This window comes from Phyllobates terribilis, unplaced genomic scaffold, assembly GCF_046119375.1.
Source record: "Phyllobates terribilis strain yellow unplaced genomic scaffold, ASM4611937v1 Scaffold_5__5_contigs__length_657084704, whole genome shotgun sequence".
NCBI classification, from domain to species: domain Eukaryota; kingdom Metazoa; phylum Chordata; class Amphibia; order Anura; family Dendrobatidae; genus Phyllobates; species Phyllobates terribilis.
This window is the reverse complement of record NW_027362765.1, coordinates 8,831,578-8,953,774: the sequence shown is the minus strand read 5'-3', so window position 1 is coordinate 8,953,774 and position 122,197 is coordinate 8,831,578. Positions and strand designations below refer to the sequence as shown.

At 45.1% G+C, this 122,197-nt stretch overlaps 2 protein-coding genes across 5 annotated transcripts; one reads left to right on the top strand and one right to left on the bottom strand.

Moving 5' to 3' along the window:
- Positions 1 to 33,875: 33,875 nt before the first annotated feature.
- LOC141271748 (gastrula zinc finger protein XlCGF66.1-like) lies at positions 33,876 to 79,439 on the bottom strand. Of its 3 annotated transcripts, none has more exons than XM_073681846.1 (6): positions 79,323 to 79,439; positions 39,585 to 39,777; positions 39,276 to 39,455; positions 39,069 to 39,192; positions 38,888 to 38,985; positions 33,876 to 34,147 (listed from the first exon to the last, which is right to left on the bottom strand). In XM_073681846.1, the coding sequence occupies exons 2-6, from the start codon at positions 39,768 to 39,770 to the stop codon at positions 34,115 to 34,117; spliced, it is 621 nt and encodes a 206-aa protein (XP_073537947.1). In that variant the 5' UTR covers positions 39,771 to 39,777; positions 79,323 to 79,439; the 3' UTR covers positions 33,876 to 34,114. The 3 variants fall into 3 exon arrangements, with proteins under 3 accessions (XP_073537947.1, XP_073537948.1, XP_073537950.1); XM_073681847.1 differs by having other exon boundaries at positions 39,585 to 39,796; positions 79,323 to 79,433; XM_073681849.1 differs by having other exon boundaries at positions 39,585 to 39,735; positions 79,323 to 79,433.
- On the top strand, positions 79,361 to 99,019 carry LOC141271741 (uncharacterized). Of its 2 annotated transcripts, none has more exons than XM_073681835.1 (9): positions 79,361 to 79,492; positions 89,282 to 89,437; positions 89,567 to 89,758; positions 91,907 to 92,030; positions 92,114 to 92,211; positions 92,992 to 93,115; positions 93,187 to 93,284; positions 93,481 to 93,571; positions 96,355 to 99,019. In XM_073681835.1, exons 1-9 carry the CDS (start codon positions 79,376 to 79,378, stop codon positions 97,209 to 97,211), a joined length of 1,857 nt encoding a protein of 618 aa, XP_073537936.1. In that variant the 5' UTR covers positions 79,361 to 79,375; the 3' UTR covers positions 97,212 to 99,019. The 2 variants fall into 2 exon arrangements, with proteins under 2 accessions (XP_073537936.1, XP_073537937.1); XM_073681836.1 differs by having other exon boundaries at positions 89,567 to 89,746; positions 96,355 to 99,017.
- Positions 99,020 to 122,197: the final 23,178 nt, after the last annotated feature.

The following is a 122,197-nucleotide window of genomic DNA, read 5'->3' as shown; positions in this document are numbered from 1 at the left end:
CCCACATCATGTCGAACTACCTTCCTGTCCCAATTTCTAGGGGGCCGCGTAATACCACTCTTGAAGCCAGAGCAGTTTGAAAAGGTTGTTGGTTGGTGTTAGAAAAACTAATACTTCCTTATTTTAGGTAAGGGTACGGTGAGAATAGAGACGAAAACAATCTTGAATTGTGTGGATAAAACAAAAGTTTATTTAATGTTCATTCAAAGGTGGTTACAAAAATGAAGAAATATATTTCATAGCACATAAAAAGAAGTATCAGGTTAGAAGAGAGAAAGGAAACAATTATAGGTTCTTACGTATCCAGTATAGAAGCATGATCCGTGCTGGAGATACCCGAGGAATGAGTGATCTCCCCCATGTCTGGCTCTGCTTATATACCATCTCGCCTCATAGACATACATTGGAGAATATTTTTACAGTTTCATAACCCAATATGGCGACTTGCTGATATATTAGTAGCTTCTACCATATTAGAACAAAACTAGTAACTTGTGACATATGCATTTTGGCTACGTGCACATCACCTCTTGTTGGTATATTTTAAACATATGTCTAGTGACCTTTAAGGATCATTAGTTATCCCCAAATAACCCATATAGACAAGAGTCCTATAGGTTTGACAAACTGAACAGGTTTCTACCAAGGTCCCAGAATAACTCCAGTCTTTCTCTATATTTGAATCTAAGCATGGTTAGAGCCTAAGCATGTTAAAGCTTATGTATATTTTTCTATCATAAGAAATTAATATTTTACAGTCCCCCCTGATAATGATTTAAAAAATATCATAATCAATCCTAAACTCATTCTCTCACCATTCGTATCACATTCATTCTTTATTCTGAAAACCTTGTATCGACACCTGTATTGAATGTCATCTGAGTTCCCAAAAGCTTCTAAATTAAAAATAAAAATTAAAATCAAAAAGTTTTATTTTTTTATTGTAACATTTCTCTTAAAATATCATCGTTTTAATTTCTGTCTTTATCTTTTTTGTTTATTTTTTTAATTTTACACAATAAAAATCTGATAAAAAATACACAGCAAGACCAAAATAAATATGATTACGATTGGATTTGTTAATACATATCCTGCTGCCATTTTTGCTGAAGACTGTGACCAACTAGTTACTGATCTTCCTAGATTTCTCCACCAAGATGAGGCTGACATACTTGTCCACTCATGTTCAACATAATTTAAGTTACCTTGTTCATGTCTGAATACAATGTCATCTTCTTTTAATTGTTTTGTTAATAAATTTAACAAACCTTTGTCTTTCTTTATCTCATTTGTCCACATATCCCAAGGGAAATTATATATTTGTGACAAACTGAACTGTATCGGAAGGATTTTCAGATTTCTTGTCCCTATTGACGTAATATTAATACTTCCTTCCTTCTTGGAGATAGTTTTCACACTTCCCTCCATACAATATAAAACTATGGTCAGATTTTCAGCATGTACACATGTGTCACCCTGACCTGAATGCCACAAGTGTAATTAAAGCTGTGTCTGAGAGCAAGGGGGAGGTTCTCTAGTCAGGGGAACATTAGCATGCAATGCCTCCTGTCTCAGGCCAGTAGGGGGAGCAGGCTGCCCCTATAAAAGCTGGTGCTGGGGGCAGGGTTAGAGAGAACCAGATGACCTGTCTCAGGACTGAGACGTGTCTCAGCAGAGCAGGGACAGACAGTTGCATTGTAACCTAAGAGGAAGTGTGGCAGCAGGAGAGCCACAAGCCAGAGACAAGAGGCGCAGTGAGCCTGTCTTGGCAGATAAAAGACTTTACTTTACCAGACTTTGGTGTCTGAGGCTAGAAGGATTCCACATCCCCCAGCAGAGAACCAGTCCGCAAGGGACTGTACATTCCTTGGCCTAAGAAGCCTGGAGGCTCTGCCACAACCGAAGGGACCAGTAAAGCCGTACAAGGCTGGGAGCAGAAAGGAACCCACGTCGCAGGCCATACAGGCGAGAATACACGGAGAGCTCAGAAACGTGGGCTGTTATCCTATCAGGAGGAGATAGCCAGAAGGAGCGCAGAAAGCACGGTAGGCCTACACCCTCACCCTGACCAGGGCCAATTTCCCCGTTGCTCTCAGACATCCAGGTCCCCTCCTAGCCGGGACTGTTTGTGGGTCAATTTACCTGTTTTAGTAAAGACCCTGGACTGCAACCTGTTGTCTGTGTGCTCCTTGCTCCTCCAGCACTACCAGCACTGGGACTCTCACTACCATCACTCCCAACATCCATTATACTGCCCTGGGGCCGCACTCTTCCCGTGGGGAGTCACACTACCCTAGCTGCACACCTCATCAGCCCCAGCGGTCTGCATGCAGCGGCGGTTCCTAATAACCGCAATCCACGGGTGGCGTAGTCGGACATTATCAATAGCACATAACGGACTACCACTGGCCTGACCACCCTGAGCCACGGAACCGGGTTGCCACTACTACTCCCACCGTTTCCCTAATTGCCCGGATCCGAGTGCCCCACGGCCCAGGGGGCGAGTCACACAAGATGAGAAGAATGCAGAAACAACTTCTTTTTCAGACATAACTAGTAAACAAATTTTGTTCGAGCTTATTGGAGTCACCAAGTCATGTATCGTGTGCACATTCTCAACTCTGGCATGACATGAGGTATGATTATGGAAACTTGAGTTATAAATGACTTTATCCTGTCCATGTAGACACATTACCTTAGAAACAAAATGTAAGCATGAAGAAATGTCTAATTGTTCAGTGTTTGTACCATCAAATGCTAAATCTGTGTACTGTAATAGATAATATAGTAATTGTGTATTACTAACAGGAATGCCCAGAACAGTAATAGGAGCCATGGTTTCTTCTTTTCCCGATATTGGGATTAGTGATGTTCCTATACAAATGTTCTGTTCACATCCTAACCACTTACTTACCTACAAATCTGTGTGATTTAACGCAAAATTATATTCTGTAGGCAAATTTCTCATTATTCCTAAAGGTGTAATTCCACTTGCTTGTGCATTCATTTTCAGATTGGTGGAGTATTCAATCTGAATTTCTAGACATGCTCTGGCCACTTGGGATTCCTGTTCACTTTGTATTAGAGCTAAAGTAGCATCTTGTAGATGTGACACTGAAGATCCAAGCAGAGCAGCAGTGTTCAAAACCATCTTCTCAAGGAGTTGATTCAAACTTTTCTGAATTTTTACCCCTTTACCTCCAACATACCCAATATTTTCCAAATCTGATTTAAGTGTATGAATGTTCATAGTGTCAATTAAACATCTCACTGTTCCTAATTCCCCCAAAATACCTTCTAATATGTCCCTCTTACTTCTAACCTGTGTTGAAGTTCTTCTCCCAAACTATTGTTCTATTCCCATTTCCATGTTAATGAGATGTGATTGACACTGGGGATATCTGGATGAGATTTTCCAACTAGATATGTTAAAAGTCCAGACCATAGTCATCAACACTCCATCCCTTAATAAAGGTTTAGATTGGAATTGATTGGTTTGGAAAGGAGTAGATGGTTGAAACCTTGTCTGTGTACATACATTATCTACTGCTGACAAAAAAATTTACATCTTTACATTGTTTGTAATTATTTTTAGTTAAAACACAACATTGATAAAGTCCAGAATCTTTAAGAGATGGATTATCTAGAGAAAAAAAAAATTCTTATCCAACCATCTCACATTCCCTTATTGACTTCTATGTATAACATTTGTTGGACCATTTGAAAAACTTCCCAAAAATAATTTGTTTCTGGTCCATGTTAACAAAGACTCGGGAGGTAACTCTAACCTTGTATTGCATTTCAATAAAAGAGGAGACATATTTTCTTGACTATGTACAACTTGTGGTGCAACCCTTACTTCTGGAGCGATAGTATTTGTTACTGTAAAAACTACATATACCTGTACTTGTACTGGTTCTCTGGAAATTCCATGTTTTTACCCAATCCTCATCTCCTTCTGTAATAGAAAGTAATGAAGGATCCAAAATTTTCCCAAAACGTTATGTCTTTAACACAATCTTGGTTTCATATGTTCTAACTGTCCCTTTTGCGAGCATATCATTAGTAATATCACCCGACCACACAGCTTTCTCTTCACCTCTTATCTCTATATTCCAGTATAACACATCTGTAGGATTGCATTCCCATGTGCCTGTCTTATTATTATGTATATAATCTCCTTGTAACTGTGTAAACTTAGACTTAGGTCCTGTGGCAGAATGTAATATTATGTCATTGTCATGTATGAAGTGTAGCTCAATGCAGCATTTTACACCATAACCCATGCAAATGTTTCCAGTAATATCTACTGAATCGTCCGGTATGTCTTCCTCTATTAGATTTTGTATACTTGATCCTCTTGGTTTCCGTGGATGTAAAGTTCCTTTGATATGTCCATTCACTTCACTAGTATTTGCTCCATGATATAAAATGTCTTCCGCGTAGATCACAATTGAAATAGTACAAAGTAGCAGAAATGTGGTTCCCATCAGATAATAGCTTTTCCTGGGAAACTTTTTCTTTTCTTGAAGGATTGGTGTTGAATCCCTTCCATCAAGGACATGGTATTCCGCATTCCAGCTCTTATTGGAATTCATTTCTTCCTGAAAGAAATGCAGTATCGTTATTTTTCAATATACAATTTGCATTGATCAACATGTACCCACAATTTTTGTTGTCTGTGGATATTTTTAGCCACGTTGGATGCTGGTTGCACTAGGATCATAACTCGTCCCATGGTGTCGATTATTTCAAAGGGACCTTCCCAGTTACTTTCCCAAGGTCCACTCTTCCTGAAAGATTTAATGACTAGAGCCCCTTTTTTGAATTTGGATTCATATGGTGACTCCATCCTCTGCATTTATGTGGAAGAATGGTTTTCAAGTTTTCCTGCAACAATTGCAACCATTTGGACCTTGCAGCAGCATCTTTTTGAGGTGTGGACAAAAATGGTTCATGTAGGAAAATCAATGGCATTTTCCTTCCTGTCATTAGTTCAAAAGGAGTAAACTGACTTGTGGAGGAAGTTGTTCCTCTAACACTCAACAGTACAAAAGGTACTGCATCCACCCAAGTATTACTTTTGTCCAATAACATTTTGGCAATTCTGGATTTTATTGTCCTATTCATCCTTTCCACAATACCAGCAGACTGTGGATGGTAAGGTACATGAAACTGTTGTTGTACCCCTAGAATAGTACAAATTGCTCGTATGATTTTTCCTGTGAAGTGACTTCCTCGATCAGAGGTAATCATTCTTGGGATCCCCCAAGTACAAAAGACACGATTAACTAATGCTCTAGCTGTAGACAAAGCATCATCTTTCCTAACAGGTAAAATTTTAAGCCATTTAGAAAAAACATCTACTACAACCAATGCATACCTGAGACCATTTTTACCTGATGGTAATGAACCAATATAGTCTATTTGTAACATAGACCATGGACCATCTGCAGGTGCGGTTCGCAGTAGTAGTGGTTTCTGTCCTTTTGGTCTTGGATTAATTTGGGCACAAATGAGACATGATTGAACAATACTTTGTACAGTCTCTTCCATCTTTTCTCAGTAAAATTTCTTTTTAAGAATGCCTAACAATTTCTGTTGGCCCAAATGACCCAAGCTTTCATGATTATATCTTGTGAACTCATCCTGTAGATGTTTTGGTACAGCAGGACGCAAGTCCTCGTTTAAGTAATGACACAAAATCCCATTTTCACAAACAAAGGGAGGCTTTGGATCAACCCGGGAAGCAACAAGAGTTGTATCTTTTTCTTTTTCTTCCACAAAAGAAGGGATATGCGTGTCTGTTCTTTGAACTGCTGAAACCTCGAGAGGTTCAGGCTCAAACACTTCTTCTCCTGTCATGGTTGCCTCTTTGGCTAACGTATCTGCGTTTGCATTTCCAACAAATAATTCATCATCAGACTTTTTATGGGCAGGAACTTTGACAATAGCAAAACCATTAGGGGTTTTTGAAGCTATCTCAAAAAATTGTTTTCAGTGTGTCACTATGTACAAGAGTCTTGTTAGAAGAATCTACATAGCCTCTTTTCTCCCAAACTGGCAGGTAATCTGTCAATGATCTCACAACATAGGAGCTATCACTGTAGATTACAATGGGACACTGATCGTCAGCCTCATTCAGCTGTAGCACCATTCTTACTGCTTCTAGCTCTGCTCTCTGAGCTGAATAAATGATTCGGTAACTTGTGTTTTACCACCTGTCCTCTTGTGGGATAAAAAATGGCATATCCTGTATAATAGTGCCCATCTGAATAGAATCTGGAACCATCTACAAAGAATGCTTCATCTGTTACCTCTGCCTACAGTCTGAAAAATGATGGAATCAGATCCTGAAAAGACTGGAGACAATCATGAGTTTGCCCTTCATATTGCATCAACTGAGGAAGAACTTTGGCTTTATAATCTACCTCAATTTGATTGGGAGACAATGACAGTAACCAATGGGCAAATCTCTGATGTGACACACCTGGGATATTTTTCTCAAAGAGAAGTTTTAGTGTAGAATGAGGAGTTTGCAGAATGATTTGGTTGAAACCAACAATGTATTCAGTTGCTTTGACTGCAAAGTAGACACCTATCAAGTGTCTGGCACAAATTTCAAAACCTCTTTCAACAGGTGAGAGAAGCTTAGAAAAATAGTCCCAAATTCTCCACTCTTCTCCCTGCAATTGTAACAGAACAGCAGACACCGCTGTCTCTGATGTGTGAACTTGCAAAGCAAATAGAGCTGAATAATCTACTGTGGACAAAGCAGGTGCATTATGTAAATTCATTTTCAATTGTTCAAATGAGGTTTGTTGTTCAACACCCCAAGGACCAAAATTATCATTATTTTCACCTTTCAAAAGATCGTACAAAGGCCTGGCCTTATCAGCAAAATTCTCAATGAAATCCCTAGAATAGTTTACAAGACCCAAAAAATGTCGCAATGCCTTGTGTGTGGTTGGGATTGGGAGAGAAGCGATCGCCTCTATTCTTTCCTGCAATGGCTGTCTATTTCCTGGACTCAACAACACTCCCAGAAACCTGACCTCCGTCTGCATCAATTTGACCTTTTTAGTGTTCAATTTCAACCCTGCGTCATACAACAGTTCAAACAATTCTGTCAAAAGAGAAACATGCGACTCCTTATCCTCAGTAGACAACAGAATATCACCACATATTGCAGCATGCAATCAGGCCTAGAAAATCTGGATAATACCTTCACCAACGCCTGATGAAAAACACTAGATGACAAATGTGCTCCTTGAGGTAACCTGAAAAACAGATATCGCTCATCCAAGAAAGTAAATGCAAACTTGTACTGACAGCTCTTTTCAAGAGGTATACTGAAAAAAACATTACTGATGTGTAGTACAGAGAAATATTTTGCCTTTGCATTTAGCCTTGCCATCATGTCATGAGTATCTGCAACAATGGGAGCAACGGTGGGAGTATGTTTATTAAACATCCCCAAATCCAATATCATTCGATATCTACCATCAGATTTCAATACACACCAGAAAGGATTGTTACTTACAGAGTTAGCCTTAGGTATGACACCTTGAGCTAGCAATTCCTGTATGATCTTAGACATAGAACCAATTGAATCTGGAGGCAATTTATACTGACGCTGTGGAGGAGGATCACGTCCTTCTACTTTCCCAACAAAATCCTTCATTGTACCCACCTCATTTCTGAATTGAGCCCAAAGAGAAGGAAAACATTGTACAATTTCAGTCAGTACCTCATCACTGCCAGTTTCAGGCCATAAATGATCTGATGACACAACATCATTCAAGCAAATACTTCCAACATGGCTATATTCACTAGGGTCAATGACTACAGGTTTATGTCCATTAGAATCTTTCCAGATCACTTGATTCCCTAGATCAATTACCCATCCGAATTTCTGCATAAAATCTGTGCCAAGTATATTCTCAGAATCACGACAATATCAAATGTCAATTTCTGTTTTGAAAGAACCTGGTATTTCCAACATAACATTGGGAACGAGCTTTGCTTTTGTTTTTCCTTTTCCGCTGAATCCGATAATATTACAACTTGGAGATTCTGGTTTTACCATCATTTCAAGATTAGCAAGACTTAATTGTGCCCCTGTATCAATAAGAAGCAAAGACCTTTTTTCTGCAAAAATCACATTGAGAAATGGACTTCAACATTCATCCAATGTAACTCGAGTCAAAAAATTCCAATGAAAGGGGTATGGGCATATTCTTTGCTAGTCAGAGAGATGGAGATGGGAGCAGACCAGTGTCCTTTTTAAACGCACTGTCCCTGGAATCTGAAGAATGGAGAATGGGAGAATGGAAAGGAGGGGCGGAAGGTTTGATGGATGATTTTGGTAAGAGCCTGTTTTCCCTTCCAAGCTTACCTGTTCCCGGTGTACCTACCTCTGATTCTGCTCTCAAAAATTTCCTGCACTGCCGCTTCAAGTGTCCAGGTCTACCACAAAAATAACAATTAATATTGCTCCTCTGTGTGATATTTTTACCTATATGTTCAGTGTAATCTCTGTTCCTAGATGTTAATGTGGGTTTAGGTTTTGGTTGAGTTTTCTCTGATGTCAGTTGTCTATCTTTTTCCTCATGAACTACAGCTATTTTGCCTTGACCTGGTTCCGCTTCATGGATCTCCTAATTTTGTCGATAAAAGTTGTTGCCTCCTGCAATGATGTCAGAGCACTAGCCAATTGCACTGAAACAGGATCTAGGTACTTGAATTTTGTTACATACAATTTGATCATGGATGTTGGTTCCTCATTAGGCCCAACAGGCATCACCATTCTATAGGCCTGTTCAAATTTGACCAAAAAAGCAAACAGGTCATCATGGATACTCGCACTCAATTGATGCAAAATGTCAAGAGAGGGCGAGTCTCCTGTGGTAAATAATAGCAATTGTCTAAGTCTGTCTTCTTTTGTACTATGTGTCAGTTCATTATCATCATTTAGGGGAAACACGGAGAGCACAAGAGTAGTTAGCAAAGAGGCAAAATCTTTATTAATGATACATGATCACAACAGTAAAAAGTAAATAAAGAAATGACATAGCAAGGGGATCGGGAAAACACAGTGCCGAACACTCCATGGAGTGTTCCTTATGCCTGTTGATTTACTTGCATTTTTGTAATTTGGATTGCTTAGCTAGTGTTTTGCCAGGGGCGGTCTAGCTTTCGGCACTGTGTTTTCCCGATCCCCTTGCTATGTCATTTCTTTATTTACTTTTTACTGTTGTGATCATGTATCATTAATAAAGATTTTGCCTCTTTGCTAACTACTCTTGTGCTCTCCGTGTTTCCCCCATTTGATATGAGTAGGCAATTTGAACCCGGTACTGGACTACTTGTCCTGATACCAGGTTTCATACTTTAGTTTTATATTGGCCAGCTTTTTGCATTATCATCATTTAGTCTGGGCGTGGTCTGTAATCTTTTTGCCATATGTGAGGGTAACCAAACTCTGAATGTCTTGTTTTTTTGTTCGTTATTAAGATTGAATTTATCTGTATTGGATTCAAAAATGTCTGCATTATCAAAAGCATCCATCTTCTCATTGTACTTTGGAATGTCTTTTACAATTTTCATCAATTGATCGTGTATTTTAAGATTGATTCGTGCTGCTCTGTCATGTAATTTTTTCCTTTGTAATTCATTTCCCTGTAACCTTTCTACTGAAATATCTGGATCTTGTGTGTCTGGTACAAATGATGTGGAGGTACTATCTTCACTTTTACTATTTAATCTTGTATTTACAGAAACCTTTTTAATGTCTTGGTGTAATTTGGACAATAACTCTGTCAGAGTATCAATTTGATCCTCCAATTGTTCAATATATTCTGCCAAAATCAAACAATTTAGACAATCAAAGTAATCCCCGTCAGTGTCTTGTGTCTCAGTATGACTGGTCTCTTGTGTGTCCACCTATTTGTCAGTATTAGTGTTGAGCGAACATGCTCGACACTGCTCGGTACTCGCCCGAGCATCACGCTACTCGGGATGTTCGGCGAGCACCGAGCATTTCCGGGTTACTCGGGCGGGAGCTCGGGTCTCCGCCCTGCATGTTTGGCGCTCTTTACAGAGCCAATGAACATGCAGGGATTGCCAGCCAGTCACTGTAATGCCGCAGCCATGTTGGTTGTGGGCATTACAGTGATTGGCTGGCCGCACAGCGTCACCTCGAGTATTTAAAACCGGGCGCCGCCATCTTGGACACAGTCGCTCCGGATCAGACAGTCTAGGGACAGCGCTGCTGATTTAGGGAGAGATATAAACTGCGAAATAGTTAGTGTAGGGTCTGTAAAGGCTGCCAGATCAAACAAACAGTCCTTCTCAGGACTAATATCCATCCCAGATATCAGGCAGGCAGGCTGTATAGGAGACGCAGTGGTTATACCAGCAAACGCTGCATTACAGTCCTGTGTGCTGCTCCTGTTGCTGAAATTGCTGGACTTAGCTCCAGGTCTCAGGGGACAGGAAAAATCCTTTTTTTTTCACCTAAATCCTCTTTTTTTTTTCCTCCTTCACACTGTACAAATACCCGTCTTATTAACCTTTTGGTGTCCCCCCCCCCCCCAAAAAAGAAAAGCGTGTCTCTGATTTTTCAGACACAAATATATCTGTTGAAAATAGTCAGGTGTAGGCTTGAGAAACAGAAGTGTTGTTTTGCACTTCCACGGTTCAAACCTCTGTGTTATCCACTTTTGGGCCATTTGTATCTAAAAAAAAACAGTTTGAGTGTGTCGCTCACTGTTCAGCCGCAATTATATCTATTTAAAAAAGTCTGGTATACCACAGTAAACAATAACTGTGGTTTTGCCATCCCACGGTAAAAAATCTCTATTATTCAGGTTTTGGTATATTTTCCGTAAAGAAAAACAGTAGTGTCTCCTGACTGTTGTGACACAAAAATATATCTGTTGAAAATAGTCTGGTGTAGGCCCGACATCCCAGTGTGGTTTTGTAGTTCCACGGGTCAAATCTCTGTACTATCCAGTTTTGGGCCTTTGGTATCTTAAAAAAAACACAGTTTGAGTGTGTCGCTCACTGTTCAGCCGCAATTATATCTATTTAAAAAAGTCTGGTATACCCCAGTAAACAATAACTGTGGTTTTGCCATCCCACGGTAAAAAATCTCTATTATTCAGGTTTTGGTATATTTTCTGTAAAGAAAAACAGTAGTGTCTCCTGACTGTTGTGACACAAAAATATATCTGTTGAAAATAGTCTGGTGTAGGCCCGACAAATCCCAGTGTGGTTTTGCAGTTCCATGGGTCAAATCTCTGTACTATCCAGTTTTGGGCCTTTGGTATCTAAAAAAACACAGTTTGAGTGTGTCGCTCACTGTTCAGCCGCAATTATATCTATTTAAAAAAGTCTGGTATACCACAGTAAACAATAACTGTGGTTTTGCCATCCCACGGTAAAAAATCTCTATTATTCAGGTTTTGGTATATTTTCCGTAAAGAAAAACAGTAGTGTCTCCTGACTGTTGTGACACAAAAATATATCTGTTGAAAATAGTCTGGTGTAGGCCCGACAAATCCCAGTGTGGTTTTGCAGTTCCACGGGTCAAATCTCTGTACTATCCAGTTTTGGGCCTTTGGTATCTAAAAAAACACAGTTTGAGTGTGTCGCTCACAGTTCAGCCGCAATTATATCTATTTAAAAAAGTCTGGTATACCACAGTAAACAATAACTGTGGTTTTGCCATCCCACGGTAAAAAATCTCTGTTATTCAGGTTTTGATATTTTTTCCTTAAAGATAAACAGTAATAGTTTCTCCCTGATTGTTCAGATTGTTTAAAAGAGTCGGGTGTAGGCCAGAGAAATAGAACTGTGGTTTTCCTCTTCCACGGTTCTAATCTACTTTTTATTACCCTTTTTCCATTGATAGTGCAAGTGTAAGCTATTTTATTTCCTTTACAATGGGCAAGGCGCGTGGCAAAGGACGTGGAAGTGGACGTTCTGGTGATGGTTCGTGCAGAGGACGGGGCCGTGGCCAAGGTGAAAATGTGCCACAACCAACAGCCACATCTTCTCGCTCCCACTTCTTGACCGAATTACTAGGGAAGCACAGAACAGGTTATTAATTGGATAGCAGATAATACTTCCAGTTACCTGGGCACCACCACCTCCGGTCTGTCTTCCACACAGTCAACTCTTAGTAGCCGTGAGTCTCGACCGCATACTCCTCCTCACCCTGATGCTCCTTCCTCCCACCATGCCGAGTGTCGTCAGATTGCAATTGATCCCACACTTGGACACTCTGAAGAGCTGTTCACTGGTCCATTTCCATATTTGTGCCCCTCGCCTGATACGCTTGAAGTGGTGGAAGAGGAGATCTCATGTAGCGATGCCCAAATATTTGAACAGCCACAGGAAGTCGACACTGGCAATTTGTCACAAGAGGTGGACGATGACGAGACACAATTGCCAGGAAGTGAGGAGGAGCATCGTGGTGCGCAAGTGGAAGAGGAGGAGGTGGTGGATGATCTAGTAACTGACCCAACGTCGCAGGAGGACATGCAGAGTGAGGCCAGCAGCACACAGGGGGAGGGAGGCAGAGTACCCCAACAGGCAGGAAGAAGCAGTGTGGTGGCCGCAGACAGAAGGCGGGCAACCGTTCCCCGTAACACCAACACGAGGGACGTTGCCAGTACAAGCGGTAGGTCTTCCAGAGTCTGGAATTTTTTTAAAGACTCTGTTGATAACCCCAAAAAGGCCATATGTTCCACCTGCCATGCCAGCATCAGCATGGGTGACAAAACTACCAGCCTGACCACCACCAGCATGATCAGGCACATGGCAGCAAAGCACCCGACTTTGTGGGGCGAAACCCAGGTTCCACGACCAGTGTCAGCGGGTGTCACCACTGCTTCTTCCACTGTTGTGCGTGCAATAGAACCCCCTGTTGTGTGTGCAAGGCAATCCCCTGTCCATACTGCATGTAAAGATGCCCCCTCCTCTCAGTCTTCACTTGTTATGGCAGTTTCTCAAGAAACAGCATAAACGTCCACGTCCCACCGCAGCGTTGAATTGTCCATATCCCAGACCTTTGAACGAAAGCGGAAATTCGCAGCTAACGCCCCACAGGCCACAGTCCTACATTCGCACATTTCACGACTGCTTGCGTTGGAAATGCTGCCTTTTAGGCTGGTGGAGACGGAATCCTTCCGCAATCTTATGGCGGTAGCCGTCCCTCAGTACTTGGTCCCCAGCCGACACTATTTTGCCCGGTGTGCCATCCCCGCACTACACAAGCACGTGTCCCAAAGCATCTGCCGTGCCCTCAACAATGCAGTTACTGGGAGAGTCCACCTGACAACGGACACGTGGACAAGTGCTTGTGGCCAGGGACGGTACATCTCTCTGACGGCACACTGGGTAAACATAGTGGAAGCCGGGACCCAGTCGGACCTTGGGACGGAACACGTCCTCCCCACACTGAGGATTGCAGGCCCTATGTCAGTCATAGTTGCCCCCACAGTGTATAGCTCCTGCGCATCATCCTCCTCCTCCTCCTCCTCATGTTCAGCCTTCATCTCAGATATCACCACATCAGTTACAAGCTAGAAGCACTGCAGTACTGCCTCCGCCAAGGGGCAACAGGCTGTGCTGAAACTCATAAGCTTAGGTGATAAACCTCACACTGCTTGTGAGTTGTGGACATCTGTGAAAGAGCAGGCAGATCTGTGGCTGAGACCGCTGAACCTACATCCCGGCATGGTCGTGTGTGACAATGGCTGTAACCTGGTGGTGGCTCTGAGGCGAGGTGAGATCACACACGTACCATGCCTGGCTCATGTGCTTAACCTCGTGGTTCAGCGGTTTCTTAAATCGTACCCCGAGTTGCCAGATCTGCTCGTGAAAGTACGCCACCTGTCAGCTCATTTTCGCAAGTCGGCAACAGCTTCCGCCGCCCTTGCTGTGTTGCAGTAGCGTTTGCAGCTTCCGGGACACCGATTGGTGTGTGATGTCCCCACACGTTGGAACTCAACCCTCCACATGTTGCAAAGGATTTGTGAGCAGAAGAGAGCAGTTGTGGAGTACCAGATGCAACAAGGCCGTCGATATTCAGGTCAGACTCCACACATAAGACCTCAGGAGTGGACCTGGATGTCTGACATATGTACCATCCTGACAAACTTTGAGGAGGCCACCAAGATGATGAGTGGCGATGACGCCATCATTAGTGTCAGCATCCCACTTGTCTGTCTTTTGCAACGCTCTCTGCAGAGAATTAAAGAGGAGGCATTGCAGCCAGAGTATTATGAGATGGATCAAGAAGCCGTAGTGGGCGATTACACACAGCCCAGCCTCATCTCATCCCAACGTGCATTGGGGGACAATGAGGGAGAGGAGGAGACGGAGGAAGAGGAGGAAGAACAGGAGCTGCTATCATGCGCTGTAGACGGTAGTACCTGTACAAGTGTCATACCGTCGGTTCAGTGTGGGTGGCCTGAGGACAGGGGGGAGGAGGAGGAGGAGGAGGAGAGCATGGTCAGTCGTCATCTTGGTGAGGACACGGAAATCTTGCCCGTTACCAGTCTGGCACGCATGGCTGACTTTATGTTACGCTGCCTTAACCGTGACCCTTGCGTTGTCAAAATGTTGGGTGACAGTCATTACTGGTTGGTGACACTTTTAGACCCCCGCTACAAGGAGAACTTTCACTCTCTTATTCCTGAGGTGGAGAGGTCTACAAAAATGGGGCAGTACCAGAAGGCCCTTGCTGCAGAACTCTTAAAAAAATTCCCATCTGAACACGCTAGCGGCAGAGGTCACAGTTCGTTGCCCAACCAAGGCGTACAGGCGAGAGAGATGCAACTCCAATCCAGCAGAGGCAGGGGAACACGGTCATCGTTCTGGGACAGATTTCTGACACCCGCCCAGCTTACAGGCCCTGAGGCGCGGGGTACACTCACAAGGAGTGGAAAGTTTCAAAAGATGGTGAGGGAGTACCTTGCCGACCGTACCAGCGTCCTCCGTGATTCCTCTGTGCCTTTTAGTTATTGGGTATCCAAGCTGGACACTTGGAATGAACTCGCTCTGTACGCCTTGGAGGTCCTGGCCTGCCCTGCCGCTAGCGTGTTATCGGAGCGTGTTTTTAGTGCCGCTGGGGGAATTATAACTGTTAAGCGCACTCGCCTGTCAACTGACAATGCTGACAAGCTGACCCTTATCAAAATGAACAAGGGCTGGATTGGGCCAGACTTCTCATCACCACCAAATGACAGCAGAGTAACATAAAGTCAAATCCACTGTGTTATTTCGGGAGGTGTATTCACATGCACCGCTTCACACCCACACATGGGTATACGCTTCCTCATTTCGGCTGTTTTATGTTCTTCTCCTTATCCTCAGCCTCCACCACCACTATACCACCAGGGTGCCAGCATTGCAAGTTCCTCCGTCCTTATTTTTGTCAGCTTTTGCTTGGAAGGCATAAGCAAATCTTATGGGAGACCCACTCCCCAATAATGGGACTTATGTTTGTAATATGCTGTACTGCATGGTTCTTGTAAGGGGCATTGCAAGTTGCTCCGTCCGAATTTTTGGAAGCTTTTGCTTGGAAGGCATAAGCAAATCCTATGGGAGACCCACTCCCCAATAATGGGACTTATGTTTGTAATATGCTGTACTGCATGGCTCTTGTAAGGGGCATTGCAAGTTGCTCCGTCCTAATTTTCGGAAGCTTTTGCTTGGAAGGCATAAGCAAATCCTATGGGAGACCCACTCCCCAATAATGGGACTTATGTTTGTAATATGCTGTAAGGCATGGCTCTTGTAAGGGGCATTGCAAGCTGCTCCGTCCTAATTTTCGGAAGCTTTTGCTTGGAAGGCATAAGCAAATACTATGGGAGACCCACTCCCCAATAATGGGACTTATGTTTGTAATATGCTGTACTGCATGGCTCTTGTAAGGGGCATTGCAAGTTGCTCCGTCCTAATTTTTGAAAGCTTTTGCTTGGAAGGCATAAGCAAATCCTATGGGAGACCCACTCCCCAATAATGGGACTTATGTTTGTAATATGCTGTACTGCATGGCTCTTGTAAGGGGCATTGCAAGTTGCTCCGTTCTAATTTTTGGAAGCTTTTGCTTGGAAGGCATAAGCAAATACTATGGGAGACCCACTCCCCAATAATGGGACTTATGTTTGTAATATGCTGTACTGCATGGCTCTTGTAAGGGGCATTGCAAGTTGCTCTGTCCTAATTTTCGGAAGCTTTTGCTTGGAAGGCATAAGCAAATCCTATGGGAGACCCACTCCCCAATAATGGGACTTATGTTTGTAATATGCTGTACTGCATGGCTCTTGTAAGGGGCATTGCAGTTCCTCATAATTTTTGGAAAGCTTTCCATTCACTGCTTAGGCCAACAGTGCACAGGAGACCCAGTTGCTATAAATGGAAAAAAAGGTTTAGTTAAGGCCCTCTGACATCCATGTCATTTCCAAGGGGCATTGGAGTGCCTCGAAATTTTTGGTAGGCATTGCACTCACTGTATGCCCTATAACTGTGTAGCCGAACCGCTCCTTTTGTTACAGAAACATATCCTACAAGACATATCTGGTTGACTGGCCTGATTCTTTCTCCTTTGCCACTACCTCATCCATCATTTATCACCTGAAGCTTTGTTTTAACGGGAGTCATAGAACTTGGATAGTAGCAGGAAAACATCCAGCAATCCTCGGAGGAGGTAGAATATGCGCCAAAACACTGACCACCTCAGGCCTAGCCGCTACTACATACATGCGCTTGTGTGAAACCCCAGGGGTCTGGTTACCACAGTAATAGCAATATTACGTCTGTGAGCAGGTGGGAGGTCTCCTGGTCAGGAATCCTAAGCATGCCACACCTCCTGCCCAGTCCTGGGAGGGGAAGAACTTCCCCTATATAAACTGGGGCTGAGGTGGGGTTAAGAGAGAACACAGACAGAGACAGAGACACAGTCTGGTCTGGTGTGGAGCTGATACAGGGAGAGTAAGAACAGGAGCTCTGTGGGAGCAGTGATAAAAGGAGTCCGGGACTGGAAGCTGTAGAGCTCGTCCGGACTGGAGAGATCTCACCGGACACGGAGTCCGAGGCTGTGGGGACTGTTCCATACCCAGCAGCAGAAACCGACCGGCAGGGGATTTCAGGTCCTCTGGCCAAGAAACCCGAAGGCACGGTCACACGCAAGGGACCAGCACCGCCGTCGTGGAGCGGAGGCTACCAGAAGGCCCCGAGTCACCGGCCATACGGGTGAGCACCACACGGTACACTCAGGGACGTGGGCTACTTTTACCCGCTTCTAGCAAGGTAGCCAAGAAGAGTACAGTTAGTTGGGGAGGCCTACAACTCCGCCTGGCCAGGGGAGATCCTGTCTGCTCACGGACTGACCAGACCCCGACCGCTAGCCAGTACTCCCGGGAGGGTCTATCTTTGTCACCAGTAAAGACCCTGAACTATACCGCACCGTCTCTGAGTGGTTCCTGGTGCCTGCGAGCAATTCCACTATCCCCATCATCCACACTAGCTGCCCTGAGGCCATACCCCTCCCGTTGGGGGTTATACTATCCACGCTGCACAACCGTACCACCGGCCTCAGCGGTCTGCCCTGCAGCGGCGGTTTCATAACCGCATTCAACGGGTGGCGTAGTCGAACAATATAACATCTGTCACTAAAGACATCGCCACTTAGCTTGACACCCTGGGCACGGACCGGGTCACCGCCACGAGGACTACCACCCCCAACAGATCCGGCTCCGGGTATTCCCCAAACATGGCCCAGGGGGCGCGTCACTTGCATTCCAACAAAACAAAGCAGATGCTAATGACTTGCCCCCTGGGCCGTGGGGCACGCGGATCCGGGCGATAGGGGAACGATGGGGGTAGTAGTGACGGCCCGGTCCCGCGGCTCAGGGTGGTCAGACCAATTGGTAGTCTGCTACGTGCTTCAGATAATGTCCGACTACGCCACCCGTGGATTGCGGTTATTAGGAACCGCCGCTGCAAGGCAGTCCGCTGGGGCTGATGATGAATGCAGCTGGGATGGTGTGACTCCCCACGGGAAGAGTGCGGCCCCAGGGCAGTGTAGTGGATGATGGGAGTGATGGTGGTGATGGTCCCAGTACCGGTAGTGCCGGAGGAGCGAAGGAGCACACGGACAACAAGTTACAGTCCAGGGTCTTTACTCACAGTTCGTTTGTCCCGGGTCACTTCCGTCGGCAGTGACCGCCCAAGCCGTGCTGCGTCCACCAGGTGTGGGGCTCGGTCAACTCCCAAGCAGTCAAGAGCATGGCACAGGACCCCCTTTAATCCTTTCTCTGGCCTGCCTCACCAGTGACCCACTTTTGTCCAGCTGCCGCGAACTTGTGCGGTTAAACGTGGGCCCCGTCCTCCGCTGTCCTATGTGGTGCCTTCCTAGCAGGTTTGATGAGGTGTCGCACCAATAGATGATCACGACGACCGGTCTTTGGCTGAGGGTTGTTTCTCCTCCACCAACTTGGGATCCGGTACCCTTAATCTGCCTGACCCTGCACCCTGGATTCTCGTGGGTTCTTAGGGTCCCTTCCACCTTCTTGTTCCTGAGCCCTTCTGTTTCTCTGTCTCTCCTTCTCTTTCTCTGTTCCTTTCTGTTCCGTTCTCTTGGAGCTGAGATGAGCCAAAATCCCAGCTCTCCTTCACCTTCTCCTCGGCCTCTCACTAGGCCCTCCTGGAGTAGAGCTCCTACAGAGCCTCTACTCCCTGTCTTCTCCTCTGGCTGAACTGACCCAGAACTAAGATGGTGCCCACCTTTTATACCTCCCTCTAGCCATGAGCCCAGGTGACCAGCAACCAATGAGCTCCTATCTACGCTCAGGAACCAACCCCTATCTGCCCCTACAGCACTGCGTGTTCCACCCCCCTCCCCACTCCAGGCAGGGACATAGTCGGTCGTGCCTGCACTTATGTCTAGTGGGAGCACAGTTGAGCTGTCCCTCGGAAATGGGGTGTGTGTGCTGTATGCAGCTAACTGAGCCCTGGTCCATACTCCATCCTTACCCGGGAGTGGAATACCACACCTCTGGCAGAGGTGCAATACCCCTGTAGCGGCCGAGCCCTCGGGGCGCTACACTAACTTCTATCATCCTCATCATGCTCCTCACCTTGGCACTCTCAACTCCCCTGATGGAGAAGCCAGGGCCCACCGGAGGAGTCTGGTTGTCTGGTGGGCTCGGCCAATGCTGTTCTAGAGCAGGACAGGCTAAGAAAAGTGTGGGAAAGGTTACCGGGACAAATAGGGGTGGCTGGGGACCGAGTATCGACACCCGGCCGCCCCCTGGAGGCTGGGGAGCAAGCGGGGACATCCGGCCACCGGGCGGCTGGGGACTGAGTATGGATACCAGGCCTCCGACGCAGCCATGGCGTGGTGGCCAGATTCCGCCTCCACATGCCTAAAAGGCCCAATTTAAAGTGCAAGCAAGCAGTATGGTATTGCAGCCTGGGGGTGGGTGGGTGTCACTCTGCATACTTGCGCTTGCATTGCAAGGAATGGGAGAGGTACAATTGAACACTGCCCTGGGACAAGGACTTGAACGGGGATAGTTGCAAGTCTGCAATGACAGGTGCAGGGTGGGAGGCATCTTCGCATGTACCATGAACAGGGGTTTGGATGCACACACTACAGCGGAATAGGCTCTCCTTCCCACTAAATGCACTGGGGAGGGCACAGGTAATGTTTTGGTATACGCGCTTAATCTTATGTATAAGGCACACCAGGACAAATAGGGGTGGCTGGGGACTGAGTATGGATACCTCGCTGCCGAAGCATCCATGAGGTAGTGGCCAGCTTCGGCCTCCTCCAAACTAAAAGGCCCCATTTCAAGTGCAAGCTAGCAGTATGGCATTGCAGTCTGGGGGTGGGTGGGTGGCAGGCTGCACACTTACACTTGCATTAAAAGAAAACAAAGCAGATGCTAACTTCTGTCATCATCATCATGCTCCTCACCTTGGCACTCTCAACTCCCCTGATGGAGAAGCCAGGGCCCACCGGAGGAGTCTGGTTCTCTGGTGGGCTCGTCCAATGCTGCCCTAAAGCAGGCCGGGCTAAGAAAAGTGTGTGGGGGGATGTTCCAAGGAGAAATAGGGGCGGCTGGGGACCGTTTATGGACACCCGGCTGCCCCCAGGCGGCTGGGAACTGTGTGTGGACACCCGGCCGCGGGGCGGCTGGGGACCGAGCATGGACACCCGGCCGCCGGGCGGCTGGGGACTGAGTATGGATTCCAGGCCGCCAACGCAGCCATGACGTGGTGGCCAGATTCCGCCTCCACATGCCTAAAAGGCCCAATTTCAAGTGCAAGCAAGCAGTATAGTATTGCAGCCTGGGGGTGGGTGGGTGGCAGGCTGCATACTTGCGCTTGTATTGAAAGGAATGGGGGAGGTACAATTGAACACTGCCCTGGGACTAGAACTTGCACGGGGATAGTTGCAAGTCTGCATCTTCTGATGCGGCAAGGATCACTTATGATGGGCTCACTTTTAGACAGTGACCTGGATGTCAGAGATGCTTCCAGGGGTCTTCCCCATGCTGTTCCCATGTCTTTTCAGCACTTTATGCATGTGTCACACAGCACATAGCCAGATAAGGTTGTAAAATGTTAAAATGACATTTCCCGGTGAATGCATTTGTCACGGTTGAAAGCAATACAAAAGTGCAAAAACGCATATAAAATGCTACTTGTGAACATAGCCCAAAGTGTGGAGGAGTATTTTTGTTTTTGGTTATTTATTTTACCTTATACACAAGTCTTTACCCTGGAAAAGAAATTCCTTAACATATTTCACAGGAAAAAAGTTTCAGTTTCGTTTTTGAACGTTTTATTGTGAGCCCGTAAAAGTGGCTTAATACCTCTGACCACGTTGTTGACAGCAGTGACCTGGGGGTCAGAAATGCTTCCTGGGGCGATCCCCATGCTGTCCCCATGTCATTTGAGCACTGTCACTATCGTTTTGGGCACTTGTTAGGCTTTTAAAAGACTGCCGGGGGTGCCACCGCAAAAATGCTCGAGTCTCCCATAGACTAACATTGGGCTCGTTGCTCGGGTCGAGCACCCGAGTATCACGGCGAGCTCGGCCCGAGCTTCGAGCACCCGAGCATTTTAGTGCTCGATCAACACTAGTCAGTATGACTGATGTCTTGTGTTATAATCCATGCTTTGTGTGTGTCAGTTTTTTCATAGACTAAATTAGGCTATGTGCCCGCGATGCAGAAATGCTCCGGATTTTTTCCTGAGCGTTTCTGCATCTCCCTGGCAGAAAAAACGCATGCAGATTGTACATGCGTTTTTCCTGCCAGGGGCATGCGGATGTGAAGCGTTCTTCACATGCATTTCCGCATGTGGGTTGCCAAGCACTTTCCAAGCGATTTTAGCATCACTTGGAAAGTGCTTGACAACTTGGTCACACTATATAAATCCATGCAAACGGCATGGATTCATATAGTGTGACCTTAAAGAATGGTTAAAAAAAAAATCTATACTTACCTTCCGATGGCCCCCGGAGTCTTGCTTCGCTCCGTCCTGGCTGCCGGCAGATCGCGGTACACTGCACTGAAGGACCTGCCGTCACATGACTATGACATCAGCGCAGGTCCTCCAGTCCACCGCGATCTGCCGGCATGGGAGGACAAGCGCAGCGGGGTCCATCGGAAGGTAAATATAACATTTATTTTTTATTTTATTCTTTTTTTCACAGGTTCTATGGTACCCGGGTCCGGAGGAGAGTTTCCTGTCCTCTAGACCCGGGTACCATCCGCACATTGAAACGCGTGGAATGCGCATGTACAGATCCAGTGATGTGTAATCCATGCATTTCAATGCAAGTCAATGGCGGCGAATACGCAGCACTTCCGCAAAATAATTGGTAGTGTAATGATAATCCACAGCGGAAATTTCTGCAGCATGTACACAGCACATGCGGATTATATCATTGGGGAACATGGCAGGCCTTCTACCATGCGTTTTTTAAGCGTTTCTGCAGCGTTTTTTCCGCTGCAGAAACGCTTAAAAAACGCATCGTGGGCACACAGCCTTATTGTACACACGGACCATATGCATCACATTTTTACAGAGAGAAACCTTTTATCAATACTAAGATTCTCTGCTTCACATTGGCTATACAAATAGACCATAATTGTGCATCTGTATGGCTATGAACAAACTTAAACTGTATGTTACTTTTCTTAGAATAGTCATGAATAAAATCCATTTCTCACCTATGGAATGGCTTTTCCTCTCCTGGATTGATTCAGCCGTCAATGGATGGTCCTTTGTGGCTTTTCTGTGTTCCCAAGACCTCCACGTGGTTGTATGCTTTGGAGATAAACTCCTCACCGTCCTGTAGATTCCGTCTGATCCTTGTGAATATGTGGAATTCCTGAGACTTGGACAACAGGTTTGTTTTTTTGCCTGACCCCGCTCTGTCCACTTCTATGGAAGCAGTGGTGTAATGTCTGACCCCGCTCTGTCCACTTCTATGGAAGCAGTGGTGTAATGCCTGACCCCGCTCTGTACACTTCTATGGAAGCAGTGGTGTAATGTGTGACCCCGCTCCGTCCACTTCTATGGGAGCAGTGGTGTAATGTCTGACCCCGCTCTGTCCACTTCTATGGAAGCAGTGGTGTAATGCCTGACCCCGCTCTGTACACTTCTATGGAAGCAGTGGTGTAATGTCTGACCCCGCTCTGTTCACTTCTATGGAAGCAGTGGTGTAATATCTGACCCCGCTCTGTTCACTTCTATGGAAGCAGTGGTGTAATATCTGACCCCGCTCCTTCAACTTCTATGGGAGCAGTGGTGTAATGTCTGACCCCGCTCCGTCAACTTCTATGGGAGCAGTGGTGTAATGTGTGACCCCATTCCGTCCACTTCTACGGTAGCAGTGATGTCATGTGTGACCCCTCTCCATCCACTTCTATGGGAGCAGTGGTGTAAGGTGTGACCCTGCTCCATACATTAGAAACTGTGTATGTAATCCCATCTTGTATGATACACTCTGCTGACCTTAATATCTAATCCCATAATGTCATACACTACACTTAGTCCTGTATCTAATTGCATCATGTGTTACTCTAAGCGTATCTAATCGCGCATGTGATACATTCCACATATCTAACCCCAGTTTATGATACAGCGAGCAGCACCATCTATTAGGATCAGCTCTGCCGGCCGTCCTCAGTGACACTGTACTTGTATCACCAAGAAAATGTGCGATATGCCCCAGACCAGTGTATCTAATCCAGTCATCGTGTGCGATACGCCCTGGACTGATGTATCTAATCCCGTCGTGTGTGATACACCCTGGACTGGTGTATCTAATCCCATCATGTGATACACTACACATATCTAGATACAGGGCTCAGTGTAGTGTATCATGTGCTGTGAATAATCCCAGTGTGTGTAACACTCCGCGTATTGTTATGGTAAATATTTATACTTTGCTTTGATTATTAGTTTAGACAATTAAATCTACCTATATATCTTTGATAATTTAATATCAGTCTTATAAGTGTTACTCATAAAAGTGATAACACGGCATTGTATGAAATATAGAGCTGTCTTCGTGTTAAGCTTTCCTTCTTTGTTTTTACAAGTATAGTAAATTAGACAGAGCTGCTTTCAAGGACGACTGTTATTTCCAATTAAAATACTTTCTTTCTTAGGTAATGTTAGCCACCCATTTCTTCTGGGGGTGTAATAAAGTACTTGTTGCTTGGGGTCTGAGGGCAGACTACAATTATACTCTCAGACACTGGCAGTGTGTTATTTTCTTTCTCCGATGCATCGTGTTTATTTATTTAATTTGAACCAAAAATGGCAGAAGATAATTATCTCAATCCAGATTCTTGGAAGGGCTACCAGGACAGTATGTAACCCCAGCTTATGATACAGAGAGCAGCACTAACAGAAGTGGCGCTGCCGGCCGTCCTCGGTGACACTGTACTTGTCAGCATCACTGGCAGTCACCAACAAAATGGCTCCACACTGTGATCCTAAACGTCATCCTCTCTTATCCTGTTACAAACACCCAGAAAGGGAGGAGAGGAGCGACATCACACACATGAGAGCAGATCCAGCCCACATTTACTGCAGTCGTAATGTGAGCCAGTTGTACACTAGGTTTTCATGGAAAATTTCAGCAGCTTCTCCCCCCAGTGTTTAAAAGTGGAAATACCAAACCTTGTTAAATTATTTTTCATATTTTACTTCATTAAAAACAAATGATATTTAAAAAAAAATCAAAACATTAATACTTTACATTTTTTTATGGCCCCTTCCCTTTAATCATCTAATTGCTGTAGTTACTATTGACAGCAGCATCTAAGGAGTTAAACGGCCATGGTCGGTTCCAACACTGATTGTGGCCAATGCAGCAAGTTGTCAGCTATAGTGTACAGCTGGATTGTCACCTGTTGGAGGACGCTAGTCTCTTATATCTCAGGTCAGTAAAGACATATTGGTGGTCATTAAGGGGTTAATTATGTTATATGTTTTTGTACAATTTGTCAATCACATATATAGTTTCTCCCCATCGGAGTTATTTTTGATGGTCAACAAAATTGATTTTCCAGTAATTAATTTTTCATTTTTCACACTCTTGGTATGAGAATGACTTCTCCCGCTGTGGGATTTTTGATGTTGAAAGGGATTGTCCAAGTAGTGGACAAACATTCCACATGTTTGACCCTAAAATAAAAACAATTATTGACAGAAATATTTCACTTTCTACCAAGTGAGATAGGAGATCATCCTGAAGTCCGCAGTAAAAATCTGTTTATTTTGTTTGTTAACAAGGAGACAAGTGAGATGCTCAGCAGGCTGTCTGACGCTAATTCATTCCGATCAAGCTTATACAGGCAATGCAAAATATACACAATCAGATATGACAGGCAGCGAAAACTAATACTTGCTGCCGACTATAGATAATATTCTAAGCATACTGTGTTTCAAAAGATATGGTTACTGCTTCTACACATACAGTGGTGTGAAAATGTTTGCCCCTTCCTGATTTCTTATTCTTTTGCATGTTTGTCACTTAAATGTTTCAGATCACCAAACAAATTTAAATGTTACACAAAGATAACACAAGTAACCACAAAATGCAGTTTTAAATGAAATTCTTTATTATTTAGGGAAAAAGAAATCCAAACCTACAGGACCCTGTGTGTAAAAGTGATTGCCCCCTAAATCTAATAACTGGTTGAGCCACCCTTCGCAGCAACAACTGGAATCAAGCGTTTGCAGTTTGGCAATGAGTCTTTTACAACGCTCTGGAGGAATTTTGGCCACTCATCTTTGCTAAATTTTTGTAATTCAGCCACATTGGAGGGTTTCCGAGCATGAACCGCCTATTTAAGGTCATGTCACAGCATCTAAATCAGATTAAAGTCAGGACTTTGACTAGGCCACTCCAAAATCTTAATTTTGTTTTTCTTAAGCCATTCAGAGGTAGGTGGATTTGCTGGTGTGTTTTGGATCATTGTCCTGTTGCATAACCCAAATGCGCTTCAGCTTGAGGTCACGAACAGATTGCCGGACATTCTCCTTCAGGATTTTTTGGTAGACAGCAGAATTCATGGTTCCATTTACCACAGCAAGTCTTCCAGGTCCTGAAGCAGCAAAACAGCCCCAGACCATCACACTACCACCACCATATTTTACTGTGGGTATGATGTTCCTTTTCTGAAATGCGGTGTTACTTCTACGCCAGTGTAATGGGACATTCACCTTTCAAAAAGTTAAACTTTTGTCTCGTCAGTCCACAGTGTATTCTCCTAAAAGTCTTGGGGGATCATCAAGATGTTTTCTGACAAAACTGAGAAGAGCATTTATGTTCTCATTGCTTAGCAATGGTTTTAGTCTTGGAACTCTGCCATGCAGGCCATTTTTGCCTAGTCTCTTTCTTATGGCGGAGTCTTGAACACTGACCTTAACTGAGACAAGTGAGGCCTGGAATTCTTTGAATGTTGTTGTGGGGTCTTTTTTGACCTCTTGGATGAGTGGCCGCTGCGCTCTTAGAGTAATTTTGGTGGGCTGGCCACTCTGGGAAGGTTGACCACTGTTCCATGCTTTTGCCATTTGTGGATAATGGCTCTCACTGTGGTTCGCTGGAGTCCTAAAGCTTTAGAAATGGCTTTATAACCTTTTCCACATTGATCGATCTCAATTACTTTTTTCTCATTTGTTCTTGAATTTATTTGGATCGCGGCATGATGTCTAGCTTTTGAGGATCTGTTGGTCTACCTCACTTCACAACTCTGCGATGCACGGATAGGGTGCCGGGCATCCCGCCTAGTCGAATAGTAGGGGCGTGTAATAGGATGCTGGCTAGGCACGGTGCCGCGAGTGTGTGAATTGCACCCTACTGCAAGTTTCATCTGTGTGCAGTCTTAGTGCTGGGTAGTCGCACCTCCAGTGAGAGTGGTTGAGGGCGATTGTTCATTAGCATTCTGCACCTGTGTTACCTCCTTCTAACAAAAGGGGGCCGGCCGTGTCCTGGTGTGCATTTTTTCTTGAAACCTTGGCTGGTGAGTACCATTGCCTTTTGCTATTTTCTAAAAATTCTGTCTATTGTTCTGGCTATGCTGTCTGTTTTTAATATTAGAGTAGGGACTCGCAAAACCATGAGGACCCTTGACGATGGGTTGCGAGCTTGCGTATTTTGGCCAAAATATCAACTAATACCTCATATGATATTTTTTGCACTTTTTTTATCTGCCAGGCCACGGCCAGGCCCAGTAATGGTGACCTTGTGAGTGGGGGCTTCACAACTCTGCGATGCACGGTTAGGGTGCCGGGCATCCCGCCTAGTCGAATAGTAGAGGCGTGTAATAGGATGCTGGCTAGGCACGGTGCCGCGAGTGTGTGAATTGCACCCTACTGCAAGTTTCATCTGTGTGCAGTTTTAGTGCTGGGTAGTCGCACCTCCAGTGAGAGTGGTTGAGGGCGATTGTTCATTAGCATTCTGCACCTGTGTTACCTCCTTCTAACAAAAGGGGGCCGGCCGTGTCCTGGTGTGCATTTTTTCTTGAAACCTTGGCTGGTGAGTACCATTGCCTTTTGCTATTTTCTAAAAATTCTGTCTATTGTTCTGGCTATGCTGTCTGTTTTTAATATTAGAGTAGGGACTCGCAAAACCGTGAGGACCCTTGACGATGGGTTGCGAGCTTACGTATTTTGGCCAAAATATCAACTAATACCTCATATGATATTTTTTGCACTTTTTTTATCTGCCAGGCCACGGCCAGGCCCAGTAATGGTGACCTTGTGAGTGGGGGCTTCACAACTCTGCGATGCACGGATAGGGTGCCGGGCATCCCGCCTAGTCGAATAGTAGGGGCGTGTAATAGGATGCTGGCTAGGCACGGTGCCGCGAGTGTGTGAATTGCACCCTACTGCAAGTTTCATCTATGTGCAGTTTTAGTGCTGGGTAGTCGCACCTCCAGTGAGAGTGGTTGAGGGCGATTGTTCATTAGCATTCTGCACCTGTGTTACCTCCTTCTAACAAAAGGGGGCCGGCCGTGTCCTGGTGTGCATTTTTTCTTGAAACCTTGGCTGGTGAGTACCATTGCCTTTTGCTATTTTCTAAAAATTCTGTCTATTGTTCTGGCTATGCTGTCTGTTTTTAATATTAGAGTAGGGACTCGCAAAACCGTGAGGACCCTTGACGATGGGTTGCGAGCTTACGTATTTTGGCCAAAATATCAACTAATACCTCATATGATATTTTTTGCACTTTTTTTATCTGCCAGGCCACGGCCAGGCCCAGTAATGGTGACCTTGTGAGTGGGGGCTTCACAACTCTGCGATGCACGGATAGGGTGCCGGGCATCCCGCCTAGTCGAATAGTAGGGGCGTGTAATAGGATGCTGGCTAGGCACGGTGCCGCGAGTGTGTGAATTGCACCCTACTGCAAGTTTCATCTGTGTGCAGTTTTAGTGCTGGGTAGTCGCACCTCCAGTGAGAGTGGTTGAGGGCGATTGTTCATTAGCATTCTGCACCTGTGTTACCTCCTTCTAACAAAAGGGGGCCGGCCGTGTCCTGGTGTGCATTTTTTCTTGAAACCTTGGCTGGTGAGTACCATTGCCTTTTGCTATTTTCTAAAAATTCTGTCTATTGTTCTGGCTATGCTGTCTGTTTTTAATATTAGAGTAGGGACTCGCAAAACCGCGAGGACCCTTGACGATGGGTTGCGAGCTTACGTATTTTGGCCAAAATATCAACTAATACCTCATATGATATTTTTTGCACTTTTTTTATCTGCCAGGCCACGGCCAGGCCCAGTAATGGTGACCTTGTGAGTGGGGGCTTCACAACTCTGCGATGCACGGATAGGGTGCCGGGCATCCCGCCTAGTCGAATAGTAGGGGCGTGTAATAGGATGCTGGCTAGGCACGGTGCCGCGAGTGTGTGAATTGCACCCTACTGCAAGTTTTATCTGTGTGCAGTGTTAGTGCTGGGTAGTCGCACCTCCAGTGAGAGTGGTTGAGGGCGATTGTTCATTAGCATTCTGCACCTGTGTTACCTCCTTCTAACAAAAGGGGGCCGGCCGTGTCCTGGTGTGCATTTTTTCTTGAAACCTTGGCTGGTGAGTACCATTGCCTTTTGCTATTTTCTAAAAATTCTGTCTATTGTTCTGGCTATGCTGTCTGTTTTTAATATTAGAGTAGGGACTCGCAAAACCGTGAGGACCCTTGACGATGGGTTGCGAGCTTACGTATTTTGGCCAAAATATCAACTAATACCTCATATGATATTTTTTGCACTTTTTTTATCTGCCAGGCCACGGCCAGGCCCAGTAATGGTGACCTTGTGAGTGGGGGCTTCACAACTCTGCGATGCACGGATAGGGTGCCGGGCATCCCGCCTTGTCGAATAGTAGGCGCGTGTAATAGGATGCTGGCTAGGCACGGTGCCGCGAGTGTGTGAATTGCACCCTACTGCAAGTTTTATCTGTGTGCAGTTTTAGTGCTGGGTAGTCGCACCTCCAGTGAGAGTGGTTGAGGGCGATTGTTCATTAGCATTCTGCACCTGTGTTACCTCCTTCTAACAAAAGGGGGCCGGCCGTGTCCTGGTGTGCATTTTTTCTTGAAACCTTGGCTGGTGAGTACCATTGAATTTTGCTATTTTCTACCTCACTTTGTCAAGCAAGTCCTATTAAAGTATTTTCTTGATTGAGAACAGGTATGGCAGGAATCAGGCCTGAGTGTGGCTAGGGAAATTTAACTCAGGTTCCCAAAGATGTTATAAACCACAGTTAATTTATGTTTTAAGTGGGGGTGTGTGTGTGTGTATGTGTGTGTGTGTGTGTGTATGTGTGTGTGTGTGTGTGTGTGTGTGTGTGTGTGTGTGTGTGTGTGTGTGTGTGTATGAGTGGGGCCTTTTTTACAGAGGGCCCTGGAGCTTTGGATTTCTTTTTCCCTTAATAATAAAATACCTTCATTTAAAAACTGCTTTTTGTGTTTACTTGTGTTATCTTTGTCTAATATTTAAATCTGATGATCTGAAACATTTAGGTGTGACAAATATGCAAAAGAATAAGAAATCAGGACGGGGCAAACACTTTGTTTTACACCACTGTATCTCAGAATGTTAGATGCTTCTGACCGCAAAGAGCATGACTGAAAAGTAGACCTGTTATGATCTTTTGATAAACCTATATTTCTATAACTAAGGATTCAAATCTCTATTAATGAACACACTGAATATATACATAATGGATAAACGATATACTGATTACAAAAATTATTATAAGAATTATACAAACCTCCCATACTGGTGCCGTTCCATCGGTGTCAGCACTTGTGTTCCCGGGGCTCAGGTCGGGTTGTTACGCCATGTGAGCCCTGAGCCCAATCAGCGCTGGTGTCACATTTAACGAGGCCAAACATGAGGAATGACAAAGCATTGTCCAAGTAGAGGACAACCCCTTTAAGAATCGAGAGCAGAAAAAAATCCAGCTTCAATGATCCTCTAAAAACATTGCTTTATTAAGTAAATATAAAAAACCTGAGATAACAGCATGGATGTTACAACCCCTAGAGGGGGAAATATTTTCTAGCAGACACGTTTCAGACAGTAAGGTCTTTAGTCATTGAAGCTGGATTTTTTTCTGCTCTTGATTCGTACTCCTGCTGCACTGCTGGTTTCCTGAGCTTTGGATTCCTCAATGGTTGAGCTGACTTATTTTGTTTTTTTTCTTAGAAACCCCTTTAAGAAGATACAATTTTCGATTAAAACATTTCCAAAATTCTGAACATGAAAAAGGCTTTTCCCCTGTGTGGTTTCTCTGATGTTTATTAAGAATTGATTTCCATGTAAAACATCTCCCACATTAAGAACATGAAAAAGGCTTCTCCTCTGTGTGAATTCTTTGGTGACTAAGAAGTGTTGATTTCTTCACAAAACATTTCCCACATTCTGAACAGGAAAAAGGTTTCTCCCCTGTGTGAGTTCTCTGATGTCTGATAAAACTAGTCATGTGTGTAAAACATTTTCCACATTCTGAGCATGAGAAAGGTTTCTCCCCTGTGTGGATTCTCTGATGATTAACCATAACCGATTTATAGTTAAAACATTTCCCACATTCTGAACAGGAAAAAGGTTTCTCCCCTGTGTGGGTTCTCTGATGATTATAAAGCCCCGATTTCCGGTTAAAACATTTTCCACATTCTGAACAGGAAAAAGGCTTCTCTCCCGTGTGGATTCTCTGGTGATTAACCATAATCGATTTATGGTTAAAACATTTCCCACATTCTGAACAAGAAAAAGGCTTCTCCCTGTGTGAGTTCTCCGATGTCTATGAAGCCCTGATTCCTGTTTAAAACATTTCCCACATTCTGAACAGGAAAAAGGTTTCTCCCCTGTGTGAGTTCTCTGGTGATTAACCAAAACCAATTTATGGTTAAAACATTTTCCACATTCTGAACAGGAAAAAGGCTTCTCCCCTGTGTGAGTTCTCTGGTGTATAACTAAATCTGATTTTAAGTTAAAACATTTCGCACATTCTGAACAGGAAAAAGGCTTTTCGCCTGTGTGAGTTCTCTGGTGATTAATCAAAACTGATTTATGGTTAAAACATTTCCCACATTCTGAACATGAATAAGACGTCTCCCCTGTGTGGATTCTCTGATGTATAACAAGCTCTGATTTGTAGTTAAAACCATTCCCACATTCTGAACAGGAAAAAGGCTTCTCCCCTGTGTGGGTTCTCTGGTGATTAATCAAAACTGATTTATGGTTAAAACATTTCCCACATTCTAAACAGGAAAAAGGCTTCTCCCCTGTGTGAGTTCTCTGGTGATTAATCAAAACTGATTTATGGTTAAAACATTTCCCACATTCCAAACATGAAAATGTCTTCTCCCCTGTGTGAGTTCTCTGCCTCGCAAGATCTGATCTGCAAATTTTTTCTTGTTTAAGAAGAGTATTTTTATATTCTGAACGTGAAAATGGCTTCTTTGCTTTAGGAGCAGTTTGTTTTTTAATGCTTATTTTGTAACTTTGATTTTCCTTAGTAGTCGCTAATGAATCAGAAGACAGGACCTGTTTCAAAGGATTAGATGATTGATCTCAAGTAAAACTAACAGGTCAAGCAAATTCTTATCCTCTCTTGCTGACAACTTTATCTTCCAAAAGGTAGGGGAGAAAACAAGGGGATCTGCTACTTTGGATCTAATCCTTATAAACAGGGAGGAAATGGTTGAGGAGGTAAAGGTGGCTGGGACCCTAGGAGGCAGCGATCATGCTATTATAGAATTTTGGATAACTAGAGGAGGAAGACATGTGAAGACTCAAACTTCAAGGTTAGATTTTAGAAAGGCAGATTTTAAGAGACTCAGAAAGAGAATAGGAGGGATCCAATGGCTGGATGTCCTTAAGGACAAAAATGTCCAGGAAGGATGGGAAATTTTTAAAAATGAGATTCTCAAAGCACAATCGTTAACAATCCCGAAAAGTAGGAAGAATGGGAAGCATTTAAGGAAACCAGGATGGATGAACACAGAACTTAAACACATGCTAAAAAGAAAGAAAGAAATGTTTATTAAATGGAAAGAGGGAGGCATATCTAAAGAAGATTATAATGCAGTCTGCAGCTCCTGCAGGGCACGTATCAGGTTAGCTAAAGCTGACAATGAATTAAGGCTTGCAAGAGATGTCAAAAGCAATAAAAAAGGATTTTGGGGGTATGTCAAAAGTAAAAGAAAAGTCAAAGATGCTATAGGATTTTTACAGGATGAAAATGGAGAAATGGTAAGAGAGGATGTTGAGAAGGCCGAACTTTTTAATTCCTATTTTGCATCTGTTTTCTCTCAGAAAGAAAATGTAACATCAACTGATCTTCACTGTCCTTTTAAAGGAATAGAGGAATCCAAGTTATCTGTAAACAGAAAGATTGTGAGGGAATATTTAGCTAACAAAAATGAGTTCAAGTCTCCAGGTCCAGATGAATTACACCCCAGAGTACTGAAGGAGATCGTAGAAGAAATTTTAGAACCACTCTCCATAATCTTTGAAAATTCTTGGAGAACAGGAGAAGTCCCAGAAGACTGGAGAAGAGCAAATGTTGTTCCTATCTTCAAAAAGGGGAAGAAGGTGGACCCAGGGAACTATAGGCCGGTGAGTCTGACTTCTATACCAGGAAAGATCTTTGAACAAATTATTAAACAACATGTATGTAAGTACATGGATAAGAATGAAGTGATTAACCAGAGTCAGCATGGGTTTGTAACTAACAAGTCATGTCAGACTAACTTAATTTCCTTCTATGACAGAATCACTGACTGGGTTGATCAGGGAAATGCTGTAGATATAGTATATCTTGACTTCAGCAAAGCATTTGACAAAGTATCTCACACCATCCTTATTGAAAAAATGACCAAGTATGCAATGGACCAGGCAACAGTTAGGTGGATTCATAACTGGCTTAGTGAACGGACTCAAAGGGTGGTTGTAAATGGCTTCACATCCAGCTGGATGAATGTCTCAAGTGGGGTACCACAGGGCTCTGTCCTGGGACCTGTATTGTTCAACATCTTTATCAATGATTTAGATGAAGGAATTGAGGGTAAACTGATTAAATTTGCTGATGACACAAAGCTAGGAGGGATAGCTAATACTAGAGAAGAGAGAGAGAGGATTCAAAAAGACCTAAATAAACTGGAGCAGTGGGCAGCAACCAACAGAATGGTTTTTAACAGGGAAAAATGCAAAGTACTACATCTGGGCAATAAAAATGAAAAAAGCATATACAGAATGGGAGGAATAGAGCTAAGCAACAGTACATGTGAAAAAGACTTAGGTATATTAATAGATCATAGACTGAACATGAGTCAACAGTGTGATGCACCAGCAAAAAAGGCAAATACAATTCTGGGATGTATTAACAGAAGCATACAGTCTAGATCACGTGAAGTCATTATCGGTCTTTACTCCTCTTTGGTCAGACCTCATCTGGAATACTGTGTACAGTTTTGGGCACCACATTTTAAAAAAGGCATAGACAAACTGGAGCAAGTTCAGAGAACAGCGACCAGAATGGTGACTGGTCTGCAAACCATGTCCTATGAGGAACTGTTGCAGGATTTGGGAATGTTTAGCTTGCAAAAAAGAAGACTGAGAGGAGACTTAATAGCTGTCTACAAATATGTCAAGGGCTGTCACATTGTAGAAGTATCATCTTTATTCTCATTTGCACAAGGAAAGACTAGAAGCAATGGGATGAAACTAAATGGGAGGAGACACAGATTAGATATTAGAAAAAACTTTTTGACAGTTAGGGTGATTAATGAGTGGAACAGGCTGCCACGAGAGGTGGTGAGTTCCCCTTCAATGGACGTCTTCAAACAGAGGCTGGACAGACATCTGTCTGAGATGATCTAGTGAATCCTGCTTTGAGCAGGGGGTTGGACCAGATGACCCAGGAGGTCCCTTCCAACTCTACCATTCTATGATTCTATGATTCTATGATCTTTGCTGTGAAGGGATGATGGTATATCTGGAGTAATGGCATTCATTTCAATTGCATCTTGTTGGATCTCAACCTCATGTGATTTAAAAATTGAAGATGTCAGTTGTCCTTCTGATCTCCTGGTACAGTCATCTGCCAAGAATAAAATTAAGTATTATTTTTGAATAAAATATTCTTACATTTTTTTAACATTTTTACTTAAAGTGTCTGTAAAAATGGCAAGCTACGTAAAAATAAAAAAAAAAAGAATTATTCACCAAGTCAATTACAGTTCACAGTCTAAAAGACTGTGCCCAAACCACAATTAGCATTCACGTATTTGGCATTATTATAGTGAGAAGAACCCACTTAATTTATCTGGGCACTGTGTGTTGGGTAATAAAATGGCATTTTTGCAATTTTCACTCTCCAACATCCCTGCGTGCTAATTTCCGGAAAGTGACTGTGGAGTCAAAATAGTCCCTACTCCTATAAATTAATTCCCTGAAGGTTATAATTTCCAAGATGGAGTCACTTTATGGGGATTTCTACTGCTCTGGTTTTCTTTCATTTTGTCATATCAAGGTCTCTGCAAATGGTGGGTCCCATCTCCTCTGGGATCTGCTCCTGCGACGTCGGCTTCTGTCACCAGGAGCCGCCTTATTCATTCTGCAGGCGGCGCTGGTGATGGAAGAGACGTCAGAACCAGAAGCTCTGGGCGGCGCAGACTCTGTCCAGCCATTAAGATTAGGGTTGCTGGGACCAGTAGTACCATCCAGTCTGGCAGTGTGGGTGTGTGTGATGTCCAGCGGGAGTAATCAGCTCCCTCCTTCAGAAAATTGGAAAGCACCGCACCCTACTAAAGCTGGAAGCATATTGCCGGAAGCTGCCAGATACAGCCTTGTTCTCCTCTGGGTCAGACCTCTGTGCTCAGCTCTCGGCTTGTGTATTTGTTTCTGTTGTGACCTCGGCCCGTTTACTGACTACTCGTTTCTTCTGATTTTGTATTTTCTCTGCCCTCCTGGTTCTGACCCGAATACCTGACTATTCTTCCCATCTGACACAACAGAACAGCAGGTAACACAGTGGCCCAAGCTAGGGGTCTCTGTCTAAGTCCAGATCCATGTAGAGGGGTTAAAGAGAATCTGCCACCCCCTGGGAGATTTGAGACTTATAGTATGGGCATACAGGTTATAGAAAAGTAGATCTATACATGCCTGTATGGCCCATAGTAGAGGTCTGCTTGCAGTGAAATGGAGTTTTATAAAATCAGTTATCACATGCTTGGCGTCCCCCGGACGCCAAGAAGTCCCCGCCTATCTGCTTATTTAGCATGTTCCCCACCTCCCCTGCACATCACAGGGACCTGTGACGTGCACTGGTCTAACTCATTTCCCGCACATGCGCAATGCGATGCTCACATCAGGAGCGCTTTGTTTCCTCCCGGTCCGTTTGTCTCTGCACTCCTCCGCAGTCGCAACGCTCATGAGCAGGGGGACATGCTACATAAGCAGATAGGTGGGGATTTCTGGGCTAACTAAAGAGATAGGCGGGGATTTCTTGGTGTCCAGGGGACGCTAAGCATGTGAAGACAGATTTTATAAAACTCAATTTCACTGCAAGCAGACCTCTACTATGGGCCATACAGGTATGTATAGATTTACTTTTCTATAACCTGTATGCCCATATTAGAGGTCTCACATCTCCCAGGGGATGAGAGATTTCCTTTAAAGAAGTTAAAGGGGTGATGGGAAAAACTGTGACTATAGACCATAACACATCTACTGAAGAACTGAAGAAATCAAGCTGAACAGGCTTCTTTAGTAAAAAAAAAATGAGTAAATAGTGGTGAAACCTCTGGGGGGTAATTAGAGTATGTGGTTCTTGGCAATCTAAATTATCGCTAAGGGCCAATATTTTCAGATCAGATGAGTTTCAAGAAGAAATATTAGACATTTTAAATGAACTTTTTATAATAGTGCAGAGCTGAGGTGTCTTATATTTAGATCTCGGGCATTGGGAAGACGTAATGGAGACCTTTTTTGAAAGACTACCAGGGAGTTACAGATTCACATAAGTGAGGCCGGCCGATCCCACCACAATCAAACTATCATAGAGAATGAACCTGGAAAAAAATACATAAAAAATATGTTACATCCTCAACAAGAACATATGTATGAGGGGAGAACTCCAACATTAAAGCGGACTTACACTTATTTATGGTGGACCATTGGAGCTACTATGAGTCCTGACCAGAAGAGTAGAGAAAGTATTAGTGCCCCCATTTCAGGAGAGATTGTGCAGTAATCTGAATTCCTTAGGATTGAAAACATAATGGAATTTATGATGTGGAGTGAATCCATGAAACCAGGGCTCGAGTCATACCAACACATTCATGCAGGTGTAAATATTACAGTATATTACAGCTATCAGCCTCGCACAGCTTAGAGATACAGGTGCTTCTCAATAAATTAGAATATCATCAAAAAGTTAATTTATTTCAGTTCTTCAAAAAAGTGAAGCTCATATATTATATAGAGTCATTATAAACAGAGTGATCTATTTCAAGTGTTTATTTCTGTTAATGTTGATGATTATGGCTTACAGCCAATGAAAACACAAAAGTCATTATTTCAGTAAATTAGAATAATTAACAAAAAACACCTGCAAAGGCTTCCTATGCGTTTAAAAAGGTCCCTTAGTCTGTTTCAGTAGGCCCTACAATCATGAGGAAGACTGCTGACTTGACAGATGTCCAGAAGGCAGTCATTGACTCACTCCACAAGGAGGGTAAGCCACAAAAGGTCATTGCTAAAGAAGCTGGCTGTTCACAGAGTGCTGTATCCGAGCATATTAATGGAAAGTTGAGTGGAAGGAAGAAGTGTGGTAGAAAAAGGTGCACAAGCAACCAGGATAACCGTAGCCTTGAAAGGATTGCTAAGAAAAGGCCATTCAAAAATTTGGGGGGAGATTCACAAGAAGTGGACTTCTGCTGGAGTCATTGCTTCAAGAGCGTCAAAACACACAGACGTATCCAGGACTTGTGTTACAAGTGTCGCATTCCTTGTGTCAAGCCAGTCATGACCAACAGACAACGCCAGAAGCGTCTTACCTGGGCCAAGGAGAAAAAGACCTGGTCTGTTGCTCAGTGGTCCAAGGTGTTATTTTCAGATGAAAGTAAATTTTGCATTTCATTTGGAAATCAAGGTCCCAGAGTCTTGAGGAAGAGTGGAGAGGCCACAATCCAAGCTGCTTGAGGTCTAGTGTGAAGTTTCTACAATCAGTGATGGTTTGGGGAGCCATGTCATCTGCTGGTGGAGGTCCACTGTGTTTTATCAACACCAAAGTCAGCGCAGCCGTCTACCAGGACATTTTACAGCACTTTATGCTTCCCTCTGCCGACAAGTTTTTTGGAGATGGAAATTTCATTCTCCAGCAGGACTTGGCACCTGTCCACACTGCCAAAAGTACCCATACCTGGTTTAAAAACAACAGTATCACTGTACTTGATTGGCCAGCAACTCGCCTGACCTTAACCCAATAAAGAATCTATGGGGTATTGTCAAGAGGAAGATGAGAGACACCAGACCCAACAATGCAGACAAGCTGAAGGCTGTTATCAAAGCTTCTATAACACCTCAGCAGTGCCACAGGCTGATCGCCTCCATGCCACGCAGCATTGATGCAGTAATTGAAGCAAAAGGAGCCCAGACCAAGTATTGAGTGCATTTACTAAACATACATTTCAGTAGGCCAACATTTCGGATTTTAAAAACATTTTTCAAGCTGGTCTTATTAAGTATTCTAATTTACTGAGATAATTACTTTTGTGTTTTCATTGGCTGTAAGCCATAATCATCAACATTAACATATGAGTTTCACTTTTTTGAAGAACTGAAATAAATTAACTTTTTGATGATATTCTAATTTATTGAGAAGCACCTGTATATCACACACAGGTGTAATGTTTTTTTGCATAGTTAATCGCGATCCTGTATGAAGTTAGTCGGTTTTAAAAGAAATTGAAAAGTCAGGATAAAGGGAAACTCTGTTGTTATTGTAGAGAAATTCACACTTGGCCCTCACTGCACATTTAATGTTGACGATCATAAAAGTGAAGTTTGGTCAGAAAGACTGGACCTGGTCTTGTAGGGACCATATGAGGACATTCAGCAGCACAGAAGGGAGAGAAGGTAGATTCATTTAATAAGATATCAGGGATCTAGGAAGCCAACAGCATCATTACCCTCCACTTTCTCTTACTGGCCCATCATAATATTTTCTTCAAGTGATTTTCTAAACTGTCTGTACATTCTACGTACGTTGTCATCTGGTTTTGTAGTTTATAGATCTGGGCAGGTAAGGGTCAGCGTCTTCTAATTCCAGGGGGTAGGTGGATCCTTCAGGTTATAAGTTCTATAGAAAAGGGCTTTCAATGCCCAAAATCATTTGAACAGTTTTGGGTGGAGGAGAATGTTGTGGTCTAGAGGCAAAATGATGATCACACGATTGTGATACGGCCGGACTACACCACCGATAAAGAAGCCACAGCCGGTGACTGAGGAGAATATGTGACTTCTCTGCATTTAGTGGTTACTACTCACCTGGGAGATTATCTGTAGGAATCATCTCTTTACACCGCTCATCACCCCTCACATATGTCTCTGTAGTATCAATATTGGTAAGATCTTCACCATGAAACAAATATTGTAAAAGTCACAGACAGGTGGAGAAGTCCCATCTATGATCAGTTCTAATCCTGCCATCTCCACCATTCTCATTACACAAGTATAAAGCATATAATACTGGTGGATAAAACAAGACTGAACACAAGACCTTCACATCCGTCTACACATCATAGGGGAGATCTCATGACACCTTCTCTCCATCTACCTGATGATCCTGAGGAACATTGTGATCTTCTTGTTTACAGTCCTGTGAAAGAAGAGGATGGGGACATCTCTCTGGTGTGGTCCTCTTACTGGGTAAAACTGGAGGAAACACATATAGGGACTGAATTCATTCTTTACATACAGATAATTATAGGCCGTGTGTATTTAGTCCTGTCTATTACCTGGTGATGTGAGGGGCTGGGGAACATTCATCATGACGTCCTTGTACAGATCTTTGTGTCCTTCTAAATACTCCCACTCCTCCATGGAGAAATAGACGGTGACGTCCTGACACCTTATAGGAACCTGACACATACAATGATACCGTCATCCCCCCGATCCCTTCATAGCGTTACTGTATAATCTCCCAGCATTCCCAGCAGTGTCACCTCCCCAGTCAGCAGCTCAATCATCTTGTATGTGAGTTCTGGGATCTTCTGGCGATTGATATTCTCATGCATCAGGGGGTGAGGTGGAGGTCCCGTGATTAGGCTCAGGGGTCTTCCCCATTCCTCAGACACAGGGGCCTGACAGCGCTCACTAGAGGTCTTCTTCACTACTGTGTAATCCTGATAATGGAGAGACACATTAATAAATCTCACTACAGACATTTCCTGAGTCCTTACCTCTCCAGTTCTGTCCATCCGTTATTCCCATAGATAAGAATGATGTAATGTGATGTCATCAGAATCTCTCACCTCTCCAGTAAGCCGGAAGAGGATCTCTAGGGTGAGGTGTAATATCCTCTCCATCATCTTGTCTCTGTCCATTTCCATCTTTGATGGATAAATCAGGAAAATTCTCTTGTATAGAAGATCTTCACTGAGAGGAAACCGATATTGGAGAGACCTGAACGAGTAGATGATGAGCCGATGTAACATCATAAAAATCCTGTGTAATAATACAATTACTGGAGATAATAAGGGAAACATATGAGATTTATTATTTTACAGTATTTAGTTTTCTTCTTTACATCTAGTAAAAAAAACCTATATACACTGCTTAAAAAAATAAAGGGAACACTCAAATAACACATCCTGGATCTGAATGAATGAAATATTCTCATTGAATACTTTGTTCTGTACAAAGTTGAATGTGCTGACAACAAAATCACACAAAAATCATCAATGGAAATCAAATTTATTAACCAATGGAGGCCTGGATTTGGAGTCACCGCCAAAATTAAAGTGGAAAAACACACTACAGGCTGATCCAACTTTGATGTAATGTCCTTAAAACAAGTCAAAATGAGGCTCCGTATTGTGTGTGGCCTTCACGTGCCTGTATGACCTCCCTACAATGCCTGGGCATGCTACTGATGAGGTTGCGGATGGTCTCCTGTGGGATCTCCTCCCAGACCTGGACTAAAGCATCCGCCAACTCCTGGACAGTTTGTGGTGCAACGTGACGTTGGTGGATGTCCCAGTTGTGCTCAATCAGATTCAGGTCTAAGGAATGGGCGGGCCAGTCCATAGCTTCAATGCCTTCATCTTGCAGGAACTGCTGACACACTCCAGCCACATGAGGTCTGGCATTGTCCTGCATTAGGAGGAACCCAGGGCCAAACGCACCAGCATATGGTCTCACAAGGGGTCTGAGGATCTCATCTCGGTACCTAATGGCAATCAGGCTACCTCTGGCGAGCACATGAGGGGCTGTGCGGCCCTCCAAAGAAATGCCACCCCACACCATTACTGACCCACTGCAAAACCGATCATGCTGAAGGATGTTGCAGGCAGCAGATCGCTCTCCACGGCGTCTACAGACTCTGTCACGTCTGTCACATGTGCTCAGTGTGAACCTGCTTTCAACTGTGAAGAGTACAGGGCGCTAGTGGCGACTTTGCCAATGCTGGTGTTCTGTGGCAAATGCAAAGCGTCCTGCACGGTGTTGGGCTGTGAGCACAACCCCCATCTGTGGATGTCGGGCCCTCATACCACCCTCATGGAGTCGGTTTCTAACTGTTTGTGCAGACACATGCACATTTGTGGCCTGCTGGAGGTCATTTTTCAGGGCTCTGGCAGTGCTCCTCCTGTTCCTCCTTGCACAAGGCGGAGGTAGCGGTCCTGCTGCTGGGTTGTTGCTCTGCTATAGCCCCCTTTATATCTCCTGGTGTACTGGCCTGTCTCCTGGTAGCGCCTCCAGACTCTGGACACTACGCTGACAGATACAGCAAACCTTCTTGCCACAGCCCGCATAGATGGGCCATCCTGGATGAGCTGCACTACCTGAGCAAATTCTGTGGGTTGTAGAGTCCGTCTCATGCTACCACGAATGTGAGAGCACAACCAACATTCAAAAGTGACCAAAACATCAGTCAGAAAGCATTTGTACTGAGATGTGGTCTGTGGTCCCCACCTGCAGAACCACTCCTTTATTGAGGGTGTCTTGATAATTGCCCATAATTTCCATCTATTGTATTTGCACAACAGCATGTGAAATTGATTGTCAATCAGTGTTGCTTCCTAAGTGGACAGTTTGATTTCACAGAAGTTTGATTTACTTGGACTTATATTCTGTTGTTTAAGTGTTCCCTCTATTTTTTTGAGCAGTGTATATATATAAAAAGAAAACACAGCAAAAAAGCAGTAGTATTTACCTGCTCAGTTCTTCAGACCTAATGCACTACCAGGATGCAGCAAACCCATATAACAAAGATGGCGGCTATACAGGTGCAATATACTGATAAGACAATCACTCACAACCTACCATTTCATGGAGCGGGGAACTGCTTAGTATTAGAATTGCACACCTGGGTAGTGAACAGTATCCAGCTTACAGCCTATTAGTTACACCCCTACTATAAGATTAGGCAGGCCATCCGGTACTATCTATGTGCACCCCATGAGAACAGACACCCTAGTTTACAATGCCAGCACTGATGGGCTTGGCTGCACCCTGGAATAAAAAAGTGCAAAAATGCATATATAATATATGACGTATTGGTCGATATTTTGGCCAAAATACGCAAGCTCGTAATCCGCGTCAAGGGTCCTCATGCTTATGAGTCCCTACGATAAACACAAAAAGCAAAGCCACAATAAGAAGAATTAAATTTCTTGGTCCTGGAGTGGCCTAGCCAGTCTCCAGATCTAAACCCTATAGAAAACCTTTGGAGGGAGTTGAAAGTCTGTGTTGCCCAGCGACAGCCCCAAAACATCACTGCTCTAGAGGACATCTGCATGGAGCAATGGGCCAACATACCAGCAACAGTATGTGCCAACCTTGTGAAGACTTACAGAAAACGTTTGACCTCTGTCATTGCCAACAAAGAATATATAACAAAGTATTGAGATGAACTTTTGTAATTGACCAAATACTTATTTTCCACCAAAATTTGAAAAAAATTTCTTTCCAAATCAGACAATGTGATTTTCAGGATTTGTTTTCTCATTTTGTCTCTCATAGTTGAGGTCGACCTATGATGTCAATTACAGGCCTCTCTCATATATTTAAGTAGGAGAACTTGCACAATTGGTGGCTGACTAAATACTTTTTTTCCCCACTGTATATATACGGTGGGTATGGAAAGTATTCAGACCCCTTTACTTTTTTCACTCTTTGTTTCATTGCAGCTATTTGGTAAATTCTAAAAAGTTCATTTTTTTTTCTCATTAAAGTCCACTCTGCACCCCATCTTGACTGAAAAAAAACAGAAATGTAGAAATGTTTGCAAATTTATTAAAAAAGAAAAACTGAAAAATCACATGGTCATAAGTATTCAGACCCTTTGCTCAGACACTCATATTTAAGTCACGTGCTGTCCATTTCCTTATGATCCTTCTTGAGATGGTTCTACTCCTTCATTGGAGTGCAGCTGTGATTAATTAAACTGATAGGACTTGATTCAGAAAGGCACACACCTGTCTATATAAAACCACACAGCTCACAGTGCATGTCAGACCAAATGAGAATCATGAGCTCAAAGGAACTGCCCAAGGAGCTCAGAGACAGAATTGTGGCAAGGCACAGATCTGGCTAAGGTTACAAAAGAATTTCTGCTTTACTCAAGGTTCCCAAGAGCATAGTGGCCTCCATAATCCTTAAATGGAAGAAGTTTGGGACCACCAGAAGTCTTCCTAGACCTGGCCGTCCAGCAATCGTGGGAGAAGAGCCTTGGTGAGAGGTAAAGAAGAACCCCAAGATTACTGTGGCTGAGCTCCAGAGATGCAGTAGGGAGATGGGAGAAAGGTCCACAAAGTCAACTATCACTGCAGCCCTCCATCAGTCGGGCCTTTATGGCAGAGTGGCCCGACGGAAGCCTCTCCTAGGGGCAAGACATATGAAAGCCTGCATAGAGTTTGCTCAAAAACACACAAAGGACTCCCAGACTATGAGATATAAGATTCTCTGGTCTGATGAGATGAAGATAGAACTTTTTGGTGATAATTCTAAGTGGTATGTGTGGAGAAAGCCAGGCACTGCTCATCACCTGCCCAATACAATACAAATAGTGAAACATTGTGGTGGCAGCATCATGTTATGGGGGTGTTTTTCAGCTGCAGTGACAGGACGACTGGTTGCAATTGAAGGAAACATGAATGCGGCCAAGTACACAGATATCCTGGATGAAAACCTCTTCCAGAGTGCTCTGGACCTCAGACTTGGCGGAAGGTTCACCTTCCAACAAGACAATGACCCTAAGCACACAGCTAAAATAACAAAGGAGTGGCTTCAGAACAACTCTATGACCATTTTTGACTGGCCCAGCCAGAGCCCTGACCTAAATCCAATTGAGCATCTCTGGAGAGACCTGAAAATGGTTGTCCACCAACGTTCACCATCCAACCTGACGGAACTGGAGAGGATCTGCAAGGAAGAATGGCAGAGGATCCCCAAATCCAGGTGTGAAAAACTTGTTGCATCATTCCCAAGAAGACTTATGGCTGTACTTGCTCAAAAGGGTGCTTCTACTCAATACTGCGCAAAGGGTCTGAATACTCATGACCATGTGATATTTCAGTTTTTCATTTTTAATAAATTTGCAAAAATTTCTACATTTCTGTTTTTTTTCAGTCAAGATGGGGTGCAGAGTGTACTTTAATGAGAAAAAAATTAACTTTCTAGAATTTACCAAATGGCTGCAATGAAACAAAGAGTGAAAAATTTAAAGGGGTCTGAATACTTTCCGTACCCACTCCACAGAAGGGCTAAAAATCCAGCACGAAATCCAGGTAATGTGAAAAAGTTAAAACAAGACAATGGGACTTAGGAGTCACAATAACATGTTTCGAACTCAGATGTTCTTAGTTATAGTGTGACCCATATCCAAAGAAACCAAAGTCAAATTTTTAGGATTTTATCCTATTCAGTCCAGATATGATTCAATGGATATTTTTCAGGATGTTGTGCAGCAAGAGTAAAAGGTGTTGCATTCATCTCAGAATATGGGGATTGCCAAGTCAAATGTGACCAAGAAAGAATGGATTGCCCTTCAAGAATTAAAATGTATGAAAGACCTTGTCATAAGAATGTCAGACAAGGGAGGAGTAGTAGTATTAACCCTTTCGCGCCAGAGTCTGTTTACGCCTTCGTGACCGGGCCAATTTTTTCAATTCTGACCACTGTCAATTTATGAGTTAATAACTCTGGAACGCTTCAGCGGTTCCCACTGATTTTGAGATTGTTTTTCCGTGACATATTGTACTTCATGATAGTGGTAACATTTCTTCGATATGACTTGCGTTACTTTGTGAAAAAAATCGGAAATTTGGCAAAAATTTAGAAAATTTCGCAATTTTCAAACTTCGAATTTTTATGCCCTTAAATCAGAGAGATATGTCACACAAAATAGTTAATAACATTTCTAACATGTCTACTTTACATGCGCACAATTTTGGAACCAAATTTTTTTTTGTTAGGAAGTTATAGGGGTTAAAAGTTGACCATTGATTTCTTATTTATCCAACAAAATTTACAAAACTATTTTTTAGGGACCACATTTTATTTAAAGTGACTTTGAGGGGCATTTATGACAGAAAATACCCCAATGTGACACCATTCTAAAAACTGCACTCCTCAAGGGGCCGAAAACCACATTCCATAAGTTTATTAACCCTTCAGGTGATTCACGGGAATTTTTTGAATGTGGAAGTAAACAATGAACATTTAACTTTTTTTCACAAAAATTTTACTTTAGACCAATTTTTTTTTTATTTTCGCAAGGGTAACAGGAAAAAATGAACTACAAAATGTGTTGTGCAATTTCTCCTGAGCACGCTGATATGTGAGGGAAAGCTACTGTGGGGGTGCACGGCAGGGCTCGGAAGGGAAGGAGCACCATTTGACTTTTTGAATGTAAAATTTGCTTTAATAATTAGTGGACACCATCTCGCGTTTTGGGAGCCCCTGATGTGCTTAAACAGTGGAAACCCCTACAAGTGACACCATTTTGGAAACTAGACCCCTCAGGAAACTTATCTAGATGTGTGATGAGCACCTTAAACCCCCAGGTGCGTCACAGAAGTTTATAACATTAAGCCGTAAAAATAAAATTTTCAATTGTTCCCACAAAAATGTTTTTCAGCCCCCACTTTTACATTTTCATAAGGGTAACAGGAGAAATTGCACCATGCAGTTTGTTGTGCAATTCCTCCTGAGTAAGCCGATACCCCATATGTGGAGGAAAACTACTGCTTTAGCACACCGCAGGGATTGGAAGAGATTGCAGACACCATGTCACATTTGAAGAGTCGCTGACATACCAAAACAGCAGAAACCCCCACAAGTGACACCATTTTGTAAACTACACCTCTCAAGGAATTCATCTAGGGGAGTAGTGAGTATTTTTTAACCCTCAGGCGATACACAAACTTGTATAACATTGGGCTGAGTAAATGAAATATTGCTATTTTTTTCCATTAAAATGTTGCTTTGACCACAAGTTTGCAGTTTTCAAAAGGGGTAATAAGAGAAAATGTTACACAGCTTCTCTTAAGTACATCAATACCCCATAAGTGGTCGGAAACTACTTTTCAGGCACAATGCAAAGCTCATAAGGGAAGGAGAGCCATGTTACAGTGCAGATTTTACTGTTGTGGTTTGCAGGTGACATGACCCACTGGGAGAACCTCTGAGGTCACAGAACAGCGGAAACCCCCCCATAAATGACTAAATTTTACAAACTACACCTCTCAATGAATTCATGAATTCAACTAGGGGTGCAGTGATCATATTTACATCACGTGACAGAAATTTATACCATTGGGCAGTGAGGAAAAAATAATTACATTTTTACCACAAAAAAATAGTTTTAGCCTCAGATTTTATATTTTCACACAGGGGAATGGGTAAAAATGGTGCCAAAATGTGTCACACAATTTCTTCTAAACGTGGCAATACCCCATATGTGGCTGTACAGTACCGCTTAGACATACGGCAAGACCCAGGAGGGAGGGAGCGCTATTTGACTCCTGGAGAACAAATTATTGTAGAATAGTTTGAGGACTCCATACAGAGCCCCTAAGTGCTAGAAGAGCAGAATCCCCCCTCAAGGGACCCCATTTTGGAAATGATACCCCTTTGGGAATTTAGATACAGGTGTAGTGACAATTTTCACTTCATGGGTGTTTTCCAGAAACAAGCAGCAGTGGATGTTGCTGAGTGAAAATTTCAAACTGCCGTTGTAGTGACTAGTACGTTGTAGTGACCAGTACGTTGTGCCCAGCTCATGCTTCTGGAGACATGCACCTGTAAATTAGGCGGGCTCTCATCGCTACAGGAATGCCAAACATGTGGACCCTAATATAGCTTACGCACATTGTGGGGCTCAGAAGGGAGGGGAGCATTTGGACTTGGGAGCACAGAATTTTCTGAATTTCTTTTGGGGGGCAAGGGTCATTTCGCTTTTCCAGAGCCTTTGTGCTAACAGTAACTTGAAAGTCCTTTATATTTTCGTTAGATGACAGACCTGAGTGGGGACTTGCTTTTTTTGTGGATTGAGATGAAGCTTTTATTGGGAACATTTTACATAATGTTTATCCGGCTCTCTACGCTGAGCACTTACATCGGGGTTTCCATCTAAATCTCCAAGTGATGTAATTCAGATGAAACCCCCGAGGGATCCATTCACTATAGTGAGGCAGCAGAGTTACTCAGGACTCAGTCTTGGCTCTGTTTAGCGGTGTCCTTTTTTTCAGAGGTGCACAAAATTGTGGCCAACCACACTTTTACTCATGTCTATAAAACAGATACCATGGGATGATAGGCTACACGGTGTCCACGGAGCCTCTATCTGCCACATTACAGGGAATCTTCCATCGGGTGTGCCGTCTGAATCATGTATTTCAGAGATTTACACGGAAACCCCGGTGTAAGCGCTTAGCGCAGAATAAACGTGAGCCGCACCACACTGCGTTGTTTTGGGAAGCAGAATGAACAAATTAGCAGCAGATGAAGAATTGTTTTTATTTATTTTTTACGCCGTTCCTCATGCGGTATAAGTGATTAGACGACTTTATTCTTCGGGTCAGTGTGATTACAGTGATACCAGATTTATATCGGGTTTTTATGATTGACAGCTGTCACACACTAAAAGACGCTTTGTTTTGCAAAATCTAGTTTTTGCATCGCCACATTTTGAGAGCTATAATTTTTCCATATTTTGACCGACAGAGTCATGTGATGGCTTGTTTTTTGCGGGACGAGTTGACGTTATTATTGGTACCATTTTTGGGTAAGTGACATTTTTTGATCGCTTTCTATTCTGGTTTTTGGGAGGTAGAATTAACAAAAACCAGCAATTCAGGATTTGTTTTCTGAGGTTTTTTTTAATATCGTTCCGTGAGTGTTAAAATTGATAAGGCAGTTTTATTCTTCAGGTCAGTATGGTTACAGCGATACCACACATATAGTTTTTTTATGTTTTGGCGCTTTTACACAATAAAAACTATTTTATAGACAAAAGAATTGTTTTTGCATCATTTTGTTCTGAGAGCTAAACTGTTTTATCTTTTGGCTGATGGAGCTGTATGGCGGCTTTTTTTTTTGCAGGACAAGATGACATTTTTAGCGGTACCATTTTTATTTCCATTTAGCTTTTTGATTGTATTGTATTCCACTTTTTGTTTGGCGGTATGATGAAAAAGCATAGCTTTTTGCTCTGTTTTTTTATTTTTTATGGTGTTTACAGAAGGGGTTAATTAGTGTGACAGTTTTATAGATCGGGTTTTTCCGGACGCGGCGATACCAAATATATGTACTTTTTTTGTTTTTGTATAAATATATTAATTTATTGGTTTATTTATTTATTTTATTTTGTGATATATTTTTTTTAACAGTTTGAAAACATTTTTATACTTTTTTTTTTTTTTTTACATTTTTACTTAGTCCCTGTATGGAACTTCAATTTTCATTTTTCTGATCACTGGTCTTATGCAATGCAATAGACATGTATTGCATTGCATGAGAGCAGACAGTTTTACACTGTCAGATCTCCTGCTAGACTCAGCTGCTGGCTGATTCTAGCAGGATACCGTGCATGGCAGACCAGGAAGTCATCATATGACCTCCTGCTGCCATGACAACGCCAGGTCCTATCACGGGGGCCTTCGGAAAGGTCAGTAGACGACCCCCTCTCCTCTTACTATCTCCTAAATGCCGCGGTCGCTATGGATCGCGGCATCTAGAAGATAGCAAAAGGTTAACATCATTGGGACCTGATTCAATCATGTCCCGATGATGTTACCTGTCAGAGCTGTTGCTCTGCACCGCAACCGCAGAGCTTGCAGGACCCTGGGGTTCCTGAGCGCTGCGAGGCCGCCGACTGTTCATAAATGTGGGCGCTGAACAGAGCCCAGCCAGCACCGACGTTTATGTACAGTGTGTGAGGCAGTGACGGGGATCGTATAGAAGGGACGGTATATATCCCCAAGAATGTGTACAGAGGCCTATTAAACCCATTGAAGTGCATTGCAGTCACAGACACACCTGCGGCTGCAATGCAGGAATGAAGGTGAGCATTGACCTGGTCAGGCTATCTGGCTAAGGCAGATTAGTAAAACCCGGTAGGGCCTTCATTTCTTGGAGGAGGCTACAGGAAGGCAGTGGGGCGGCTTCCTTCCTCCAACCCGGGTTTTCCAGTGGCTCTTGCCACAGGTCCTTTAAAAACCCTGCATTAAGGATTAGTGTTGTTCAGTGTTGGGACCTGCTAGGAACATAGCAGGAAACCTTGGCGGGCCTGTGTGTAGCTGAACCCACGCCTGGGAAGGCTCTGCACCCGTCAGCCTCTGAGCGGCCCAGCGCGGCCGTTGCCCACGGCAACCGTTGTTATGGACTTATGTTAACCCTGCTGCGAACAGGAGGACTTTCTGTTTTACCCGTGAGTGCTGAATAAAAGCTCCTTATGTTGGACTTGCTTGGGTCACTGCCTCAGTTACTGCACGGTGTGAACACCGCCGCCTTACAAGTGGGAGGTCGGGAAGCGGTTAATGGAAGCAGAGATGTATGATTTACAAATGCTGTCAGATAATACAACATATAAAAAAGTCCTAAATAATCCCTTATCAAAGCTAGTTATAGATACCCATTCTATTATTCAAGAGGGTTTTGCCCTAGAGGTTATAACTGAAAAAGAAAGGGATTATTTAATTGTGCAGCAACCAATGTTGCCAGGTTTATATGGTCTGCCAAAAATACATAAAAATATAATTCCTCCCCCGATGAGACTTATAGTATCGGGTATAAACTCAGTTACTGAATTAATAGGGGATTGGAAGGATAATTTGTTGCAGCCATTAGTTCAAAGAACTGCAGGATTTTTAAAGGACTCCAGGGATGTCTTAAATCAGGTATCTAAAATGGAATGGCAGCCTAACTACACGTGGCTTAGCTGCGATGTAGTGTCATTGTATACTGTGTGCAGAATTATTAGGCAAGTTGTATTTTAGAGGATTATTTTTATTATTGATCAACAACTATGTTCTCAATCAACCCAAAAGACTCATAAATATCCAAGCTTAATATTTTTGGAAGTTGGAGTATTTTTTTTTTAGATTTGGCTATCTTAGGAGAATATCTGTTTGTGCAGGTAACTATTACTGTGCAGAATTATTAGGCAACTTAATAAAAACCAAATATAATTCCATCTCACTTGTTTATTTTCTCCAGGTAAACCAATATCAGTGCACAAAATTTAGAAATAAACATTTCTGACATGCAAAACAAAAAAAAATAGTGATGAATATAGCCACCTTTCTTTATGATGACACTCAACAGCCTTCCATCCATAGATTGTCAGTTGCTTGATCTGTTTTCGATCAACATTGCGTGCAGCAGCCACCGCAGCCTCCCATACACTGTTCCGAGAGGTGTACTGTTTTCCCTCCCTGTAGATCTCACATTTTATGATGGACCACAGGTTCTCTATGGGGTTCAGATTAGGTGAACAAGGGGGCCATGTCATTATTTTTTCTTCTTTCAGACCTTTACTGGCCAGCCAAGCTGTGGAGTAGTTGGATGCATGTGATGGAGCATTGTCCTGCATGAAAATCATGTTTTTCTTGAACGATACCGACTTCTTCCTGTACCACTGCTTGAAGAAGTTGTCTTCCAGAAACTGGCAGTAGGTCTGGGAGTTGAGCTTCACTCCATCCTCAACCCGAAAATGTCCCACAAGTTCATCTTTGATGATACCAGCCCATACCAGTACCCCACCTCCACCTTGCTGGTGTCTGAGTCGGAGTGGAGCTCTCTGCCCTTTATTGGTCCAGCCTCTGGCCCATCAAGAGTCACCCTCATTTCATCAGTCCATAAAACCTTTGAAAAATCAGTCTTAAGATATTTCTTGGCCCATTCTTGACGTTTTATCTTATGTTTCTTGTTCAAAGGTGGTCGTTTTTCAGCCTTCCTTACCTTGGCCATGTCCCTGAGTATCGCACACCTTGTGCTTTTTGATACTCCAGTAACATTGCAGCTCTGAAATATGGCAAAACTGGTGGCGAATGGCATCTTGGCAGCTTCACGCTTGATTTTCCTCAATTCATGGGCAGTTATTTTGCGCCTTTTTTGGCCAACATGCTTCTTGCATCCCTGTCGGTGCATTTGCCATGAAAAGCTTGATTGTTTGGTGATCACGCTTCAAAAGTTTGGAAATTTGAAGACTGCTGCATCCCTCTGCAAGACATCTCACAATTTTGGACTTTTCAGAGCCTGTCAAATCTCTCTTCTGACCCATTTTGCCAAAGGAAAGGAAGTTGCCTAATAATTAAGCACACCTTATATAGGGTGTTGATGTCATTAGTCAACACCCCTCCTCATTACAGAGATGCACATCACCAGATTTACTTAATTGGTAGTTGGCTCTCAAACCTATGCAGCTTGGAGTAGGACAACATGTATAAAAAGTATCATGTGATCAAAATACTCATTTTCCTAATAATTCTGCACGCAGTGTAGATGCATCATTGTAATATAGACGAGAACAAGTATGTACAAAATGCTGGTGAGATTACTGTGGAACATTGCAACGGTGAATTGTCGTACGGCATTTATTGTAAATGTTGTCACATCCGTTATATCGGATGCACCACCCAAAAACTAAAGAAAAGAATAGCGTAGCACATGGCAAATATCAACAGTTCTAATAGCACATACTCCGGGGCATCAGAACATGTCGTGTCCATACGTAATACTAATCTCACACATTTTTCTTTCTTTGGTCTTGAGAAAGTTAATTATCCGGTAAGGGGAGGAAACAGACAGAAACACCTTAATATGCGTGAAGCCTTCTGGATCTGACATGTAAATACTAAATACCCTTCAGGTAATGAATTTCCGCAGTGACCTGTTTTACATCTATTGATGAAATCCATACTGGTTTATTCCCAGCAGACATCTACATGGTGACATTCCAGGTTTTCTGAATTTATTTTGTGTTTTTCCGGTTATTATTTACCGGTGTACTTATTTGCCTTTCTGTATATTGCGCTATCATCGGTGATTCATCTTCGCAGAACGCACATAAATGATGCAAATATCTTAAAGATCTTTCAGCAATGACTGAGTATTTCCATTGCAATGTTCTGCAGCTTATTTATCCATTTCTCATATATTTATTTTTGTCCGTTTTTTTCGCAATATAATTCAATTATTTGTTTTTCGTTGATACAGATAGAAATTCCCGCTACATCCACAGCTTCACGATTAAGTTCTGCATTACCTGTACACTGACACTATATACAGAGCTCCTGTGTATAATGTCACTGGTGATCATAGCATTACCTGTACACTGACACTATATACAGAGCTCCTGTGTATAATGTCACTGGTGATCATTGCATTACCTGTACACTGACACTATATACAGACCTCCTGTGTATAATGTCACTGGTGATCCCTGCATTACCTGTACTCTGACACTATATACAGAGCTCCTGTGTATAATGTCACTGGTGATCCCTGTATTACCTGTACAGTATACACTATATACAGACCTTCTGTGTATAAAGTCACTGGTGATCACTGTATTACCTGTACTCTGACACTATATACATAGCTCCTGTGTATAATGTCACTGGTGATCCCTGCATTACCTGTTCACTGACACTATATACAGAGCTACTGTGTATAATGTCACTGGTGATCGCTGTATTACCTGTACACTGACACTATATACAGAGCTCCTGTGTATAATGTTACTGGTGATCACTATATTACCTGTACACTGACACTATATACAGAGTTCCTGTGTATAATGTCACTGGTGATCACTGTATTGTCCTGTACAATAACACTATATACAAAGCTAATGTGTATAATTTCACTGGTGATCACTGTATTACTTGTACACTGACTATATGTACAGAGCTCCTGTGTATGTCACTGGTGATCCCTGTATTACCTGTACACTGACACTATACACTGTATACTATGTACAGAGCTCCTGTGTATAATTGAACTTATGGTAATATTAGTATTGTTTTCTTTATTAATGATCAGTATTGTAGTATTCGGTCACAATGTGGTGGTAATATGTGGTCTGGTAATGTTGTGGCGATATTTGTCCCTTGTATGTGGTATTATTCGGTCACTATGGGGTGGTAATATGTACTCCAGTCATGGTGTGGCGATATTTGTTCCTTATATGTGGTATTATTTGGTCACTATGTTGTGGTAATATGTGGTCCGGCCATGGTTTGGTGGTATTTGTTCCTTGTATGTAGTATTATTTGGTCACTATGGGGTGGTAATATGTGGTCTAGTCATAGTGTGGCGGTATTCTTTGTATGTGGTAATATTTGGCCACTATGTGGTGCGGCCATAGTGTGACGGTGTTTATCTCTTGTTTGTGTTATTATTGGTCATTTTAAAAAATGTATGTGACACATTCTCTTAAAGAAAAATAAATAAAAATATACCTAAAAAGAGTACAGGATATTTCAAGAAATGTTTAATAGGCTAGAGTAGAGCAGGGTCCGGCCAGAAGAGTCCACCTTGTCATGGTGCTGGCTTACAAAATCCTTTGGCCAATACAAAAGCTGTTGGCTATGTATGTGATGTGGTGTTCTATGGGAACTGTTAGGGTATGTGCACACGGTCAAGAGCCACTGCGGGTTTGACACTGCGTGCCTATGCAGCATCAAACCTACAGCGGCCAGATGTTACAGCATAGTGCATGGATTTCTAGAAATCCCATATCCACTCTGCGATTCTGTGCACCTGCAGATCACCCGTGGAAATTGACATGTGATGCATCTTTCAGACCAGCAGCATGTCAATTTGACTTGCGGGTCCACATGTGGACTTTCTCCACAGACTTTACCTTTATGAGGAAAGTCCGCATGTACAAAAAAAAAAAAAAGTGCCACTCATTTGCATAAAATTAGGTCAGAAGCCGTGTGGCTATCCCGCAGGCGGCTCCTGACCGTGGGCACATACCCTTAATGTGTAATTGGTGAGGATGTGGTGCAGAAGTGGAGTTTTGTGAGTACGGTGTGACTGATGAAGGTTCGAGGAGTGAAGGCGGAGCTGGGGTGGAGCCTGGTTGGAGTCTCAGGGGGCCCGAAAATTTTGCCAGTATGGGACCTGAAATTCCTGGTGGCAGGACCTGGAAGGAGCCCATACATTCTAGCGTCTTCACTAATGAGCCAGCTAGAATGTATGGGCTGTAGTCAGGACCTGCAGGACCTGGAAGGAGCCCATACATTCTAGCGTCTTCACTAGTGAGCCAGCTAGAATGTATGGGCTGTAGTCAGGACCTGCAGGACCTGGAAGGAGCCCATACATTCTAGCGTCTTCACTAGTGAGCCAGCTAGAATGTATGGGCTGTAGTCAGGACCTGGAAGGAGCCCATACATTCTGGAAGATAGCAGAATGTATGGGCTCCTGTCAGGTTTTTATTATTGGAGGCAGCAGAATGTATGGGCTCCTGTCAGGTATATATTATTGGAGGCAGGAGAATGTATGGGCTCCTGTCAGGTATATATTATTGGAGGCAGCAGAATCTATGGGCTCCTGTCAGGTATATATTATTGGAGGCAGCAGAATGTATGGGCTCCTGTCAGGTATATATTATTGGAGGCAGCAGAATCTATGGGCTCCTGTCAGGTATATATTATTGGAGGCAGCAGAATGTATGGGCTCTTGTCAGGTATATATTATTGGAGACAGGAGAATGTATGGGCTCCTGTCAGGTATATATTATTGGAGGCAGCTGAATGTATGGGCTCCTGTCAGGTATATATTATTGGAGGCAGGAGAATGTATGGGCTCCTGTCAGGTATATATTATTGGAGGAGCAGAATCTATGGGCTCCTGTCAGGTATATATTATTGGAGGAAGCAGAATGTATGGGCTCCTGTCAGGTATATATTATTGGAGGCAGCAGAATGTATGGGCTCCTGTCAGGTATATATTATTGGAGGCAGGAGAATGTATGGGCTCCTGTCAGGTATATATTATTGGAGGTAGGAGAATGTATGGGCTCCTGTCAGGTATATATTATTGGAGGCAGCAGAATGTATGGGCTCCTGTCAGGTATATATTATTGGAGGCAGGAGAATCTATGGGCTCCTGTCAGGTATATATTATTGGAGGCAGCAGAATGTATGGGCTCCTGTCAGGTATATATTATTGGAGGCAGGAGAATCTATGGGCTCCTGTCAGGTATATATTATTGGAGGCAGCAGAATCTATGGGCTCCTGTCAGGTATATATTATTGGAGGCAGGAGAATGTATGGGCTCCTGTCACATATATATTATTGGAGGCAGCAGAATGTATGGGCTCCTGTCAGGTATATATTATTGGAGGCAGCAGAATGTATGGGCTCCTGTCAGGTATATATTATTGGAGGCAGCAGAATGTATGGGCTCCTGTCAGGTATATATTATCGGTGGCAGCAGAATGTATGGGCTCCTGTCAGGTATATATTATTGGAGGCAGTAGAATGTATGGGCTCCTGTCAGGTATATATTATTGGAGGCAGCAGAGTGTATGGGCTCCTGTCAGGTATATATTATTGGAGGCAGCAGAATCTATGGGCTCCTGTCAGGTATATATTATTGGAGACAGGAGAATGTATGGGCTCCTGTCAGGTATATATTAATGGAGGAATAAGAATGTATGGGCTCCTGTCAGGTTCTGACTACAGCCCATACATTCTAGCTGGCTCACTAGTGAAGACGCTAGAATGTATGGGCTCCTTCCAGGTCCTGACTGCAGCCCATACATTCTAGCTGGCTCACTAGTGAAGACGCTAGAATGTATGGGCTCCTTCCAGGTTCTGACTGCAGCCCATACATTCTAGCTGGCTCACTAGTGAAGACGCTAGAATGTATGGGCTCCTTCCAGGTCCTGAAGTCAGGACCTGGAAGGAGCCCACACATTCTAGCGTCTACACTAATGAGCCAGCTAGAATGTATGGGCTGTAGTTAGGACCTGCAGTACCTGGAAGGAGCCCATACACTCTAGCTTCTTCACTAGTGAGCCAGCTAAAATGTATGGGCTGTAGTCAGGACCTGGAAGGAGCCCATACATTCTGGAAGATAGCAGAATGTATGGGCTCCTGTCAGGTATATATTATTGGAGGCAGGAGAATCTATGGGCTCCTGTCAGGTATATATTATTGGAGGCAGCAGAATGTATGGGCTCCTGTCAGGTATATATTATTGGAGGCAGCAAAATGTATGGGCTCCTGTCAGGTATATATTATTGGAGGCAGCAGAATGTATGGGCTGCTGTCAGGTATATATTATCGGTGGCAGCAGAATGTATGGGCTCCTGTCAGGTATATATTATTGAAGGCAGTAGAATGTATGGGCTCCTGTCAGGTATATATTATTGGAGGCAGCAGAGTGTATGGGCTCCTGTCAGGTATATATTATTGGAGGCAGCAGAATCTATGGGCTCCTGTCAGGTATATATTATTGGAGACAGGAGAATGTATGGGCTCCTGTCAGGTATATATTAATGGAGGCATAAGAATGTATGGGCTCCTGTCAGGTCCTGACTACAGCCCATACATTCTAGCTGGCTCACTAGTGAAGACGCTAGAATGTATGGGCTAGTTCCAGGTCCTGACTGCAGCCCATACATTCTAGCTGGCTCACTAGTGAAGACGCTAGAATGTATGGGCTCCTTCCAGGTCCTGACTGCAGCCCATACATTCTAGCTGGCTCACTAGTGAAGACGCTAGAATGTATGGGCTCCTTCCAGGTCCTGAAGTCAGGACCTGGAAGGAGCCCATACATTCTAGCGTCTACACTAATGAGCCAGCTAGAATGTATGGGCTGTAGTCAGGACCTGCAGTACCTGGAAGGAGCCCATGCATTCTAGCGTCTTCACTAGTGAGCCAGCTAGAATGTATGGGCTGTAGTCAGGACCTGGAAGGAGTCCATACATTCTGGAAGATAGTAGAATGTATGGGCTCCTGTCAGGTATATATTATTGGAGGCAGGAGAATCTATGGGCTCCTGTCAGGTATATATTTTTGGAGGCAGCAGAATGTATGGGCTCCTGTCAGGTATATATTATTGGAGGCAGTAGAATGTATGGGCTCCTGTCACGTATATATTATTGGAGGCAGCAGAGTGTATGGGCTCCTGTCAGGTATATATTATTGGAGGCAGCAGAATCTATGGGCTCCTGTCAGGTATATATTATTGGAGACAGGAGAATGCATGGGCTCCTGTCAGGTATATATTAATGGAGGCATAAGAATGTATGGGCTCCTGTCAGGTCCTGACTACAGCCCATACATTCTAGCTGGCTCACTAGTGAAGACGCTAGAATGTATGGGCTACTTCCAGGTCCTGACTACAGCCCATACATTCTAGCTGGCTCACTAGTGAAGACGCTAGAATGTATGGGCTCCTTCCAGGTCCTGACTGCAGCCCATACATTCTAGCTGGCTCACTAGTGAAGACGCTAGAATGTATGGGCTCCTTCCAGGTCCTGAAGTCAGGACCTGGAAGGAGCCCATACATTCTAGCGTCTTAACTAATGAGCCAGCTAGAATGTATGGGCTGTAGTCAGGACCTGCAGGACCTGGAAGGAGCCCATACATTCTAGCGTCTTCACTAGTGAGCCAGCTACAATGTATGGGCTGTAGTCAGGACCTGCAGGACCTGGAAGGAGCCCATACATTCTAGCGTCTTCACTAGTGAGCCAGCTAGAATGTATGGGCTGTAGTCAAAACCTGGAAGGAGCCCATACATTCTGGAAGATAGCAGAATGTATGGGCTCCTGTCAGGTTTTTATTATTGGAGGCAGCAGAATGTATGGGCTCCTGTCAGGTATATATTATTGGAGGCAGGAGAATGTATGGGCTCCTGTCAGGTATATATTATTGGAGGCAGCATAATCTATGGGCTCCTGTCAGGTATATATTATTGGAGGCAACAGAATGTATGGGCTCCTGTCAGGTATATATTATTGGAGGCAGCAGAATCTATGGGCTCCTGTCAGGTATATATTATTGGAGGCAGCAGAATGTATGGGCTCTTGTCAGGTATATATTATTGGAGACAGGAGAATGTATGGGCTCCTGTCAGGTATATATTATTGGAGGCAGCAGAATGTATGGGCTCCTGTCAGGTATATATTATTGGAGGCAGCTGAATGTATGGGCTCCTGTCAGGTATATATTATTGGAGGCAGGAGAATGTATGGGCTCCTGTCAGGTATATATTATTGGAGGAGCAGAATCTATGGGCTCCTGTCAGGTATATATTATTGGAGGAAGCAGAATGTATGGGCTCCTGTCAGGTATATATTATTGGAGGCAGCAGAATGTATGGGCTCCTGTCAGGTATATATTATTGGAGGCAGGAGAATGTATGGGCTCCTGTCAGGTATATATTATTGGAGGTAGGAGAATGTATGGGCTCCTGTCAGGTATATATTATTGGAGGCAACAGAGTGTATGGGCTCCTGTCAGGTATATATTATTGGAGGCAGGAGAATGTATGGGCTCCTGTCGGGTATATATTATTGGAGACAGCAGAATGTATGGGCTCCTGTCAGGTATATATTATTGAAGGCAGCAGAGTGTATGGGCTCCTGTCAGGTATATATTATTGGAGGCAGCAGAATGTATGGGCTCCTGTCAGGTTTTTATTACTGGAGGCTGGAGAATGTATGGGCTCCTGTCAGGTATATATTATTGGAGGTAGGAGAATGTATGGGCTCCTGTCGGGTATATATTATTGGAGGCAGCAGAATGTATGGGCTCCTGTCGGGTATATATTATTGGAGGCAGCAGAATCTATGGGCTCCTGTCAGGTATATATTATTGGAGGCAGGAGAATGTATGGGCTCCTGTCAGGTATATATTATTGGAGGTAGGAGAATGTATGGGCTCCTGCTAGGTATATATTATTGGAGGCAGGAGAATGTATGGGCTCCTAATAAGTATATATTATTGGAGGCAGCAGAATCTATGATCTCTTCCCAGGTATATGTTAATGAAGCTATCAGAATGTAGCCTACAATGTATGGTCTCCATCCAGGTCTTGACTGCAGCCCATACATTCTAGCCGTTTCACTGTTAAAGACACTATAATGTAAGGGCTCCTGGTGGTATATAATCGTGAAGGCATCACAATATATTGGCTCCTGCCAGGTATACAATAGAACATCAGAATCAGGGCCGTAACATATCCGGCGGACAAGGGGCCCGCCGGTGCCAGCCCCTATTTCAGCTGAATGTGCATCCTCGAACACATATTCAGCTGAAGTGTATTGCAGCGCAAAAACTTGCCGGATCCGTGCTCCGCAATACATGCTGCTGGTCAATCAGAGGCGTCCGGGGGTGCATGGCAGTGACGTTATGTGCTCCTGTCAAAATCAACCAAAATCAGCTGCCAGCTTCAGATGTGGACGCCGCACAGCATGGTGAGTGCTAGGAAGGTGAGTAGGAGCGTTTATTGTTTTTTTCTGTGTATTGACCAACAGCGGGGCCATATGTCAGGATGGGGGCCCAGGGTGAGGGCCATATACCAGGATGAGGCCATATACCAGGATGGGGGACATATACCAGGATGAGGGCCATATTCTAGGATGGGGCCAAATACTAAGATGAGGGCCATACACCAGGATGGGGAATATATACCAGGATGAGGGCCATATACCAGGATGGGGAACATATTTTAGAATGGGCGGTGCATTATACTATACAGAGGACTATAGGCTGTGCATTATACTACATGCATGACTATAGGGTGTGCATTATTCTGTATGGTGGATTATTGAGGGTGCATTATACTATATGGAGGAGTATAGGGAGTGCATTATACAATAGGGAGGACTATGGGCTGTGCATTATACTGTATGGAGTACTATGGGGTTCATTATAGTGTATGGAGGAGTATGGGGAGTGCATTATACTATAAGTAGGAGCATAATACTGTAGGGGGGACTATGGGGAACTATGACTTCTGTGTTCACCCTTGGGAAGTGTAATGCTTTGCTTTTTTTTCTATACAGTAAAGAACAGCACCAGAATGGGGGATATATACCGTATATACCAGTATGAGGCTCTAAGATAAGGGACCATGATGAGGGACATATATACCAGATGGAAGTCATATATATCTATCTATATATATATTTGATTTATTTATTTTTTCCTGGGTGGGGGATGGTCCAAATCTTGCACCAGGCCCATCAGACTTTACTTATGCCTCTGATCAGAATGTATGTGTTCCTGTTCGGGATATTTTAGTGAGCGCAGGGATTGACAGAGAGAGGAGAGAAGCCGGGGAATAGCGGGATGACATGTGGATTAGCCGGCCTGCACAGTTTAGGATAGATTGGAGGGGTGCGAGAGTGGTAGAAGGGAGGCCATAGAGTAGGAGCTTGCAGTAATCGAGGCGGGAGAGGATGAGGTCATGCACTGGTGTTTTTGTAGAGGAATGTGTGGATACTGGAGATATTTTGGAGTTGTAGTCGGCAGCAAGTGGAAAGATCTTGGATCTGACGTTTGAAGGACAGATCAGAGTGGGCAGCCATTGACTTTGATGGATACGCCAGTTGGGGGGGTGAATGAGATGGTGGAAAGATGATGAATTTGGTTTTAACCATGTAAAGTTTTATAAATCTAGCAGAGAAGAAAGCTGAAATAGCGGAGAGACATTGTGGGATTCTGGTTAGTATGGAGGAGATATCAGGTCCAGAGAGGTAGATCTGTGTGTCATCAACATAGAGGTGATACTAAAAGCCTTGAGACTGTAGGAGCTGTCCCAGGCCGAAAGTGTAGATGGAGAAGAGCAGGGGTCCTAGAACTGAATCTTGGGGGACACCGACAAGAGGTAGAGGTGGTGTGTGAATGGGAGACACTGAATGTCCAGTCGGTCAGGTATGAAGAGATCCAAGCTAGGGCCACGTCGGTGATGCAGAGACAGCGGTACGCTTTGTAGATGAGGGCCAGAAAGAATATGTGCTCCAGTGGATGACAAGCGTGGCATCAAGTGGCCTCTGCTCTTCTTCCTCCATTTTAACATCACACATAGTACAGTCCTCAGAGGTGGCAACCCAATTACCTTGTTTTCCCCCGCGTCACAACTCTCCATCTCCAACTGCTCAACTGACTGTGGGGAACTAGAAATGGGCGAGTCTGCAGAGCTGTTCACACATTCTATTCCGGGGAATCAGAGGTGTGATACAAAGCTTCACAGACTCAAGAGAGGGGGAAAGCATGTGTAGCAATGCCCAAATTTTTTTTCAGTTGATCCAGGCCCGGACGAAGTAGGATCCGAACAGAATCCAAACCCTCGTCATCAGACGTTAACCCCTGGGGGTGGGCATGGATGGGTTGGAGAATGAAACAAGTACACACCAGAACATGGAGAACTAAACTAATATACAGCAGGGGTTGGAAAACTAAACTACTAAACAGCTATGGTTGGAGAACTAAATTACTACACACCAGGGGATGGAGAACTGGACCACTAGACATCAAGGTGTCCCTAGACAGCAAGTGTTGGAATCCTCAAGGCTTGTGGGACTAACCTCTATATCTAACACTTCGTCCGATGCCTGTGCCTTCTCTAGGGCCTCCATCTGTGCCCTCAACCTCTGCCTTAAAGAGACACATGTTCCAACAGTGCAGAAAGAATCCCCCCACCTCCGTACTGCGCAGCCATGGTTCACCGCAATCAGGCAGTGTTAAAATGAATATGCCTTGGAGATCACAGTCATACAGCTGAAGAGTTGTGGACAGCTCTCCAGGCCGAGTTTGAGCAATGGCTGTCTCCACTGAACCAGGAGCAAGGGAAGGTCGTGTGCAATAACGGTGCAAACCTGGTGGCGACCCTATGCCGGGGCAACCTCACACACCGGTGCAACCTCACACACATGCCTTGCATGTCTTGCATCCTTTACCTGATGGTACAGCAATTTCTCCGCCACTATCCCGGCCTGGATGCGCTGCTGCAGAAACCACGGTCAGTGTGTGCTCATTTAAAAATATAAAAACAGTAGGATCGTTAGTATAAAAACCAGACTCGCCAATGTAACCTCTTAATCCTCGCAAGCTTCAACACAATGTTCACAAGGTAGACAACAGCAGTGATCGGTCCCCTAGACCAGGGTTCCCCAACTCCAGTCCTCAAGGCCCACCAACAGGTCATGTTTTCAGGATTTCCTTAGTATTGCACAGGTGATAATTCCATCATCAGCACAGGCAATAGTTACATCACCTGTGCAATACTAAGGAAATCCTGAAAACATGACCTGTTGGTGGGCCTTGAGGACTGGAGTTGGGGAACCCTGCCCTAGACAACGAGCAAACTCCTTCATGATGACAGAGGCCACTATCTCCTTAGCTTGCTGCTGGTACTTTTCTGTGGGAATGAGCTGGTCTCCAACCAGTCAGGAATATCCAGTGAATGGCACGCTACAGTTTGGTATTAGCACCCAGTACCAGAAATGAAGCCATCCACAATTTATATATCTCAGGAATTTTAGTTGGTAGAATGGCTGCCGAAATATTAGTTTCTCACAAAGGAGCTGAAGACACTGAGTGGCAGTAGGTGCAAGTTTGAACTGGATACGCTAGGCAATTGGGAGCCAGTGAATGGATCTTATAGATTGCAATGTTATAGAGTGTCCGGGAACCTTGGCCAGGGATGCTTCTTGGCAGGGTTGCACAGGCCCACCAGAGAACCGGAGACTCCCCCGGTGGGCCCTGGCTTCTCCTTCAGGAGAGTTCAAAATGCAAACCTTAAAGCTGCTATGGGGCTCTTGAGCAGGGGAGAAAGGTGAGCCCTCAAAATCAAATCCTCTAGTAGGCCCACTGTTCTTCAGTCTGACATTGCTTCTTGGTGACAATTGTATTTCACCACAGCCATATTATTTAGCTTGGTGAAAGGACTGGCATAGAGGGAAACCGTATCTACGCCGGCTGTCATTTCTCCCAGGAAAGTCCTTTAATGCAGCTTCTTCCATAAGCAATGACAGCCCGTCCAACATCAGCTCACACTTCTTGGTGGTGCTTCAACACACAAAGATGTTTCTTTGCACCTTGAATTTCATGACTACAGAGTTGGGCAATGGCCTGATCTACAATGTGTTTTCAGAAATAACATGCATAAGCAAAGCCACTGAAGGTCATCATTAAGCGAAACTCATACAGCTTTCCCACAGACTGAAAGAGGGGTATTAAGACTTCCAAGAAAGCCAAGACTTCCCTGTCCTCACTAAGAGGATGACTGTCCATGTTCTCCTCTTCCTCATCATCACCCAATCCGCCTTGAGATAAGATGAGGCTGGGCTGTGTAGCATCACCCTGTATAGTTCCTTGCTCTGCCTGCAAGGCCTTGTCTTTGTGAGCTGCGAGCATTTCAGTAAACAGAGAAGCGGGATGATGATGCTAATTATGGCGTCATCGCCACTCCCCATCTTCGTGGAATCCTCAAAGTTTTGGAGACAACACAGATGTCAAACATCCATCCCCACTCATCAGCTGTTATGTGTGGAGGCTGACCTGAATTCCAACGAGCATGTTGATGCTGGCACTTAACAACTGCCCTCTGCTGCTCACAAATCCTTCCCAACATCTGCAATATTGATTTCCAACGTATGGTCACGTCATACACCAGTCGGTGAGCTGGAAGCTGCAAACGCTGCTGAAGCACTGCCAGGGTGGCGAAAGCTGTAGCTGACTTTCTAAAATGGGCACATGCGCGGCGTTTTCATGAGCAGCTCTGGCAGATCTGGGTAATTTTTGAGAAACCACTGAATCACTACAGTACAGTACAAAGAAAACTAATTTCGATTATATCATGTGTACTCCTGTGACAATATCTGTACCAAAGAATTAATTTCACTAGATATAGAACTAGTATAATGGGGACCGACACCTACTACAGCGAATCCAGCAAATGAAGACCCAACCAGGAGTGTTCACATTTCAAAAAATTAGGACCTGACACCACCATTTCCGTGGCCAACAGATTGGAGATGGTGGAGTTCAGTCTCTTAGCTTTGTCATGTGTAGGAGGAAACAATCTTTTGCTGGCTGCAGTGCTTAGAAAGAGCGGAGTACGGTGGACCGGACAAACAGCTGGACCGTGAGTGAGATGCAGATGGAGATGTTACAATGGATAAGGTTGTGGTGTGCTCGTTCTCGGAGATCGGTCAAAAACAGCAGGCATGTCCTCTTCCATTACAGGTAATGGGCTCTCACTCAGCCTGACTGAAGTGGGTAAAGAACCGGAGGTTCTGCAGTCAGAGACCTGCTTGACAATACTTGGCATGGTAACAAAACAGGAGTAAGAAGCAGCAGATGCGTTTGATGGGTTGGCTAATGGTTGTTTATTGAAAATCAATTTTAAGTTTAACATGTTTGTGTACCCCTGTGTGGAGATCAGTATCTGCACCAAAAAATTTATTTCACTAAAGTATAACTATTATAATAGAGACCAAAACCTCTTCCACTACAGCCAACCCAGCAGATGGAGACTCAATCAGGAGTGCACCATCCTCTCCAGTCGTTCATGTGTCAGACTTGTACTCTGTTGTGCTGGTGCATGAGCTGGTCTAATAAATGTGTGAAAGGACTCACAGAAATTGCTTCGGCCACTTACACTACTGCTGCTACTAATATTTTTGCGTTGATAAATTGACGTGCTAGGTTGGAAGTGTAGAGCTGCAGTGCATTCTGTGTGCCTCATTGCTGTCTTGGGAAAAAACTCTCTTAAGGTTTGGTAAAAACGTGTTTCAATACTCCAGTATTCGAGGGTCCTTTTTCAGGGCGGGAAGCATGTGGCAAAATTTACTCTTATAATATGGATCGAACAGAATTACAAGCCAGTAGTCAGCATTATTTAGAATCATAACTATACGGGGATCATGTTGCAGATAGTGCAGCAAGAAGGCACTCATATGCTGGGCTCTTCGAAGAGGTTCAAGCCCATGGTGTGTTGGTGGCTGGGTAATTCTGAAGCTTGTTTCCTCTGTCCCCTCCCACCAAACACGAACAGAGAGGGGATGATTATCCTCTTCATGTTCTGACTGTTGCTCGCCCCCATCACCTCTTCCATTTGTTCCTCGCCTCTTGCACATTCACTAACAATTTGTCTGGTACCACCAACCCCCCTTCAATCGCAGTGAACCACCCTCCCTTGGCACCCTGAGATGTCCTCCAGTGTATGACGTAACAGAAGAAAGTATTTTAGTGTGGATGAGGCCTCTATAACATAGCAGATATGCTCTAAACTACACTGCTCAAAAAAATAAAAGGGAACACAAACAACAGAATAGAACTCCAAATAAATCAAACTTCTGTGAAATCAAACTGTCAACTTGAAGCAACACGGATTGACAATTTCACATGCTGTTGTGCAAATGGAATAGACAATAGATGGAAATTATTGGCTTTTATCAAGACCCCTCAATAATGGAGTGGTTCTGCAGGTGGGGACCACAGACCACATCTCAGTACCAATGCTTTCTGGCTGATATTTTGGTCACTTTTGAATGTTGGTTGTGCTTTCACACTCGTGGTAGCATGAGACGGACTCTACAACCCACAAAAGTTGCTCAAGTAGTGCAGCTCATCCAGGATGGCACATCAATGCGAGGTGTGGCAAGAAGGTTTGCCATGTCTGTCAGCGTAGTGTCCAGAGGCTGGAGGTGCTACCAGGAGACAGGCCAGTACACCAGGAGACGTGGAGGGGGCCGTAGGAGGGCAACAACCCAGCAGCAGAACCGCTACCTCCGCCTTTGTTTTAGGAGGAACAGGAGGCGCACTGCCAGAGCCCTGCAAAATGACCTCCAGCATGCCACAAATGTGCATGTGTCTGCACAAACAGTAAGAAACCAACTCCATGAGGGTGGTATGAGGCCCGACCTCCACAGATGGGGGTTGTGCTCACAGCCCAACACCATGCAGGACGCTTGGCATTTGCCACAGAACACCAGGATTGGCAAAGTCGCCACTGGCACCCTGTGCTCTTCACAGATGAATGCAGGTTCACACTGAGCACATGTGACAGACATAACAGAGTCTGGAGACGACGTGGAGAGTGATCTGCTGCCTGCAACATCCTTCAGCATGACCGGTTTAGCAGTGGGTCAGTAATGGTGTGCGGTGGCATTTCTTTGGAGGGCCGCACAGCCCTCCATGTGCTCGCCAGAGGTAGCCTGACTGCCATTAGGTACAGAGATGAGATCCTCAGACCCCTTGTGAGACCATATGCTGGTGCGGTTGGCCCTGGGTTCCTCCTAATGCAGGACAATTCCAGACCTCATGTGGCTGGAGTGTGTCAGCAGTTCCTGCAAGATGAAGGCACTGAAGCTATGGACTGACCGCCCGTTCCCCAGACCTGAATCCGATTGATCACATCTGGGACATCATGTCTCGTTCCATCCACCGTCACGTTGCACCACAGACTGTCCAGGAGTTGGCAGATGCTTTAGTCCAGATCTGGGAGATCCCACAGGAGACCATCCGCAACCTCATCAGGAGCGTGCCCAGGCGTTGAAGGGAGGTCATACAGGCACGTGAAGGCCACACACAATACGGAGCCTCATTTTGACTTGTTTTAAGGACATTACATCAAAGTTGGATCAGCCTGTAGTGTGTTTTTCCACTTTAATTTTGGCGGTGACTCCAAATCCAGGCCTCCATTGGTTAATAAATTTGATTTCCATTGATGATTTTTGTGTGATTTTGTTGACAGCACATTCAACTTTGTACAGAACAAAGTATTCAATGAGAATATTTCATTCATTCAGATCTAGGATGTTATTTGAGCGTTCCCTTTATTTTTTTGAGCAGTGTATTTCAAACTGAGACGCACATCTCCGGTTATATTACAGATAACTGCCTTTCTGCTCTGCTATCCGCAGCATGTGGTCGGCGGCACAGCACACACTCTCCAGTACCGTCCTCACGTGTGGTCAAGGGCACAGCACGCACCATCTAGTACCGTCCTCACGTGTGGTCTAGGGCACGGCCAGCACAATCTAGTAACGTCCAGTCCTATGGATGTCGCTGGTCTTCATCCAACACAATCATCCTCCTCTGCTTCATGTGGACTACACATCCAACGTCAGCCACACAGCCTCTGCCATCACGCTCCTGCGCAGGCACACTTCTCTGCTCTGTGGGGGGAAAAGGCAGAGAGAAGTGCGCCTACGCAGGAGTGCAATGAAAGACACTGTCTGGATGATGTAGGACACGTCCTCCACTTGAAGAAAGAAGGACGGCAATCTCAGGAAGAGGAGGCGCCAGATTAACACTAGAGAAACCCATTGGACGGGACCACCCTGTAGGTGAGTCTAATATACGTTTTTTTTTACGTTATGCAGATCGGCTTGGGGACTTATATACAGCATTCTAGGGCATACAGGTGGTGGTAGTAATTTATATGGGGAAAACCAGGTGACAAATTCCCTTTAAGCAGGTTTTCATCTATGCAGCTTGTACAAGTGAACTTCATTGCTTCAAAAGTGGGTTACCTGTCTAAGCCATGTTATTATAGTACCTTTTACATGGTTTACACAGATGCATCATGGGCTATTCCCGCACCATGAGTAAAATGAAAGGCTAAAATACAATGTGGAAACTTAATCAGAAATGTTTTATTTACATTCAGAGCAGAAACAAATAACCATTACCACAGAAATCTCAAACGTTTAATTGTAGAAATAACATTATGTATAGAAATAATTCTAATTTTATAAAAGGTCATTTATGGGAGGATTGTGGGTAAGGTTTTTGGCTTTGCCCCAACCCCTCGGCCTGCCTCCGGTGTCTGATGTTTCAGCGTCCTGGAACGGAGATCATGATGCCTGCTTTGGATAGCAAATCAATAGCCTTGAAAAACCCAGGAATAAGAGAAGGGGGTCTTTGGGGAAATTGGTCTCGAATATAAGGCAGCATGGAAAATTCTATTTTGTGGCTGTAGTCGACAACATCTCAGACCCAAGCATTGTTGACTACTGAGAGCCACTCATCCCAGAACCAAAGGAGACGGCCATCCACCCTCAGAAACATCTCAGGTGGGAACACCGCGTCATACCGAAGAGAATCTGCTAGATCCGTACCGGCGCTGGCGAGTTCATTGATGCCAGGAGGGGGCTAGCCTAAAGGAAGGTCTCTTCTTTTCCTGGCGGGCCGGAGAGTTGTCCTTTTGGCTGCTGTTCTACACTGAAAATTTCCGAAAGTACGAAAAAAAACTGGACTGTGCGTCTCTTGTGAGGAGGGCATTTGGCCCTCTGTTGCGGAAACAAAATACTCTTACCCCCCATGGCATTAGAGATCATCTTATCTAGCTCTTCGAAAAGACGGGAGCCCTGGAAGGTGAGGCTGGTGGACCTTTTGGAAGCTGAATCCACGTTCCATGATTTCAGCTATGAGGCCATGTGGATGGTGATGTTGCCGCCTGTCAGGGCTGAAAAGGCGGCTGCAGGGGGGGGGGGGGGGGGGGGCACACTCTCGTTATAGGCAGTGAGGAGCTCCTGGGGAGGTGATATTGTGGGCAGACTGCAGTCCTGGCAGAGGGACCAGGTCTGACCTGAAGGAAACCTTTTGTTACAGGAGAAACATGCAAAATGAGACTCCCTGGGGTTAGGTATAGAGAGAAAAGAAAGAAACAGATGCTAGAGGGGAGCTAGGCTGTGGATAAAGAGCTGCCCCCGGTAGCAGAGGTTACTCAGACACTGCATCCTGAAGACCTTGAGAGGCTGAAGGTGGCGGTGATCCAGCAGAACCAGGCAATGAGGCAGCAGAGTTCAGGTGAGCTGCGGCAGTGTTATAAACTGGCGACAGAAAGATGGCGCAGTGTAGAAGGAGGAGAAAGAGGCAGTAACAGGAAAAACACGTGCAGGGATCTTGCGCACCAGAATGCAAAGTGTTCCCTGATAGGTGGAGGGCGGAAAGAGTTGGAGAGCCGGCGTGCGTGATTGTTTAGGCTGCTAGGTGTGTGGCCCGGCCACCGGAGAAAGTCTAGACTGAAGTCTGGATTTTTAAAAGAGGTGCCGCAGGAGCCTCTGGAAAACGTGGAGGTGGCGAATCGAGCACCCTCACTGCCTGGTAGGATATATCTATGGTGAAGAACCTGAATCCTTCTTCGCAGACCGATGATGAAGCTGGGCATGAGATAACCTGATCCTTCTGGATCTGGGGGGGGCGAGCGGGCAGAAGAATTAGTGCCAAGGACAGTCTGCCAGAGAATCCCAAACACTCTTGTTGTGTTAGGGTCCTACCTCGTAGACCACAGAGGATACAGTAGTGAAACAATTCCACTGTCACCCTCACAAACAGTATCTGAAAGAAAAAGGGGAATCATTAATTAAAAAAAAACAACCTACGGCTACAAACACATTGCGTTCTGTGTCCCAGTCGGGGTATACGTCCGAAATCCCCAGCAAAACGGGGTCTGACGTATGCGCTGACGGGGGCCATAGACTGCAATGGTGATGGCAGAGCGAACATGCACTTTTTTCGGGAGTGTACGCCTAGAGGAGGCGGACTCTCACACACAGTAGACGTATGCCCGACGGCAACACAGAACGCAATGTGAAAACACCCTAGGGTAGAGATGGGCCTGGGTCCAGACTCATGTCTGCCTCCTACTGACACTAAGCTAAAACGGATTAGCTTCATGCCAGTTGATGATGCACCCTTCTGGGGAAGAGCTAAGCTTTTTTTGCATAGTGTCAGCAACATATGTGGCACCCCAGGGGTCTGGTTTCCACAGTAACAGCAATGTTATGTCTGAGAGCAGGTGGGAGGTCTCTTGGTCAGGGATCCTATGCATGCCACACCTCCTGCCCAGTCCTGGGAGGGGAAGAACTTCCCCTATATAAACCTAGGGCTGAGGCAGGGTTAGTGAGTAGAGAAGAAGTAGAGACAGAGAAGAGAAGCAGATCTAGGAAAAGAACATCAGGAGCTCTGTGGGAGCAGTGCTGTAAGGAGTCAGGGGCTGGCAGCTGCAGAGCTCGCCCTGACTGAGAAGCTATCACCGGACCCGGAGTCCGAGGCTGTGGGGACTAATCTTTACCCAGCAGCAGAAACCGCCCGGCAGGGGATTTCAGGTCCTCTGGCCAAGAAACCCGAAGGCACGGTCACACGCGTGGGACCAGCACCGCCGTCGTGGAGCGGACGCCACTAGAAGGCCCCGAGTCACCGGCCATACGGGTGAGCACCACACGGTACACTCAGGGATGTGGGCTACTTATACCCGCCTCTAGCAAGGTAGCCAGAAGAGTACAGTCAGTTTGGGAGGCCTACAACTCCGCCTGGCCAGGGGAGATCCCATCTGCTCAAGGACTGACCAGACCCCGTTCGCTAGCCAGTACTCCGGGAGGGTCTATCTTTATCACCAGTAAAGACCCTGAATTACACCGCATCGTCTCTGAGTGATTCCTGCTACCCCCATCATCCACGTCGGCTGCCCTGAGGCCATACCCCTCCCGTTGGGGGTGATACTATCACGCTGCACAATCCTACCACCGGCCTCAGCGGTCTGCCCTGCAGCGGCAGCTCCTTCGCTGCATTCAACGGGTGGCGTAGTTGTCCAACATCTACCGCTAATACATCGCCGCTCAGTTTGACTCCCTGGGCACGGACCGGGTCACTGCCACGAGACTACAACCATCAACAGATCCGGCTCCGGGTAAGCTCCCGTGCGACGAAGGCCCAGGGGTGCGTCAACTTTTGGCGTAGTCGGCAGGATTTCGTGCCCGCAACCACCGGGTACTGCGTGCCTGACAAAGACTGTTCAAACTTACCAGTGGTGAAGATTCCCGCCATCCGGCGCCATCTTCTGCCTTCTTCCCGCCATCCGTGGAGTTTTCCCGCCGTTGGACGCCATCTTGAAGACGCCGCGCGGGAAGAAGAGGGGCGTGGACTCCGAAAGCGCGCGAGAACTGATTCCCCGCCTCACGTCCGGACGTTGCGTAAGGTCCTGGAAGGAGCCCAGCAGACGCCGACGTCACAGGAGCGCGACGGAAGGTCCTCAACCCTGACGATCCACTGCGGAGCCGCGGCCTACGGAAGAGGATCATCGCAAGGTAGGCCACGGTCCACTAGGGGGGAGGAAGATGTCGGATACGGAGGAGAGCTTCACTGCCTCAACCCCCGCCAGCGCCACCGCTGCTGCAGTCATGCCTTTCACCATGCCCTATATCCCGGGAGCGGCCTGGCTACCCCAGTACTCAGGGGAGTCACATACCCTGCATGACTTTAGAGAAAAGCTGGATAGCCTCTTCCAGGTGTATCCCCTCACAGAAGAGCAAAAAGTGAGCATCCTGGTGGCCCAATTAACCGGGGCAGCCCAAAGGGAGGTAAAGTCCTGGCCACCTGGGGGAAGGACTGTTGCAGGGATACTAACCCGGCTGAGGGACACCTTTGATACCCGCACCTCAGCCGAGATCAAGCTTAGATTCTACGGGTGCAAGCAGCGAGCACATGAGAGTATAAGGGACTATGCCCTGAACCTACAAGAGGCCCTGAGAGCCATTAAGCAGACCGACCCTGACGGTGTGGGAGACGAGGACAGGCTGTTGACTGAACAATTTATAGAGGGTTTATATTGCAATGCCCACCGAACCCAGTTGCGGGCAATGGCCTTACAGGACCCTCATCTGGGATTTGCACAGTTCAAGGACAGAGCCATCCGGGTGCTCCGAGAACCGGCACCAGGTGGCGTTGTGACCCACAGACGCCCCACTACCACTTACCACCAGGAGGCGGCACCCTTGTCGGCAGGGCCTGTGGGAGCTGATGCGCAGGCTTTGAACAATGACCCGGCTCCAGACCTGCACCATCAGGTCCAAGAGCTAGCTAAAAGCGTTGCCGCGCTAACCCGAACTGTGCAGTCTTTACAGGTTTCCACTCCAGGGAAGATCCAGCTGGCATCCGGACCGGAGGACATCCCGTGGCGTCGACCAAGGAGGACCCCACCGGCCAGAGGAAGACCCAGCGACCGATACAACGAGGACGGACAACCCATCTGCCGCCGCTGCAATCAACCCGGACATATGGCAAGGTACTGTCCTTTAAACTGGCACAACCTGGGGTAGAGGGCCAACCCCCAGGAAAAAGATCATCAGGCCCATCGAACTGGCGCGACAAATATGTGGGAGGACGTCCAGTCTTGCCTGTGGTACTGGATGGCATCCCCATGAGTGCCCTACTGGACACCGGGTCACAGGTTACCACTATCCCGTACGTGCTCTTCAAGCAGTACTGGAATGACTCGGATATCACCCGCTACCCTGACGACGACTTGAGTATCATCGCCAGCAATGGTCAGCCCGTGCCACAGATTGGATTTAAAGAGGTGACCATTAAAATCGGTAGAGTCGAATTGGCGGCACAGGGACTGATCATTGTAGACATTGACAAGCACGAGAGTCACCCAAAGATAACTCTAGGAACTAATGTAATTGAAAATTGTCTTGCAGAGGTGATTTTCCTTTTACAGCAGGTTGCCAAGAACGCCAGCTCCGGCCAGCAGCGAGTGCTCCAGAAAGAGATCCGGGCACTGATGCGACGGCAACAGATAGAACTCTCCGGTGGTGAGATTGGTAGCGTAAGAATGTGTGACCCTTTTCCTATTGCCATGCCCCCAAAAAGTGAAATGATGATTTGGTGCCGGGCAGCTATTGGTCTGAGAGGTAGAGATTACCAGGCAATGGTAGAACCAGTTTACTCAGACAGTAGGCCCACCATTTTGACAGCACGGGGGGTGGTCAATGTACGCCATGGGAGGGTGCCCGTTCGCATAATAAATATCGGGAAGAGGGAAGTGTACCTGCCCCGGTATGCCACGCTAGCCAAATTGTATACCATCAATCAAAATTCCATACAGTCCGTAGAACCCTTGCCTCCATCTTCCCCGGAGGAAAGTAACGGCTCTAAGGAAACAATGGAGGACTGGTGTCAGCAACTACATTTGGGTACTGACTCCACTCCCTCACACCAGAGACAGGGAGTCTATCGGGTGGTTCAAGAGTACGAGAGAGTGTTTAGTAAACACCCGTTAGACTTCGGGCGAGTCAAGGGGGTAGAACACCACATCCCCACGGGAGACCATCTTCCCATAAAAGAGAGGTATCGACCCGTACCCCCTGCACACTACCAACACGCCAAGGGGATGCTTAGGGACATGAAGGAGGCTGGGGTGATCAGGGATAGCTGTAGCCCCTGGGCAGCTCCACTAGTCTTAGTCAAAAAGAAAGACAACACCATGAGGATGTGTGTAGATTACCGGAAAATCAACCGTATCACACACAAGGATGCGTACCCCTTACCAAGGATAGAGGAGTCTTTGGCTGCTTTAAGATCTGCTAACTTCTTCTCTACCTTGGATCTCACTAGCGGGTACTGGCAGGTTCCTGTAGCAGAGGCGGACCGGGAGAAGACCGCATTCACCACCCCGATGGGACTTAGCGAGTTTACCTGCATGCCGTTCGGACTCTGTAACGCACCAGGAACCTTTCAACGATTAATGGAGTGCTGTCTGGGCCACAGAAACTTCGAGACGGTCCTGTTGTACCTGGACGATGTCATCGTATATTCCAAGACTTATGAGGACCACCTGAAACACCTGGCGGAAGTGTTCGAAGCTCTGGCAAACTACGGCCTAAAGGTAAAACCCTCCAAGTGTCACCTCCTAAAACCAAAGGTGCAGTACCTGGGACACGTGGTGAGCGCTGACGGAGTGGCTCCCGACCCTGATAAGATCACCGCAATTAAGGAATGGCCAAGTCCCTCCAGTGTAAAGGAAGTGCGGCAGTTCCTCGGGTTGGTAGGCTATTACCGCAGATTCATCCCCGGTTTCACCAAAAAGGCAGCTCCTATGCAGAACCTCCTGATAGGCCAGTCCCGGAAGGCCAAGAACCAGAAGCCGCCCTTCAAATGGGAGAAGTTAGAAGAAGAGTCCTTCCGCCAGCTGAAGATAGCCCTCACGGGGGATGAAATCCTGGCGTACCCTGATTACAGCCAGCCCTTTATCCTCTACACCGACGCAAGTAACATCGGGCTAGGAGCCGTACTGTCCCAGATCCAGCAGGGGAAAGAACGAGTAATCGCTTACGCCAGTCGAAAACTGCGACCCACCGAAAGAAACCCTGAGAATTACAGCTCATTTAAGCTAGAGTTCCTGGCAGTGGTGTGGGCAGTCACCGAACGCTTTAAGCACTACCTCGCTTCTTCCCGGTTCACCGTGTACACGGATAACAACCCGTTGACACACCTGGACACGGCAAGACTCTGTGCCCTAGAGCAGAGATGGATGGCCCGTCTGTCCAACTACGAGTTCACAATCAAATACCGGGCAGGACGCTCCAATACCAACGCGGACGCCCTGTCCAGGATGCCAAACCTACCGGACGTAGGAGAAGATCCAGAGGGATTGGAAGAAGTCGAACTCCCCGCGTTCCACCGTCATGGGACTATCCAGTATTCCCATCGGGTAAGGAGTAAGCAAGCCGCTACGTTTAACCCCTTGCCTCACTATAACTGGGAGGAAACGCAAGACAGTGACCCTGCCGTCCGACTGGTGAAGGAGATGCTGACTCGGCCAGAGGCTCGCCTTGACCCAGACCCTCCGGAGGAAGCCAAACAACTGTGGGCTGAGAAGAGTCGACTGTTCCTTTACAAGGGGAAGTTGTGCCGCAGAATGGTTAACTCCCGGACGCATGAACTAATCTGGCAAGTAGTGGTGCCACGAAGAGACGCAGCCATGGTGATGGAGGCATACCACGACGGGGCTGGACACTTCGGATGGAAGAAGCTGGAGTTCCTGCTGCGCGGGCGGTTCCACTGGGTAGGCATGAGGGGAACCATCGAGAGGTGGTGCAGAGACTGTGGCCCGTGCAACCTAAGAAGGAAGGACCGTGCCAGCCAGAAGACCCCCCTTCAGTCCATCGTCACCAAGCAGCCGTTGGAACTGGTAGCCTTGGATCATGTAAGACTGACCCCAAGCAGAAGTGGCTACGTCTACGCGTTAACCATTGTGGATCATTACTCCCGGTTCTTGGTTGTCGTCCCCGTTAAGGACTTAACGGCTCAAACAGCAGCTAGAGCCTTCCAGCAGCACTTCTGCCGTCCACACGGGTACCCGGACCAAGTGCTGACGGACCAGGGACCTGCCTTTGAAGCGGAGGTCTTCCAGGAATTCTGCAATCTGTATGGCTGCCGGAAGATAAGGACGACACCCTATCATCCGCAAACTAATGGACTTTGTGAGAAAATGAACCAGGTGGTAATGGATCTTCTGAAAACGTTGCCCCTGGAAGAACGCAGTCTGTGGCCTGAGAAGCTGCCCGACCTGGTGGACCTATATAACTACATCCCTGTAGGTTCCACCAACTGTACCCCGGCTTACCTAATGAGGGCAAGGCCTGGTAAGCTACCTGTTGACCTGGAGATGGGAGTCCTGACACCCGAGGACACTTCACCGGAAGCAGACTGGGACACAGAGAGGCAGCAGCAGTACCAGAAAGTACAGGAGAGCGTGGAGCGAAGTCTCTGTCTCGCTAGGGAAAGACAAGAGAAAAATTACAACCAGTATGCTCCCGCTGTTCCCCTGGTACCCGGAGAGCAGGTCTTGAAGAGGAAGAGACGGCTCCACAAGTTGGACGACCAGTGGGAGAAGGACCCGTACACCGTACTGCCCTCAAGCCACGATAACCCAAAGGTTTGTACCATCAGTAAAGACGGAGGGGAAAACCACAGCCATTGTATCCCGGGATCACCTGAAGAAGTGTCCCGAACAGCTACGGAACCCAGAAGGAGAGCAAGAAGACCCTCGACCCGTAGAGGAAAGGGAAGATATGGTTAGTACTGTGCTCGGAGACTTCCCTCGATCCTGGACTCAAGTCAATGGTGCAGTTGTGGTACCCGTCCTCACGTTCCTCCAACCAGCATCCCAAGTGCCTACGGAGCAACAGGTAGAGCTGGAAGAGCAGCCGGTCCAGGAGGCAGCAGACTCCACACAAGCAGAACAGGAGGATCAACCCTCTGCTCATAGTGAGCCTGCCGTACCCCTAGTGAGCCAAAGAGCCCGTAGACAGCTGCCCAGTTTACCCTTGACAGCTCCTACACCCTGTAGTTCAGGGCCAGACAGTCAACTCCGTAGGTCCACTAGGGCCACTAGAGGCCAGTTACCCGCACGTTGGAGGATTTGAAGTGTTTAAATTGTTTTATTTGTGGTCACCTGTCTGTTACTTGTAAATAATTATGTGTTTCTAGTTATTTTTAGGAGTCCTTGGTGGATTTACCGGGAATCCTTGTACAATTGGTTGGAGCGTAACCCAGGAATGGACTAAAGACTGTTAAGGACTCGGGGCAGGACAGACCCCTACCTGGTTACGTCTCCCTGTTTTGGTGAAATGGACACCTTTGTTTTCTTCAAAATTGCACCCGGTTGCGGACACGCCGTAACCATCTTATTGTGTTTTTCTTATTGTATTATTATTGTTTATACCTTGTTATGTTTAGTCCCGGAGTACTAAATTTCACTAGGGGGGAATGTGGCACCCCAGGGGTCTGGTTTCCACAGTAACAGCAATGTTATGTCTGAGAGCAGGTGGGAGGTCTCTTGGTCAGGGATCCTATGCATGCCACACCTCCTGCCCAGTCCTGGGAGGGGAAGAACTTCCCCTATATAAACCTAGGGCTGAGGCAGGGTTAGTGAGTAGAGAAGAAGTAGAGACAGAGAAGAGAAGCAGATCTAGGAAAAGAACAGCAGGAGCTCTGTGGGAGCAGTGCTGTAAGGAGTCAGGGGCTGGCAGCTGCAGAGCTCGCCCTGACTGAGAAGCTATCACCGGACCCGGAGTCCGAGGCTGTGGGGACTAATCTTTACCCAGCAGCAGAAACCGCCCGGCAGGGGATTTCAGGTCCTCTGGCCAAGAAACCCGAAGGCACGGTCACACGCGTGGGACCAGCACCGCCGTCGTGGAGCGGACGCCACTAGAAGGCCCCGAGTCACCGGCCATACGGGTGAGCACCACACGGTACACTCAGGGACGTGGGCTACTTATACCCGCCTCTAGCAAGGTAGCCAGAAGAGTACAGTCAGTTTGGGAGGCCTACAACTCCGCCTGGCCAGGGGAGATCCCATCTGCTCAAGGACTGACCAGGCCCCGATCGCTAGCCAGTACTCCGGGAGGGTCTATCTTTATCACCAGTAAAGACCCTGAATTACACCGCATCGTCTCTGAGTGATTCCTGCTACCCCCATCATCCACGTCGGCTGCCCTGAGGCCATACCCCTCCCGTTGGGGGTGATACTATCACGCTGCACAATCCTACCACCGGCCTCATCGGTCTGCCCTGCAGCGGCAGCTCCTTCGCTGCATTCAACGGGTGGCGTAGTCGTCCAACATCTACCGCTAATACATCGCCGCTCAGTTTGACTCCCTGGGCACGGACCGGGTCACTGCCACGAGACTACAACCATCAACAGATCCGGCTCCGGGTAAGCTCCCGTGCGCGCGATGCCGCGCGACGAAGGCCCAGGGGTGCGTCACATACACCAATGGTTTTTTGCGTCCCCCAATGAAACATTAACCCACCACCCCAAATCCCCACACATCAACCAGAGGGCCCCAAAGCATAAACCCCCACCCCAAATCCCAGCAGACTGCCCTCTACAAACATTATCCCCCCCCCTCCAGAGGCCCCAAAAGCGTGCACCATCCCCCACAGGAATGCACCATCATCCCGCCACCCCCCCTCCCCAGAGCCCTCTCAGGCGTGCACCATCATTCCGCCCCCCCCCCCCCCTTCCCCAGAGCCCTCTCAGGCGTGCACCATCATTCCGCCCCCCCCCCCTTCCCCAGAGCCCCCACAGGCGTGCACCATCATTCTGCCCCCCCCTTCCCCAGAGCCCCCACAGGCGTGCACCATCATTCCACCCCCCCCCCCTTCCCCAGAGCCCCCACAGATGTGCACCATCATTAAGCCCCCCCCCTTCCCCAGAGCCCCCACAGGCGTGCACCATCATTCCGACCCCCCCCCATCCCCAGAGCCCCCACAGGCGTGCACCATCATTCCGACCCCTCCCCCCTTCCCCAGAGCCCCCACAGGCGTGCACCATCATTCCGCCCCCCCCTTCCCCAGAGCCCCCACAGGCATGCACCATCATTCCGCCCCCCCCCTTCCCCAGAGCCCCCACAGGCGTGCACCATCATTCCGCCCCCCCCTTCCCCAGAACCCCCACAGGCGTGCACCATCATTCCGCCCCCACCTTCCCCAGAGCCCCCACAGGCGTGCACCATCATTCCGCTTCCCCAGAGCCCCCACAAACCTCCCAAAGCATCCCCCCAGAGCCCCCACAAACACGCAGCATGCCCTCCCAGAGCCCCCACAAGCCCACAGCATACCCCCCCAGAGCAAGCAGCATCCCCCACATAGCCACCACCAGCCCCAAGCGTGCATCCCCCCCACAAACCCGCAGCATCCCCCCAGAATGCCCCCACAAACCTGCAGCATCCCCCCCCAGAGGCCCCAGCATGCCCCCACAAACCTGCAGCACCCCCCCCCCAGAGGCCCCAGCATGCCCCCAAAAACCTGCAGCACCCCCCCCAGAGGTCCCAGCATGCGCCCACAAACCCGCAGCATCCCCCCCAACCAGAGCCCCCACAAACCTGCAGCATCACCCCAGAGCCCCCACAAAATGCCCCCAGAATCCACCCCAGAGCCCCCACAAACCCACAGCATCCCCCCAGAGCCCCCCCAAGAGCCCACAGCATGTCCCCCTCCCCAAGAGCCCACACAAACCCGCAGCATGCCCCCCACGAGCACACAGCATGCCCCCCACAAACCCGCAGCATGCCCCCACAAAGCCACCAAGCGTGCATCCCAACCAGAGCCCCCACAAACCTGCAGCATCACCCCAGAGCCCCCACAAAATGCCCCCAGAATCCGCCCCAGAGCCCCCACAAACCCACAGCATCCCCCCACAAACCCGCAGCATGCCCCCAGAGCCCCCCCAAGAGCCCACAGCATGCCCCCCTCCCCAAGAGCCCACACAAACCAGCAGCATGCCCCCAGAAAACCCACAGCATCCCCCGAGCCCGCAGCATGCCCCCCTCCCCAAGAGCCCACACAAACCAGCAGCATGCCCCCACAAACCCCCAGCATTCCCCCAGAGCCCGCAGCATCCCCCAGCATGCCCCCACAAACCCACAGCATCCCCCCACGAGCCCACATCATGCCCCCACAAATCCACAGCATGCCCCCCAGAGCCCACAGCATGCCCCCACAGAGCCCACAGCATGCCCCCACAGAGCCCACAGCATGCCCCCACAGAGCCCACAGAAAGCCCCCACAAACCGACAGCATCCTCCCCAGAGCCCACAGCATGCCCCCACAAACCCGCAGCATCCCCTCAGAGCACTCAGCATGTCCCCACAAACCCGCAGCATCCCCTCAGAGCACTCAGCATGTCCCCAGAGCCCGCAGCATCCCCCACATAGCCACCACCAGCCCCCAAGCGTGCATCCCACCCGGAGCCCCCACAAGCCAGCAGCACTGACCTCCTCCTGCAGCTTCACCAGCAGCCTGTCTCCCAGTCCCTCGGCATAAGGCTATGGCGCCTGCTGCTCAACTAGAACACACCCGTAATGCACAGTCAGGACACGCCCCCGGAAATGACGTCATACCCGGAAGTAGCCCATACATTCTAGCATTTACCCTGCAGGTGGAGGTATGTGGAGACCCCCCATTACTGGGCGCAGGGGGCATTAACCCCTTGAGCACCGAGACTCTTTTGGGGTCTTGTGTTGCCCCTTTATAAGAATCATAATGTTTTTGTTCTGTTTCCTGTAATAGATACATACGACCCAACTATGGAGACAGGAAGGGAGGAAACGTATTGTTCTCATAGTACAGGCCCCCTTTACTGGCCCCACAGTGTAATGCCCCATTATGCCCCTTATGCAGGATGTATGATGCCCCCACACAGTGTAATGCCCCCATTATGCCCCTTATGCAGGATGTATGATGCCCCCACACAGTGTAATGCTCCCATTATGCCCCTTATGCAGGATGTATGATGCCCTACATAGTGTAATGCCCCATTATGCCCCTTATGCAGGATGTATGATGCCCCACACAGTGTAATGCCCCCATTATGCCTCTTATGCAGGATGTATGATGCCCCCACACAGTGTAATGCCCCCATTATGCCCCTTATGCAGGATGTATGATGCCCTACATAGTGTAATGCCCCCATTATGCCCCTTATGCAGGATGTATGATGCCCCCCACACAGTGTAATGGCCCTATTATGCCCCTTATGCAGGATGTATGATGCCCCCCACAGTGTAATGCCCCCATTATATCCCTTATGCAGGATGTATGATGCCCCCCACACCGTGTAATGCCCCCATTATGCCCCTTATACAGTATGTATGATGCCCCCACACAGTGTAATGCCCCCATTATGCCCCTTATGCAGGATGTATGATGCCCCCACACAGTGTAATGCCCCCATTATGCCCCTTATGCAGTATGTATGATGCCCACACAAAGTGTAATGCCCCCATTATTCCCCTTATGCAGGATATATGATGCCCCCCACAGTGTAATGCCCCCATTATGCCCCTTATGCTGGATGTATGATGCCCCCACACAGTGTAATGCCCCCATTATGCCCCTTATGCTGGATGTATGATGCCCCCACACAGTGTTATGCCCCCATTATGCCCCTTATGCAGGATGTATGATGCCCCCACACAGTGTATTGCCCCCATTATTCCCCTTATGCTGGATGTATGATGCCCCCACACAGTGTAATGCCCCCATTATGCCCCTTATGCAAGATGTATGATGCCCCCACACAGTGTAATGCCCCCATTATGCCCCTTATGCAGGAAGTATGATGCCCCACACAGTGTAATGCCCCCATTACGCCCCTTATGCAGGATGTATGATGCCCCACACAGTGTAATGCCCCCATTATGCTCCTTATGCAGGATGTATGATGCCCCCACACAGTGTAATGCCCCCATTATTCCCCTTATGCAGGATTTATGATGCCCCCACACAGTGTAATGCCCCCATTATGCCCCTTATGCAGTATGAATGATGCCCCCCACAGTGTAATGCCCCCATTATGCTCCTTATGCAGTATGTATGATGCCCCACACAGTGTAATGCCCCCATTATGCCCCTTATGCAGGATGTATGCTGCCCCCCCACAGTGTAATGCCCCCATTATGCCCCTTATGCAGTATGTATGATGCCCCCATTATGCCGTTTATGCAGTATGTATGATGCCCCACACAGTGTAATGGCCCCATTATGCCCCTTATGCAGATTGTATGATGCCCCCCACACAGTATAATGCCCCCATTATGCCCCTTATGCAGTATGTATGATGCCCCCACACAGTGTAATGCCCCCATTATGCCCCTTATGCAGTATGTATGATGCCCCCCACACAGTGTAATGCCCCCATTATGCCCCTTATGCAGGATGTATGATGACCCCCACAGTATAATGTTCCCCCAGTACCACCTGAGGTCCTGCAGTTGGAATAAGTCTTGAGGTTTTACAGTTGGAATAATCCCTCTGGAATTGGTTTTCCCTCTGCCTACTCCCCTACATGTATACTCTCGAGCATGTATACATGCATGTAGGGGAGCAAGTCTTACTAGATATTGAGGCTTTGTACAGTAATATACTGCATGAGGATGGTATCAGAGGAGTAAGACGTTTCTTGAAATTGAGATCAATAGAGTGTAGCAGACATAATGACTTCATGGAGGATCTTCTAAAATTCACTCTTGTCTTACTCATAACTTCTTTCTTTTTGACAGGAAGTACTTTCACCAGCTCAGGGGTACTGCGATGGGGAGCCCTGGGCTCTCTCGTATTCTAACCTATTCCTGGGCTGGTGGGAGGAAACCACAATATTCAGGGATGATCATAAGTGGTGGCATCCATTTATTGGGGTGTGGTATAGATATATTGGCTACATTTTAATCATCTGGTCAGGAACGAATGAACAATCTTTTGAATTTGTCAGGGAACTCAACATCAATAGAGTCGGCCTGAGATTTACATCTGAGTTTAATTATTGCCAGTTGCCGTTCCTGGATGTACTAATCAAGAAAGAACAGGCTGGGACCCTAGGGACATTCATCTACCATAAACCTTCAAGCACTAATAAACTATTGAAGTGGGATAGCCACCACCCCATCCCCATAAAAAGAGGAATACCCAAGGGCTAATTTTTATGGTTGAGAAGGTACTGCCATAATGTCACAGATTTTAGTATACAGGCAATAGACCTGAACACCAGATTCAGGGAAAAAGGGTACTCCTGGTACATTTTGGATTCCGCATCATTGTTTTCAGAAAAATGGGAGAGACTGACACTCCTCCATACCTAACCAAGAGACCAAGAAAAAGATGGGATAACACAAGTAAGAAAAACTTACGACAGTCACTCTGATTGTCGTATCTTTAATATCCTCAGAAAACACTGGGATATACTTGTGGCTGACCCGGACCTGAGGGTGCTGTGGGGTCTACTCCCACAATAACTTTCAGAAAGGTTCGGTCAATTAGGGACCATTTAGTGTATAGTTTCTACAAAAAACCTGCACCCAAGGGGACTTGGCTAGATAGAAGAATCTGCGGTTTCTTTAGATCTGGAGAAAGTTGTACATGTAATTGGATGAGACCATGTAAATCTTTCTCAAGTTCCTCCACGAGTAAAAACTTTTTTCCGAGGGATTATTCCAACTGTAAAACCTCAGTACTTGTGTATATGGCCACATGCACCTGCCCCCTAGTTTTTGTAGGCAAGACCAAGAGTGAGTCTGTGAGGAGGGTGGGGGAGCATTTGGGTGATATATGCCATGGTTGGGACACCCCATTAGTGAGACACATGAACAGTGTACATCGAGGTGAAACCAGAGACATCTCCATTTGTATCATTGAGGTGGTTAAACCCAGTGTCAGAGGAGGTGATCGCAATAGATGTATCCTCAAAAAAGAAAGTGAGTGGATTTTTAGACTGGATTCACGAGCCCCTAAGGGACTGAATGAGCAAATTTCCTATGCCTGTTTTGTGTGAATACAGCCCCATTCTGGATTATATTTTTGGATTTTATACTCTACCCATTGTTACTCAGTTCCCTGTGAATGAGGTTCACATATTGTTGTACTTCATCGAGATATCTGAGCTTCTATATCAGAATTATTTCTTATCAGTTATATCACACACATATACTATTTAGTAACTAACAAGTGTGGTGATCCTTGTGTGTCTCTATGCAATAAGGGTCAAATTTGACCATTTAGGAATATACTGTTGGCCATCATCCCATATTTTATGTAGTGATAAAGTAGATCTAAATTTATATTGCATTATGGGATGTGCAATACTTGTTTTTAGTCTCCCATGATGCTGATCTCAGAGATAGGATTTTTCTATGTTGGTGGAATGCAATCCAAAACCATTATGCTCTCCGGTGTGGAACGCATGCTTCCTGACATGCGCATTCGCAGATAGGAGACTGTGATGCACTCCAGCATGGAACGCACATGTCCGGGCACATTTGAGCTTTCTGCCCGCTCGTTGTTTTGTGCTGAATTGTGGGGAGTACTTGAGAATTTATTTTTGTTCCATCTGTCTTTAGTTGATCCCAATGATGCATCAGATTAGTCCTCAGAGAATTATAATTAGAGGAACCCATGGACACATTAGGATTTGTGAAGCTGACCTCCTCTCTCCTCTATTTCCTTTGAATTTGTTGTGTGACCTGTATTTCAGAACAGTAGCTCTTGGTTTGTTTCATTTCCATGTGTAAATTGAATTTGACTCGTAGTCTTTGATATCTCTTTCAAACTTAGTTTTTTTGATGTCTGAGATAGCATCCTCCAGACTTTGTAAATTCTTTTGCATATTTTGTTTGAGTTTTGTATCCAAAAAGGCGGAAAACTTTCACCTAGTTTTTTTCAAAAAACAAATATTAAACGCAATATGACTTGGTTATCCTTTATAAATTTATCTTTATTAAGTTTTGAAAAGGAAATATAAATACAAACACCGGGTACTAGTTGTGCAACAAGTAGTAGGTCAAACATGACCACATAACCATAACAATAACCAGTATTTCCAAAACACGTGAAAATGAAATAAGTAAACACAATCCAAAGTAGAGTCGCTGGTAGAACATTGGTTCAATGTGTTTTAGGATATACCAGCGTGGTGACTCAGACTTAAACCTTAAGTCATTACATATTCATGTGGATTAAGGCTGCGTGCACACGATGCGTTTTTCATGCGTTTATGCTGCGGAATTTCCGTAGCGGAAACGCATCAAAAACGCATGGTAATCCGCACCAAGGTCCCCAATGGCATTCCGCAATGTCAATGCACATGCTGCGGATTTTTCCGCAGCGTTTCTGCAGCGCTCATAAATCCGCAGCATGTTCATTAATTTTGCGGAAGCGCCGCCATTGACTTGCTTTGAGAAGCATAGAATCCGTGTCTGTACATTTGTACAAGCGGATAATATGCGTTTCAATGTGCGGATGGTACCCAGTTCTGGAGGAGAGGAGACTCTCATCCAGACCTGGGTACCATTGTACCTGTGAAAAAAAGAATAAAATAATAAACAAAGTTTATATTCACCTGTCCGGAGGCCCCTGCAGTACTTCTCCTTCCAGGACCTGAGATGACGTCGCGGTCATGTGACCGCAGGCTGTCTCGCGAGATGGCGGCAAGCCAAGAAGGAACCAGGAAGGAGCGCGACAGCACACGCGGCGGCATCGGAGGTAAGTATAGCTTTTATTTTTTTATTTTTACGGTCACACTGTATAAATCCATGCCGTTTGCATGGATTTATACAGTGTGACCTAGTTGTCAAGCACTTTCCAAGTGATGCTATCGCCTGGAAAGTGCTTGTCAGTCCGCATGCGGGAACACGTGCGTTAACGCATGTGGATACACATGTGGATCCGCATGTATTCTGCAGGAAAAACGCATGCACAATCTGCATGTGTTTTTTCTGCCAGGGAGATGGAGAAATGCTGCCGACATTTTCTGCTTCATTTCTGCATCGTGGGCACATAGCCTAACAAATAAGGGTTCTAAAAGAAAAAACGAGTAGTTAAAACCAAAAGCACAAATACACACAAAGACAAAGGGAAGTGGGGGAAGGTATGTATGGGTAAGAGGGTTAGGGTAACGTCAGAGAGGCTCCTGAAGTATAGACTTAGCTTTCCCCTATGAGGTCAAGGTAATCAGCGGAAGATTTAAACTCCAGTAGGACCATGTTTTATAAAATTTATCATGGGAGTTATTGATCCTGGAGGTGAGTTCGTCCGTTCGCATAATCTCATAATCTCATTTATTTTGGAGAACCATAGTGAGATTGTCGGGATAGTGTTACTTTTCTATAGCAAGGGAATACATGCTCTAGCAGACGTGATGAAGTGTCTCAGTATTGAGTTTTTATATGTGTTTAAAGGGATGTTGCTGTGATGGAGAAGGACGAAAGCTGGGTCAAGGTCTGAAATAAGATCAGTGAATTTACTAATCACTAGTAGAACTTTTCCCCGGAAAGGAGAAAGGAGTTTACAGGTCCAGAAAATATGTAGTAGGTCACCCTCCTCCTCCCCACATGTCCAACACATGGGACTAGCATCTGGGAATATAGAGTGTAGGCGAGTTGAGACCCTATACCACCGAGAAAGCAGTTTATAGCTGGTGAGCTGATTGATGATTTGTGTGTCAAGGTGAAGATTCGCTTCCACTGATCTCTCGTTAAGGTGCAACCCATATCTCTCTCCCATTGAGATTGGAAGTGGGTTTTAGACTGGTCCAGGGGTTCAATCAGTAGGGAGTACGAGAATGACAAAGTGTGTCTTAATGGGCCGGTATTTGGTGACTTGGTTATCCTATAAGGGTTTTTTAAATGTGGACATACACCCTGTAAAGCATGCAACTATGTTAATAAAACCGACACATTTGAAGAAAACCTAACGGGACAACAATTTGCAATACACAATTTCATCAATTGTGACACTATAGTGGTCATCTATTTAATAGAGTGTATAGAGAGTTAACTACAATATGTGGGATGAACATCAGATGCGCTATAAACATGTATTAGAAGACATTTATCTGATGCAATCAATCCCACAGCATTAAACCTGTCTGTGGTTTCAAGACACTTTTCACAAAAACATAAAGGGGATATCAGATCCTTCAGATATTAGGAATAGAAAAGGATTATAAACCATTAAGAGGTGGAGATATGAAAAGAAAAATCTTAAATAGAAAGTCATATTGGATATTTAATTTACAAACTTGAGCCCCACACGGAATGAACATCAGACAGGATTAATATCACAGTACAATTAATTGTATTTGTTTTTGATTTCCAGTGATTTTATTGAATGTCTCATGCATGAGTTGTATTTGTGTATTCTCTTTTACTTCCATACAATACAGGGTTAAATTGTCTGAGAAGTACTCAGTAATCAATGGACACTCAGGAAAGGGAAGGATATAAAAGTATCACAGAGACTCACATGTTGTAAATCAGGAATAAGCATTGGTTTGGTATATGGGCACTTGGTGGTATGCCATCACAGCAGTTTTTATGAATTCACAATAAATGTGAGGTTTTAACAATATGGACAATGCTGGAGAATCCATCTCTCCTCCTTTCTCTACTTGAACCTTGAAATGTCCCTGACCAGGGCGGCTCCATGCGGTGATCTTCAGACAAGATACATTGAATAAACAGTGAGCTGACCTCCCTCTCCATTTTCCCATTATATGCATGTTTTCCCTATAGTGATGAATATTTATTTTTGCTAAAACTGTGATATTTTCACTTTAAAACTTTTTTAAACCTTTTTTATAAACGTTTTTAAACAACACTCATTTGTGTGATCATACAACACAGAAGCCTCTGATTTCTCAGGTGATGCACTGTACTACTGTAGTGCCGTGTATTATCACTGCCTGTCAGTGTAATACTAACGGCCCCATAAACATGAGATAATTGTTGACTGATCGGTCATTTGGCAGATGGCTCCTGACTCCCCCATACACACAAATATTCCAGCTTTCCTGTGGTGTGTATGAGGGTCGCCTCCAGACTCCTCTAGCGGAGGATTATCTACAGTAAGAACAAACATTTTAGCCTCTGAAATTCAGGATCCCAGATCCTTCTCTGCCCTGACATTATCTGTCGCAAGGCCCCCAAATACATTATATAGTTGACCAAACCCCTCGAAATCAGTGCTATCATGCAGCTTTAGTCTAATGTGTCTGGGGGCGTTAAAAAGTAACTTATTGAATGCTGCCTTTGGCCCAGCCTAATAGACATTCGTACATTGCAGGACCAGACACCATTATTAGGCATTAGTATTGTAGGAACTGGTCAGCCCCATACTATTGAGCACTTGGGGGAGGAGGGGCAATCAGTCGAACTCTGTCAAACCTTCTTAGATGCCATGTTTGCTTTTTGCAGGAGCAAGTGGTTAAACTGCCAGGGATTTTATTGCAGCTGCAACTGTTCCAGCCTTGCAGTGTACATTTATGTTCTGGTGCCCAAAAGAATTTGTATGAGAACAAAAACGAATGTTTAAAAGTGGCAATGTGTCTTTTGCTTTTTGCATTTTTTTTTTTTACAAGAATTGTTGGTGCCAATTTTCTTTTGAAACATTTTAATATCTTTTTAATAGCTTTTTTTTCTGTTTTTTTTCTTGTAATATAGGAAAGCCTAAGGTCAGAAATAAACCCCATAATACACTGCACATGTAGACTTTAGTATCAAATCATTTCTGTCCGCGGTGTTTGTGCAAACAAAACAGCTTTTTTAAAAGCCTCAAACTTCTGTGTGTGAATCAGACATGAGATCTAACTTGATGGAAGATTATAGTCCGGGGAAGACGGGAAACATTCGTATAGACGGCCAGTGGTGCAGTAATCAGTGACGGACTCTGGCCAAATATGGTTTTATAGCCGTACTAGAAGATGTTGCCTCATCATGAAGTAGTTATTTCTCATGTCACTTGTAATGAATATCTCCTGCAGTATTGCGAATGCCAATTCCAGTGTTGGAAAATGAGACGAGAATTAGCGTTATGGAAGGTGAGTGTCAGGAACTCACAAAGAGACGACACCGGGAAGATCACACAATCTCTCACCGTTGCCGTCACTCTGTCGGGATATGTGTATACGCCCCCGTACGGTCACTGTCAGCTTCACGATAACCCAATTATTATTATTCGCTGCCACCACCGTCCAGATTTGAAATATAATACAGGCCTGGTTTGACACCTGCGTTCTGGTAGCGTTTATGGCTTCGGGGGAGGGAACGATTACAGAGCAAGAGAAACAGGACTATTACATTTTATATTTAATCCAAAAGGAAGGCAGTGTTATGAAAAATATACAAGGATTTTACAAAGGGGACAATACAGTACAGAATATAAACAGGATTAAAGAAGACTTGCTTAATAAACATATCGCAGAGACAATTCCGTTTAGCTGGAGGGAGGCGCCCCACTTATTGATTTGACTGTTATTGAACAAGATCTGTTTATTATAGTCTCTATACCCCCTGGCAATGAATACTCATCCATCCTCCATGGATTCTTTTATGCCTAAGGGGAGACATGCCCACACAGCTCCTAATATGACATTACGTGGGCTGGTCTCCAGTCTCCATATTTTTATTAGGATATCTGGCTTTTGCGATAACTTATCGTTGGCTGATCACAGAAGCCCGGAAGTAATACCATTTTTTCAGTTATGAATTTAACTTCCTTTAGAGACCACATATGACATAGTTGCAGTCTGTTATTTTGTTACTTTTGCACCCCAGCTACCCAGAGGGGCTCACAACTATGAAAAAATAAGCATATTGTTCCTTGGCTGACCCTACCACTAAAAATATGGGACCCATTATTAGCGGAGTTATGGAACTTAATATTTCTTATTTTGTATCAGCTCCGGACATCCTGGAGTTTGTATTAAACCCCTTTGAAGCCTAAATGAGTTTTCCTTCAATCTCTGCCCCTGCTGGAAGGTGTCAATCTATCCCAGGTCTGTGCTAAGAAGAGATGCATTCGTATGTTAAGTGGGTCAGTAGCACCTTTTGTGCTTCATTTGTCTACAAGTGACTTCTGCTGTGTGTGTTAAATTGCATGGAAACAGTTGGTCCAAATGGTGGATAAGGGAGGGGTGAGAGGGAAGAGGGGTTTGGGAGAAATTGTTATTGAGAAAATATTATTTCCCTAACAGTGAGTCTATGAGAAACGTATTCAGCTGCAGACTCCGAGGAAGAAATTGTTTGTTATCTGTGGCCTAAAATATATAGGTTTTATTAGTAGATGTAAAGAAAAAACTACTGTAAAATAATAAATCTCCTCATATGTTTCCCTTATTATCTCCATTAATTGTATTATTACACAGGATTTTTATGATGTTACATCGGCTCATCTTCTTCTCATTCAGGTCTCTACAATATCGGATCCTCTCAGTGAAGATCTTCTATATAAGAGAATTTTCCTGATTTACCCATCAAAGATGGATATGAACAGAGACAAGATGGAGAAGATGGAATGGATATTACACCTCACCCTAGAGATCCTCTTCCGGCTTACTGGAGAGGTGAGAGATTCTAATGATGTCACATTACATCATTCTTATCTATGGGAATAACAGATGGACAGAACTGGAGAGGTGAGGACTCTGGAAATGTCTGTAATGAGATTTATTAATGTGTCTCACCATAACCAGGATTACACAGTAGTGAAGAAGACCTCTAGTGAGCGCTGTCAGGATCCTGTGTCTGAGGGATGGGGAAGACCGCTGAGCCCAATCACGGGGCCTCCACCTCACCTTCTGATACATGAGGACATCAGTGACCAGAAGATCCTAGAACTCACCTACAAGATGATTGAGCTTCTGACTGGAGAGGTGACACTGCTGGTAGTGCTGGGACATTATACAGTAACATTATTATTATTATTGTTTATTGTTATAGCGCCATTTATTCCATGGCACTTTACATGTGAAAAGGGGTATACATAGCAAAAACAAGTACAATAATCTTGAACACAATGTGACAGCGACTGGTACAGGAGGAGCGAGGACCCTGCCCACGAGGGCTCACAATCTATTAGGGATGGGTGAGGATACATTAGGTGAGGGTAGAGCTGGTCATGCAGCGGTGGTTACTGCAGGCTGTAGGCTTGTCGGAAGAGGTGGGTCTTCAGGCTCCTTTTGAAGGTTTCCACGGTCGACGAGAGTCTGATGTGTTGGGGTAGAGAGTTCCAGAGTAGGGGGAAAGCACGGGAGAAATCTTGTATGCGATTGTGGGAGGAGGAGATAAGAGGGGAGTAGAGGAGATCTTGTGAGGATCGGAGGTTGCGTGCGGGTATGTAACGGGAGACTAGGTCAGAGATATATGGAGGAGACAGGTTGTGAATGGCTTTGTATGCCATGGTTAGGGTTTTGAACTGGAGTCTCTGAGCAATGGGGAGCCAGTGAAGAGACTGACAGAGAGGAGAGGCCGGGGAATAGCGGGGAGACAGGTGGATTAGTCGGGCAGCAGAGTTTAGGATAGATTGGAGGGGTGCAAGAGTGGTAGAAGGGAGGCCACAGAGCAGGAGGTTGCAGTAGTCGAGGCGGGAGATGATGAGGGCATGCACTAGTGTTTTTGCAGATTCATGGTTGAGGAATGTGCGGATCCGGGAGATATTTTTGAGTTGGAGTCGGCAGGAAGTGGAAAGGGCTTGGATATGTGGTTTGAAGGAGAGTTCAGAGTCCAGGGTTATCCCAAGGCAGCGAGCTTGGGGGACTGGGGAGAGTGGACAGCCATCGACATTGATAGATAGGTCAGTTGGGGGGGGGGTGAATGGGATGGCGGAAAGATGATGAATTCTGTTTTGTCCATGTTAAGTTTTAGAAATCTATCAGAGAAGGATGAAATGGCGGACGGACATTGTGGGATTTTGGTTAGTAGGGAGGAGATATCGGGTCCAGAGAGGTAGATCTGTGTGTCATCAGCATAGAGGTGATAATGAAAGCCATGGGACTCTATGAGCTGCCCCAGGCTTAAAGTGTAGATGGAGAAGAGCAGAGGTCCTAGGACTGAACCTTGGGGGACACCGACAGATAGGGGGCGAGATGATGAGGTGGTGCGTGAGTGGGAGACACTGAATGTCCTGTCTGTTAGGTATGAGGAGATCCAGGATAGGGCCAAGTCTGTGATGCAGAGAGATGAGAGAGTTTGTAGTAAGAGGGAATGGTCCACTGTGTCAAAGGCAGATGACAGGTCTAGGAGGAGGAGGATGGAGTAGTGTCGCTTGGATTTGGCGGTTAGTAGGTCGTTGGTGACTTTAGTCAGGGCAGTTTCAGTAGAATGGTGCGGTCGGAAACCAGATTGTAGGCGATCGAAGAGGGAGCAGGAGGAGAGGTGGGAGGACAGTTCAGAATGGACGTGTTGTTCCAGTAGTTTTGAGGCATAGGGGAGAAGTGGTATGGGGCGATAGCTAGTCAGAGAGGATGGGTCAAGGGAGGGCTTTTTGAGGATGGGTGTGATTGAGGCATGTTTGAAGCATGAGGGGAAGACACCAGTTGTTAGTGACAGGTTGAAGAGGTGGGCTAGGGCTGGGATGAAGATAGTGGTAAGGTTTGGGATGAGGTGGGACGGGATTGGGTCAAGTTTACAGGTCGTGAGGTGTGATTTGGAGAGTGAAGAGGAAAGATGATCTTCAGAAATGGTGGAGAAAGTGGTTTTGGAGGAAGAGGGTTGAGTAGGTGTGGGGAGGGGCTGTGGCGGCTTTAGGCAAAAGCTTTGTCTGATGGTGTCAATCTTCTGCTTGAAGAATGAAGCAAAGTCTGAAATAAGAGGAGAGGGAGGAGGCACTGCAGGACGGAGGAGAGAATTGAAGGTGTTGAATAGTTGTTTGGGGTTGTGAGACAGGGAGGATATGAGGGATGCGAAGTATGTTTGTTTTGCTGCAGTGAGTGTGGACTTGAAGGTAGTGAGGGATTGTTTGAATGCAATGAAGTGCTCATTGGAGTGGGACTTTGAAGGGATCGGGGGTATGACGGTATCATTGTATGTGTCAGGTTCCTATAAGGTATCAGGATGTCGCCGTCTATTTCTCCATGGAGGAGTGGGAGTATTTAGAAGGACACAAAGATTTGTACAAAGACGCCATGATGGAGGTTCCCCAGTCCCTCACTTCACCAGGTAATAGACAGGACTAAATACCCACGGCCTATAATTATCTGTATGTAAAGAATGAATTCAGTCCCTGTATGTGTTTCCTCCAGATCTATCCAGTAAGAGGACAACACCAGAGAGATGTCCCCATCCTTTTCTTCCACAGGACTGTAAACAAGAAGACCCCAATGTTCCTCAGGATCATCAGGTAGATGGAGAGAAGGTGTCATGAGATCTCCCCTATGATGTGTAGACGGCTGTGCAGGTCTTGTATTTTTGTATTCGATCTTGTTTTATCCACCATTAGGCTATGTGCCCACGATGCAGAAATGAAGCAGAAAATTCTGCAGCATTTCTGCATCTCCCTGGCAGAAAAAACGCATGCAGATTGTGCATGTGTTTTTCCTGCCAAATACATGCGGATTTGAAGCGTTATTCACATGCGTTTCTGCATGCGGATTGACAAGCACTTTCCAGGCGATTTTAGCATCACTTGGAAAGTTCTTGACAACTAGGTCACACTATATAAATCCATTCAAATAGCATGGATTTATATAGTGTGACTGTAAGAATGTTTAAAAATAAAAAAATAAACCTATACTTACCTTCCGATGGCCCGGCGTGTGTTGCTGCGCTCGTTCCTGGCTGTCAGCTGATCGCGGGACACTGCACTGAAGGGCCTGCGGTCACATGACTGTGACATCACCGAATGTCCTTCAGTCCTGCCCGCAAGCAAAGGGAAGGAGACCGGGGGCCGTCGGAAGGTGAATATAATTTTTTTTTTATTTTAATCTTTTTTTTACAGGTACAATGGTACCCAGGTCTGGATGAGAGTCTCCTCTCCTCCAGAACTGGGTACCATCCGCACATTGAAACGCATATAATCCGTGAGTACAAATGTACTGACACGGATTATATGCGTCTCAATGCAAGTCTATTGCAACGCTATTAAGGATTGTGGTGATGACGGTATCATTGTATGTGTCAGGTTCCTATAAGGTGTCAGGATGTCGCTGTCTATTTCTCCATGGAGGAGTGGGAGTATTTAGAAGGACACAAAGATCTGTACAAGGGCGTCATGATGGAGGTTCCCCAGCCCCTCACATCACCAGGTAATAGACACACTGCCTATAATTATCTGTATGCAAAGAATGAATTCAGTCCCTGTATGTGTTTCCTCCAGATCTATCCAGCAAGAGGACAACACCAGAGAGATGTCCCCGTCCTCTTCTTCCACAGGACTGTAAACAAGAAGATCCCAATGTTCCTCAGGATCATCAGGTAGATGAAGAGAAGGTGTCATGAGATCTCTCCTATGATGTGTAGATGGCTGTGAAGGTCTTGTGTTCTGTCTTGTTTTATCCACCATTATTATGTTTTATACTTGTGTAATGAGAATGGTGGAGATGGCAGGATTAGAGCTGATCATAGATGTGACTTCTCTATCTGTCTGTGAATTTTATAATATTTGTTTCAGGGTGAAGATCTGACCCATATTAATACTACAGAGACATATGTGAGGGTTGATGAGTGGTGTAAAGAGGAGATTCCTACATATGACTACCCAGGTGAGTAGTAACCACTAAATGCAGAGAAGTCACAGATTCTTCTCAGTCAGTGGCTGTGGCTGCTTTATCAGTGGTGTAGTCCGGCCTTATCACAATCGTGTGATCACCATTTTGCCGCTAGGCCACAACATTCTCCTCCGTCTGAAAATGTTCAATTTACTTTGGGAAATTGTGAAAAGCCCTTTTTTTTATACAACTTACAACCTGGAGAATCCACCTAACCCCTGGGATTAGAAGACACTGACCATTACCTGCCCAGATCTGTAAACTACAAAATCAAATGACAGCGTACGTAGAATGTGCTGATAAGGTAAAAAATCACTTGAAGAAAAATATTATGATGGACCTCTTAGAGAAAGTGGAGGGTAATGATGCTGTTGGCTTCCTAGATCCCTGATATCTTATTAGATGAATCTACCTTCTCTCCCTTCTGTGCTGCTGAATGTGCCCATATGGTCCCTACAAGACCAGGTTCAGTCTTTCTGGCCAAGCTTCACTTTTATGATCGACAACATTAAATGTGCAGTGAGGCCAAGTGTGAATTTCTGTACAATAACAACAGAGTTTCCCTTTATCCTGACTTTTCTATATCTTTTAAAACCAACTAACTTCAAACAGGATTGTGATAAACTACACAAAAAACATTACACCTGTGCCATGATATATCTCTAAGCTGTGCGTGGCTGATGGCTGTAATATACATTTATTCACACCTGCAGGAGATGTGTTGGCATGGCTCAAGCCCTGGTTTAGATTGCCAAGAGCCACCGAGCCCCATACTCTAATTACCCCAGAGAGCTTTCACCACTAGTTACCCATTTTTCTCTGATGAAGACTGTTGAGTTTGATCATTTCAGTAGATGTTTTATTGTCTATAGTCACAGTTTTTGACTTCAGTAATCCTCTGATTTAACCCCTTCCCGCAGCCAGTTTTCTGTTCCTAATTAGGCTCCATTTTTCAAATCTGACGTGTGTCACTTTATGTGGTGATAATTTATAAATTCTTCACAAAGGATAATAGGAAACAAATGGACCTTACAAATTATTTTCCAACTTCTCTTGAATCTGACAATCCCCTATATACGGTTGTACACTACTGTCTGGGCACATGGCAGGTTAAGAAGGGAAGGAGCGCCATTTAGCTATTAGGAATGCAGATTTTGCTGGAATAGTTCCCAGACACAATCTATTGGGGGCGCTGTTCATGGTCACCTGGAAGATCAAAAATTGGCTACCACAAATAGGCTTGGCACTATCTACCCCGTTTACAGATTTCACAAATTACTTTGCTCATCACCGTTTAACCCAGTGTTTCCCAAACCCCATCCTCACGACCCCCCACAGGTCATGTTTTCAGGATCTCCTTAGTATTACACAGGTGATTGATGGAGATTGAAGTATCATCAAGGCATGAAAACATGACCTGTGGGGGGCTGTGAGGATGGGGTTTGGGAAACACTGGTTTAACCCCTCTACATGGATCTGGACTTACACAGAGACCCCTAGGCTTGGGCCACGGTGTTACCTGCTGTTCTGTGGAGTGAGATGGGAATAAGAATAGTCAGGTGGCCGGGTCAGAACCAAGAGGATAGAGAAAATACAAAATCAGAAGAAACAAGAGTAGTCAGTAAACGGGCCGAGGTCACAACAGGACACAAATACACAAGCCGGGAGCTGAGCACAGAGGACTGAACCAGAGGAGAACAAGGCTGTATCTGGAAGCTTCCGGCAATATGCTTCCAGCTTTAGTAGGATGTGGTGCTTTCCAAATGGCTGAAGCAGGGAGCAGATTACTCCAGCTGGACAGCACACACAGCCATACTGCCAGACTGGATGGTACTACAGGTCCCAGGCGCCCTAATCTTACTGGCTGGACAGAGCCTGCGCCGCCCAGAGCTTCTGGCTCCTATGTCTCCTCCATTACCAGCGCCGCCTGCAGGATGAATAAGGCGGCTCCTGGTGACAGAAGCAGACGTCGCAGGAGCAGATCCCAGAGGAGATGGGACCCACCATTTGCAGAAGCCCTAATGTGACAAAATGTCAGAAAACCAGAGCAGTAGAAATACCCATAAAGTGACTCCATTTTGGAAATTATAACCCTCAGTGAATTAATCTATAGGAGTAGTGACTATTTTGATTCCACAGGCACTTTCCAGAAATTAGCACGCAGTGGATGATGGAGAGTGAAAATTGCTAATATGCCATTTTATTACCCAACACATAGTGCCCAGATTGTGCTCCAGGAGACACACACCGTAAATTAAGTGGGTTCTTCTCATTATAGTAATGCCAAATACATGGAGGCTAAATGTGATTTAGGCACATAAAGTACTGCAAGGCTCAGAAGCGAGGGGAGATCTGACTTTGGGAGAGTGGATATTGCTGGATTGGTTTATGGAAGCCATGTTGCTTTTCAAAAGCCTTTGAGCCACTAATAATGTGGAAACCTCTGTTTTTCCACTGACAGATGATGGACCTGAGTGGGGACTTGTTTTTTGTGAGATGAGTTGAAGTTTTTATTGGTATTATTTCACCTACATAACATTGGTGGCTTTTTATTCCATATTTTGGAGACAGAATGAACAAACAGTTGGACACCATTCTCCACTGGTTCATCCTATGAGGTTTTCTATTAGACTGTGAACTGTCATTGTCCTGGTGAATAATTCAATTTTTTTTTATATAACTTGCCTTTTTTACAGACAGTATAAGTACAAATGTTCAAAAATATAAAATTCAAGGATTTTTTCTTAAAAAATAATAATTGGTTTTCTTCTTGACAGATGTCTGTACCAGGAGATCAGAAGGACAGCTGACATCTGCAATTTTTAAATCAGATAATTTTGAGATCCCACAGGATACAATTGAAGTGAATGCCATTACTCCAGATTTACCATCATCCCTTCACAGCAAAGATCTGTCATCTGATCCTTTGAAACAGGTCCTGTCTTCTGATTCATTACCGACTACTAAGGAAAATCAAAGTCACAAAATAAGCATTAAAAAACAAACTGCTCCTAATGCAAAGAAGCCATTTTCACATCCAGAATATACAAATAGTTTTCCCCTCAAAAAGTCTTTTCTTAAACATCAAAAAATTCACACAGCAGAGAATAGATTTTCTTGTTCCAAGTGTGGGAGATGTTTTAATCAGAAATCAGATCTTGTTAGGCACCAGAGAATTCACACAGGGGAGAAGCCTTTTTCATGTTCAGAATGTGGAAAATGTTTTGTTCAGAAATCACAACGTAATATACATCAGAGAACTCACACAGGGGAGAAGCCATTTTCCTGTTCAGAATGTAGGAAATCTTTTACAAATAAATCAGCTCTTATCGCACATCAGAGAACTCACACAGGCGAGAAGCCTTTTTCATGTTCAGAATGTGGGAAATGTTTTACAGAGAAATCAACTCTTATCGCACATCAGAGAACTCACACAGGAGAGAAGCCTTTTTCATGTTCAGAATGTGGGAAATGTTTTACAGTGAAATCAACTCTTATCAAACATCAGAGAACTCACACAGCGGAGAAGCCTTTTTCATGTTCAAAATGTGGGAAATGTTTTAACCAGAAAGCGTATCTTGATAGCCACCGGAGAACCCACATAGGGGAGAGTGCCACAACTACACCCAACTAGTCTCTGTACCGACTTAAAAGGCACTAGCTGTACAACTAAAAATGCCACCACGGACCTAACTCCCTAATAGGCCGTTGAGTTTCTCTTACCTCCTGAGGAACCAGAGGGGAGGTCGCAACACACTGTCAACCAGGGGAAAGGAAAGTATGAAGTAAAATATGAAAACCCTGAATGAGAAACAAAAACACATTCATATAGGGCAAAGAAGGCAAGCTAAGGAGAACCACAAATGAAGGGAACAAGTATAATCTCCCAGAAACCTAACATTGTTAGAATGAAAAGATACTGGGAGGGAAAGCAAACTGACCGGGAGGATAGTTTCACCTTTGTGGTGAAACTTACAGCATTCATCCTCACCAACTGTAACTGTAAAACCCGTCCATTTATAATGACCATGGACAAGATAAAGATTCCCAACTCACATCAGGACCACAAGATCCCAGGTACTTTCAGCTGCATCACAATGAACTTAATTATATGTACCAAATGTCCAACTGGGGGTCTGTATGTTGGGGAGACAAGGCAAAAACTAAAAACAAGGATGAATTCTCATCGCCACACAAAAAAAGAAAAAAGAATAGATCTACCTGTGGCCAAACATTCATGGACATGAAATTACTTGTATTAAAAGGTAACTTCAAATCTCAGAGAGACAAAGTTATGACAAACTTTGACATACTCAGAGCAGGAGTGAATGTGTCTCATGGATTTATGTCTTTACATCAACTAAGGAATGTGCTCCTCAGACCGTTTGAGGGCATCACAATCATGGGCCAGACCTCAATCACAGGACAATAAAACTTTCATACTCCTGATCTTTGAACTTTTCCAATATTTACGGCCACAACTGCTTCTCCCTCTCCCATACTGATAGTTCTGCTTCACGTCACTTGTCTTATCTATTGCATTATTCCTGTGCCCTCTTGTGTATAAATATGTGACTCTTCAGATTTTGTGTTATACTATGCCTGATGAACCGACTTGAGTAGTCTCGAAAGCTTGAAATTTCTTACCTTTTAATGGCTAACTGAAAAGATGGTATCAACCACTGATGACTCTCAAATTGTAATATTTTTCTCCAAACAGCAATTTTAAGATCTCTCCACATGTGTTCAATGGAATTTAGATCCTGGCTCATTGAGGGTCAGAACTCTCCAGCACTTTGTTTCCATCCATTTCTGGGTGCTTCTTGAAGTATGTTTGGGGTCATTGTCATGCTGTAAGACTGATGACCTAGCACACAAACCCAGCTTTCTGACACTAGGCACTACATTATGACCCCAAATCCTTTGCTAATCTTCAGATTTCATGATGCCCTGCACATAGTCAAGGCACCTAGTGCCAGAGGCAGCAAACCAATTCCAAAACATCTTTGAACCATATTTGACTGTATAGGTTGTAAATGTATTATTTATGTTGCGCACCATGGACAAAGGAACATCTGGATCTCTGAAGATGGACCTTGAAATTGTTGATATTTTTCAACAATTTTGGTTCTTAACTCCTCAGACAGTTCTCTTCTCCTTTTTCTGTTTTCTCCATGCTTAGTGTGGCGCACATATGCACACAATGCAAAGATTGAATCAACTTCTCCCTTTTTTATCTGGTTTTAGTTGTGATTTTCATATTGCCCATACCTGTTACTTGCCACAATTGCATTTGAAGAAGCTTCACATGCTTGAAACTAAGTTATTTACCCACAAGTTTGGCAAGGTGCCAACAATTGTGTCCGGCCTATTTTATGTGGTTTTGTGTGAAATTATGTTCAATTTGCCTTTTTTCTCTATTTTATTGTGTTGTTCCAATACATCCAAAGGAAATAAACGTGTATAACAAAATGTGTAATTGCAATAATTTTCTGGGAGAATTATTTCATTTTCTGGAACAATTTCAAGGGATCCAACACTTTTCACCATGACTTGTTTTTATTGCCTTTTTAATTTTTGCAGCATATCATCCTCAGCTATATTAGGAGGCTTGTGGCAAACTCCAATTAGCAGCTTTCCATTATTGCCATTTCCATGCACATTTACCCAGACTGACTCTCTACATCAGGGATATAAGACTCAAAACATGCAGAGGGCCAAAATGAAAAACGTAGACAAAGTCGTCGGACCACCAGTTTACAGTATAATGGGCCCTACATAGTCCTCCATACAGAATAATGGGCCCCACATAGTCCTCCATACAGTATAATAGGCCCCACATAGCTTTCCATTCAGTATAATGGGCCCCACATAGCTTTCCATACAGTTTAATGGGCCCCACAAAGTCCTCCATGCAGAATAATTGCCCCTCATAGGTGTGGTGATTCTGGTGTCGCGGGTTTTCCCTCTCTGCTTTCGTTGGTAAAGCACTCAGTGGATGCTGGGCTGTGACATGCGGTGAAATCAAGGGGGAGTGCGTCACTTGCTCACACCCGACTGCAGCCGGAACTTGACATGACATCAGCGGATGTCGGAGCCGGCTGCAGCCGGGGTCACGTGATGCCTGGTGATAGCGCCGCCCACAGGCAATAAAGAACAAGCAATGTATTTACAAAAAGGCTTGTTGCCACTATATAAATCCATAGGGGCAATGTTAATAGTAGTGGACAACCTCTTTAATTGGGAACAAAATCTCTCCTCCTCTGGCATGGAGGACTGTAATGCTGAAAAATTCCCAAGCACTGGATGAAAACTACCGCAGCTAAAAAAAAAGGCAAAGTCCCGATAACCTTAGAGGAATGTTTATTTAGAGCACGCTCGGTAAGGGGCAGAAATTCCACCCGGTCTTCCTGATTAAAGGAGACAAAACAACCCTAATACTGCTCTATTTCCTGGTTTATTCTTTCTGTTTGACCATTAGACTCGGCATGATAGACTGAGAGAAAAGACAATGGATGGGGAAGGAGGGGAGGTGGAGGCTTACCATGTTGAGAGAAGGAAGGACTTCAGCTGGAGAAATCCTGCGGGTGCCGCACCCATCGGTGATCACAGACCATGAATGGAGAAAAAAAAAGTAGAACCGGCACATCCAACCAGGACTCATAAAAGTAAAAAATTTTGTTTGAAGAAAAAAGTTAAATCATGGAAATAAATTCAGAAACCTCAGGAAATCCTGATGCGTTTCAGGTGCAGAACGCACCCTTAGTCATAGGATGTCAGAGGTAACACATAAATGCTGCTATATATCTTAAAGAACAATGTCCATTGACTGGATAATGAATTAATTAACCAATACTGAGGTAAAGCATCAGGTGTTTGCATACACATAATGTGAGTACAGGGCGTTATAAGCTGACATGAATGACATAGATATATTAAATAAAAACAAAAAGACTACCGCAGGGAAACACAGCACCACCTAACACCAGCCCAATAACCACACAACTGGATACCAAAGAAAAGCAAACACCCTGCCACACTCAACAATGGACTAAAGAAACCAGCGATCTTGGGAAAGAAAAAGGGCAGATTGTATTAACACCAGAAGTATGGATCCTAGCTGACTAACTCACAACTACCAAGAGAAGTAGTGCGGCTCAAAGAGGCACATAGCACCACACACGAAACCACCGATATCCTGCCGGAGACACCGAAGAACAACATGTCCCAGCAATCCCGCAAAGACATCTACAATTAAATAAATACAGAAAATTAAATAAATTATGTAAAAAAAACAAATCAAGGCAGCAAAGATTGAGGCAGAGAGAATCATTGCCAGAGAAAGTAAAAATAACCCCAAAATATTCTTTAACTACATAAATAGTAAAAAACTAAAAAATGATAGTGTTGGCCTCCTTAAAAATAGTCTGGGTGAAATGGTGGATGAGGATGAGGAAAAAGCCAATATGCTAAATGATTTTTTTTCAACAGTATTTACACAAGAAAATCGCATGACAGAAAACATGATCAGTGATAACAAAAATTCTCCATTAAATGTCACTTGCTTAACCCAGCAGGAAGTACAGCGGCGTCTAAAAATCACTAAAGTTGACAAATCCCCGGGCCCGGATGGGATACACCCGCGAGTACTGCAGGAATTAAGTAACGTCATAGACAGACCATTATTTTTAATCTTTAAAGATTCCATAATAACAGGGTCTGTACCACAGGACTGGCGTATAGCAAATGTGGTGCCAATATTCAAAAAGGGGACAAAAACTGAACTTGGAAATTATAGGCCAGTAAGCTTAACCTCTACTGTGGGTAAAATCCTGGAGGGTTTCCTAAGAGATGCTATGATAGAGTATCTGAAGAAGAATAGCCTCATGACCCAATATCAACATGGGTTTACGAGGGACCGTTTCTGTCAAACTAATCTGATCAGCTTTTATGAGGAGCAAAGTTCCGGACTGGACCGAGGAAATGTAGTGGATGTTGTGCATATGGACTTTTCAAAAGCTTTTGATACGGTTCCACACAAAAGGTTGATACATAAAATGAGAACAATGGGGATAGGGGAAAATATATGTATGTGGGTTAAGAATTGGCTCAGTGATAGGAAACAAAGGGTTATTAATGGAACACACTCAGACTGGGTCTCAGTTAACAGTGGGGTACCACAGGGGTCAGTATTGGGCCCCCTTCTTTTTAACATGTTTATTAATGACCTTGTAGGGGGCATACAGAGTAATATTTCAATATTTGCAGATGACACTAAACTCTGCAGGGTAATCAATACAGAGGAGGACAATTTTATATTACAGGAGGATCTATGTAAACTAGAAGCTTGGGCTGATAAATGGAAAATGAGCTTTAATGGGGATAAATGTAAGGTAATGCACTTGGGCAGAGGAAATAAAATGTATAATTATATGCTTAATTGTAAAACACTGGGCAAAACTGTAACCGAAAAAGACCTGGGTGTATTGGTGGACTACAAGCTCACGTTTAGTGGCCAGTGTCAGGTAGCTGCTGCAAAGGCAAATAAAATAATGGGATGCATTAAAAGAGGCATAGATGCTCATGAGGAGAACATAATTTTACCTCTATACAAGTCACTAGTGCAACCACACTTAGAATACTGTGTACAGTTCTGGTCTCCGGTGTATAAGAAAGACATAGCTGAACTACAGCGGGTGCAGAGAAGAGCGACAAAGCTTATTAGAGGACTGGGGGGTCTGCAATACCAAGACAGGTTATTACACTTGGGGTTATTTACTGTGGAAAAAAGAAAGCTTAGGGGTGATCTTATTACTATGTACAAGTATATGAGGGGACAGTACAAAGACCTGTCTACTGATCTTTTTACTCTGAGGCCTGAGACGGGGACAAGGGGGCATCTTCTACGTCTGGAGGAAAGAAGGTTTAATCATAATCACAGACGCGGATTCTTTACTGTAAGAGCAGTGAGACTATGGAGCTCTCTGCCGCATGATGTTGTAATGAGTGATTCACTGTTAAAATTTAAGAAGGGCATGGATTCCTTTCTTGAAAAGTATAATATTACAGGTTATAAATACTAGATTCCTTGATAGGGCGTTGATCCAGGGAACTAGTCTGATTGTCGTATGGAGTCGGGAAGGAATTTTTTTCCCCAATGTGGAGCTTAGTGTTTGCCACATGGTTTTTTTTTGCCTTCCTCTGGATCAACATGTTAGGCTATGGGTTGAACTAGATGGACTTAGTCTTCCTTCAACCTTAAAAACTATGTTACTATAAAAACTATGTTACTATGTTACAAATACGAGCACAGCAGACACGGCCAACACTGCAACACAAATGCCAAACGCAATGTTGCATGCAAAGAATGAACTAGAAAAACCAGCAATCTTAGAAGAAAAGACTGCAGCGGTATAGATTAGGGTAACTAACTCGAAGTCAACGAGGAATAAAGTGCGGTTTATAGGGGCACATGATACTACATCCAAATACACCAACTCTGCTAAGGAAACACTAAAGGACAACATGTCCCAGCACTCCCAGAATAACGTCCACCAATGCGGACACGGCGAGCATGGCCAGCGATGCAACTCAGATACCACAACGTCCCCACACGTAAGTAAAATGATTATAGCAATCTATACCGGCGGCCTGGATGAACGGATCTGCCGGCACCTTACTGGAACCTCGGAGGAACAACTGGTCCCAGGAGTCCTGACTGACGAACCATTGCTACCAATGCAGCAGACATGGCTGACAATAGAACTGAATGCTGCAACCTGGCCGCAGGTGAGTGGAATGAATGTGAACAATTGTAAAACAACAAAAGCCAACGATCCAATGGAGCGGCCATCTACACTACTGCGATAGACACAGATGGAAATATATACAAATGCCATAAGGGAGTTTTATCGTCTCTTACTAAACGCATTGCCAGATAATTATTAGGAGAAAAAACAAGTGTGATTGGTGAATCAGATAGTGATTCACAGGAAGCAGACACATCATTTACAGAAGAAAACTGAACGTGTGCACAGGGTGCGACTGGGAGATACATATAGTGAATCACAGCTGATCATTAGACATTATATAGATTAAATGTCCACATTCCTGAATAAGGAAACACAGTATTTTGATGTAAAATTGAAATCAAATATACATCGCCAAGCCGAAAAACGAGGAAAATGTTCATAGATGAAAACAAATCATTTTTGAAGTTCACGCCATGGTGGTACTTTGTGTTTAGAGTCAGGATCCAATACGCTTCCCTCGGGGCCGGCTGCTTTTTCCAGCTGCCACCATAGGCCACAAAATTGACCTTTTCGAGTCTGAAAAATGATGAACACGAGGAGTCCCCTTTATGTATTATGGTAAAATGTTTGGCCGCACCAGAATACCCCGAGTTGTTGTTGGTGATATTGTTGATGTGTTCAGCGATCCTCTTCTTCAGTTTGCGTGTGGTATAGCCAATATACTGAAGCTGACGCTACAGCAGAATATACCGTATACCATGTGGCTGGACTCACAATTTATAAAGGATTTGATTGGATAGGATAAATGAGATGAAGTGCGCATAGAGGGGAATTCCTGTTCTCTATTGTCAGTAAAGCCACATACGCTGCATCTATTTAATGCACATTTAAAGAAACCGGAAACCGAGAGCCATGTAGAAGGTGTTCTGGTATTACGCAGCATACTGGGGGACAACATATTCCAAAATGTTCTTCCTCTCTTAGCAACTACCTGACACCCCCCTTCCAAAGTAGTTGGGAGACATTTGTCCTGGTTAATAACCGGCAAGTTTTTCAGAATAATATTCTTTATAGTGTTAAACTGTCTACTGTTCGGAGTGGAAAATACAATATTCTGAGGAGAGGACCGTTTCAAATTATTATTGGTGCCGTACAATAAATCCCTGCGTGGAGTGTTCCTCACCTGTATGACGGATGTTAGATTTATGATCGCCTCTATCTAATAACCTGTCAGTTATGATTTTTCCTTCACTGGTAAAAGTGTCATCATTGGAGCAGATTCTCCTGGCCCTGGTATATTCTCCTCTGGGGATAGCATTGGTCGTGTGCCTGGGTTGAGAACTGGATGCCAACAGAATGGTGTTACCGGCAGTGTCTTTATGGTGTAAAGAAGTATCAACCCTACCGGTGATTGTGTTACCATGCAATTCAATATCCAAGAACGGGACATGGATGGACAGCTGGCTAGAAGGAAAACGGATGTTACAATTGTTTGAATTGATGTAAGAAACAAACTCAGAACATGTGGCTGTGTCTCCCTGCCAGAGAAGGAGTACATCATCCACATATCTGGAAAACCAAACCAAATGAGTAGAGAATGTATAATTAATAGAAAAAAAATTAAATTTCTTCCCACCAGGCCATAAAAAGTATTGCTAAAGATGGGGAAAACTTGGGACCCATCGGTGCCCCCAATGTCTGTAAATAAAATTTAGTACCAAACATGAAAAAATTATGTTTTAACAGATAATCCAATGATAATAAAATAAAATGTCTGAGGACTGGCTAATAGGCTCTATACTTCTCCAAATGGTATGTAATAGCCACCATAGCTGTATTGTGAGGTATGGATGAGTATCAGTTGACCATATCACATGTAGCAAAAGAATAGTTAGGATGGCATTTGAAATGATCGAAAACCTTAAGGATAGTAGAAGTGTCCTTCAAAAAAACTGGAGATCTAATAATGAGTAGTTGGAGATAACCATCCACCCACTCACTAAGGTTCTCGTTCAGGGATCCAATACCAGAAATTATTGGTCTGAGCGGAGGGAGGAAAACCCCTTTGTAAACCTTAGAGAGCCCGTGGAAAATAGGAATAATGGGGTATTCAGGAATCAACCGTTTTCGTAATTTAGGGTTCAAAATACCAAGTCTGCTATATCCAGACTGTCAGGAAATATTAAAAATCTCTCAAATCTCTCCCTCCAAAGTCTTCAGCCATCCCCCCTCCCCTATCCCATTTGGAGTAAGAGGAGCTAGCAATCTAAAAAGCTGCTTCTATGCAAAATAGTAGTGTACAAAAGAAGTGACAAACTTAATTATCCAGGCTAATTACCATACGAAATGGAGATCCTGGTAAAGGAGACATGTGTGACAAATAGACACCTTTGAACATATGGGCCAGAGACTGAATGAGTTGTGCACTTGATCAGAAATAACAAGTATGACACCTGAAAGAGATAGTAAACATCTTGTTAAGGCTTCAAAGGGAATCTATCACACTCCTTACAATAGCCGGAACAGTCCCAGCTGCACATGAGTTCGATCTCCAGACTCTGAGGCACCAAAATGAAATATGGAATAGCGTCATTTCTATATTTCCGATTGTGATAGGACATATATTTTTAGTGGCGGGGCTAAATAAGGAACAGTATGCATATTTTTCCGTATCTGTGAGCCCTGCCGGTGAGCTGTAATGCAACAATGCAGAGATAACCAACAGCATCATGTTTGATCTCTAAGGAAAGGTAAAATCGCAATAAAAATATGGCATCATTTGCTAACTTCTGCAATCATCGAGCGAGGAGATATCACAGAAATTAGAGATTTAACAAAACCATGAAGGGCGGCGACCAGGTCATCACAGAGGAGTGTGTGGGCAGGGCCCACTTTAGCATAAAAGATCAAGCCGAATATTGATCTGGGAGATACAAATTTTCATGTAAGCAGGGGTCACGTTCACTGAAACGGCCAAATCAATCGAAGTGCTCTCCTTCGGCTAAAATGAATCGTCTCCGTGATTGGTATAGTAAGTTCTTCTATTAATCCCTTTTATTTTGTGTAACTGTATATGCTGTATGGTTTTGTCCCTCTTTGTAAAATCTTTTATAGATTTTTTTCATAAACAATGCTTCCCTTTGGATTAAAGGGGTTGTCCACTACTTTCACATTGATGCCCTATCCTTAGAATAGGGCATCAATGTATGATAAGCCGGGGTCCCACGCTCAGCACCCCCGCCAATTTTCTGTGGGCGGCGGCGGACGACGGCAGGAAGTGCTTACCTGCGGTGCTTGGCCGTCAAGGTGTAGTGGCCGGCACTTGTTACTGCACATCCGCCTCCTATTCAATTCAATGGGAGGCGGATGTGCAGTACCCTGCGGCGGGCACTACAGATGGACGGCTTAGCACCGCAGGCAAGCGCTTCTGGCCGACCGATAACAGCTGATCGGTGGAGGTGCGGGACCCCGGCCGATCCTACATTGATGCCCTATCCTATAGATAGGGCATCAATGCGAAAGTAGTGGACAACTTCTTTAAATATAAAATTGAATAGGAAGTAGATGAGAAAAACTCCAGCACCTTCTCCGTATCCATCACAAGAAATATAAAGTTAAAACGTCCATTTTATTAGTTCCATTAAAAAAGCGCCATATGTAAGGCAGACCTTACACGTTTCGAACCAAACAGGGGTTCTTTATCATAGGATACATTGCTATGGTTAAAAGACATATATATATGTTACTGTAAAAGTCAGAAGGCCGGTAAAACCTAGGATTTACCGGTCAATCTGGACATTTACCGAGGCCGTCGGTAAAAGCTCAAAATGAAAAGTAAAATTGGACTTTTACCGGTGAAGTCTTGGTAAATCTTAACATTTCTCAACAGCGTTGGTAAAAGTCAGATGTATTCCATATAAACGAACGATTTTGGACTTTTACCTGGGCGAATTGGTAAATCTTTACATTTACCAGCATGTGTTGGTAAAAGTAACTACCAGCATGTGTTGGTAAAAGTAACTTTGAGTCACAGAATTCTGACTCTTACCAGCAGATGATGGTGGTAAAAGTTAACTAAACGCAATTTCCGACTCTGATGAAGGCCTTAATCGTTAGAAATATTTTTATTCTTCAAAATGCTAATGCAAATGAACAAATACAAGTAGGAAAATGCAAATAGAAAACATTTATGTAGGAAAATACTTCTCAAAAATGACAAATTACCGCAAATACAAGAATAACGCAACTTCAAAACTATGTAATTCTGAATTCAAATAGGAAACATTTATGAAGGAAAATACTTCTCAAAAATGACAAATTACCGCCTGTGTTTCAAGTCCTTCTATTGCAGCTTTTCGAACTCTTCTGACCGCACCAATTCTTCTATTGATTATATGCGAAATCAAAACGTCAGGTTGCTGATTATCATGAAGTTCTCCATTTTTCTTAGAAGGCTTTGACTCTTTGACACTTTTTTCTTTTAGGTCTTCATTATTCTTGGATGGCAAAATTGGTGGAGTTTCATATGCTGTTAAGGTGTGCGGACAGTTGGATAAGTCCAAAGCTTCTCCTTCCGTTGTGAACAGCTGATGACAGTTGGATTCATCCGAAGCTTCTGCTGCTGTCGGTGCTGACGTGTGATGAAAGTTAGATTCATCTGACCCTTCGGCTTCTGTTGGTGATGTCGGATCACTAGGTTCCTCTTGCAAACCAACAAACATTTTTTCAAGATCTTCTTCTGAAGAGAGATTTCTGATCCCATCACTAGGAATTTTGGAGGTAGCTAGACCCATCTGCATTGGTACTCCGAACATAGCTTCATAGGGCGAGCATTTTATTCCCTCATGGTATGCTCTGTTTTTCATTGCTTGTACAAAGCGAAGGCCCTCAGACCACTTGGGTGTCATATTTGTTTCCATCCCCGTTGACAACATGTTTTCAATGTCTTGATTTGCTCTTTCCACGGCGCCTTGGGACTGGCTGTGTCTTGGTTTACCATGCACTATTTTCATATCAGGCCACATCGCGCACAAACTCTTTATGACCTTGTTACAAAATTCCCTCCCATTATCAGAATGCAGAATACACGGGGCACCAAAATTGGAAAAAATGTCAAGGAGGTGGTACGCAACCTCTTCTGCTCTTTTAGTGCATAAAGCACGTAGAAGAACAAATTTAGTGACGTGGTCTTGATAGACAAATATGAACTTGAAATCATTATCACAATTGGATTGCATGTCAATGAGATCGACTTGAGCACGAGAATTCATTTCACTGTGTAGGATGGGTTTCACAACAAGGCCTTTTTTGGTAATCTTCTGTTTTTTCTGGCATGGCTGGCAGAGTCGCAGATAAATAACTATTGACTCCGTTGTGACATTTTTGAACTTACGGTTCACCTCCTTTAGGATCCTGGTCCGCCCTCCGTGGCCGGTACTGATGTGCGCATTATGAATGACACTAAAGAGTTCTGCACACCGAACGTAATGCAACACGTTGTCTTTTTCACACGAGATTGGTGCAATTAACTTTTCATCACTTCCGACGGTCATGATGTCGCACCTCTTCAAACGCCTGTAGTGAATACTCTGTTTAGGTACTGCCACCTTAGCCTCCTTCACTTCTTTCAATATATTCTCGTATTTATCGTCCGTGAGATAAAAATTATTATCTCGGTTTTTCTCCACCACTTCATTCAAGAGCTCCGAAAAACGATCTTTCATTTCCTCACTCATGATCTGACAATCAGCTAGTGCCTGTGCAGCTTTGACAGGCAGTCGGCTATGCAGCTTTGAGCAGTATGTGCAGCTTGCAAAACACTCAGGCAGTCGTCCAGCATGAGGACACAAACAGGAAGTACGCCCATTTACCCACACTGCTTGGCAAGAATCCCATGTTCTTTTGTAATAAGGTTACTTAGCATTGTGTGAAAGACTGTACAACAGCACCATCTACTGGTCTAACACTGCCATTGATGAGTTAGTGATTTTCTTCAGGCAGTGATTGGGCAGCAATCTAAGAAGAGAACCCCAGGAAACTAGGACTTGAGGCAGGAGCTATTTTAGGGAGAGTGAGAGGACTGGTGCTGTGCTGACTAGACTGAGCCCAGACAGGGCTGTTGCGCTGTTTCCTTCCAGCCTTTTCTCGGAATGCGATGTCTTCCGATTCCCCTGATCAGAGACTACGGTGCTCGGGTGGAACAGACCGTTCATGGCACCCAGCAACTCCGGCTCAGAGCTTATCTGCATATCTTCTCATTCTACCACATTGGCGCGGCAACGGTAAATCGTGTGAGCGGTGTTAGCGTCCACCTTGCAAGGGGCCCTTGGAAAGACTTTGGACTCTGCGCTCTGCAGGAAGCTAAGTACAGGACAATTTATACACTACTACACCAGCAGCGTGTGTACTTCTTGTAACTTTTTGTGAGAGGGTGCTGCGGAACACTGATACCCTAAGATTCATAGGACGTTCTCTTTTGCATATTTTAGTGTGGGGTTAGTGGTTGTATGTTAGCGGGAAGTGGGCACTTTTTGTATGATCGGAACAATAATCATAGGATAGTCAGGATTGACATCTGTATATATAGAACGTACATACGTTAAGGATAGTCAGGATTGACATCTGTATATATAGAACGTACATACGTTACAGGGTAGCAGATACCTTACAGGGTAGCAGATTTTGTTCATTGTTATTACCATATTTTCCCCATTTACTCTTATTACATTTATAAAAACTTTGAACACTGTGTCCTCCATTTCCTCGCCGTATCTGCCTAATCAGACACCTTTCCCACGGTGGCTTACACTTTTTATTACACCCTTCTCAGCTACATTTACCAAGAAGCCGTGGTAAATGTGCACATTTACCAACTGCGCTTACACCCTTTTCAGCTACATTTTAATGTGCACATTTACCAACTGCGCTTACACCCTTTTCAGCTACATTTTAATGTGCACATTTACCAACTGCGCTTACACCCTTCTCAGCTACATTTTAATGTGCACATTTACCAACTGCGCTTGGTTAAAGTCAGATGTTCCATCTTCACACCTGATATTTCTGACTTTTACCACGCTCGACGGTAAATGTTAACATTTACCAAGACTTCACAGGTAAAAGTCAAATTTTACTTTTCATTTTGAGCTTTTACCGACGGCCTCGGTAAATGTCCAGATTGACTGGTAAATCCTAGGTTTTACCGGCCTTCTGACTTTTACAGTAACATATACATATGGACTGAAAACAAAAGAGAAAATAGGGTGGAGACAACAAAGAACAGGAAGTTCATTAGTGAATGAAAAACCTCCTGAGGATAATTGCTCAGTAATATGCATAAATTAAACTTATGTGCATGGTATGCTGGCAAATTAAGTACACCATTAGAAAAAAGTATCAAAAAATGTACATTAGATCATTGCGAAAATTGAGACCATTGGGAATGTGAGAGTTAAGTTTAAGAATCCATGAGGCTTCTCTGGCTAGAAAAAGCTTGTCTCTATCTCCTCCACCTATTTGTCTTTGCACCTTGTCTATACCAATAACCTTAAGTGTGGAAAAATCACCACAGTGAAAATCAGCAAAATGTTTGCTGAGCCCTGACATGGAGGACTCACTGCATTAGGATTCGGAGTCCTCCAGCAACATGCTCTGCGGTGCGGCTTTTGAGCATGCGGCCAGTGGACCCTTATGGCATATGCATGGTAGGCTGAAATTTTCCCTTATTTCCTTATATAAAATTTAATAGTTCTGTTTCTTTTGCTCTGTACTCGTTCCTCCTCCGAAGCCACACGCTACCTATAAGGCGTCCAATCGTCCGGAAAAACAGATTGGTGGTGGCAAAGAATAATCTTTCTTGGGTTATTGTGAAGTGACAGCGATCGTACAAGGGTGCATACATATATTTCATGTGTTGAAAGGTGGTGTGTACGCCGTACGCTCACTGCTAGCTTGCCGATACCTACATAGTGAGAACAGCCTGCAGCCGCCTATATTGATTGTCGGCCAATTGTGCAATTGTCCAGACAATAGGGGGCAGCAGAGAGCTGTTCACTCCAGAGATCACAGTGGGTGGTCTCTATGAGTAATTGGGATCGTGTGGAATCCTTGACACAGACATTCTGGTAACTCAGATTTAAATGCATTAGTACAATCAGACCTTAAGGTGGTGTAGGTGTTTGTGTCACTGAGGATGGAAAGAGCCATGTTACAATACAATTCAGTGTCCAATAGCACAACACATCCACCTTTATATGATTGCTGTATGGTTATACTAACATTTTGTTGAAGTTCTCTAACCGCTGGAGCATATCAAAATTACTATTATACTTCATATTACTTATACCACCATGTAATTTTTTTAAGGTCGTTTTCAACTAGAGTTTGAAATAAAACTAAAGATGGAACCCTGGATTGCAGAGGACAGTATGCAGGGTTAGATGGGATGATGTTAATTCCTCGGTCTTGTAGTTTATTCTAAGAAAAATCTGGATCCTGTAACGAAGACAAAGTTAGTAAGGCAATCTGTTCAACGACTGTAAGTGTAGCATCATTATGTTCCATAATCTCTGCCGTCATGTTATTAGTAGTAAAAGACTCTTCGGACTCATTGAAGAAATGTTTTGTAACTGTTAATAACCGAATACAGCGATTTACATCTCTAAATGTTTGAAAAAGGTCAAAATCTTGCGAGGAGACATAAATTGTGAGTCCAGTCACGTGGTATACGGTATATTCTGCAGTAGCCATCAGCTTCAGTATATTGGCTATACCACACGTAAACTGAAGAAGAGGATCGCGGAACACATCAACAATATCATCAACAACAACGCAGGGTATTCTGGTGCGGCCAAACATGTTACCATAATACAGAAACAGGATACTTCATGTTAATCATTTTTTGGACTCGAAAAGATCCATCTTGTGGCCTGCGGTGGCAACTGGAAAAAGCAGCCGGCCCTGAGGGAAGCCTATTGGATCCTGACTCTAAACATGGAGTCCCCCCATGGCGTGAACTTCAAAAATGATTTGTTTTTCATCTACTAATATTTCCTTGTTTTTCGGCTTGGCGATGTATATTTAATTTCAATTTTACATCAAAACAATGTGTTTCCTTATTCAGGAATGTGGACATACAATTTACATAATGTTTAATGATCAGTTGTGATTCACTATATGTATTCTACAGTCGCACCCTGTGCACACGTTCAGTTTTCTTTTGTAAATGATGCATCTGCTTCCTGTGAATCACTATCTGATTCACCATTCACACTTGTATTTTCTCCTAATAATTATCTGGCAATGCGTTTAGTAAGAGACGATAAAACTCTCTTATGAAAGCTTTATATATTACTATCTGTTCTTCGCAATTGTATATATTGCCATCTGTGTCTATTACAGTAGTGTAGACGGCCGGTCCATTGGATCGTTGGCTTTTCTTTTACAATTATTCCCATTCATTCCACTCACCTGCCATGTCTGCTGCATTGGTAGCAATGGTTCGTCAGCCAGGACTCCTGGGACCAGTTGTTCCACAGCAGTTCCAGTATGGTGCCGGCAGATACGTTCATCCAGGCCGCCTGTATAGTTTGCTTTTTAGACAGATATAATCATTTCTTACTTGTGGTGACGTTGTGGTACTTGAGTTACATTGCTGGCCATGTTTTCTGTGTCCTCACTGGTGTATGTTTTTTGGGACTGCTGGGACATGTTGTCCTTTAGCAGAGTCGGTGTATTTACTGCTGAAACCAGAAGTTTACATACACTATATAAAAAGACATGTTTTTCTCAATATCTGACATGAAATCAGAATAAACCTTTCCTGTTTTAGGTCAATTAGGATTACCATAATTACCATCATTTATAATATTTTCCAAATGCCAGAATAATGAGAGAGAGAGAATATTTTAAGGCATTTTTATTACTTACTGCAAAGTCAAAAGTTTACATACACTAAGATTACTATGCCTTTAAACAATTCTGCCTATATGATGTCATGTGTTTAGAAGCTTCTGAGACACACCTGTGGATGTATTTTAATGCACACCTGAAACACACTGCTTCTTTATGCAGCATCATGGGAAAGTCTAAAGAAATCAGCCAAGATATCAGAAAGAGAATTGTGGACTTGCACTTGTCTGGCTCATCCTTGGGTACAATTTCAAGATACCTGAAGGTGCCTCGTTCATCTGTACAAACAATTATACGCAAGTACAAACAAAATGGGAATGTCCAGCCATCATACCGCTCAGAAAGGAGACGGGTTCTGTGTCCCAGAGATGAATGTGCTTTGGTCCGACATGTGCATATCATCCCAGGGACAAAAGCAAAAGACCTTGTGAAGATGATGGCGGAAGTTGGTAAGATTGTGCCAATATCCACAGTGAAATGAGTACTATATCAACATGAGCTGATAGGCCACTCTGCCAGGAAGAAGCCATTACTCCAAAAGAAACATAAAAAAGCCGGATTAATGTTTGCAAATGCACACAGGAACAAAGACCTTAATTTTTGGAGACATCCTGTGATCTGATGAAACTAAAATTCAACTTTTTGGGCATAATGACTATTGTTACATTGGGAGGAAAAAGGGAGAAGTTTGGAAGCCTAAGAACACCATCCCAACTGTGAGACATATGGGGGGGGCAGCATCATGTTGTGGGGTTGTTTTGCAGCAGGAGGGACTGGTGCACTTCACAAAATGGATGGCTTCATTAGCAAAGAAGATTATGTGGCAATACTGAAGCAACATCTCAAGACATCAGCCAAGAAGTTAAAGCTTGGGTGGAAATGGGTCTTCCAAATAGACAATGACCCGAAGCATACTGCCAAAATGGTAACAAAGTGGCTTAAGGATAACAAAGTCAATGTTGTGGAGTGGTCATCATAAAGCCCTGATCTCAATCCTATTGAAAATTTATGGGCAAAGCTGAAAAGGCAGGTGTGAGCAAGGCGACCTACAAACCCGGATCAGGTACACCAGTTTTGTTAGGAGGAATGGGGTCAAATTCCGACCAACTATTGTGAGAAGCTTGTGGAAGGATATCCCAAATGTTTGACCCAAGTCATTCAGTTTAAGGTCTGTGGTACCAAATACTAATGAAATGTATGTAAACTTTTTAAAAATGCCTTAAAACATTCTCTCTCTCTCATTATTCTGGCATTTGGCAAATATAAAAAATTATGGTAATCCTAATTGACCTAAAACCGGAAAGGTTTATTCTGATTTCATGTCAGATATTGAGAAAAACATGCAAATGTGTCTTTTTATATAGTGTATGTAAACTTCTGATTTCAACTGTATATATTGTATCATGTGCCCCCAAAAATCTTCACTTTATTCCTTGTTGGTTTTGAGTTAGTTACTCAAATCTATACCCCTGATGTCAATACAATGCAGTTTTTTATTCTAATGCCCCGGCCCCACTATCAGTATTCGGTCAGTATTTTTTCTCAGGAATGGGAGATAAATGCAGAATTGATGACTTGTTTCTATTATACCTTTTCTCTCATTGTTTCTCACCTGGTTTTGGCTCCCACTCCTGAGAAAAAATACTGACCGAATACTAATAGTGGGACCGTGGCCTAAGATCGCTAGTGTTTCTAGTTAGGTAAGGATGAGGTTGCTTTATTATTTAACTTTCATTGCAGGGGACATTGGCTTCATCTGGAATGGGCATTATGGTAAGTACGGTTTAATTTAGAACAATAAAAGGTCTCTGTGTTTATTTCAAATAAAATATTTTATTCATGGTGTTGTTGTAGTTATTTCACATTTCACTATGGGGTTAGTAATGGGGGTGTCTTATAGACGCCTCTCCATTACTAACCTGGGCTTGATGTCAGATGGCCTTATAAGCTGACATCAACCCCAGCCCTATAACCCCACTGCCACCGCTACAGGGCAGTGGGCAGAGCAGAGTCTAAGTGCCAGAATTGGTGCATCCTATGGATGCGCCACTTCTGGGGCGGCTGAGGGCTGCTGTTTCTAGCCTCGGAGGGGGCCATTATTTATGGCCCCTTTCTAGGCTATTAATATCAGTCCCCAACTGTCTATATAGCCTTTGCTAGCTGTTAAAAGAGGAGGACCCAACGTCATTATTTGGGGGGTGCCCCATTTTAATAGCCTGCAAAGGCTAAGTATTCAGCTGGAGGGGCTGATATTAGTCACCTGGGAAGCTCTGTGGGTATTACCCCCTTCCCGGGCTTCAAAAAATCTGCCCCAGCCGTCTGCTTAACCTCTGCTAGACTATAAAATTACAGGGGACCCCACACCAATTTTTAAGAAATAATTTAATTTAACAATAAATGACAAGTACAGTAACCAACACTGTCATTGTACTAATTATATACATGACTGACACCTTTCTATCTATTCTATGTGTATAGCTATTATTTCTATTCTAAATTGTTGGGCACCGATGTATTGTAACTGTATGCGGCTGATGAATTGCCGGCTTTTAAAGAGACGGGTGAGTGAAAATCGGACGCCACTCGCATGGTCCAAGTGCTGTGCGATTTTTTTCACCTACCCGTTGACTTGCACTGGCGAGTCTCGTCCGAGATACGTGGGAAATCGCAGCATGCTGTGAATTTTTTCTCAGCCCGATTTCAGCTGAGAAAAAAAAAAACGCAAATGAGATGTCACTCATTCATTAACATTGGTCCGAGTGCAATTCAGTTTTCTATTGCTCTTCCTCAACTAAAGCAGAGAGGGAAAGTGCGCGGTGGATCTGGGCTGTGATGTGCGATGAAACCACGACCACAGCCCATCAATCAAGGGGGGGTGCGTCACTTGCTCGCGTCCGACTGCAGCCGGAACTTGACGTGACATCAGCGGATGTCGGAGTCGGCTGCAGCCGGGGTCACGTGATGCCTGGTGAGCGGCCAGCAATAGCGCCGCTCACAGGCAATAAAGAACAAGCAAGGTATTTACAAAAAGACTTGTTGGCACAATTTAAATCCATGGGGGCATTGTTAATAGTAGTGGACAACCTCTTTAAGGCCTGGAGGGAGGTCGAAATGTATCTTTTGGTAGATAGTGACTGGGCGAAAAGAGTTGCTAACCGCAGACGTAGGGAGCCTCCTGCCTTTAGGGTGGGGGATTTCGTGTGGTTGTCCTCAAAAAATCTGCGCTTAAAGATCACATCTAGAAAATTTGCACCTAAATTTGTAGGTCCTTATAAAATTATCACAATTTTAAATCCTGTGACAGTTTAGTTGCAATTTCCTATTGCCTGGAAAATCAATAATCATTTCCATTCTTCTCTTTTAAAAACATTTGAGGGGACCTCAAGACATAATTGAGGTGGATGTGGAAGGGTATCGGGAGTATGAAGTAAGGCGAATTCTTGGTTCCAGGTGGGTCAGGTACCGTTTGCATTATCTCGTCAAGTGGAAAGATTATGGTCCTTAAGATAATTCCTAAGTTAATTTGGGGTGTTATGGATAAATATATGTATGATTATGGAAGTTATATGAAAATAGTATGTATTAAGAATTGCAGACAATCCAAAGTTCCCTCCTCCTGCCCGTACCACATTGTACCAATAACTTCATATTGATCAAAGATCCACATACTACGTGGAACATAGTATGACAGAATCACTGACTGGGTGGATCAGGGAAATGCTGTAGATATAGTATATCTTGACATCAGCAAAGCATTTGACAAAGTATCTCACACCATCCTTATTGAAAAAATAACCAAGTATGGAATGGACAAGGCAACTGTTAAGTGGATTCATAACTGGCTTAGTGATCGGACTCAAAGGGTGGTCGTAAATGGCTTCACATCCAGCTGGATGAATGTCTCAAGTGGGGTTGCACAGGGCTCTGTCCTGGGACCTGTATTATTTAACATCTTTATCAATGATTTAGATGAAGGAATTGAGGGTAAACGGATTAAATTTGCTGATGACACAAAGCTAGGAGGGATAGCTAATACTAGAGAAGAGAGAGGATTCAAAAAGACCTAAAAAAACTGGAGCAGTGGGCAGCAACTAACAGAATGGTTTTTAACAGGGAAAAATGCAAAGTACTACATCTGGGCAATAAAAATTAAAAAAGCATGTACAAAATGGGAGGAATAGAGCTAAGCAACAGTACATGTGAAAAAGACTTAGGTATACTAATAGATCATAGACTGAACATGAGTCAACAGTGTGATTAAGCAGCAAAAAAGACAAATACAATTCTGGGATGTATTAACAGAAGCATACAGTCTAGATCACGTGAAGTCATTATCGGACTTTACTCCTCTTTGGTCAGACCTCATTTGGAATACTGTGTCCAGTTTTGGGCACCACATTTTAAAAAAGACTTCGACAAACTAGAGCAAGTTCAGAGAAGAGCGACCAGAATGGTGACCGGTCTGCAAACCATGTCCTATGAGGGACGGTTGCAGGATTTGGGAATGTTTAGCTTGCAAAAAAAAAGACTGAGAGGAGACTTAATAGCGGTCTACAAATATCTCAAGGGCTGTCACATTGTAGAAGGATCATCTTTATTCTCATTTGCACAAGGAAAGACTAGAAGCAATGGGATGAAACTGAATGGGAGGAGACACAAATTAGATATTAGAAAAAACTTTTTGACAGTTAGGGTGATCAATGAGTGGAACAGGCTGCCACGAGAGGTGGTGAGTTCTCCTTCAATGGACGTCTTCAAACAGAGGCTGGACAGACATCTGTCTGAGATGATCTAGTGAATCCTGCTTTGAGCATGGGTGTAGCGCTGGCGTCCCTGCCCTCTGCTAGGCAGGGACGCTGCTCCCCTCACCGCTCTGCTCCGTGCCCGGCGTTCTCTCCCCGCTCTGCTGTCAGCGCGCGCTCCGTCCCGGCGTCCTCCTCCTGCTCTGCTCTCGGCGCGCGCTCCTTCCCGGCCCCTGTGCTTAGGGCGCGCGCGCGCGCGCTCCCCTCCTCTTAAAGGGGCCGCGCGCGCCGCCCTAAAGAGTCCCCGGCCAATGGCCGGAGGACTTCATCATATAAAAGGCACCTCCTCCAAAATGGAGGTGCCCGAGCAATGTTGTTTGCACCTGTGTCTCACCTGTGCTTCAGCCCTCAGGTCCCGTTGCCAGTTACCTGCCAATTACCTGCCAGTTACCTGCCTGATTCCTGCCAGTTACCTGCCTGATTCCTGCCTGAATACTTGTTACCTGTCTGCCAGTCTGAGGTCCGACGGTCTGCCTTACTACTCCTGTCAGTCTGTCTAAGGACCAGCCTGCCCGCTCACCTGGGAGCGCATATCAGCTACCTGCCTGCTTGCCTGAGGTCCGACGGTCTGCTTTACTACTCCGGTCAGTCTGTCTATGGACCAGCTTGCCCGCTCACCTGGGAGCGCTTCTCCGTTACCTGCCTGCTTGCCAGCCCGGAGGCTCCGTTGTCACGTGCTGTGACCACCAGCTATCTCAGAGACTCTTGCCCGCTCACCTGGGAGCGCATCTCCGTTACCTGCCTGCTTGCCAGCCCGGAGGTTCCGTTGTCACGTGCTGTGACCACCAGCTATCTCAGAGACTCTTGCCCGCTCACCTGGGAGCGCATCTCCGTTACCTGCCTGCTTGCCAGCCCGGAGGTCCCGTTGTCACGTGCGGTGACCACCAGCTATTCCAGAGACTCTTGCCCGCTCACCTGGGAGCGCTTCTCCGTTACCTGCCTGCCTGCCAGCCCGGAGGCTCCGCCGTCACGTGCCGTGACCACCTGCTATTCCAGAGACTCTCGCTTGCTCACCTGGGAGCACCCATCTACCATCTGCCTGCTAGCCTACCCGGAGGCTCTGCCATCACAGGTCGTACCTACCCCTTACCCAGAGACTGCCCTGATCACTTGCCGTATCTCCCTGTCCGTTCACCCAGAGACTGCCCTGATCACTTGCCGTATCTCCCTGTCCATTCATCCAGAGACTGCCACCCGCTCCCTTACAAGGGCCGCCCCCTTGTATAGTAGCTCAGAGGTTCCGCCTCCCGGACCCGTTACAGTTTGCTCGGGCCATGGAACCCGGTGGCACCCAAGCTCCCTCGCTCTCGGACCTCTGTCTTGAACTGTCCCGTCAGAGGTCCCAACAGGAGACCATCCTGGGTCACCTGCGGAATGTTAATACTCGCCTGAACACTCTGTCTGATCCACCAACAACCTCCGCCAGTACCATGGTATCCTTTTCCGGACCCCGGCTCTCTGCACCTCCTCGCTTCGGAGGCGACTCCGTCCTGGCTCGGGGCTTCATAAATCAGTGCACCCTGCATTTTGAACTATTATCCCACCAGTTTAACTCCGACCGAGCCAAAATTGCCTTCATCATGTCCCATCTCACCGGGGAGGCCCTGGCCTGGCTAAATCCTCTATGGGAGAGAGGAGATCCCCTGGTGTCCGACTTGCCTGCCTTTCTCATGGCTTTCCGGAAAGCCTTCGACGAACCCGGACGGAGGACCTCATCCGCATCTTCTCTGCTTCGCCTCCGTCAGGGAAGCCTCACCGTGGGCCAATATGCCATACGGTTCCGTACCCTTGCCTCGGAGCTGGCCTGGGATAACGAAGCCCTGGTATCCGTCTTCTGGGAGGGTCTGTCCGGCCGTATTAAAGATGAACTTGCTGGTCGGGACATTCCTACCACTCTCGATGATCTAATAACCCTTGCCACCCGGATTGACCTACGGTTCCAGGAGCGTGCCAAAGAGGTCACCCGTGAGAGAAGGATTCCACGTCTAGCTCCTACTTTCCAGGAACCCGTCATTCCTTCCGTTTCTCCACAGGTACACTCTCCTGAGCCTATGCAGGTCGACCAGACCAAGATGGTCAAATCCCGTCAGGATTTCCGCCGTGCCGAGGGGAGCTGCTTCTACTGTGGCAGTAAGGAGCATCTGATCCGTGCCTGCCCGGAGAGGTCGGGAGAACGCCTGTATCTAGGTTCACTCAGAGGGGTCGATCTAGACAAAAATAAATCCTCTCCATCCCTGCTGTTGTCAGTCTCAATCATCTGCGGGGAGAATCGTTATTCCGAACTAGCCCAACTTGACTCTGGAGCAGCCGGAAATCTTATTTCACAGTCCCTGGTGGAGAAATTCCGCATCCCCACCAAACCTCTGGCTGTACCCTTGTCTGTTGTTGCCGTGGATGGGGGCCTCTTACCTCGCCCCATCCAATTCATCACCGAATCCATTACTCTGCAGGTGGGAATGCTGCATTCAGAGAGTATCTCCTTTCACGTTCTGCCTGGTCTCCCTCACGCCCTCTTGCTAGGTCTGCCTTGGCTCCAGAGACATGCACCCGTGCTTGACTGGCAAACCGGAGAAGTCCTTCACTGGGGACAGGCCTGTCATAAAACCTGCCTGGTTCCCGTCCATTCCGTCCGTCCCTCTCCTATCCCAGCTAATCTACCTGGACTTCCGATTCCTTATTGGTCTAGTGCTGATGTCTTTGTTAAGGAGGAGGCAGAGACATCACCACCTCATAGACCATGTGACTGCCCCATCGATCCCGCCAGAGTAATGCAGGTGGCTCCCGTGAGTCTAAATTGTCTCCCTCCTGGTAAGACGTTCGTATCGGTACCTGATCGGGAGAGAATCCTACACTGGGGTCATTCGTCTAAACTAGCTGACCACGCCGGTCGGAAAAAGACCCTCCAGCTTATTACCCGACACTACTGGTGGCCTAACCTGCACAAGGATGTTATGGACTTTGTTTCTGCCTGTGTGTCCTGCGCCCGCAACAAAGTTCCGAGACACCTGTCGGCCGGCCGCCTTCTTCCTCTGCCAGTACCTGCTGCCCCCTGGCAGCATTTAGCGTTGGACCCTCCTCAATTCCGTCCTGGGGATAAAGTCTGGCTCTCGTCCAAATATGTCCGACTCAAGATCCCTTCCTATAAGTTAGGGTCTCGGTTCATCGGCCCACTGGTGGTCATCGGTCAGATCAACCCGGTAACCTATAAATTGAAACTCCCGGCCAACTTACGGATCCCTAACTCCTTCCATGTATCTCTCCTCAAACCTGTGGTACTTAACTCTTTTTCTAAGTCTACAGGTACGCCTCCTGCTCTGGTTTCTGCTGAGGACAAGTTTGAGGTAGAGAACATTCTTGCCAGCAAAAGGGTAAGAGGAAAGACCTTTTTTCTGGTAGATTGGAGGGGGTTTGGTCCTGAGGAGAGAACGTGGGAGCCCCGGGAGAACATCCATGCCCCTCTCATCCTAGCTAAATTTCTGTCTGGCCTAAAAAAGGGGGGGCCTAAAGGGGGGGGTACTGTAGCGCTGGCGTCCCTGCCCTCTGCTAGGCAGGGACGCTGCTCCCCTCACCGCTCTGCTCCGTGCCCGGCGTTCTCTCCCCGCTCTGCTGTCAGCGCGCGCTCCGTCCCGGCGTCCTCCTCCTGCTCTGCTCTCGGCGCGCGCTCCTTCCCGGCCCCTGTGCTTAGGGCGCGCGCGCGCGCGCTCCCCTCCTCTTAAAGGGGCCGCGCGCGCCGCCCTAAAGAGTCCCCGGCCAATGGCCGGAGGACTTCATCATATAAAAGGCACCTCCTCCAAAATGGAGGTGCCCGAGCAATGTTGTTTGCACCTGTGTCTCACCTGTGCTTCAGCCCTCAGGTCCCGTTGCCAGTTACCTGCCAATTACCTGCCAGTTACCTGCCTGATTCCTGCCAGTTACCTGCCTGATTCCTGCCTGAATACTTGTTACCTGTCTGCCAGTCTGAGGTCCGACGGTCTGCCTTACTACTCCTGTCAGTCTGTCTAAGGACCAGCCTGCCCGCTCACCTGGGAGCGCATATCAGCTACCTGCCTGCTTGCCTGAGGTCCGACGGTCTGCTTTACTACTCCGGTCAGTCTGTCTATGGACCAGCTTGCCCGCTCACCTGGGAGCGCTTCTCCGTTACCTGCCTGCTTGCCAGC

What these genes read in the sequence shown, in the direction of transcription:
- LOC141271741 (XM_073681835.1), top strand. Translation starts at nt 79,376, where the DNA reads ATGGCGCCTGCTGCTCAACTAGAACACACCCGTAATGCACAGTCAGGA. An exon ending in CATTTACCCTGCAGGTGGAG is followed by an intron (nt 79,493 to 89,281) that starts GTATGTGGAGAC and finishes CTTCTCATTCAG; the next exon opens with GTCTCTACAATATCGGATCC. An exon ending in CTGGAGAGGTGACACTGCTG is followed by an intron (nt 89,759 to 91,906) that starts GTAGTGCTGGGA and finishes TGTATGTGTCAG; the next exon opens with GTTCCTATAAGGTATCAGGA.
- LOC141271748 (XM_073681846.1), bottom strand. Translation starts at nt 39,770, where the DNA reads ATGATGTTACATCGGCTCATCATCTACTCGTTCAGGTCTCTCCAATAT. An exon ending in TTGAGCTGCTGACTGGGGAG is followed by an intron (nt 39,193 to 39,275) that starts GTGACACTGCTG and finishes TGTATGTGTCAG; the next exon opens with GTTCCTATAAGGTGTCAGGA. An exon ending in ATGTTCCTCAGGATCATCAG is followed by an intron (nt 34,148 to 38,887) that starts GTAGATGGAGAG and finishes TATTCTTGGCAG; the next exon opens with ATGACTGTACCAGGAGATCA.